This window comes from Culicoides brevitarsis, chromosome 2 (assembly GCF_036172545.1).
Source record: "Culicoides brevitarsis isolate CSIRO-B50_1 chromosome 2, AGI_CSIRO_Cbre_v1, whole genome shotgun sequence".
Classification (NCBI taxonomy): domain Eukaryota; kingdom Metazoa; phylum Arthropoda; class Insecta; order Diptera; family Ceratopogonidae; genus Culicoides; species Culicoides brevitarsis.
In genome coordinates, this window is record NC_087086.1 from 13278009 (window position 1) to 13409758 (window position 131750).

Here is a 131750-nt window from a genome sequence, read left to right on the forward strand (position 1 = left end):
GTAGTAGTAACTTTTAAATAGTGGTAAATAATAAATTAAAGTTTACATAAAAATAATGAATTTATCAAAAATTTTCAAATAATTTTTTTCCAATAAATTTTTAAAAATTATAAAAAAAAATATATCAAAAAATTAAAATTATTTTCTAAGTATTTTTTTATAATTTTTTTTTTATAATTTAATTATTTTTTTTAATCAATTTTTTAATTTTAATTTTAATGAATTTAGTTAATTTTTTTAAACGTTGGAAATCAATCAAAAATTATTTTGATAATTAACATCCTCAAAATACTAGTAAATCTATAAAATTAATTTTTTAATATTTAAAAATAAAATAAATAAATGGTCTTTTTTTAATTTAAAAAAATCAATAAATTATTTCTATTTTTTCTAAATTTATTTTTTTTTTTTGATTTTTAATAAATTATCAGTTTTTTTTTATTTTATTAAATTTTAAAATAAAATTAATTTTGCTAATTTATTTTTTTATATTTTTCATAACTTTTAATATAATTTTAAAAGTTTAATTTAATTATTTAAAAAATTTTGTTTTATCTCAAAGAAAGCCGAAAATATTTTTTTTTTAATTTTATAAATAAATGTTCGTAATTTCGTGAGAAACTTTACTATATAATTTAAGATTTAGGCTAAAAAATTAATAATTTCTCTAAAAAAAATCCCTTAATTGAGCTAAAAACTCAATATTTTCATCATTAAATAACATTTTGCAAAGATAAGCTCTTTTTCAATTTCTCACGTTCCATAAAGCACACACAAAGTGCTCAAATTTCTTCGGCTTCCCCAATTTTTATTTATTTTTTGCAACGAGACGCAACGAAATCATCCTTTAATTGAATAATCGCTTCAAGGTAATTAAATCTCTTTTTTTCTCTTTTTGCCCCATTCATGTGTGGTCTTTTGGCAGCAAATTTGTTTCACCTACTTACTTACGAGAGTTTTTTCCCTTGAATCCTCTTGAAAAGTACAAAAAACGCATGCAACAAACACTCGAGAGACGATCATTCATCCTTTCTCCCAGTCATGCATCCCTCGAAACTCTTTAAAATAAACAAGATTTTTTTTAATGAATGAAACGGGATTAAAAATTAAATGATTGAAGATTCAGTCAAGTGTGTGATTTTAACCCTCCTGGCGTAAACAAAAAAAAATAAAATTACAAATTTTTACCTAGAATTGCTGCTAGGAAGAGACAAAAGTTGCACCTGGTACTCATTGACTGACCAAAATATTCAGTTTTTGTGAAATTTTTGTTCCTCGCCAAAACACAAAAGACGGACATGCATCCTTAAAATTAGTCGATCCATTGAAAAGTCACAGAAAAGTTGTTCTTTTTGTTCGTGCTTGAATATATTTGAATAAATCTCATGTCGTTTAGGACTGCATGGTGCATCGTTTTGTACGGCAGAACAATGCGTTTGTAGCAAGAAGGGATGCTGTAAAAAGTTTTTTCTTGCATTTTTTGAATGAAATGACATTAAAAATGCCATAAAGTGAAGAATGGACTTTGAAGAGGTACTTCAGATGGGGCATTTTAATGCAAATGTTGGGCGCTTCGCACTTGAGATAGTGGTTGATGGGCCATCAGGGACATGAAAAACAGCTGTTTTGCTTAAAAGTCATTAATTTTATTGATTGAAAATTTCTCAGTATAATAACTTTGATCTGTTAAAGTTCTTTTATGGAATTTTATTGAAAAAAATTAAAAAAAAAAATTTAAATACAAAAAAAATAAATTATTAAATTTTAATTAAATTAAATATCAATTACTAAATATAATTAAATTTTATTTTAAATAAATCAATTATTTTAAAAAATTTAATTCAAAGTTACATTTCAATTTTTAATAAATTGAATAAAAATTAATTAAAAATAATTTTAAAATAATAAAATTTCAAATATATAAATTAAAATTTTATTATTTTAAATTTTATTATTTAACGTTATGAAATTTTATTTATTTATTTTTTTCTTTTAAGAATATTTAAATTTTAGACAAATATTTTTTCATTTCTATTTCTTAAACAAAATAAAAGTTAATAAATAAATTAATAAATTTAAAAAAATAAAACTTGTTAATTTTGTTAAAAAATAATATTTTTTTTAATAAATAAAATTATAAATATAAATACAGTAGAATTTTTAAAAATTTGATTTTTTTAAAATAATTTTTTTCAAAGAATTTTTGATAGAAACAAATACCTACTAATATTTAATTTAATAAATTAATTTTTAAATTAATTAATTCCTATAAAAGCTTTATTATAAAAAAAATTGTAAAAAAAATAAATTTTCCGATAATAAATATAATTCTTTATTAATTAAAATAATATTAAAATAATTAAATTCCAAATTTTAATAAAAATTTAACGAAAAAATTGTTTATTTATTTTTTTTTACTTTCAAGAAAATTAAAATTTTAGGCAAATAGTTTTTCGTCATTTTCGTAAAAAAAAAAATAAAAATCAATAAAATTTCTTAAAAAAAGTTCGAAAAAAAAAAATATTTTTAGGTCTTTTACAATTTCTCAAAAATTTTAATGAATGAATGAGAATAATCGATCATTTCCAATGCATTATTTTTTCTATTGACAACAATGACTAATTTTATTCCCATAATTTTTATTGTTGAAAAATTTCACGTCCACTTAATCAGAAATTCACTCTGTGCTCAAGACAAAAAACACCTTTCCAATAAAAATTATTATGTAAAAAACATAAAATATGCTATTAATATGTTGATTATATGTCTGATGTGCAAGAATTTCTTTTATTATCGTTTACTCAACGAATTACTTGGAAAAAGAAACTTCACATCCACATAAATCCCCGTTTGTTCTGACGAGCGGCACAAGAGTGTTAATTGAATTTATAAACAATTTTTATAAATAATAACTTACAAAAAAAAAGAAAGAAAAGAACAAATGCATAGAATTAAACAAACGAAAAAAAAAATTGATGATGATAATTAAAGGAACGCAAAAGTATTTAGTTCCTCTTTCACTGGCGCGTTCTTGGAATTAAATCGAACTTGTTAAACACAGCAAGTGACAAGAACCGATCAACGACAGCCACGAAGGAGGAAGAAGTCAAATACCTTTTAGAATAGAAAAAACACAACAATTATTGTCAAAGCGCATCATTTGAATACTAATTATTAAAAGCGATGTCTTTACGTCGAGAGTGGTCTTTTTTTTACTGTTTTGACCAAATTAACATGCGGCATGAGACGCTGAAATAGTTAGTTTGTATTTTGAACATTTTCTTCTTTATAAAAAGTTCTACAGGTGGAATTTTAAATAATCATAAATTTTGTAATAAAACATCAAGTGACGACGACGACGACAAAACACGGAATTCTGAGAACAAACATGGAACAAGTAGTAAGTAGTAAGAAAGGGAATCGACCTTGTCACAAAAAAAAATACAACAAGGTGTAAGGCGCTAAGATTTGTTTTGAGGTGAGTTGTTTTTTTTTATTATTAAATTTTGGATATTTAATTTGAAAAAAATATTTAAAGTAATGAAATAATTATTAATTATTAATATATTATTTAATTTATATTTTTTTTTCCTTATTAATTTTTTTTTTATTAATAATTTATTTTTTTTTATTAAAATAATTATTAAAATATGTTTTCAAATATTTTAAAGTCTTAATGATTCTAATCATTTATTTATTTTTTTTTAAATATTTAAAATTAAACAACAATTAAATATTTCATGAAAAATAAGAAAAAAAATGAAAACATCATAAATTCCTTAAATTTTTTAAATTTCTAAGATAAAATTTTGCTAGGTTAAAAAAATTCAAAATTTTTTTTTAAATTTAAATATTTAGTTTTTGTTTTAACATAATTAAATAGAAAATCCTTTTAAAACATTTTTAATTTTAAATTGAATTTTTAAATAATAAACTAATAAATAAATAGCTTTAAAATTGTATTTTTTTGCTTGTTATAAATAATTAATTTTATATTTTAAAAAATTATCAAAAGTAAAATTAAATAAATTAAATTAAATTTAATTAAATAATTAAAATAAATAAAAATAAAATTGATTAAATATTTATATTTAAAAAATTAATTATTTCTTTTATTTTTTTTTATTTAATTTATTTTTTTTATTTAATAATTTATTTATTTTTTTATTTAAATAATTATTAAAATATTTTTTCAAATATTAAATTTAATAAATAAATTAATTAAGTCTTTATAATTCTAAAAATTTAAGTTTTTTTTTGAAAAAATATTTAAAATTAAACAACAATTAAATATTTTATGAAAAATAAGAAAAAAATGAAAATATCATAAGTTCCTTAAAATTTTCAAATTAAATTAAAATTTATATATTTTTTTAAATTTAAATATTTAATTTTTTATAAAACATAATTAAATGAAAAATCATTTTTAAACATTTTTTGTTTTAAATAAATTAAAATTGATTTTTTTTCAATTTTTAATCATATTTTAATAAATTTTTATAGTTTTATAATTAAAAATTAATTAAAATTGAATTTTTTGCTTGTTCTAAATAATTAATTTTATATTTAAAAAAATTATAGAATTAAATAAATTAAATTAAATTTAATTAAATAATTAAAATAAATAAAAATAAAATTGATTAAAAAAAATATTTATTTTATTTATATTTTAAAATTTTAATTATTTATTTATTTATTTATTTTTTTTTTTTGAAAATTAATTTAGATTTTAATTTAAGAATTTTCTAAATATTTAAATCAACTTTTTAATTTTCTTTAATTTTTATGCTGCCAAAAATTTTCCCATAAAGTCCATACGCTACAAATTCCCCTTTTCCGCTCATTTCTTCATGCTTCTTCTCAGCTGTGACGTCTTCAGATAATTGTCTCTTATGTTACACAAAGTAACAATTTTTATGTCTCACAAACAAAAATAACTTTGAAAAATGAGGTAAATCAAAATTGATACGCGACACTGCACAACCGGAAATTTTGACCGCTATTCGAGCAAAGTTACATTTTGTATGGATATGGACAAGTTGCTTCGACAAAAAGAAATGCTGGACGATACGAAGAAGCAGCAAGCAACCGGAAGAATGTCGTGCACTATTATTGAAGATTTTTTTTTGTTTCGTATCAACTGAGCCATTCATTTTGAGGTAAGTATAAAATAATTAGGGGCACTCGTCAAGCGTTTCATCATGGGACGCTACTTCGTATTTTCTTTGGTTTGATTTGATTTGAATACTCGAGTAAAGTGGAAATTATTACTTCCAAGAATCATCATAAAAATGCAGGAAACATTAAAAAATATCATCTTGTAATTATCGAGCAAGGAAAAAAAAGGATTCACTCACGTGTTTCTTATTTTTTTCTTATAAATATTCATAAAATCGTGTCAGTTCTCTATAAAAATTTCATCTAAAATTGATGCGCCTTGATTATCGTTAATTAATGTTCCAAGCTACAATCGACACGAAACAAAAAGAGTTATGAACCTCAGCCACATAATAATGCGTTAAAATATTCAATATCCTGTCTTGTCTGATTTTTATCTCTTTTTCTTTCTTTCTGTGGCTCGAGCATCTTTACAACAAAACGTTTCAGAATTTAAAGAAAAAAATTAACAAAAAGGAGGACAAGGTGTCGTTTCATATCGAATCGTCTTTCGTGACACGCAATACCGTCAAATTTTATTTTTTTTTTCGGTTATTATCATTTTTTGAATAAATTAAATTAAATGTTTATTCAAGAAATTTGAGATTTTAAAATTTGATATCACGAGATTTTTTTTATTGTGGCTTGTAAAATACTTCAGGTGTTTCCTGAGGGCTTGAATAAATTTTTTTTCAGAATTTGTAGAAAGTCTGGAGATTCAAATCTTTATGATGAGGAGTTCCGTCTGTCTATAAAATTTTATTAAGTTGTTCGAAATTCGTCCTCTTTCACTAAAAAAAAAAAATCAAATAAAAAATAAAAAAAAAAAATGATTGAAGGTGGTCCAATTTTTTTCCCTTGTACAAAAATTCACTTTTTTTCGTAAATTCCTCATCATCTTCTTTCTTCTATTTTTGCTCTTTCATAATTCTAGAATTGAACAACTTTCGGTAAGAAAGAAGAAATCTTGTAAGCAGGAAGTACGGTTATGTGATAATCTTGTATGAAAAAACTCAAGCTCTTGTAAGAAGCTCAACAAGAAAAAAAAATGCTCTAAAGGCAATTTTATTAATGACCTTGTAATTGTGCCGCAAAATATTTTGAATCAATGGGTGGTCTTTTGTATTTTTCTTTTGGCGACAAATGGCGTTTATGTTAATTTAATTTTATCGACAAATTTTAATTAATATTTTTTTTTGTGCGTAAAATATTCGGGATAACAGATTGCAACGAGACACAAAGCGACACGCCTTTACGGAGAATTTTCATGAACATTATCGAAAAACGGACGGCAATAATCACCTCCGATAAGGATGATGATCGATATAAATTTTATGAGGATTACCGGAACGCATGGAGGGGGACAGCAAACAATAGATTTTAAAAACCACAAAAAGTAATAAATCTTTCGGGGTTTGCACTTTTTTTTTGCCGAGAGTTAGTTTCGGACGATTATCGATATGCAATTTATTGATATTGATATCGATTGATATGAGTTGAGTTGAGATGAGGGAAAATTTTTGGAATTGATTATGTTGGAGGGTGAAAGGAAACACTTGTGCGGACCAAAATATGAACATGAATTGCAGAACGTTGACCCTCTCTTTCATTTTTAATTTCTAAAATTGTTCAACTTGAATGAATCGAACAACTTTAACGCATTTCGATATTTCGAGTTTGTTCTTAGGCTTGTAAAATTGAAGCCTTTTAAGACCGAAACATATTTTAGAACAAAATTTTTTAAAATAAGCTCAAAAAAATCCTTTTTTATTATTTATTCTACTCCAATTTATCCAAACCAAGCTAAATATTTCAAAAAATTGCAATTTTTCTTTAGAATTTGGCAATATAAAAATTTTTTAATAATTTTATAAAAATCACTCAAATTAATCAAATTTAATCATTTTTTTATTTATTTTATTCATTCGTTTATTAATTAATTAATTTTATTTAATTTAATTAGTTTTATAAATAAAATTAATTTAGTAAACTTTTTTTATTTTAAATCTTGTCTTTTTCATTTAATTTTATTCAATTAAACTTATTTATTTTATTAGTTTATAATAAATTATTTTTTAATTTTAATTTATTTTTTTTAATTTATTTCAAGATTTTTTTAAAATAAAATAATTTTTTTTTTATAATAATATTTTTTTAAATAATTTTTTACGTACAAGTTTTTTTAAATTAAATTTTAAAGTAACTTTTATCATGATTCTTTCAAAGAAAAAGTTTCAAAAAATTTGAATAAATAATTGAAAACGGACTGCATTTCTTGCAAAAATGGATTTTTTTCTTCGAAATGCGGTAAAATTTAATTTTTTAAATTTTTTATGAAAAATTTTATAAAAAAATTATTAAAAAAAAATTTATTTATTTTAATTTAATAATTTTTTTATTTATGATTTAAAAATTTGATTAATTAATTTAATTTAATTAATTTAATTTTTTAAAAATAAATTAATTTATTAAACAATATTTTTATGTCAAATCTTTACTTTTTCATTTAATTTTAATTAATTATTTGTTTTATTTTATTAATTTTTAATACATTATTTTTTTTTGATTTCAAATTTATTTGAAGATTTTTTAAAATAAAAATATTTTGAGTAATTTTTAAAATTTTTAATTAATTTTTTACTCATAAGTTTTTTTTTTAAATTCATTTTTTTTATTCGATTTTAAATGAAGCATAAATGAATTGACAACGGAAAATAAAAATATTTTGAGTAATTTTTAAAATTTTTAATTAATTTTTTACTCATAAGATTTTTTAAAATTGAATTCTTTCATGATTATTTTAAAGAAAAAAAATGAGAAAAAAATTATAAATTGCTCAAAAAATTTAAATTTAAAGAAACAATTTACAACGGACTGCATTTCTTGCAAAAATCGAATTTTTTCTTCGAAATGCGGTATGAAAAAATGAACAATAGCGATATTATTATTATTTATTTGTTTATTTTAAATGAACTTTTTATTGCAAATGTCTTTAATATTCGCAATAATAGCCATTATTGAAGAGTCATTTTAATGATGTGACAAGAATTTGCTTAAAATCTTCGTTGAAAGTTCGTTGTCGTGCAAATTGAAAAGAACAATAGACGAGGAAAATAAATTTTATGAACGTGACAAGAGCAAGGTCTTTTGTTTGTTTTTTTGCACAACGGACCACGTGACCAAATTTAAATACTATACTTTTTTACCCCCATTTCAGGAAATTAAATTAAATTTTTTTTGAGGAGTTTTGAAAGAAAAAAACAGGCAACAGACAACCCACACGTCTAACGGCTAAGCGTTCGTTAGTCGTCATTCAAAAAAAAAAAAAAAAAACGGATGGATGATCCTTTTTAAATGCTCTTCTTTGTCATTATTAGAGAGGAATATTTCTACTAAAAAATACTTTTAAATTTTTTAAATGAATCTGTTCGTAAGTTCACCTGTCTAATACGACATCCTGGCACAACAACAACAAAATGCATCTTCGAAGCGTGGGAACGTATCCTTGAAAATGATGTTGCATTCACGTGTGTGTTTTACAAGAACAACAAGACGAACAAGGAATAAGGAACAGAAAAAAGGATCATTTTTTATGCGCTGTACGGCTTCGTATCGACTGTTAAGAAAGATGATGGAGAACAAGAAGAAGATCCTTGTACAGGATAACGACGCAGTGAAGCGTATAAAATTCATTTTTTTTTTACAAAAGGTGGATGCTCTTATATTTTTTTTTATTATACGAAAAAAATCTCTGTACTCTCAATTCAAAGTTGTTTGTTAGGAGATCTTTTGTGTTCCGTAATATAATGCTGCAATACCAGCAAGGAGAGTAAAATTGTTTAACGAGGAATGCTAAAAAGTGCAAGATGTTTGCACAATGCAGTTTACCTTTTGTTCATGCTTTATGGAGTAATGTTCACGGTAAAAGTATGAAGTGCCGATGATGAGTCGCGTTGAAGAATTTTTTCCGTTGAAATCACGGAGACAGGTTCAAAATTTTGGTCAACACAGATGCGACATGACAATCCAGTAATTTTTACGGTATTAACAGGTACAACTCTTCTCTCCTCTCTTCCATATTTGAATTTGTCTTTTTTTTTTGTCGCATTCTACTAATATTAATATTATCTTTTCTCTTGTTGTTGTCGACGTCGTTCGTGCTTAGAAAAATACTGGAAAAAAACTCAAAAGACATGAATTTATTTATTTACTTTGTACGATAAGTCACAGCTCTACACAGATATAGTTATACCAACACTTGATTAATTTCATTCTACATTTCCATATTAGGAGTGTAACGACCTTGTTTTATTGCCCAGATGTGTGCTGCATGACATGGTATTAGAACTGGATTTGCTTCTTGTTTACTGTAGTTTCTATTGTTTTACTTTTTAAACATTTTTAAATTGTCGTAACGAAATTCATCTTTGTCGAGTTGTAAACAAATCGACTTCCTGACGTACCAAATCTCGGTTCGAAATAAAAATCAATTAATGATACTACCAGCAGCAGTTTTATCGCACCGCCATTATCAAAAGATTATTGTAACTTTGGACCCTTTTTTAAATTGTATCAAATCAAACATTGATTGAAGCAAATTGAGAGAGTTGATGGTACACTGCACTATTACGCATCATTACAACATTCTGGCGAATTGACTTGATGAACACAGAAAGTGTGGATTGAACAACAGAAAGGCAAGAAAGACAATAAAACAATGGATTTGATTACTCAAAGTGTAATGTAGTGTGTAGACAAATAAAAATTATTTACCGTAAGTACGCGGTGGCTTGTTGCTCTGTTGTTAGTTGGTAGAAATGTCGATGCACGTACATTTGTCGTAATAATAATAAAAATCAATTATAAGTATATTTTTTTCAGAGTTGTAAAAAAAAGAAAGATGAAAAAAAAATTGAAATGTTGCAAAGACTTTTTGAAACCAAGAATAGCATTGAATGTGAGCGCATTTCAGACAATTCAATGACTTTATATAGACAAAATGTTTTTAATATTTTAAATGATCATCTTTTGAGCCTAACAAGATGCTATCTTCCATGAGATTTGTAACTTATTAAGGATTGTACAAAAGAATAGTAACCTAAAATATTTAATTAACTTTTTAATGGGAGGGAAGAGGATGCAATCTGATATCTCTTAATTTTCTTCTCTCTCAAACCTTGATATGTCCAAGAACATTGATACTTATTACTAACATCTATCTATCGATATTAAGTTTTAATAAATCGTGGGTCTTCCCGGACATTCTAAGATATTTGTTAAAACGTTCTTCAACGCTAACTTTGGCGAGAATTTTGCTACGGTATGTTCTTCCATTAAGAAATATATTTATAGTCAAAAGAGCGCAACGACATAGTATTTGTGTAAACTTTCTTGCCCATCTTCTGGATTTTTCGTGGATTCCTTGTAATGATGTATCAAAATTAAGATTAGTCCTTTGCTTTTTGAGTCAAATAGTTTAACTGTAAAGTAATAACTTTAACTTTACATTAAAAATATTTGGTTGCTTAACTTCTCCAAAGTCACTTGGTGAGCAAAATATAACAAAAGTCTCGTTTTTATTTTTTTTTTCACTTGAGGTTAATTTTTCTACGCCGTCAGTTCTAAACATTTACTATGAGCCCTTTAAGTTCGGAAAATGCTATGAAAGCTGAGTGAATTCCGCATCGTCTCCATATTTCTGAACTAATTTATTCGATGTTCTCTAATTTTGTCTTTAAATAGGAATTATGATTTTTTCGTCCAGGAACGGTTGTATGTTCATAGACAGAATTTCCGAGCATTTTAAGTCTGCGATCAAAGCGATTTAGGCGTACGTCCTTTTTCCATTTAGGAGAAAATCGATTCCTTGTCTTTTTCTGCGTTTGAACTGTTTGAACATCTATACTTTACTACAAAAAATACTTTAATATAAATCTAGATCAAACTGCTTTGGAGCCGCCTTTCCTGTTCTGAACATTTTTGTTAAGTTATTAGCTGTTGTTTAATTTACGATGTTAAACAAGTTGGGCATTATGAGATGTCCTTATTTTCTACTTTTCATTTCATTTGATCTTAGTTTAAAATTTGCATTCGTCCTGAAAAATTGTATTAAATGGTAAAATTGTAGATATTCTCTAAAATCAAGTTATATAAATACTTACCAATAACAGACAGACCATCAAAAGCGTTTCTTTTTTCCCAATGAAACTTCCTTTATCATTGCTCACTATAATGACTAATAACAGTATTATTAAATATTTGAGAGATTACGAGAAGTGTTAACACAAGTAGGTGAATGCTGTCTGTAACATTTCTAACAAAGGGTTGCCCAAAGTAATCATTACCTAAAAAAATTATATAACTTTAATAAGTACTTATCAATTGCCTTTTTAACTCTACTTACCTCTATCGTTGAAAATCACTCCATCTCTCCATCCTCCATGCAATCACACCTTTTTGTTTCTTTCTATGAAATTTTTATGATATTTCTAAGCCATTTAAAAGAAATAATAATCACACGACACTGTACCGTCGTTCCTCGAGTAATTACCGCGTCAACAACTGTACACAAACAGCAACATTAACAGTAGTTCGTGTTACTCTACCACAATAAAAATAATAATAATTTGTGTTATTTAGAGTATGATAAGGTGGTGAAGTTGTTGGAGTCAAACACCTGTAATTGCGATTGTCTTGCAGCAGCGTAAACGTTAAATGTCTTCATATATCATTCTTCAAGAGAGGTGTGTTTGCGATCTCGCAACTTTTATGAGTTTACAACTTTTTTTTCTTTTAATTGAAATGACTCATCTAAGTAATTTCTTAACAATAGAAAAAAAAGTAATAGGAGTCTTGGGAACAAAATTCGAAAAAAAAAATTGTTAAAATTGTCAAATAAAACCCTTTTTTAATCCGATAAAACGAAACAATTGTGCTTCTATTTCTTTTGTCATTTCAGCTCCACTTTGTTTGTTGCGTCATCATCATTTCTCGCAGCATCTTTTTGATCCAAAAAAAATGCAGGGATTCTTCTTTTGTTGTTCGGTTATTTATTATTATCCAAAACTTATGTAACGTGAACAACAATTTTATCAACAAAATGCATCACTTACCGACGACGAAAGGCATATACGGAAAAAACTCCTTAAATTATTCCATTACGTAAACAAGTATAAAGTGCACAGATGTCTCAAATGAATTTCATGGATCAATGTTTCATTAAAAAAAAGATTTCGTTTATTTTGATCAAAAGCAGAAAATATATTTTAATTCCATCCGTTTTCCCACCGATTACGATTTTTTGATGTAGATGATGATGATGATGACATAAATGAAGCTCCGAATATTAAAGGACTACTCCTCCCACAAAAAATTGATTATTAATATTTTTTTCGGTACATGAAGTAATTTTACGATCAGGAGTAAAAATCGAAAGTTTTTTTTTGTCATCCCAATTTTTTTTATCATATTATTACTATAAACCCTCTGCGGTATATTTGATCGTTTATGTGCAAAAAATTAACAAAAAATGATAAATTAAAGAATTTGCACAACACAGAAAGAGAGAGAGCAAAAAAAAAGATCAGAGGTGAGCCGAGCTATTGTATCCTAAAAAAAATTCTTTTTGCACTATTATGTCACAGTTGATCCCGTAAATGATCGTGCCGAATCTAGATTAAAGTTAAGCCAAGCTAAGCTGGGCAAGTTACTCCCCTGAGTCGTCGTCAGGGAACCGCGATAAAAATCAGTTACGTAAAAGAAAAATATTTGTCTCTCCTTTCTAATTTTTTTTTGTGGGTTTCTATCAAAGATCAGTCACAGTTGTTACAACAATCGCTGGTAATGTGGAGAATTAGGGCACGGAATTCAATTGTAACTGAGGATGGTGTTCTATATAGAGAGTGGAAAAAAATTGAACAATAAAACATCAAATCTAATTGTATCAGAAAACTTACAACTCGAACACTCCTTTTATTAAAATAAAAGACTTTATCTTCAGTTGTTCATCAAAAAAAAAAACTGGAGAAAAAATTCCTTTCTATTTTTCTTTGCTCTCAACAAGTTTCTATACGTATTTATCTCTCTAAAGCACTGTTTTCACGTAATTTCAACACGATTCAAAAAAAAGTCATCATCTACAAAAAATCGAGTCTAATTCGCAAAACAGACACCGTTAAATGGAATAATTTTACAGTTTTTAGTGAGAAATGCTCTTTTTTTTTGTGAAAAGTAAAATCTTTCTTGTAACATAGACAATAATTTATTACATGGAAATGTTACAATTATTTCTGCACTGACATTTTGCAATAAATTTTTTACCCTACATATCGGAGTTTTGCCGCAATAATAGCAACAATAATAAATGTTAGACGTTATTTTATATTTGAAGAAAGTAAAAGTAGTGTGGTTGCAATTTTACGCTGCGCTGTACGTCGATGAACTCAAACAACAATTGCATGTTACAACAACAACAACAACGAGTACAGCGAAAAATGTTACAAAATGTTGTGTTAGTCCGGGGGTATTACGTTACATTGTAACAAAAAATAAAATAAAAGGTCTTTAGGGAAAAATGATTGAAAAGTGAATTTACATTTATATTTGTTGTTTTTGTTGCAACGTGTGAGGAAAAAACAGATGGGACAGAATTTATAAAATGAATTGATTGGTTGACTCTAAATATTTTTAATTTATTATTTTTTGAATTTAAAAAAAATTGATGGTTTATTTTTAAATTTGCACATTAAAAATATATTATTTTGAAGCAATTTTTAATTAAATTTTTAATTGTATTTTATCAGTTATTTCCCTAAAACCATTAAAAAATTGTCAAAATTAGAGTTAAAAAATTTTTTCTACAATTTATTTTCTAAAATTTAATAATTTCTAAAAAAATTTTTTTCAATACAGTTTTAATTTTTTTAATATGAGAATTTAACATCTCAAGAAATTTTAATTAAATTGTTCTAAATTAAATTTTTCTATTTTTATTATTTTTATGATTCTATTTTTATGATAGAAAAATTTTAAATAATTTATACAAGTTTTTAAATTAAATTAAAATAAATTGTTAAAATTAATTTTTAACACTTTTGCAGAACGCAAAAATTAGTAAAATTAATAATTTTCGGGTTTTTCTTTATGGATGTGTTAGCTACGGTCCACAAATGGGACCTAATTAGTTTACTTTATAATCAAAAGTTGTTATTAAACCAATTTTTAGAAAATTTTTCAAGAAATTTAAAATTTAATTTGAATTTTTAAAATTAAAATTTAATTAAATTTAAAATTAAAATTAAAATAAAATGGTTTTATAAAATAATTTTTTTGAAATGTGTTTAAAATAAATTAAAATTTAAATTTGACATTAAAAAATTTTTTGAAATTAAAGCGTTTTAGCCTGTATTTAAGCCCTTTTTAAATTAAATTTAAAAAAAAATATTATTTAAATTTTTCGAAAAAAATTATCAATTTTTTTTTAAATATACTGTGCCATTAATGAATGTAAAAAAATTGAATATTCAAATTTTTTTTTTTGTGAATTTGTAAAGACAATGCTACTAAAATCTAAAATAAATTTTAAAATTAAATTCGTAAAATAAAATTAAAATTAAATTAAAATCAAAATTAAATTAAAATAAAAAATTAAAATTAAATTAAAATTAAATTAAAATTAAATTAATTTTAAAATTAAATTAAAATTTTAAAATTAAATTAAATTAAATTTAAAATTAAAAAAAAAATTATTAAATTTTAAAAAATGAAATAATAATTTTTTTTTTCATATTTAAAAAAAAAAAATTAACAAAGTTTTGCAAAAAAAAAATTCAATGCATAAATTAATATTTTTTTGAAACTCAACAAAATGAACAAACTTCAAATTTTTGCTCTTTCAAGAAAAAAAATCTATTATCTGCAACCTTTTTGCTACCAAAGGTCATTAAAGTCAACTCAAAATACTCACCTGTTCGAGAAATTTCCTCATACATTTTTCTCCAGCGATCACGTCTCACCAGATTCCATCTCCTTTAGCTGTCGATCGAAACATCACGTGCCACAAAATCGACCTCTAAATTGCTCCCACTGCACTACTTGAACTCGCATTAGAACCAATTGACTACTTATGAAGCTATACGAAATAAATTGCTGCTACGTGATTTTTCGATTTTAATTCGATTTTTTAAATTTAATGACCAACGCAAAAAGAATCTCTTTGAGGAAGCACGGTGAATCATAGTTCGCAGTTTTTTATTTCAATGATCTTGTGGGTTTGAATTCTGACAGAAACCACAATTTTTTTTGTGTTGCTGTTAATCGATTAGTCATAAAATTAAGAGACTTCTTGACTGCGAAGAGTTGAATTGACTCATTATTAAAGTCAAATAAATGAAATATTGATATTTTTGTATCAGAGTCAAGGCACGTTCCAGTTATTTAAATCAGATTCAGCGCGAATGTGTGAACGGATTTAATGCAAGAATTTTTTTTAAAGCACAAAGGAAGTTTTTCAAGCTCAAAAATTTTTTTTAAATAAATTTCTTGAGCGCTTTTTAATTTTTTTCTAATAGAATTTCTTAAAAAAAAACAATAACGGACTAAAAATCTCTTCAGAAATGCTTTAAAAATCCACGAAACGCATTAAAATCCATTTAAAGTCATTTTCAGTATTCCTACCGTTGATCACTATTATTATTTAAATTCTCAAAGTCTTTCTTGAAAAAGAGTGCATACGCATTTATTATTATTTTTTAGCATTTAATGACATTAGTATGCACGTCAGCAATGCATGCGATCATTCTGCACTTCCGGCTCATTTAATTTCTTCTTCTTTCTTCATTTTTTTTTGTTTCTTGCAACATCATTGAGATTTAAATTTTATTTTTTTTTGTTTTATGTTTAAAAATATCTACCGAAAAATTCATCACGTTCATCGTCAAGTCATAAATTTATGACAAGAGTGACAAAATATCACTTTTGCTTCTTTTTTCAAAAAAAAAAAAAAAAAAAAAAAAAAAAAAAAAAAAATAATTTTTGTAATAAAAAAATAGATCAAATTTTCGGCCCTTAAACCATTTCGCAACATAATCCAATGGTCATAAATTTCCAAAGAAAAAAAAATCTCAAGTGCAATTTTTTGCCCTCATAATTTACATTTATTCAGCAAACAAGGAACCATTTTTTTTCTTCTTGTCATTGACTGAAAAAACTGCATTGTTTGCCAAAACAAAGGAATAAGAGCATTAACATTATTTTTGTTGCAAAAAATCTGACCATTGCCAGGATTAAAAGTTCATTCCCGAAAAGACGTCTTTTGTTTCGGCAGCAGATATCCTGGATCAAGGAACAAAAGGGGCAAAAAATTAACGACAAGTGCAATTTTTCACCAAGTGCCAACTTGAACAAGTGATTCATTAGCACTTCAGGTACAAGAAAAAAAAATAATTAGTAAATTAATGCACCTGATACCTGATAACTTTCTGCAGAGAAAAAAAGGAAAAGGAATACGTTCGGATTAAATTTCTGCAGAAAAAAACAAGTCCCGTTACTTCATTCACGGAAACACAAAAAAATATTCAAAACACGAAAACATTCATCATTGTTCACATAAAAAAAATTCAAGTGTCAATAACGACCGTTTAAAAAATAAATAAAATATTTTTGCCTGTTCCTTCACAAAAATTCTTCATTTTTTATAAAAATAAAATTTAAATACAAAAAAAAAATGATAAAATACCAGAATTCAAAAAAAAAAAAAAAAAAAAATGCGCAACGCACCTGCGTCTATTAAAAAAAACAGGCAGAAATGTAATATTAGCTGTATTGAGCACTCATCACAGCATGGAACGGTACTACGGACTAAATAAAAACCAGAAAAAAAGGAAATGGATCAAAATATTCCCACACATTTTTACCGGCTATCGAATCGGTGGCTGGCTATAACATCCACAAACAGATTGCAGAACCTTTAAAAAAAATACATTAAAAATTATTTTTTAATGGGATATCGTTAAACACATTTTTAAAAAACATTTTATATTTTTTTTTGTTTCATTAATGAAATGCTATGTGTAAAGATACGAAGGAAGAAACGAAAAAAAAATTAATATTTGACTTGAAATCAGAGCAGTTTTGGGAATGTTTTACTTTCCTTTTCGGTTTGAAGATATGGTCAGAGTTGCTTGCTTGCACACATATGGCCTTCACATCCTTTATCGTTCATTAGATTTTTTTATGTGAAAATATTTTTGTATTTTTTTTTTAGAGATATGTTAAAAGTTGAAAGTCATGAGAAAATGAAGATGAAAATTAAAGTGGTTTTAATTGATCAGAAATGTGATTTTAAAGTAAGTTTTTAAAATTTATTTAAATAAAAAAAAATAAAATAATAATAATTTATAGAATTATTTAAATAAAATTAACAAATAAATTTTTAATTAATAATTATTTAAAAAAAATTTAAATTAAAAAAAAAAATTTAAAGAGTTTAATTTTTTAAAATTTAAATTAAATTAATTAAATTATCAATTATTATTTGATTTTTTAATTTCAACCTAATACAAACTTAATTAAATTAATTAAATATTTTATTAAAATATTTATTTTTTTTTTAAATTAATTTAAAAAAAAAATTAAAATTAATGATATTTTTTTCTATATTTATTAAAATCATTTTAAAATTCTCAAGAAATTAATTATTTTAAATTTTTCTTAATAAATAATAAAAATTTTTTAATTGAATACCTGAAATTTTTAATGTAAAAAATTTTAAATCAATAAATTTTTAATAAAAAATTAAATTAAAAATTTTTATTTAAATTCTTAAAGAATATAAGAAAAATGAGACATGATGATTTTTGACAATTTTTTATGATTTTTTTTTTTAAACAATTTTAATTTTTCCTATATTCTTTAAAAAAAAATTAATTAAAATATTCATTAAGAAAAATTTTAAAATATTTCTCCAGTACAAAATAAAAAAAATTCTTTGGTTTTTAACACAAAAAAAAAACATTTTTATGAATTTTATTTATTTTTTTTTAGAAAAAGAAATATTGACTATCCCTTTTAATGAGCAACCTCGATACATAATTAATGGATACGCAACTTTCGGGACTCCGGGTGTTAATAAAACGATCCTTTCAATTTTATTTTTATTACTTTTTCACTTGATACATGGTTTTTTAATGGATCGATCTTTTTTTTTATAGCGGCCTTACTCTTTTAAAAAATTAAATTTTTCACAGAGAAATTTATTGAGATCCCATTTTACTCCTTGTTCGGTATCAAAAATGGGCTGATAAGATTATTTTAATGATCTTTTAATTCAATTTTAAGTGTTTCTCCAACGGAAACATGTCATTAAAAAATCTCGCTGCTAATGGAGTGTGAGTCACAGATGAAATTTCTTCGTCGTAAAAAGATGCTGTAACCAACCATTAGAATAATTACATGCGAGGCGAAAAGGTGCATTAACACGACAAAAGCTGATTGAAATATATCACTGTGTTACCTGCGTCTCGTGAGCCATTCTGACCTTTTTGCCATTCAAGAAATTTTTTTTCATTCACGAGATAATGAAGAGATGTCATTGCATAACTGCAAAAAAAAAACAACAACTGGAAATTTTATCATTATTATCTGCGTCTTTTTTGCCAACATCTTGTATAATGATAACTTTTTTTATGCGTTATAGAGAAATATTTTTTCATTAACAGGGATGCTAAGATTTGATTTTTTTTATTTTTCAAAATATTTAATATTTTTTGAAAAATATATTTTTGATAAAAAAAATATTTTTGAAATTTTATTTTTAATTTTTAAATTTTTTATTTTTTGAAAAATTATTTTTTAAAAATAAATAAAAAATTATTAATTTAAAATTTTTTAATTAAAATAAAAAAAATTTTAAAAAATTTAAAATTTTAAAAAATTAATTAAATTTTAAAAAAATTTTTAAAATATTTAAAAAAAAAAAAAGGAAAAATTTAAAAAAATTTTTTTTTTTACAATAATTTAATTTTTTCAGAAATTTTATTAGAACTTTTAATGATGAATTAAATATCTTTAAAAAATTAATTAATTAATGAATTAATTTAATTTTTACCATTTTTATATTGAATTTCTATTTTTTTTAAATTAATTTAGTAAATTTTTACCTTTTTTTTGATTTATTTAACTTTTTTATTTATTTTTTTTATTTAATTTTTTAAAATATTTTTCTCATCCCTGATGTTCATTACAATTGACACGTTGGTCGTACGTATTCGCGACTTTTTTTTTGCACATATGCACGCACAACATAATGACCGACCTTTTTATTATGCTCTCTTCGTTCAATTGGCATCCCATTCGCAGCAAGTTGATCGCGAGACGAGACCTGCAACGTAATCACTTTAAATTTCAATTGCAAACAGACACCGAGAGTCGTCGTAATAAAACCGAACAATAAATAAATAAACTCACGCAATAATAATAAAAATACACACGGACCGAGATTAATCAGCGACGATATTGTTCAAACACACAGATGAAGACACAGGCACCAAAAGAAAACGAAATTGACGACATGTTCAACGATATTTATGGAGAAAGCAATGGCCCAAAGTTGTTTGTCTCTCTCTTGGTCTTCCGAAAAAAAAACAGATTCAACGATCATAATTGATATGATTAAGTGGTTGCTGCCAAAAAATAATAATAATAATTTTACAATGGGAGAAAAGGTGGATATTCTCTCGAGTGTGTGCGTATGATTTAATGATGCTCATTTGCATGTTGAAGCACCACAATTATTTATTTATTTATTTTTCATGCGAGTGTAATTTAAACTTGATATTTTTTTCGCAATTAACGGATGATTGGTGGTCGATGTGAGAATAATTGAGACGTAGTGTCGAGCTGTCAGACCTTAAAAAGGGAGTCTTTAATTATGGATCGTTATCGTTATGCAAAAAAAATGAATTAAAATAAAGTAAGAAAAATATATGAATGAATGAAAATATATGTTTTTGATTAAATTTCACTTGTTATTTTTTAAGGATGGATTGAGAAATCTTTACTTTAATTTTATTTATTTATGTTTTTTCAAGAAAAATTGAAAAAAAAATTATTTTTAAAATTTTGCAAACAGAATGTTAGAATTTTATTTTTTTTTTTCCATAAAAAATTATATTTTTGATAAAAACTACAAAATATTTAAATCATAAAGAATTTTTTTAAGAAAATATTTTGAAAATTTAAATTTTAATTAAAAGTAAAAAAAAATTTTTTTAATTTTTATTTATTATTTTATATTTTTTATTTTTTTATGAAAAATTATTATAATTTATAAAATGAAAAAAAAATTAAATGAATATTAATAATAAATTAAAATTAAAAATATTTTTTTTATATCTTAAAAAATTAAAAAAAAAATAAATTTTTTTAATGTATTTTAAATAAAATATAATTAAAGCAAAAATTATTTATTGAATTTTTTTTTTATTATTAAAAAAATTAAATAAAAGAAAATTTTTATAGTGATAAAATAAAATAAATAAATTTTAAAATTATTAATTAATTTAATTATTTATTTTAAAATAAAAAAATTCTTTTAATTCTTTAAAAATTGATTTTAATTTTTTTAAAAATTTAATTTATTTTTTTTTTAATTATTTTAAATTTTTGAACATTTTTAATTGAAAAATATTAAAAAATTTTGAAATTTTCTCAAATTAATATGATAAAAAAAAATAATATTTCAAATATTAAGTAACTAAAAATCAAAAATTTCAAGTTTTGAAAATATTTTCAAAAGAACTTATTAAAATGTCTAAAAGTTAATCCACTAAATTGATTTTCAGCTCATTTTAATCACTTTTTAAACATTGCCACTCGCCAACTTTATTTACGACACCCAAAAATAACACATAATTGGCCATATAACGGAACCAAGTGTCATCATTTTTATAAGCATCGCACACCCATTAACACTATTTTCAAACATTTAGCGCGTTAACATAATCCCGCATGGACCTGCTACACTTAATTACCTCTTTCCCAATATATATTCGTCTATTTGTCGTCTATCGCGACATTCACATTTGTTAGCATTTAATAGATTTTTTCGGGAAAATTATCTCTTTTTTTTCATAAGCAAGCAATTTATAAACATATAAACAACGACGTCGTTAATTTTACTTTCCTCATTAAAATTGTCAAAAAAATTCGTCGTCGTTGTCATTTCATTTGTTTATTTATATTTTTTCTCAATTTTTTTTTATTATTATTGTTTCGTGTTTGTTCAACAACTAAGACCTCTTCGTCATCTACGCACGGAAAATTTTTTGTTTGACTTCAAAACACGTGATTAAAGTTAATCTAGTCTTAAGTTGCAGTCGAGATTCTACAATTATGGCCATTAAAAACGGGTTAATGATGCGCAAAACATTTTCTTTTTGATATGTGAGACAAACATTCATTCTTTTATATTCAAATTTATGGCCTGTTGGACCATCGTCAGAAGAAGTGTGGAACTTGGCGTAAAATTTCATAAATCAAGTGGCATTTTAGATTTTTTTTCTCGGTCCCTCAACAAAATATTTATCTATCGCACGACTCAAAAGTAGTAGAGAGATTATTTTTATTATCGTTTTATATATTTTTATTATTCTGTCGTTTCTCGCGGGTGACGTTAATAAAACAAATGAATGACTGGTATATTAATCAGCATTCCTCGAGATTTTTGAAAAAAAAAAGATTTTTCGCCGAAAATGAAACAAAACGAGGACAAACATTTCCTCAAACAAACTGCGTGATCTACTTTTTTTTTATTAAAAAAAAAAAAATTAATCGCAAAATATTTCCGCAACAATTTTCAACAACAACAACTAACTAGATAGAAGGAGGCTAATTGTCAAATTACATAATTTGATCATTTACGTGCAACAGACAAAAAAGCCTGTCTCTCTATGCATTTTGTGTGAATAATGAGATATTTATGTCGAATGCATAAGCATATCAAACATTCCACGTCGTCATGCAAGTTGCTCGGACAATTGGCGTGAGAAATGTGAAAGAATTTTGTTTTTTTATTTTTCTTTTTGAAATAAAGTCATTAATGAGTTTTTTGAAGTTGGGCTTAAAAAGGTAACCAAATTTGGAAAATGATTGGCTTGAAAAGGGTTTGAAACTGTCAAAAAATGTTTCTTTTTAAAAAATAAATATGTAAAAGGAAAATTATTACGTTTGCGTTTTTGTTTTGGTTTGATGAATAGAAATACACTTTGTGTGGCTACTTTTTTAGTTATTCAATAAACGTGTATTTCTTCGTGTTTCTATGAGAAATTTTCTTGTTATATATTTGAGTTTCTAGAGTCTTAGATGAGTAGGGTGAAGCTGATTCGATTGATATTTGGTAGTTTTTTTTTGAAGATTTTGAAGCTTTTAAGTATTCATATAAAATTTTAACAAACTTATCCAACTTCATCTTTTAAATCAGTTTTTAGATGCGTCATACCAATTTTTCATTGAAAAGACAAAAAATCCTTAAAACATCAAATTGTGAAAAAAATCCCCAAAAATTTGTTAAAAATTGATTTTTTGATGTACTATTCTTAAGTCCTTGAAGATTGAACTTTGAGTTATTACTTTGCATTAGTTAGTCTGTCGAAAAAAAATTCCAATTAAAACTTAATAAAATTTATTATTAATCAACTTCCCATTTCAAACAGAAGCTGATATTAGAGGCTTGAAGCTATGGATCGTTGATATCGATGTGAAAAAGTTTGGGGAAACTAACATGAGGTAGATCATCAAATACTTCACATAACCAGATTCCATCATTTCATCGAAAAGAATATGGCATGAGATTTTTTGAAGGTTTTGAGTTAGTTAGGCCTAAGCTAATCAAAAAAATATATAAAGTCGTCGTCAGAAGCACGACGAACAAAGTTACCGCATTTCGTGTTTCTCAAATTTCGGAATTATTCAAAAGCCTTTTTTCGGCAAAAAATTCATTTAAATACATATGACACGACGACATTGCCCACGCCAACACATTTTGACATACCATCAACAAATGGGCACATCAACGACAAAAGGGCACATCAACGACAAAAGGGCACATCAACGACAAAAGGGCACATCAACGACAAACTGACACATCAACGACAAACTGACACATCAACGACACATCAACGACAAATGGGCACGGCAACAGACGGACGACTTTCCCTGAATAATACCGCATTTTTCTTCGAAATGCGGTAAAAAAACTAAATTCAAAATTCTGTGACGAGTTTTTGAGATTTTAGACATTTTTTATGAATTTGAAGGTTTTCAAGTACCTCTTTGACATACCCAACCGAACTACAATTGGCTACAAAAACTCAAGCTCATTTCAAAATTTTGAATTTAGGTTTTTTCGAGAAGTTTAAGTCTAAATAACACAAACCATTGGAAAATCTAATGCCATATTTTTTTCGATGAAATAATAAAATCGGGTGAAGTGTCTTCAAAGTGAGTTCAATAATTTTTTAGAAAATCCAAGAAGTTAATGTTGCATATTTTCCAAATTAAGCTTTCGCAGTCGTAAAGTAAAGCTTTCTTATTCACCGATTCAAATCATCTGTTTCAAAAAGCATCAATATCTTTACCAACTTTGACATCATCTTTAATCTTAACTTAATTAAGGACTTAATTCCTTTTCACCCCTTTTAAGAGGAATAGGGTCGCGGTGGTTTCCCTCCAGTTTTGGCGGTTCGTTGCCAACGTTGCGATGGATCGCATGGTGAGATTGCGATCAATTGTTCGACTTTCGGCCTCCATACTTCGTCTCCAAGTTTTACGAGGAGCTCAACGACGCCTTGAGCCCTGAGGATTCCAGAAAAGAGCTCTTTTGCTAATGTGATCGGCGTCGCGACGAAGTGTGTGTCCCACCCAGCCCTATTTTCTTCTTTTCACTTCGATTTCGACCAGTTCCTATTCGCATCTCGCATCTCTAATCATAGAAGCTTGAATTAACAACCATAAGCTGAGAAGACCTCCCTCCTGAATTACCTTTGACTGATTTTCAAAACTGTAGCCATTTCCTCAATTACCTTCTTAATCACTTCTCAAAAAGTCTTATTTTGTTTTTTTTTAAGTTTTAGAAAGTTTTTGTAAGGGTTAGTTAAGCTATCTAAAATTAATTTTTCGAAACATAAACTCTGCAGAGCAACTAAAGAGAAATTTTCACATATTTTCAACAGATAAATTCTTTGGTGGGATGATAGATATCAAAAACTGAACCGTTTTGTCTTTTGGAGCATAAGTCTAAGTCTTAGATTTTTTTCTAAATGACAAAACTGTTTAGTTTTAGTTCGTCATCATCCTACCAAAGGATCTCTCTCTTGATGAAAAATGATCTTAGTTCCTTCAGAGTTCATGATTAGAACTTTTTCTTAAAGAGAACTCAACTAACCTTTACAAATTTTTGCTAAAACTTCAAAAATTCATATAAATCTTCCTTGTGAGCCAATGATCTTTGATCAGTCCAAGCTTTTCATGATTTCACTCGTTCAATGATTAAAACGTAACTGTCCATCCTACGAAATCTTACCGAACCATTATATTGTTATTATTATTAATTTTACTTACTTTATATTTTGACGTAAAATTCAAAACGTAAAATTGAATGAAAAAGCTGTCTACGAATCTGTAGCTTGTGTCAAAGACCGCCTTGTGAATTGCAATATATTCGTGTATGCCTGTGGAAAAATATTACTTTTATTATGTAAAAAGTATCAAACAAACGTATAGACGATACCTTTTTTTTCCACAAATATAACAAACAAACAAACAACTTGCACCTCGTCTATAGACGCACACACAGTGTCTCGCTAGCCGAGGAGAGTTTAATGTTCGACCAACTAACCACCATATAAGTGTATCGTATACCTCTCACTTTGTATAGTGTAATCGCACACAGTTGAGGTAACTGGGTCAATAAAGCAGGTAGTGCGCTTAGTAATTTTTTTTTCTTTTATTCAATTTTAATTTTTTTTTTGCAAAAAATGTGCTTTCTTGAACGAATGATGAATCTCTGTGTTCGTATTTTGTGTGGTTGTGAGGTGCTACTTACTTTGTATTACATGATGATGCGTTTTGTTGTGTACCAATATTACTTTTTTTTGTTGTTATTGCTTCGTTTGTAATGAATTGCTAATCGTATACAAGTGAAATATATACAACAAACTTTGTAAAAAAAAAGAAATTACGTATTAGAATCTAGTTGCATTTCATTTCGTTGGAGGTATTACATGACTTTGTGAGCGGTGCGGTAAGAATTAGATAATCAGCGTATGTAAGAATATGAATAAAGCTTTTGAATGAAATGGATAGCTGGCAGCCGCAGGTCCTGTTTTTTTTGTTGTAATGGGGAAATTCAATTTGGTGTCACCTTTCTGTGTGCAGTGATAAATTACTTGCCAATTATGTTGATAACGAAAACGTGCGTTGTAAGAAAAATAACATACAATTAATGCGATTATTTTTGTATTTATCAATAACTTTAAGCAACGATGAAGCGAAGAAAAAATCGGTTAACGACGACATGTATATTGACAACAATAACATGCAAGTACTTAAATTTAAAGGGACAAGACGCATAAATTTTTCATTGTTGGATAAAATCAACAAAACAATATTTTTTACATTATTTTTTTCTCTTCTTATTATTAAAAATATTTTGTTGCAACTTTTTTTTTTAATACATGTATTTAAGAAAAAGTACAGGGCGTTCATTTTAATTTGGCTTGAAAATTATTTTTTAATTATTTTTTTTTAAATTAAATTTTTTTCTTTGGAATTCAGAATGAAATAAATCAATAAAGTCAGTTTAAACAAAAATAAAGAAATTAATAAATAAAAAAATTATTAAACACTTTTAAGGAAGAAATAGAAAATCACTGAAAAAAGTTGGAAAGTTAAATAAAAACTGAACCATTGAAAGGAACATCAATCCAAGGAATTTTTGTTGTTAGAGACGCTTCTGTATTTTTGTTTTATCGAAACTTTCCTTAAAGTTCTAAGTGATTAATTCACCTCTACCTTCTCAAATTATGAATTGTACCTTACCTCTTACTGATTCCCAATTGTTAACAAAGCGCGTAAAATAAAGCACTACCCTTTGTATGTGATTTTTTAAAAAATCGCTGCGGAAGTGATATAAGAGCTTTTTTTTATAGTAAAATGAATAAAAATTTCCTCAATACAATATTTTTTTAGATAGGTCAAGCTATGCTCTAAGCTCGGCTGACATTTGATGATCCGTGATGGAATGTACAATTAATGAGTTTGCCATTTTGGACATTAGTTCAAAGTAAAGGCGCTGATTACTTCGATTTTTGGGTTGTGACAAATGACTGCATTGCTTGTGAACCATGGCGCGTCTTATATCAGGCGAAGGAAATCATTCTGTATCATTTGCAGCTTATTTTTGTGCATGTTTGCCATTCTTCTGTAGACTGCAGAGGCATAGGTGAAAAGGAAAGTTTATTTAACAAAAATCATATTACTATAAAATAAAATATTAATTAGAAGGAGCTAATGCTTTTTTCAAATAAGTTATCCCAAATTTATGTATTTAAGAAAAAAACTGTGAAAAAATTAAACAAAAATGTATAAAAAAATGTGATCCAAAAAAAATTGAACTCCCTGTACATTTCAGTACTCGTGTTTCGATCAACAATTTACAACTGGTCACTATGCCGAAAAAAAATGTTTTATCGGATGAAATATGCGAATTCAATTAATTTAATTTCTACCAATAAATCCTACGTATAAAGCAAGTAATCTTTTATTGTCATATTTCTTTTGTCCGTACGCGAATTCTGTGCAATAATAACTAAAAAAACGTTGCAATATTTTACGAGAAAACAAGACGCAAAAATTACACGCATGCAGAAATTATGTGCTACTCAGGTTACGTGAGTAATTTAACAAAACACAATTTTTGCTGGATTGCAAATTAAGGGTTGTGAACCGCAATAAAAATCAATTAACTCGGGGCAAATTCGAGCATTAATCAGCTCCTTGTGAGTCTTGTTAAGATTACAGTTATTAAGAAAGTTATTAATGAAATGCCGAATTTCTTGTCATTTGTCATGTTTTCTTCGCGCATCTCTTGGACCAAATTTGTTTTTTTTTTGTTTATATAACCAATGAGGATATCAGATTAACATTTTTTTTCGGCTGAATTATTGTTCGCAAAGTAGACGGACATCTTCAATTGATGGGTGAAACCTGAGAAGAATCATGATGTACTTTATTGAGGATTAACAAGAAATGTTTTTTCTTCATTAACCGAACATGAGACGATCGTTAATTAAAGGTTTCTTTTTTTTTGAGTTTATCGAAAAAAAAAATTATCATAATAATTGGGAGAAAGCGTGGGTGTGGTGATAAAAAAATATGATGTCTGGACCTCTCATATGCAAATCGGATCAAAATTTACGAAAAATTTTCCGTTACGCCAATCGTTAATCCTTTTACGACATTGTATGCAATTTTACGGGTCAAAGTTGAAGTAGGCCATGTAGTTCAATGGATAGAATATCGGACTTCGGATCCGAAGGTTGCAGGTTCGAGTCCTGTCATGGTCGAACTTTTTTTTTTACAAAAACCTAAAAAAAAACTAATTTTTTAGTTTTTAGAGCTGAAAAATTCGTAGCTTCTGAAGAAACTCGTACACTTGTTCTAAATAAAATAATCATCATTCTAACTCACAAAACGTGAAAACAATGCACCCGTATCTTATTTACATAGTAGTAGTAAAAAAAAAAGAGTTATTCATGGACCAGTATAAAAATTGGAATAATTCCTGGTTCACTCGTTGTTCGAGTTATTATTATTAGGTATTGTGGCATAGAAAGAACAAAATCCACATATTTCTCTTCGCTTCTCTTTTCTTCCTTTTATACATTAGTTTTCTTCTTGTGAATGTTTACATATCATCATCATCATCATGATTTTATAATACACAAAACAAAAAAACAACGAAGACGACGACGACACATTAAAAAAGAACTTACACATCATAATAATAAATGTTAATGTTACGTATACGCAGCGTATGTCCGTGCATACAATACTATAAATTTAACACATTCTTAAAGATTGTTTACGACCAATACAATGATGAAGTGTAAGTTTTGTACTATACGTTTATGCATTTCTACCTGTTACACATTTTGAGACGAATATTAGGGAGGAACATTTTTTTTAACAAACAAAAATTAATTTTTATTTTTTTTTTATGAATTATTTTAATTGTAATTTATATTATTTTAATAAAATATTATTAAAATAAAATTTTAAAAAAATATTTAAACAGTTTTTTTTAAATTTCAAATAAACAATTAAAATTTCAAAAATAACTAAAAATATTTTCTCAAAATTAAAAATTAAATTGCTTGAAATAAAACAATTAAATAAAATTTTTATCCTTTATATTTAATTTAATTTGAGTTATTTATTTATTTAATTAATTTTCTAAAATTTTATAATATATGAATTTTCTTAAAATAAAATAATAATTCAAAAAATTAATTTAATAAAAAAATTAAAATTATTGTTTTTTAAGAAAATTATTTAGATTTATTCAAAAAAAGTTAGAATTCAATTAAAAATAAAAAAAATATTATTATTAAATATTAATTTCATTTTTTTTAATGCTTAATTTTTTTTTTTAATTTATTGAAATTATATTTAGAAAATAAATAATTTTAATTTTTTTATTAAATTAATTTTTTTCTAAAATAATTAAAAATATATGAATTTTCTTAAAATAAAATAATTAATAATTTAAAAAATTAATTTAATTCAAAAAAATAAAAAAAAAAATTAAGCATTAAAAAAAAAGTTAATATTTAATAATAATATTTTATTTAATTTTTAATTAAATTTTAATTTGTTTTATTAAATCTTAACAATTTTCTTAAAAAAAAGTAAAAGAAATAAATTTAAAAAAAATAAATAATTTTTATTAAAAATAATTCAAAATTTTTGTAAAAAAAAATACATAATAAGTAAAAGAAATATTATTTTTAAATTAAAATTCCCTGCCTAATCACATACACAATCACTTCTGACACACATAAAAACTATCCATACTTACCCGTTCCCGTATACGAAGTACTTGCATCTGTATTTGTGTCTACCGCACGAACTAAAATGATCATCCACGAGACGTACGAAAAATAATGTTTTGTTGTTCAGAATGAACTTTTGACAAACTGTACATAGTTTAGTAGTCGATGGTCGGTCTTTGGCGTGAGACGGTAAAAATATTTTGTGTGCGCCTCCCGGTACTAAATAAAAATTAAATTATTATTTTACTCTACAAGAAAATACAAAAAAAAAATATATTGCAGAAAATAATTATTTTTCTTACAACAAGAAAAGAATTTTCTGTTTTTTTTATACAAATCCAATGCATTTTATAAGTTAAAACACAACAAAAAAAATCTACAACATTAACAAGATAATAAATTTGTGCTTTAAAGACGATAATGTAGGGATGAGAGACATGTGCCTGTAGAAAAAAACACAAATTTGATAAAAAAAAAATATTTACAAAAAAACAAAAAATCCATCGAAGTGCATAAATAATAAAAAATATACAACAAAAAATATATATGAAGCAAAAAATTAAATTAATAAGCAAAAAAGTATAATAAAATATAAATTAAATGACCGGATGTGGAAAAAATATTTTTCGACCAAAAAAAATCTGAGACGTGAAGAAATTTTTAAAAAAATTAACATTTATTGAAAGCAAACATTATATTTAAACACACAAAAAAATATACATACATAATATATAACATACAAATAATGAGAAATAATTACTAAAAAATAAAGAAAAAAAAATAAATTCGATGACACATTGAACAACTCAAATATTTATATGGCCACAAAACAAGTAATAATAATAAAAAGTACTTTGTAACTGTTTATACAACTAAACAACGTGCATACAGGTGAAAAAAATTATACATGAGACACATGTGGCACAGAAATTGAAAAAAAAAATAGAAAAAAATTACAAGACATTTCAATCACATTTCTATTTATCGCGCGAGCATTGCAGCGGTAAATAACGGATATTAATAAATATAAATATATATAAAAAAGGTATGTTATAAGCTTAACATATATATTAAACATATATAATTATTTTTTTTGTCTTTGCTCGTAATTTTATAAAAAAAAGTGTTACTCACTATTAACTTTACTCCAGATTTTTATTCATTTTTTATAACTTTTATAAATATATATGTTGTAAAATCATTAGATATACTTAAAAATTCTAACTCAGAAGTCAAGAAAAAGAAAAAAAGAATAAAAAAGTAATTATTACATTCTTAATTTGTCGCATGGAACAGTGATTTATTAACTGTTTGTCATGTTTTATCATCATTTTCGTCAAAAAAAAAAAAAATTTGTTCTCTAATAACGGTTTCTTGTCTAAATTCATCTATCTAGCGATGACAAAAAAAGATGACGAACGAGAGAAATGTGCATGCTTATAAATAATAATAAAAACATGCATTTAAAAAGACATTGAACTCGTACATGCACTCTCTCGTGTCGTCGTGTGTATGTTTATTTGTGGACGCAAGAGACAAACAATAAATAAAAATAATATAATATAATAAAGACAATGAAAAGAGACGAAACTTCCTAGTCTACAATAATAATTTGCCATGTTTATGAAGAATGACGCCCGCTTTTTCTTCTTTTTTTTTAGCTTGTTTGTTGATGTTTATTAAAAAAATAAACAAAAAAAAATTTTTAGAACTTTGCAAGGAAATGAAGGTTAGGTCATATAATGTTTCAAGATTAACAAAATATATAATTAAATATTTTTATTTATTTATTTTTTTTTGACGAATGTCACACTTTCAGGCCCTGAAAAAAATTTTTATTATTTTTTTTTAATTTATTAAATTTTTAAAATTTAAATTTATATATTTTTTTTAATTTTTTTAAATTTTAATAAATTAATTAAATTTATTTTTTTATTAAGCTTGGTTTGAATTAATTAGAAAAAAAAAATTCTCGACCTTTCGTAGCCTCAATAAATATTTCCTCGGCGCGCAAATTTCTTCATTAATCATGCAATAATCATCTAATTTAAAAAGTAAATGCCATCAACTGCACTCTGAGCTACAAACACAATTTACCATATGAAAGTCCATCATTTACTTATAAAAATAAATGCAATAAGAACTTCACACACATAATAATAATAATCATCGTCAGAGCACTTCCGCATTGTTCTATATATGTATAAAATAAATACAAGTTGAGATAATGAACGAAGAACGTTGTGTCGGAGCAAACAAGAGGCACTCCATTCCATGATTAGTAATATTATAAAAAGACGGAAAAATATATAAATTGCATGAGTAGACGCGCGCTCTGTTTACTCAAGTTGTTACATGAGCACATTTTGCTCGGGTGTAATGCTTTTAACGTTTATTTCATCATTTGACGCGACTTACATTTTTTTGTTCGCTCTCGTTTTGAAGTGTGTTTAATTTACTTTCGGAGAAATTTATGATGATCCCTTGGCTTAGCAAAGCTAAGGAAGCGTCGTTGTGTCACACGAAAATTGTAACATGTGTGATAAAATTATGCAATGCGGTGACTCATAACGGGCGTCGATTAAAGAGATTGACATTTGCAGTGAAAAATTCGACACTTTCAATCATTTCGCTCTTTTTTGTGGGTTATGTTACGTGTGCTACATTGTTTTTGGTCCATTTTTTTATGTGATTTTGTTCATATAATGGTTTGAAAAATTTTAAAAAATATTTTGATATCTTATAAAAGAAAAAATTCTCAATAAAATAATTTTAGAACAAAATTTTCAAAACGAAATAAAAATTTTGTGTACAAAGGGCCTGAAATTTATTATAAAATTAATTAGTTTTTTTTTTGCCATGATTATGAATTTTTTATCCCTAATTATTTAAATTTTTCAAAATTTATTTTTATACATATATATTTTTTTAAAATTAATTTTAAAATTTCTTTATAAATAAAAAATATTAAACTATTAAAATATTAAATTATTTTTGCAATAAACCGTAATTTTTAAAAGTTAACCTTATACAATAATATTTATTTGGGGAAAAAAAGGAAAAAAAAAAAATAAATTTATTTTAAAAATAAAAAAAATAATTAAAATTAATTAAATAATTTAAAAATAAAAATTATTTAAATTTTAATATATTCTAAAAAATATTTTAACTTAATTTTAAAAGCTAAATAAATTAAAAATGTTAAAAAAAATTATTTAAAATATAAAAAAAATTAAATAAAAATTTTTAAAATAAAATTAAATAAAATAAAAAAAATTAAATTAAAATTTATTTTAAAAAATAATAAATTTTAAATTATTTAAAAAAAAATTATTATTTTAAATTATTTTTTTTTTTTTTTTTTTTTTTAATATTTAAAAAAAATTTATAAATTTTAAATTATTTACTTTTTTTACATTAAAATTTTTTTAAGTTTTAGTAAAAAATTATACTTCAAAAAAAAAATTCCTTGCTAATTCAAAATAATTTTTTATTTATTTAAAAATTGACGAGACGATAACAGATGTAACTTTCTCGATAAAAAAATAAGAGAGACGAATGATTGATCACCTTTTGCATCCCTCGACGCGTCTTTCTTCTTTTGCGTATCATATCACCAACGAAAACGACCGACTAACTGGAATTCCCAATGCGAGATTTTTTTTTATTATTTCGCATGTGGACGGGCAAACTTTTCATCATCATCAAAAAAAAAAACAAATAGGGAAGTGAAATATTATACAAATATCCTGTGAGATGTGATCAATCCTGCCTTGCAAGTGTTCCTCCGTACGAACGTGCACTTGTGCCTTCCTTTTATTGCGACGAAATGAAATTAAATGTGTGTGTGTGTGTGTGTGTGAAAAAAGGAAGGGGATGCACCCTTCCTGTTTAAATGAGACAATCATTCACTGTTATTATTATATTTATATTTCTCTGTGCATTATTATAACGCTACGATGGAGGATGTTTGGAAAAAGCGTCGTTTTTATTATGATGCAAAACTATTTAAATTATTTTTTACTGGCACGAGTGTCCGTTTTTCCTCCTTTCATCTTTTTTTTTGTTCCATGGGGTGGTTGGAAATGAAATTTCCTGTCCGTCGAAAGAAAATCTCATTAGTAACGGAGATTTTTATTTAAAACAAAGGAAAAAAATTATTTTTGCATAAAATCAGTCAATTGAACTCCCCATTCGAGTCATTTTAATTTCAAGAGTCACTGCGAAAGATAATCCCCGAAGGATTGATGGTTGATGAGTGTTCAAAAAGTAACAATGTGACGCAACAACTGCGAAAAAACACACAAAATTTAATTTTCATGAACATTTGTACCGCAAATCAGTACACAAAGAGGCAGCGCAGTGTCACAGGTGCACACACGAACGATTTTTAAAGAGGGTGCAATTGAACAATCAAGGACGAATGCTACAACGACGACGACGGAAATTGGGGGAAATTTTACAAACATGCGACAATAAATTTCTACATTGTACGAGGGGTAGGTCGCGTGCTCTGCCTATTTTACATATTAATTACATTACACGCTTTTTCTGTAATTTATTTTTATTCATTTTCATTTTTTGCCTTTTGTACGGGAAAAAACAGCGAAAACCCTTTTTCTGCATGACTAAGCCGTTTTTTTTGATGCAAGAGGTAATTATGCGGGGTTGATGCAGGGCTCAAAAGATGAAAAAATGGACGGGAGGAGATTCTTTTCGCATTAAATCGAACGTGTGCTTATGAAAAATATTTTTCTTTCACTCACAGTAGGAAGTGAAATTAAACAAATACATAACACGTGTTTTTTTCGGTAGTATATGTGAACGTAACTTTTGACAAATAGTAAATTTTTCGTAACTTCCGCAGTGTTTCTCGTGTATAAATTTATTTAAAATAATTTTCACGAGTCATAAATAAATTCGGACGTTCTATTTTTAATTAAATTTTAAAATAAATTTTTCGCTCGATCTTAATAAAAATAATAATAATAATGCTAATGATAATATTAGATCAACAACATCTTTGACCTGAATGTTTTTCTTTTATTTTAATTTTATTTAAATATTTATAAAAAAAATATTTAGATCAAATTTTATTGTTGATACAAATGAATATAATATAAAAAAAAGAAAAAAAAAATATTTATTATATAATTTTTTTTTGTGGTGTGTCCCAAAAAAATAATGAATCAACCAATATAAAAATAAAACTTGAAAAAAAAAACAAAAGATATTTTTTTTCATGTTAATTTTATTATTTTTTAATTTTTTTTTAATAAACGATAATAAAACTTGTGCCATTTTTTTTGATAATTTTTGATAAAATAAAGGATTGAGTCATTAATTTGTTTCCCCATAATTTTGTCACACTTCATTGTTTAAACTTCATAAAATTAAAAAAAAATCTTGTACGCAAAAATTTTAAGATGACTCACTCAACATTTTTTTTTTAAATAAAATAAATTCTGAAGAAATTTCCGGCGCAAGTAAATTAATGATGATTCATATTTAAAAAAATAAATAAATTTAAACATAATTTGATCATTAATTTTTTTATTTTTTTTTTAAATAAATAAATTAATAAAAAAAAATTAAAACTACAAAATTACTCATTTACCAACAAAAAAAAATCATGTTACTCATCTCAATACATATTCATAGTTATTTATTAAATCAAGACAAAATATGATGATAATAAATTGAAACATGACAGACTCTTTGACACGAACTCAAAATTTGCACACGCTGCTAATCACACATGTCATTTTTAATTGCTTTTCTGAATTAATTATGATTTTTTTTTTGTGTAACTTGATTAAATTTTATGTGACCCGTTAATTGATAACCTTTTAAATTATTAATATTAATAATAAAAAAAAATCGTTATCTAAGAAATTAAATTTTTGATAAATTAAAAGTGAAAGAAACTCGTTTTTAACGCCCTGGAAGGAACTATACCGGAATCAGAACTGAGCGTTAATAATTGCCTCGTGTGCGTATTTTAATAACATTCGTAAAAAGAAGCAAGACATAATAAAATAAATGCTTTAACTTGAAGAAAAAAAAAACTATCACGACTTGTTCGAAAAAAAAAGTATAATATAAAAGAAACGACCACATTAGTTTTTTTCTCTCTTCATTTGCTTGAAATTAAACAATTTCCTGTATAAAAGTACAAAATAGTAACGACTTAAATGTGTATTGTGGATTTTTATTTATTATTATTAATAATAGCTGGCAACATACATACACGAATTTATATAGTATTCCGATATATCGCACGCTTTAGTCAATTTACACTTTTTAACTTGAATCACTTTTTGCATGCCAAGACGCGGCAAATAGTCGACGACGCAGCAAAAAAAAAGTGTTTAAGCCGTTTATTTTATTTTTTTTTTCGTCCACGTATCGGATGTAAAATCATGTCACGATGATTTCTGAGAATTTTTGACAATTTTTTGTTTTACGGGATTTCCGTTTCAATTTTTTTTTCTTGATTCGTTTCTCTTAAAAGTTTCAAGAATTGGTTTTAAATTGGTTATTTTTTTGTGTGTCAAAGACGTACGTAACAGAAAATGTGTATGCTAATGTCTTCTTTAATTAACGTACAGAACCGAACCGCAAATAGAATATTTTTCTTGAATAAATTAAATATAAATAATGATCGCGTTAATAAAAATAGCGGAAATTCCTGTATTTGACCAATTTAGATTTTTTTCTCTCTGTTTTTGCGGTATTTTAAATTGAAGAAATAAAATATTTTGAAGAAAATTTTTTAAAGTCAAATGTCAGTTTTTTTGAATATTTTAAATAATTTTTTTAAAATTAAATTAATTAAAAATTATTGAATTATTAAAAATATTTTAAAAATGATTTATAATCGAATTAAAAATATTTTTAAATATTTAAATATTTTTTTTATTTTTTTTTTTTTTAATATTTAATAATATTTAATAAAAAATATTTAAATAAAAATAAAAAAAAAAAAATTTAAAAAAAAAATTATTAAAAATTATTTTTAATATTATTTAAATTTATTTTTATTTTTATTTCAACATATTAATATTTTTTAAATATTTTATTATAAAAGTTAAATTTTTAAATAATAATTTTTTAAATAAAAAAATTTTTAAAAAAATTAAAAATTGACATTTGACTTCAATAAAATTTTTAAAAAATATTTTCGTTCACTCAAGACACGATCGAAGCTCCGTTGAAAGAAAAACAAAGCCGGAAATAACTTATTTGCAATTTGACCTCGCTTCGCATTTACTTTAAACTGTACTTACGTTACTTTTTTCAGTACAATTGTGCCGAGCGCGACTTATATTTATTTATATGCATGCATAACTCTTTGCATCGAGCGTCGTCGTCGTCGTTATTGTAATATTTTATTATAAATATCTTTCGCTATACGGGACGCGTTTGTACGGAAGATATTGTGTCTGTGACTGTCTTATACACATTTATCATCATCCACATATCAAAAAGGCAACATATTTATATATTTTATTTACTTTAATTGAATGTGTACGACGACGACGTAATTTTTTTTTTCTTTAAAGAAATATTCCATTTACTTGTCTATTATTCCGCTTCTTTCACACGATTTGCATGTGAGGCTCGTTAAAGGCGACCGTTTCTTTATGAGAAATTTATTTACGAAATCTTTTGTTAAAAATATTTTTTAAACGACAATTTTGTGTTCATCCGTTTTAAAATCTCATCACAGCTCATCATTCGGCAAGAAGACAAGAAGCGGAAGCAGAACGTTATGCTTGCGTCATCGTTCTTCTTTGACGACGACGCGCGAAACAAAAAAAAACGTGTGGGCTGTGTTCTGTTTTGTTAGAATTGTGTTCGAGAACCTGTTCGTACATCAATTTGTTTGCTACTTTACAAGTTTATGATCTTGTATTTTTTTTGGTTTATTCACCGATGATGACTTGAAACGGTACAGATGACATAAAACAGCAAAAAAATGATCATCGCCCTTTTTATTTTTAAATTTGATAGTTTTTTATATTTTTTTTTTTATTTTATTACGCAAACATCTGCGTTTCGCACCCTCCCTGCGATATTTTTTTTTGCTGAACAAACAAACAAAAGTGTGGTGTCATTATTCATTGATAATTTCCCCGTCATCAAGCAGAAAAATTGGGAAATGATAAGCCATTAAACCCATTTTCAATGCACTTGCAATGGATAAATGGATTTTCATTTATTATTATTTTTTTTAGTATTTTGTTTTATGGGTGGATGAAAAGTTAAAAAAGAACCCCTTTTTGATAAAAAAAAAAGATGAATTAGATTTGTTTGTTTTAAATGTTTCTAGAAAGTACGAGAAAAATAAATTTCTAATAATTTTTTTCTTCTTCTATTTTCAGGTATGTTCAATTTTGGTCTAAAAAGTCATTTTTGTAAGGAATTAGTGAGTAAAAATCAAAATTATTATTTAAGACTAAGCCATAAAAAATTATTTTGACAGTTTAAAAATTATTTAAGCTTCAGTATATTATTGTTAAATTATTTTTTTTTTAATTTTGAAAAATGAAAATTTTAAAAAGTACCTTAAATTAAGAAAAAAAAATTATTTTTTTTAATTATTTAATTTTTTTTATATCAATTATAAAATATTTAAATTATATAAAAAATAATAACAAAATAATAGTAAAATTAAAAAAAAAATAATTCATTAAAATAAATAATTAAATAATTTAAAAAAAAATTTTTATTTTACGAGAAAATTGTACTTTTTTAGGAGAAATTAAATTCTAAATAAATAAAAATCTATTGTAAAAGGCGCCTATCACAAGAAAATTTAAAAATTTGATTTTCAAAATTAAAAAAAAAAATTTTTCTCAATATAATCGTCCCCCAAAAATTCAGAGAAAAAATAATTTTAACAAAATTAAATAATTGAATTTAATATAAAAAAAATTAATTAATTAAAAAAAAAATAGTTTTATTGATTTTTTTAAAATTATATTTAATTTAGTTATTTATTTAAAATAAATAATTAATTTATTTAATTATAATTTTTAAATTGAATTTTAAACAAAAAAAAAATTATATTTAATTTAATAATTAATTTTTATATCAAAATTTTACACAAAACTACAATTTTTAGACAGTTACAAAAATTTACGATTTAATTTTAAATAAATTTCATTAAAATTTTTAATTGAAATTAAAAAAAAAATTTTAAAAGTAAAATGAATCTTTAAAAAAAAATCTTCAAGTTGTCATCTTTCCTTTACTGTCAAAGCAATTTTTATGACTTATCCATCGTACAATAAAAAACTCATAAAACACTCCTTTCACAACAAAACGACAACAATGAAGTTGAAATTAACTTCCTACCACAATCGTTTAGAATGCACCCACCAACATCTTGCCGCACACACACACACACAGTCATATTAATTACAATTTTCTTGCCTGTTCGTAAAATTGACAGTTATCTCGCAAAACGAACGACTATAACTGTAAACAAACACAAGATTCTTATATTTTTTTTTGCATACACGCGTTGCTTCAAGGACAACAGGAAGAATAACTTGCTAATTTCAGTCTACCGTTTACCGTTTGTGCGAGCATGTGTACGTTCTAAGTGACTTTCAGGTGTTGTTTCCGACAGCACAAAATGTCGCTCGAAGCAAAACGACAAGAAAAAAAATTCTTGAACTAGTTTGGGTGCAAAATTCTACCCGAAAAAAAAAATTGTACTCGAAATGTACGCAATCAGTATGTTTTCTCACTGATAACACTGTTTGCACATGAAATTAAATATTTTTCGTATGGAGAAGAAAAAAAATGCAAACAGCACGTTTATGATGTATGAACATGAATGATGGCGATAATATGACGATGATGACATATACAGTCAGAGTAATTCAGAGATAATGTTCTTCCGCATTCACACAAATATAAATTATATTTGAGCAAATACAAGTTTAGAAAGCATGAACAAACGTGGAAAATTTGCAAAATTCTGCGGTTGCAAAATTTTTTTCAAGTTCAAAAAAAAATCTTACCTGACCTTTCTCATGTTACACTTCAAATTTTTCTTTTTTCCATGGAACACTAGACTACTGTTTGTCTGCCTATTCAAATATTCCCTAAAAAAAAGAAAAAAAATTAAATAATTTTTTTTGAATGAAATTTTTAACATGTCCGAAATCCGGACCTAAACAAACATTTGATCTTTTTGTGTTCCATGAATAATGAGTGTCCCTTTTGTCTTCAAGTGCACTTGCTAGAATAAACAAGAAAAAAATTAAATAATCAGTAAAAAGAAATAAGGAAGATAAATACAGGTATCGGATTTGCATGTTAGCACCCCTTTTGTGTTGCAAAGTACTTAAAAGCGATTTAAGGGCACTTGTCTTAAAATAATTTACTTAAAAAAATTTTTTTTTTTTTGGTCGTCGGTAGATTATTCCTTCTCTTGACAAAATTCACGACAACTACCTGTTGCTACTTAACTCTAATCTATTTCGTGTTATTGTCATTATTGCTTGTGTCAACAAGAATTCGACGTTCATTTGCCTGTGAATAGCCTGTGAGCACGTCAAAACACTGCTGATGGAGAGTTATTAAATCATTGACATTTCTTATCGCCGTTCGTCGTCGTACACATTTTTTAATCAGCACCTAATTTAATTTTATTTGACTTGTTGTGTATTTCAATAAACTTACATTATTTCTGTATTATCGCACCTTTTTTCGAAGCAAACATGATGATGCGATGATGCCGATGATGCAATAAGGAAATTAAATTCTACTAGGAATTGATATGCCAGAGAGACAGTCTGACATGAAATTGACATTCGAGAACGAAGTGCGACCATTTCTTATCGCATTGCCTTCCTGATAGCGATCACGCTGTAAAAAACTTCCTGTAGTATCGCGAAATATTGAACCTGTTTCGTATCGATCGGCTAGACATATAACAACCCACCGATAACTCCAAAAATGAAAAAAAATATAAAGAATGAGGTAAAAAGTCTGAAACAAAAAAAAAATGAAAAAAAAATATTAAAAAGCCAATGAACTCTAAAATAACGATCAAAACTGTTGTTGCTGTGTAATATATTTACCTTTTTTGTGTCTATTATCTCTCCTCTATCCTAATCGTGGTGTCTTAACTCATTATTAATATTATTTTAAAATTAATATATGTTACACGAATATACCTTAAATACTAAAGGTGTAGTGAAGTAGTAAATAAATAAAAAAAAAATCCATGCCGTGCCACAAAAAAGTAAAAAAAAAATCTATTGAAAAGCTGATCTGACGACTGACGATGATGATGATGACTTTTCTTTACTACTTCACATTATATATGTATTTTAGTAGCTTTTGTCTGGTAAGCATCACATGGCAACATATCTAAAGAAAAAGGGATTGAGAGGCAGGAAAGTAATAAAAAGAGTTAATTTTGCTTTGGGCTATTCAAATTTTTGAAAAATAATGTATTGAACGATGATTATTACTATTTTTGTAGATATATTTATTATATATGTTGAACATATATAATTAAAAAATATATTGAAAGGTAGTTAAAAATACAATAAAAGTTATAAAAAGAAAGAAAATATCAGTAGCTTATGATTTTTTTGATAACTTTTAATTATTTTAACATATATATTTTATTATTATTATATCAATTTCATAATAAAATAATAATTAATAAAAATAATATTTAAAAAAATATATGTTAATATTTTATAATATAATATTATATATTATATTTATATTAATATTATAAATTTAAAATTATAAGCCAAAATTATGCATTTAATAATAATATAATAATAATACTTGAATATACCCAAATATAAAAAATAATAGAATTTTATTTTTTTATAAAAATAAATTTTGCCACTTTTTTTTAAAATTTTGTATTTATAATATATATTAAATAATAAAAATTTTAAAAAATCTATATGTTAATGTTATATTAATAAATATATAATAATTTTATATATATTATTATAATATATAATATATTATATTAATAAATTTTATTATAATATAAATTTTATATAAAATATATTATATATATTATTATATTATATATATTATTATTATTATATAACATTAACATATAGATTTTTTAAAAAAATTATTATTATTATTATTATAAATCATGAAATTTTAACAAGATTTATATTTAAAAAAAAAATTTAAATAAAAAAAAAACAAATTTTATTTTTTTTTTAACAAATTTTATAATAATATCTTAGAAGTAGTAGACTAATAGTAGCTAAGAACATCATTTTAAACGAAACGATGATAATGTTTAAAATAATAATAATGAACTAGTCTCCGATAGAAGAAGACGAAAAAAAAACAACCGAAACGAAATAAATTGAAAAAGAAAGGAGGAATGATTAGATTAGAATATTAATGCCTACTTTAAATACGAATCAACAACAAAAAAAAATTTATCTCGTGAAGTGTCGTGATTTCAAGTTTTTTGTTGTTTCTTAATTTTCCATTAGATAATATCACATCAGCATCAGGTTTTTAATAGTAATAATAAATACGGAGCCACTCAGATTCATTTATCTGGTCGATTAATATAATTTTAGAAAAAAAACGACCAAATTATTAACGCATGAACTTTTTTTCTGTTCTTAATTTTTTTTTTTTGGATAGAGTAAGAAGCGAGAAACGACATTAGAAAGGCTAGCTGATAAGTTACAAGCGATTCAAAGAAGCAGATTCAAATATTTTTAAATAATATCACGAGAGAGAGATGAAAACTAACCTTGAAGTGTCAGTCACCTTTGCGTATTAAAATCTTACGTTTAATTCTACGGAAATGGTATTTCACACGTATTTGGCTAAGGCGCGAACATACAAAAGTGCGTGGTTTGCTAATTTCTGGATTTCTTATTTAAATCCTAACAAGTACTTTATGGTTCGATTGTAATAAGTTTTAATGTAAGGTACGACACCTTCATAGAAAACGAGAAAAAAATACACTTCCGTCATTTAAATGCAATTAATATGCAGAATTATGCATTCGTTACGGGTGGTACAGCGAAACGTGTGGCTTCGCAGAACTCATTACTACAAGTTTTTAATCAATTTCTTATGAAAAAATCACAATTCTATCAGAAATTTTATTATTATTATTTTTTTTTATTTTATTGTTAAATAGAAGCTAAGTAGGTTGTAAGTAGTTATTAGTTGAGAATAAGAATTTTTTTTCAATTAATTCTGTTTACATACTACCTATATTTATCGCTGCAATAACAATAAAACTTATTAATCTCGCGGTTCACACACATGAATACACATCAGGAATGAGGTAGTGATGCGAGAATTATTTCCTCTAATGGAGATGAATTTTCTCAGAATCTGGGTTTTACTTTAGATTTAACCTTTAAGACCACTTTCAGATTTTTCTTATAATAAAATAACCTCAAAATGGTCCAGAAATAATTAAATAACCTCAAAATTGTTCAGAACTTGCCAATTTAAATTCTACTCTAGCGACATATTTTATTTTAAATTATTACCGATAACTCGTATAAATGCTATAGAGCTCCGTACTGAAACTTTATACCGGCTTAGGTAATTTCTGTACGGAGCTCTATAGCAAATATACGAGATGTCGGTAATATTTAGTGTTTACAATTCCCGCCGCTAGAGTAAAATTTAAATTGACACTTTTTAAACAATTTTGAGGTTATTTTTGTCCAAAATATCAAATATAACCTCAAAATTTTTTAAAAATAAAAAAAATCTAAATAAAAGCCAGATTTTGAAAAAAATCCAATAGAGGAAATAATTCAAATTGACAGTTGAAAAAAAATTTCAGCTGTCACAATATTTCGATGGACTTAAATTACGTATCTTACGTAATATGTCGACCCAATTGTTACCGATCTACGGCAAAACGATCATCCACATGTGAGATCATTTATTATTTATTCATATGCCCTCAAAGTGACGTGCATATAAAATATAATATTTTATGAAAGGAGCAACAGACAAAGGCACAAAAACTGTAGTGAATAAAATCTAATTACCTTTTTACCGTTATATTTGAGGTCAAATTGTAACCCAGAGGCGCACATTATCTATTTATTTATGTTTGTTTAGTTTTTATTAAACATTTATTGTTATTATTACCCTTTTTTTCTCCGCTTCTAAGGTACTTTCCACTCGTAAAGCTTCAAATTTTATTTTATGTTTATACAGCAAAATTTACATAAGCCATTATTGCCTATCACCTTCTTCTTCCTGTTGCACGGCTTAGCTAAGTAGGTAGCTCTAAATACCGACACACAAACAAAAAAATTAAATGAACACAAAAAAAAACCATATGATATAAAAAGAGACAGGTAAATACCGATAATGATAATAATAATGTTTTGTACATAATTGTATAAGATATACACATGTAACGAAAGCCATATTAATGTGATGTAATTCTAGTAGTTCATGTAATAAAATAAAATTAAATAAAATAAAAAATGATAAAAATAAAATAGAAAATCGTTAAGTCCTCTCGGTTTCTATCATTTTTTAAGTGCGTTCGAGTATATGTATGAAATACGATATTTTATTGTGCCAATAATAATAGAGATTTTTGTATTTATTTATGATAAATATTCAAAAGTAAGAATTGAACCGAATTTCCGATCGAAAGAAAAAAAAAAAAGCTTCACTCATATTTCAAACAAAAAAAACCTTTTTTGTTAATTTATACTAATTTAAAAGTGTATCAAACACCCGAAAGAGTTCTGAACAGGTATAAAAATTCCTGTCAAATTATAGGTTACTGACACTTCTCCAATATATATATGATATACGGAAAGGAGAAGAAATAGTCATGACTCGAGGCGTTCTTTTACTTTTCGCTTTAATTTGTTTATCATACGTTTCTAACGTAACTTTTTATTAGTTAGACTCTCGAAAAAATATCATGATTATAAAAAAAACTCTTTTTTTATAATTATTATCATGATCTTTTTTTGAATATTAGTCACGCTAACATAATCTAATAAAATTTAAAAAAAAATAAATAAAATCAATCCGACATTTTGAAAAGTTTTTAAAAATGTCAAGAAAAGTTTATTAAAGAATCAATTTTATTTTAATTTTATTTATTAAAAAAAAAAATAACAAACAATTAAAAGTTATTTTTTTTTGTTTTAAAAGACGCCAAATTTAAACATAAATTTATTTTTTAACTAAGCAAAAAAAAAATTGACACGAATCGTGTTAATTTCTGATGAACTTTGATTTTTGTTTGTGACAGCAAAAAAAAATATTTTTTCAGTAACAAGAAGGTACATGAACTAAAAAAAATAATAATTATCGAAAAAAATATAAATTTTATCGTATTTCCTATACATATCAAATCGGTCATTTATTTGCTGATTTGTCAAAGTTTGCAGTATTAATTTGCATGCGATTTATTATTTTTTATTTAAATAATAAATTCTTGAGAAATTTGAAATTCTATTTAAAAAAAGTTGGAAATATGAACTTTTTTGATAAACATTCTTTTGTTATACGGAAGTGCAATATGGTCCCAATCTATATAAAAAAAATGTTTATCGTACAAAAAAATAATTCTTTGACGTATTTTATATTTTATTTTATTTATTATTGTTATTATCATCAAATTTATCGCTGTGTCATACGCTCGCAGCTCGCTAGCAACACCACCCGTTTATTTACTTCTTCGTCGTTGCCACATGTATGAGTTTTATGTATAAAATAATAATAAAAATTATCAATACACGTATGTTTGTAATGTATATTCAATTAATCTAAACGGCTGTGCAAAAAAAAATTGTTTATATGAAATAAAATTAAAACACGTCTGTCTGTAGTACTTATCACAGACAAAAATTTATGGTACTTCCGTGTCGCGAATTTCGCGTTCCGTGTCGATTTACTTCGACCCTCTTGATCGGTTATTTATTTTTTTTTGTGTTTAATACTTACGTCAATAGGGATTTCCGCAATTATTATTTTTTATCCTAATTTGATAACATTTTAAAAAATTAATTGTAGATAACATACTTTTAATTATTATCATGATAAAAATTATTTTTATATATATTATTAAAGGATTAGATTTTTTTTTTGTTTATTCATTTTTTTTTTGATAAGAAAAAAATTTTGTTTATGAAGATAATAAAATCAAAATATTTCCTGATTTAATTTTTTCCATTGTTTAATTTTAATTTTTTTTTCATATCATTAAATTAATTTAAATGGGAAAAATCCATAAAATTTCCATTTTTTTTACATGATGTTTATTTATTTATTTAAACTAACCAGATTACTCTCATCTTAGAACATTTTCACCGCGCATATCAATTTATTCGATCCGCAAAACGTTTCCGCAAACGTAATGATTTTGTATTAGCATTCAATATATTGGTTGATAATTTTGTATTCTAGAAGCAGGAATAAGTTCTGTTTGTGAGTTGCAACAAGGAAGTGAATGTATTTTTTTATATTGATGATGATGATGACTTATGAAAGTTATTTATTTTAAATATTTTTTTTTAAATTCCATTTTTTTATTAAAAAATCTGATTTAATTGAATTTTTTTAATGAAATATTGAAAAAATATTTTTTTTTAATAAAATAAATATTTATAAATATAAATATTTTTTTTTATTTTTTTATAATAAAATATAAAATATTTTTTTTTATAAATTATTTAGTAAAATAATTTTTTTTTCTTTTTTATTTTATTCATTTTTAAAAAATATTTATTATAATCTTTAAAACTTAATAAAATTTGTATTTATCAAATTTATATATATTTAAAAAAAATAATTCAATTTTTTTTTAATTAAATAATAAATTTATAAAATATTAAAAAAATTTTTTTTATAAAAAAAGATTATATATTTTTTAAATTTTTTATCTAAAAAAAAATAAATTAATTTATAAATTAAAAATAAATAAATAAAAATAAATCAAATTTTTTAACAAAAAAAATTAATAAATAATGTTATTTATTTCAATAATTAAATTTAAAATAAAAATTAATTTTATTAAATTAAAATAAATAATAAAAAAAATTATTTTATGTTAATTATTTTGTTATTTACATATTTTATTTAATTAAATTAAATTAAATTTTTAAATTATTAAATTTATATTAATTTTATTTTTTTTTTTGTATCTTTTCAGGTAATAATTGACAAAAAAAATTTTTTTTTTGAACACTTGGCAACCAATTTTCGCACACAACTCGTAAGTAATTCATCAAAATTTAAAAAAACGCTTGCTCACGCTGTCAAAGTCGTCTCAAGTGATTGTTCTAAATTAAATAAAATTCAAAACGGTAGAACGAACGTTTTAAAATCAGGTTTTTTCCTACTTCATAAACTTCTCAAGCAATAAGGAAGTAATAATTTCCATAATTCTAAGTCGTTCTCAAACAAAAAAAAATCTTACATAACAGACTTTTCGCTCTTAGAGACATTCTGTCTTCTAAAGATTTTTTTTTAAAAGCTCATCTGTTACAAAAACGAAAAAAAAAAACAAATATCTGTAACGAAAGTCATATTTCTTTTATTTCCTTTGTTCAAACAGGACACACCTTTTATCTCATTTTTCGAGATTTATTAATATACTTGTTCCCTGTTGTCCTCCTCCTCCTCCTTCTTCTGCCTGATTTTTAATAGTTTTGCGTCGTTTTCCTGTTTCTCATGCATTTCACTGCAAGACGTACCTGATCCTTCACACCATTTATCCCATAAACGGTCCGTTTTATTGTGTTGTAAATGGACACTTCTTTCACTGCTTCAACTTGGTGCAGATCGTTTTGTTGCCACAACTTCTCGGAATTTCAACTTGAAAAGTCGTTCTTGATCTTTGCCGAGGAATGTCGAGTTGCAGCATGAGTGACAAAAGATGTTGCGATTTTTTTTCTTCTGAAGTGCTTCTAGCTACTAAACGCGTCGGTTTTGTTAGAAATGCAAACGTCGGTCAAGTTTTTTAATTTTTTTTTTTTGTGATGATGTAAAAAAAATGTAAAGTAAAGATTTTTATGTTAGTTTAACAATGTAAATATTTAGATAATGCTAATAAATTGTTTGACTATAAAATTCACATCGCATTCCTCGAACTCGCACGATGACGTCTGTTTGTTTGAAGAAAGCTTCAGCTTTCAATTCCTTGCCGTTTTGCCGGCAAATCAGCCATTAAATCACTCGCATGACTTTTTTTTTGTTGTTTATTCAAGAGTCGTTCAATTACTCATTTCATTATTTGCTTGCATGCACCTTCCTGTTCCCGACCTTTGTCAGAATGCAAGATGCCTCGGCGATGACGAAGAAGAAACGCAAAAGAGACAAAAAAAAAAGTAAAAATCTCTTACTTGCCTTTTATTACCCACTTCTTTATCGTCATTTCGTTCGTCTTCGTGTTTAATTTGAGATACGCGTTTATTTCTCTTCCTTCTTCTCGGTTTTTTTTTGTACTTTTTTTTTATTTTTGTGTAAGAAGCATCACCAACAACCGACATCGACTCGATTTAGTTCTCCGCATTCTTTACAAAAATTATTAAGAACCGGTTTAAACGGAAACATGAACTCTTCTCGTATTCTCGGCTCTGTAGCTGCACGTGTTCGTAGATGCTGCGATGAGATGAGTTCGTTATTTTTTGTTTTTGGGGACACGAATTTCGTTTTTAAGCCTTATTGAGAAGTTTAAGCTTCTTGGATTGATTTCAGGCGCCCCTTTGAAATTTATTAAGATAATTTAAAAAATTAAGAATTATTCTTTTTTTAAATATTTATTTTTTTTTTAATTAATTATATTAATTTATTAAATAAAACAAAGAAATAGAAATAATTAAAATATTTTTTTTATTTACAAAATTAGTTAAATTGATTTTAAAGAAATAAATATAAAAAAATAATTTAATTTAAAAAAAAAAATAAATAAATTAAAAATTTTAATAAATTTCTTTTCAATTTATTTAAAATTTTATTTTATTTTTATTTTATTTAATTAAATAAATAAATAATTTAAAAAAATTAAATTTAAAAAAAAAAGTTTTTAAAATCTAATTTGAATTAATAATAAATTTTTTTTAATTAAATAAATTTATTAATTTTTAAACATTTTATTTTTTTTTTAATTTTCTAACCTTATAAAAAAAAAAATAATTAAAATATTTATTCAATAATAATTATAAATAATTATTAAATTTTAATAAGAATTTATTAATTTTTAAATGAAATATTTTTAATTTATTATTTAAATAAATTTATTAAAATTTTTATTATAAATCAACAATAAAGTAAACAAAAAAATGTTTTTTTAATTAAAATAAAAATATTTGTAAATTAAACACATATTTTAATAATTATTTTTTATTTTAAAATTAAAAAAAATATTAATAAAATAAAATGTTTAAAAATAATTAATTATTTATCAAATAAAAAAAATTAAAATAACTGTGCAAAAGGTTTAAAATATTTTAAAATATTTTAGAAAATTTAAAAAAAATTAATAAAATTAAACTTTTAAAATAAAAAAAATTATTTTTTTAAAAATTTTTTCGAAAATTTAAAAAAATTAAAAAAAAAAATTTTAAAAAAATATATATTAAAAAATATATTAAAAAAAAATATAAAAAAATACTTTGCAAAATTCTTATTTTTTTATTTCATTATTTTTTGATCAAAATCCTTTCAATTCTCAACTGTAAAATTTTTTACGATCATCAGAAAAAAAACGACGACGATCAAGAAGAAGAACAAAAAAAAACAACAAGACAAAGTTGAAATACAGGAAATATTTAAAATAAAATATTTCTTCCACGATGATCGTATCGATCTCGTATTCGCGTTGTCGAATGATGATCAAATATATATTCATCTCTCGAGAGAATTGTGTCCGGGACGGATTCAGTAGTGGTTGTAAATAAGAACGGCTACAAAACGAAAAACAAAAAAAAAACGAGTGTAATGAAATGAGAATAAAATAAAATATAAAACAAAGAACGGAAAAATTTTCATCCGAGAAATGGAGAGCAACGAGACGAACGTCGACGACGACGACACGCAGCATCTTTCATGATAAAGGTTAAAAAGTTCATTATCGCTTATTATGTTGCTTTTGCGCGAGAGATGCAATGTGTGTGCCGGTAACATAACAACATTCACATGGAACGTTTTACAATAATAATAATTATATTTAATAACAATAATCATCATTTGAACATAATAAAATTCTATTAGAAATAATTAAAGCCAATTAAATGATGATATGCAATGGTGTTAGATGCGAGGCAAGCGATGACGAGTGAATTGTTCTTCAAGTGGAATATTGTGTATTTTTATGGTCGTTATCGTAATAAAATTGTTTTTTCTAGCGTTTTATGTGTGTTGTGCGATGATGAAAAGATGCGATGAACAACGACGAGAGAAGCTTTGATTTTTTTTTATTTGATGTACAGCGTGTTTAATGGACATTTTTTGTGTTTTATTGGTATTTTTGGGAATTTTAATTACGCTGCTGTGAAAAAATTATTTTATTTTCATCTTTTTTCGAATTTTCGTTAGTATAATTTTTTGAAAAAATCAAAAAAATATTAAAATTTTATATTTTTTTATATCTTAATTTTTTTAATTTAAAAATTTAATAATAATTAAAAAAAAAAATACTAAAAATTATTTTTAATTAATTAAATAATTTTTTTTTTAATTTTTAAAATTTTTAAAAACATTTTTTTATTTATTAAAATATTCGAAAAAAATAATTAAATTTAATTAATTGAAAATTTTTGAGTTTTAATATATTTTTATATAAAACAATTTTGTACGTAAATGAAATATCAATGAATAAAAAGATTAATTTTTATTAAAATTTTTACTGGCTAAAATTTTTTAAAAAGATTTAAACTAAAAATTGAAATAAAAAATAATTAAATATTTTTAAAATTTAAAAATTTTCAAAAATAAATTTAAAATCTTTAAAATATTAATTGAAAATAAATTAAAATTAATTTATTAATAAAAATAAAAAAAAAAATAAATTAAATAAAGATAAAAATTTTCAAAATATGTGATTGCAAAATCTCTTAAAAATTTTAACTCTCATCTCAGATTTTTTTTAAATTTATTCTAATTATTTTTTTATTTAAAAAAAAATTATAAATTTATTTTAATTATTTAAAAAAAAAATATAAATTTATTTTAATTATTTTAAAAAAATTTTAATTATTTAAAAAAAAAATATATAAAAAAATATAAAAAAAAATTAAAAAATATAAAAAAAAATTAACGCCATGTACACTTTTTTCAAGTAAGTGGTCAATAACTAATAATAATAATAAAAACCGAAGAGTAGGAGGTGACACTTTATTTTCTCCCGCCGCAGCGCCTTTAAACATCGTTCGTGTAAGCAAAGATTTTTTTTGTGTGTGGGTTGTGACATTTGATCGTTTTTCAATCAAAAACTTGCTACTTGCTAACCTCTTCTTCTGTTTAGTTTCATTAAATAAACGCTCACGAACAATAAAATCAGTAGCGCATTTCGTAACATCCTGACAATCTGTTTTACGTCTCGAACTGAATTTTGGAATGAGTTCACGCACATTTTTTTTTTTGAACTGCTAATAAAATGCATTCAATAATAAATAAGAGGAAAATGTTTATACGACGACGACGACGAAGAAAGAAGAAGAAGCAAAATCAATACGAGAGATAAAAATAAATGCATAAATGAGTGATGTTCTCGTAGGTAGGCGAGTGCGAGCAAGAAAAAGAAGAAGTATAAAAATATAAACAACAAGTACTAAAATAAAAAGCAATTTCCGTTAAAAACCTGTAGTACCGGATGTTTTGCTTGCATTATGTTGTGTATATTTACTGAAGAAAGGTTGCGTTTTATTTTAAATGTTCGATAAAAAAAAATTAAATTCTTGGGAAAAAAACGTGCAATTTATCTCTCGAATGCGAAATATCAAAGGATGGTAATTAATTTTTGCTCTTTTCATTTCCAGGAAACCACAGAAACGAGATGAAATTGCTCCCGATTCCCCTGTCACCGCTGGGCGCGCCTCCCCCAATGGGCATGTGGAGTTCAGATCTCTTATGGCGCTATCCGCCAGCGCCTCCCTCGCCACTTGCCGAGCTCCGTACCCAATTGCCGCAACAGTTATTAACAGATCCCCGACTGTGGGGTCGCGAAGAGGTCGCCGTCTTCCTGCGATGGAGCGAACGTGAATTCGACCTGCCAAAATTCGAGCTTGACTTGTTCCAGATGAACGGCAAGGCGATTTGTCTCTTGTCGAAGACAGATTTCGCCGAAAGGTGTCCCGCTGCCGGCGATGTGCTTCACAACGTGCTTCATATGCTCGTTCGCGACGCTCAGATGCAACATCGACATCTCCCGTCGTCGCCCGTGACACCCACAAGTCGATATCCGTTGTCGCCCCACAGTCAACCACCGACCCCAAATTGGGCGGCACTCGCGCCTCCCGAAAATTCCTTCTACACGCAACACTTGCAGCAATTTATGGCGAGCAACAGTGTCACTTTGAGTCCCGCACCGTCGACAGATTCGCAAGTTGGCAGTCCGCCGCAGCACGCGACGTCGGAACAAGTACAAAGCAGTAATTTTTTGCAATCGTCAGGATCGTCGGGCGTTTCGTCGTCCGGAAGTAATGGAGCGGCAAGCAATAATTCCGATAGTGATGAGGAGCCGCAATATCCGGAAGGTACGTCGACGGCAAGTAAGCAACAGGCGACGAAACAACAAGCACCTTTGGTGACGGTACAACAATCAGCGACGACGCAACGGAATGTGCATCAGCATAGTACGACGAAACATTTGCCGCCGCCTCTCGTTTTGGAGCCAAAAGCACTTGCGGCATGGTCCATTAGCGGAAATGACTCGGGCACACCAACGCCGAGCCCTTTGACGCCCGGAGGCGGATTGAGTGGCATTAAACGCGAATTTTTCCCCAATCAAAATACACCAAACACTCCATTGTCGGCAGGCGCTTTCATTCCAGTGAAACGGGAATTTTTCCCTGATACACCTGAGCCCAATACAAGTAAGTATTTGTATTTTTTTTAATTTGATTTAATTTAAAATTACTTATTTTTATAATTTTTAATATTTTTTAATTATTTTTTTTAAATTTAATTTTTATTGAATTTTTTTGAATTTCGTAAAACTTAATAATTTGTTTAAATTTATTTGATTTAATTTCACTTTTTTAAAAATATGATTTTTTTTATTAATTTAAACTTTTTCTTTATTAAATTAATTTAAAAAAAAAAATTAATAAATTGAAATTAAATAAAATTTTATTTAAAATAAAAAATTTTAATTTTTTTTCTTATATTTTTTTTAAATTAAAAATTTAATTTCAATTTATAAATTTAAAACGTAATTAATTTTGATTTTTAAAAATTAATAAATTTAAAAATCAGTTAAAATTACCTAATTAAATTTAAATTCTTTTAAAATTTGATTTTTTTAATAAAATTATTTTTTTTTCAATTTTTATTAAATTATTAAATAAAATATTGTTTTGAAAATAAATAAATTTTAAATAAAATTAATTTCAGAATAAATTTAAATTTTCACGATTTTATTTTAATTTTTTTAATTAAATATTTTTTTTTTATTATAAATTTTACTTACAATTATTTTTCCTTCCAGATGGTCGCTTATTGTGGGACTTTTTGCAACAATTGTTGAACGATCCTCAACAACGGTACAGCAACTACATCGCATGGAAGTGTCGTGACACAGGCGTCTTCAAAATTGTCGATCCAGCTGGCTTAGCGAAGCTCTGGGGCATCCAGAAAAACCATTTGTCCATGAACTACGATAAAATGTCGCGTGCCTTACGTTATTACTACCGCGTGAACATCCTGCGCAAGGTTCAAGGCGAAAGACATTGTTATCAGTGAGTTTCCATAATTTTTTAAATTTTCCTTCTTGAATTTTCTAACAATTTTTTTTTTATTTTTTAGATTTTTGCGTAATCCAAGCGAATTGAAAAGTATTAAGAATATCTCGTTGTTGCGACAAACGATGGCGAATCAACAAGCAACGGTCAAGAAGGAACAACAGCAGCAGCAACAGCAACAACAGGCCCAGCAAGCACCTCCACAATCGCCTTCGTATCTCATGAATGGCTCCATTGCCTCCATTATGACAAATTCGAACTTTATGAGTGCCGCTGTCGCTGCAGCTGCCGCCAGCAGTCAACAACATCAAAGACAAACATCTCCAGTCCCACCATCGCCGCTTCATTTGCAGCCACCGCCAGTTATTAAGATGGAGGCAAACAGCCAAGAGCAAGAGACTGATGACATGAAACCAACAGACTTGAGTACAAACAGCAGTAGCAGTAGAAATGGCAGTAGCGAAAGTGTTGATTGTTATCCGTAAGTTAATTTTTTATTTTTTCTTGATTTTTTAACTAAAATAAAAAATTTTATTAAAATTATTTTCGAATTTTTTAAAATTAATTTAAAAATATTTTTCCATTATTTAAATTTTTTAAAATTATTTTTAAATATTTAAAATTAATTTTAAGTTTTTTAAAATTATTTTTTAAATTTTTTATACCTAATAAATTTTTAATTTTTTAAAATTATTTTTTAAAAATTTTTTAAATTTTTTTTTTTTTTTTTTTATTTTTTTTTTTTATTTCTTCAAATTTTAATTATTTTTTTTTTATTTTTTCCAGATTGATTCGCAACTCAAACGGTCTCACCACAATCCAAATTCTCCGTCATCACCAACAACAAGAATACCCACAGAGATCGGCTTCCGTTTCGCCCCAACCTCAATACACGAAACCCTCTTCAGTGAGTCCAGTGCAACAACAACATCATCAATCGCATGAAAGTCTCATGGACGACATGCCCACAGACTTGAGCAATTACAAATAAATCCGTAACAATTTCCAAAAACACACAGAAAAAGTACAAAAAATCTCTTTGTACTGCGAAAAAAAAATATTTTATGGAAAATTGTGATATTAAATTGCATTCTGATTGACATAGCGAAAAAAAATGTGAAGACCCCAAAAATAATAAAATAATTGAGAACAAAAAATATGTGCCAACAACTTTCTGCTCTGATGTAGTTTTTAATCACGAAATTTAGTTGCAATACAAAAAAATAATAAATTTCAAGATTCTCAATTAAATTAATTAATTAATTAAAATTTAATTAAATTTCGGATCAAATTAAAAAAAAATAAAATAAAATAGCTTTAATGTTAAAAAAAATATTTGTAATAAAAAAATAAGTGATCGATTATTAGATTTAGTGCCGAGAAAAGAAAAAAAAACAAAAATGACTGAAAAATGTCTTAATTTTTAAAAATTGTAAATAAAATCCTTCTTCCCATACGATTACATTCAAATTGGCTTCCATTTGTATAAAGAAAAAAATTCTAAAAAATTTAATTATTAAACACTTTTTTTGTTCTTCCAATTATTATTCGTGATTATAATTTTTTTTTATAAAAATATTAATTATTATTATTAATTATTAGAGGCACTGCGTTTTTCACACCTGTTAATATTCTTTTTTTCTAAATTCTACGAAATTATTAAAAAAAAAATAAATGAAAAAGTATTTTATTTGGTTCCTTTTTGTGTATTAAAAATTTTTTATTATAACTTTTTTCATGATTTTATTAAAATTAAAAAAAAAATACGAAAAATCCCCCTGAAAAAGTTTCGTGATCCTTTTAAGTTTTATGTTTATTTTTGTAATTTAGAGAAATTTTTTAGTTTTTTTTTATAATTTTTAATTATTTTTTAAATGAATAGTGTTGAAGTAAAAGTATAGATGTTAATTCCTTTTGCTTATAAAAAAATATATATAGTTTATAAATATTATAAATATATATTAAAACAAGAGAATAGTTTGTATCTATAAGATTTGTTCGATGTAAGAGACAAAAAAAAATGTGTATAAAAAAATTAGCAATTTTAATTATTTTAAGATTAATTTTAAAGATGATCTAAAATGATTCTGAATGAATGAAAAATGGAAAAATAAAGAAAAAAAAATATTTGAAAGATAAAAATTTGTGTTTTTATTTTGTTTGTCCTTAATTTTTACTTAAAAAAAATATTTTAAAAAATATTAAAAAAAGAATAAATTTCTTCTGCAAAAAGGTTAATATCAAATATTTTTAAAACAATTTTTTATTAAAAAAAAATAATAAAAAATTTTTTTATTAAAAAATCTTTTAAATTTGAAAAAAATTAATAAAAAATATTTTGTTTAAAAAAAATTAAATACCTACATAATTCTTTATCGAAATCTTCTTTTAATATTTTTAGTAAATTTTCAGCTAAAATGATAAAAAATTGAATTTTTAATTAAAATTTATTTAATTAAATTAAAATTTTAAAAAAATAAATTTTTTAATTAAACTAAAATTTAAAAAAAATAATTTATTTAATTATAAAAAAATTGAAAATTAATAAAATAATTAATTTATTTAAATAATTTAAAATATTCTACCTTTTTTTAAGATACGTTTTTTTATTCTTTTTATATTATTTAAAAAATTTAATTATTTTTATTAATTGTCGAAACTCAAAAAAAAAAAAAAAAATAAATAAAAGTCATTTTTATACAAAAATATCCCAAAAATTAAACTTTATTAACCAAAAAAATGCAAAAAATGGAAGAATTTTTACAAACAGCACTTTTGAACTGTCTCCTTCAATGTCTTAATAACCGCTTTTTGATCCTCCGCCTTAATAACTGCCGTTCCCGATACAATCCAATTCGCTCCTGCTTCCGCACACTGCTCAATAGTCGCTGGTCCAACACCTCCATCAACCTCAATATTCAAATTCGGATATTTTTCCCGCAACATCTTCACTTTTGTCATTTGATCCGCCATGAATTTCTGTCCTCCGAACCCTGGCTCGACTGTCATGACCAAAACTAAGTCCGCCATGTCGATAAATTCCTCCACAACTTTCACATCAGTTCCCGGCTTCAACGCTAATCCACATTTCATGCCGGCTTCCCTGACTTTGCGACAAACGGCAGCTACGGAATCCGCCACTGGCTCAATGTGAAACGTGTATTGATTGACATTGGCATCTGCCATGGGTTCGATCCATTGTTGGGGGTTCTGGACCATCATGTGAGTCTCGAAAAAGGCATCTTTGATTTTATTTCGGAGACATTTCACCACGGGATGACCAAATGTGAGGTTTGGCACGAAATGTCCATCCATGACATCGAGATGCAAGTAATCCGCGCCGTTTTCCAAGAGTTTCCGGGACTCCTCCGAAAGTTGTCCCAAATCGGCGTTCAGGATTGAAGGACCAATCATCGCAGTTAAAGGCATTTTGGCAAAAAATAAGGACTTTTGGAGGTGACACGAACTGATAACAACACAAACACGAGATTCGAAATTGATTTTCGAATGCCCAGTACCCAAAATTTGCACATTTGACGTCGTTTATGAACATTTCCTCTTCCATTCGGTTTTGTTTTGATTCATCCACGTAAAAAAATCTAAAAAAAAAATTTTTTTATTACTAAAATCGATAATTTCGGTAAAATGTCTCAACTTATACAGTACGTGGTAGTCCGTGGCGATCTCCTGAAGGTGCAAAATTGGCCCCTGGGTGCTCTAATTGCTCAATGTTGTCATGCGGCGACTGCTGTTAACCATTTATTCCGAGATGACCCGACGACGATGAAATATTTCGAGGATTTGGACAATATGCACAAAGTTGTCCTCGAGGCAAGACCATTTTTTGACCTTTTTGACCTAAAAATCACTAAAAAACTTTAATTTACAGGCTCCCGATGAACAATCTTTGACAAAACTCGCTCAAACTCTCACCGAAAACGACATCAAACACAAATTATGGGTTGAGCAGCCCGAAAATTACCCAACTTGCATCGCCCTGAAGCCCTACGAGAAGGAAAATGTACAAAAATTCGTCAAAAAATTCAAGTTATTCAAATAAAATTTCGAAATTTTTCAACAGTTACCTCTTTTAAAGCAAATTTCCATTGCGCATGCGCGTTTTTTCTCTTCCAGAAAAATTGTCCCACATTCATGCAACGGAATTCGAAATATTTCGGGGATTCCATCCAGCATTTGTCGCTATGACGACCGCCATGTGACTCATTCATGAAAAATTGGGTTGTAAACAAAGCAACGCGAGGCTGGAATTTCAATTGTTCTCGTATGCGGTGCATGAAACTTGTGTGGCTGGCAACGTATGACGATGCGTGGTGTGAAATATGAGAAGAATGTCGACATAGCGGAGATGAAAATCGATTTTTCTTCAGTTCCTAATTTTTGTTTCTAGGCTTAAGATTGTTTTTTTAGAAGAAAATTTTCGTTAATTAATGTAGAAATTAGTGAAATTAGTCAAAAAATGAGGAAATTGCTCAAAAAATTTTAGAAAAATTACCTAAAATGGGATGAAAAGTTCCTGAAAACTACAGAAAATAGTCAATTATGAGTGAGATGAGGCCCGAAAAATGCCGTCGGGCATCCAAGACCTTTAAAAATGATCTTTACTTGATGTATCATGTTGCTAAAGGTCGTAAAATGAGGAAGAATGGACAAGAGATGGTCGTTGAAAAGCATTCAAGCCTTCAAACAACTCCCAAAGAGGCTTCTTGTTACCAATGTTGGATGTGCGGATTAAATTTCCAGCTGTTAAGTTCCTTTTTACTTCATATTTATCGCCATTCTGATCCATTAGTTGTTCAAAAAGACATCAAAAAGGAAGAAGAGAAGGAAAATTCGTATTTAAAGGAGGTTAATGAAGTCTCCGAAAATATCGAAATTAAAAAAGAAGAAGATTTTGTGATAAAAGAAGAAGAAATTGAGCTAAAAACGGAAGAAAATCAATTAAAAACGACTTTTGAAGCACCAAAAGAGGTTGAAAATATTGAAACTCACCAGACGTCTCCATCGAATCAAATTCAAAAAACTCAAAATTACGAATGTCACTATTGCACCTCTGAATTTTCATCAAAAAAGCTCCTAAAACGTCATTTACGACTTCATGCCTTATATTTCGATCATCAACGAAATTCCACAAAAATTTGCGATTTTTGCTTCGAACTTCAAGAAAATCTCGTAAAACATTATTTCACATCACATAAACGCTCTTCCCGGATTTGCCGAATATGTGACGTCAACATTGGCTCAAACTCCCTTCGACAAGTTCATGAAAAGTTTTTTCATGATGTCACCGGATTCGACTGCAATTCTTGTCAATTTGGCTTCAAATCCGTCAAAAAAATTTCGGAACATTTAAAAATTCATGAAAATGAAGATTTTTGCAAGGAATGTCGAAAAAAGTTCGGATCTAAAGAGGATTTAATTAAACATGGAGCTGAAAATCATCCGTTTTTGATGACAAAAAATGAGCTTGAATCTCTGAAAATTCTTCTTCGTCTTCCGGAAAAATCCAAAACTGAAAATTTTCAATGCAGTTTTTGCGACAAGAAATTTTCAACGGAAAAATTAGCTAAATTGCACGAAACTCGGCAACATTTGTCTTCCAAAAATGACGATCCAGGCTATAATTGTACGACTTGTGGAGCGACTTTCAGTAAAAGAGCCAATGGTTTGAGACATGCTCGGAGAATGCATGGAATTCGCATTAATAATGTTCAAAATGTAGAAATTAAGGAAAAATTTAAGGAAAATCCGGTTGTTGAGACCAAATTTAGTTGTGATCAATGCGAAAAAAGTTTCGTTAGCAGTGGTGCTTTAATTTCTCATTCAAAAAAGGCGCATCCGAATCAAGAATTGATTTTTCAATGCGGAATTTGCGAAAAAAGGTTGAAAAATTTTCCGACTTTGAAGGAACATATCGAAGCGGTACATGAAAAGAAATTTTTGTTCTTTTGTGACATTTGTGGGAAAGGATTTGCCAGAAAAAGTGGGTTACGGAGTCATATGAAAGTGAAGTAAGTTTTTTTTTTCGTCCCTGTTCAAAATCCAATTTTTCATTAAAATATTTTTTTCAGTCACATAACTTCCCGTGATTTCCCATGCCCAATTTGCAATCAAACCTTCGCCCAGCTAAACCAACTGAACGCCCACAAGAAAATTCATTCCACGAAAAAACTTCACACTTGCAACATTTGTCAAAAATCCTTTGCTCAACTCGCCGGATTGTCTCAACATCTTGCCATGCATTCCGAAACTCCGAAATATCTCTGCACAATTTGCAATCTTAGCTTTAAATATGCTTCCAGTTTTTACAACCACCGAAAATCCCACGTTTCGCCTTCAGCACACAAATGCGAAGAATGTGGTCGAGAATGCCCATCGCGATTTAGTCTCTACGTGCATCGAAAGACACATCATTCACCAATGCAGCAATTTGATTGTTCAGATTGTGGAAAAGTCTTCAAAAGGAAAAAGACGTTAAAGTATCACATTTTGAACAAACACACAAATCGAGTCAATTATAAATGTGAATATTGTGAAAATGAGGGATTCAAAACGAAACGCGAGCAAAAACGGCATATTAGTGAATTTCATATGCAATTTACGTTTTAATTTAAATCAGAGTCAATTATAAAGCAATTTTTGTAAAAAAAAAGGGTTGTTAAAAAATTATGTTAGAAAAAATGCTTTGCCTGAATAAAAAAAGTAGATAGAAAAAAAATGATTGTGACAAACGCTTCCTAATTGTATTAATTGAAATTTCCTATAAAATGTGTTGTAATATTTATTATTAAATAATGTTAAGTGAATGCTAATCGATTTGATTGTTCCTATTTATTAAAGCTTTGTATCTGAAATAATCCTAAAAATAAATGACAATACCTAAAATTAATTTATTTTTTGAACAGGGATGTAACTAAGGTAAAGTATAAGGGGTAAATCAATTGCCCTTTTTTTAAAATAAAGTAATTTTATAAGCTTTTGAAATCATATTTGGTAAGTACTAAAGTTCTTTAAAAAAGTTGATGATTCTAATTTTCTTTCTGAAAAATATATTCCAATATGATTTTTTACATATATATCTAATTTTAAGAATATTTCATACTCATGTCAAAGAAAAGAAAATTAACATTTCATTGTAAAAATTAAGAGAACCTTTTTGATTAGGACCGTATCTGCATCATGCGAATGAAGTATTAGGTCAATAGTTTCAATAGGACACAGTAAAACACAAACTAAACCTGAAAATTGATTAAGGCTCGTCTTAAAAAGACAGAGACATACTAGGTACATGTTTGTTAAACTTCTCTTTTGTGCTTTTATTTCAGTATTTTCAACTTCAATTATTCCGATTTCCGCTGCTTTTTCATTCATATATCTTTTCTGTGTGGATGAAATCTTTTTTCGATCATTTTTAATTTTCAAATCGCAATTAAAATTTTCATCTTGATGATGAATATATTCGTTAAAGTACATTTAGTTACATGGACATTCGTTTTGGTCTGCTCATCTTTGTTTTATGAGGATTTTATGTTGCCTGTCATCTGAAACTAAATTTTTTTTTTGCTTCTGATTTATATCAAGTCATCGTACCTACTTTTTCGGAGTTGCTTCGGTTACACATTTAAAGTTTTTCATTAAATAAATGAAGACACAATCTTTTATTTTATAGTTGTTGACGTAATGTGCTGAAAAACGTATTTTTGAAGAATTTTTTAAAGTCCTGAAAATTAAATATTGAGCCCTATGTAAATAAACCCCTTTTTATGGATACGACACTGCTTCATAAAGTTATTTTGGTAAAACAAATTTCTATTTAGAATTTTATTTATTTATTGTTGTCAAGTAAACTTTCGTTTTTTTTATCATAATAAATTCACACTTGAAATGAATTGAGTATCTTACTTTTAATTCTTTGGTTTTTCTCAAATTGAATTAAATGTCGTGTTGTTGTTAAAAAATAAATAAAACGCCATAATTTAGTTATAATATATAAAAATTAAAAATAATAAAATTAAATTGAACTACGCTTGTTTTTTTTTTAATTTTAAATATTCTAATCGTCTTTTTTACTGGAGTTGCTTTGCATTGAATGATTCAGAAGAAATTGCGCTTCCTCATTACTGGGAATTTCCTCTGTGATAATATGTGTATTTAAAATGTGCTGTTCTACCTTTTTTATGCCAAAAATGGAACCAAGCAAGGAGGTTAGGCGTGCAATCAGTTCGTTCCTTACAGTTGTCGTGAATTTGAAGAAGATTATTAGGCCAGCAGCTGTTGCAAAAACAACCTAAATTGAAAGAAATTTTTTAAATTTTTGACTTTTTTAAAAGAAAATTGAACTTACGTTATATAGAAAGACGAAAGAGAAACTTCCGAGCCATTCGATTTCTCCATAATCTCCCAACAAATCGAAATTCGTAATACCTAAAATGCGTGCAAGCAACGGAAATGCCGAGCTCAAGATCAGCACGAGGGCACAATTGAGAATTAATATCGAAAGCGATGTTTCTCTGTACTTTGGACGTACTTTCTGCATCGAAGGCATCGTGTACAAACCAACTGTGGATGCTGCCGACAAATAAATTATCACAACAAATTCCAAAGCAGCTCCCAATGGTCCCAATTTCGACAACGACATGATTCCGAGTGTAAATTGTCGCGAACTAAGTGGCAACGCTTTGATGCCAATCAACAATTCGATCGTATTTTGAGCCACAAGCAGAACTGTGATCCCCGTTAAGGCAAGAAGCAACAACATTGCAACGGGATAAACGAAATTTCGCTGAAATGCCGACGACGATCGTAATTTATCTAAATTTTTTCGCTCGCATTCGAGTTCCTTTAGTCTATCAGTCAATTTGGCGGAACTCGAGTTGATTCCATTGGCGACGGGAGCAACATTAACGCCGTTTTGTTGACGAATCTGGTAGAGATCATCGGTACCAGAACACAGCTTTGCCGGATTTATGTTGATGGAGGTGATGCTTTTGAGACGAACGCTCACATTGTTGCCTCCGTGCCCGTTATTGACGGCGGGCGGATTAATTTGAGCTAATTTACGTTTGATAGAGGCCTCTTCGAAATTAAACGCGTAATATTCGTCGTTGACTTCGCGCATCAAATGTGGCTTGACGAGAACTTGTCCAACTACTCCAAAGAGACGAACGAATCCAAGGGGAGTAAATACTGAAAGAAAAAAAAATTATAAAAAATTTGTTCAGGTAAAAATTTATAGAAATAAACTTTATCAAAAATTTATTACATTTTAGAGAAAAAAAAATCAAATTTTTGTGTGTTTAAATTTTTTTTTCAAATCTATGAAAAAATTTAAACGCGATAAGTTAATTTAAATTTTCAAATATCAGAGGTGGAAAAAGATTATTTTTCCCGGAATCCAAACTCTTTTCTCAAAATTAGATTTACAATTTTTTACCCTAAAATAACGAAAATATCCTTAATTAAGTCAATTTTATACATTTTTTAAGAAATTTAATTTTCAAATTGTAAATTTTCCCAAAAATTCGAAATTTCTCTATGGTTCCCAAACTTTTTCTACGATCGTCAAATATTGTTCAAATTTTTGAAAAATGATCGTTTTAGCTCCAAAAAGGTTTTTGTTGTTAAAAAATGACCGAAAATATGTAAAAATTTGTGTAAAATTGAAAATTTTATAAGTAAACCCCATTGCATACCTTAGAGGGGCAAATATTAGAAAAAATTATTCAGTGCATATTTTAGGGAGTTCATTTTTTAAAAAATCAAACGAAAATATTTAAAATAAAAACGAAAAATATTCAAATTTGTCAAAATATAATTTTATAATTTCTCTGAATAAAATTTCTAATATAGATTTTTTCATTTTTTCATGAAAAATTTTTTAAAACTAAAATTTTAAATTTTTTTGAAAAAAAAAAAATCACTTGCTGAGTGAAAATTTTTATATGAAAATTCTGTAAAAAATTTATTTTGTCTTACAATCTAAAAAAATCATTAAAGTTGAAACTTTTTTAACCCTTTCATCTTTTTAAAAATGGAAAAATTTTGTAACGGTTTAACTCAAATTTAGGTTAAAAAAATTTTAACCTGATCTTTTAAATTTGTCAGAATTATTTTTTATAAGGTTTATATGACGAAAAATTTGAGAAAACTATGGAAAACTCATGAAAAATTAAGAAAATTTAATGTAAGGTTCATTGCATACCCTAAAAATTTTAAATTTCGAAACAGAATTAATTGCATACTTTCAGGTGTTGATTTTTATTTTTAACAGAAACTCAAAAAGCCGCATCTCCAAAAACCACAAACACGAAACCTGCATTGTACATCAAAGGAAAAACACTCATCATACACAATAAAATCCATAGCAACCAAATAACTATATAACAATTGTACCGATAAAAAGGGCAAGTTTGAACACTTTTTTAATTATTTTAACATTGATTTTGTGTTTTTCGGCAAACACGAACCTAAAACCAGCTCAGGGTGAATTATTTTGAATTTTTGTTCATCTTTAACGAAAGTTTGATCTAACTAAAGTTTGAAGAAAAAAAATTCTTGAAAGTTCGTTGAGACTGTCTCTTTCAAGTAAACTGTCTTGTCTTTTAAATGCTGTTGTATAATCAATAACGAAAGTCGCTAAAGACGTAGTTCGTGACATTTTACCAAAAAAAAAAAAAAGTAAAAATTCTTGAAAAATGTTATCAGCTGAGGACGAAGAAGAGCTCAAAGGCTTCGAAGCGCGCGTTGATGAAGTCATGGGAATTTTAAATCTCATGCAAAGTAACGTCAAAAAGGATAGTGAAGCGGCAATTGACATGGCGGACAAGTAATTTTCTGTTAAAAATCGAAAATTTGAATTATTTTGAATTTTTTTTAGATTTCTCAACGGAACTCCCGGCTTAAAAGACATCAACATCGACGAATGTATCGTTCGCGTGACAAAAGATCGAACTGTCATCAATAAAAATGCCAGCGACCCACCCGAAGAAACCTCTCCAGCGACAATGGATCAAAAAGCGTTCATGGCAACTGTCGAAGCTGATGCGAAACGTCGTTTCCGTGAACGCAAAGAACGCGAAAAGATCGCTCAAGGACTTCGCAAGGTCGGCAATCAGGCATTTCGTAACGGCGAATTCGAAAAAGCTGTCAATTGTTACAGCAAAGCCATCGATCAGATCCGGGATTGTCCGCAACTTTACAATAATCGAGCGCTGGCGTACATTCGACTCGAACTCTACAAACGAGCGATCATCGATTGTGACTTTGTCTTGGATAAACTCGATGATAAGAACTTACGAGCGTGGCTTTATCGCGCGAAAGGCTATCATTGTCTCGGGGAAGACCGGAATTATGAGAGAAGTATTGCGGAAGCGAAAAAGTTGAATCCGAAAGATGTCGCTTTTATCGAAGATATTGTCGCAAATATCGAGGGAGAGAAATTGATGCCCGAGTCGGATACTTCGAGTGAGGCGGCGTCAGATGGAGATGTCGTTGCTATGGATACAAATTAATTTTTGCTTTTCCAACACTTGCTTTTCATGCCAAATTTTTGCCTGAATGCTTTTTCTGCTTAACAATCATTTTTTTGTAGAATGGAGCAATAAAATTTTTAGAGATAGAATGGATTTTTTTTATCGATTTTGGCTTAAATTTTTTTTCTAAGTATTTATTTTCCAAAAATTTCGAGTTCAAATTCGTTTTAGGAAATTTTTAAATAGTTGTTTGTAAATTCAGTTTAAAATTCTAAAAATTTTTGATAGATTTTTAATCGAATTTTTACTAAAATTTTAATTTTAACTCGTTCTAAAAATAAATTTAATCTCATTTTTAAAAAAAGTTTATTCTGAAGTCGTTCTGATGACAATTTTTCATCAAATTTTTAATAAAAAAAAAAATGTGAAATTATTTTATTTACATAATCTGTCTCTAAAAATAGTTTTTTAATTAATTGTTCATCAAAAATTTGCCGATCTTGTATATTTTAAACATTTTTTAATTAATTTTGTCTATGCTTCGTCGTTTTTGGGTCACTTTTGTAAAATTTTTTATTAAGTTTTAATTAAATTTAATTTTTTGAATGATTTTTCAACGAAATTTCTCAAAAAAAATTTTTTTTCTAGAAATTTTTTAAAATAAATTTCAAAAAAAAAATATTTTTACAAGATTTTAACTCATTTTAATTTCAAATTAATATATTTTGACAAAAATTTTCCTCAAAATATTTTTTTGCAAATTTTTTTTTTTAATTTTGGTCTAAAATTCATTTTTCACATAATTCTGGTCCTCAATTTTAGTTCTCAAGGTTTTTTTTTGTTTAAATTTTTTTCCAGAACTCGTTCGTACGCTCTTTTTTATTGAATTTTAATCAGAAAAAATCTTACGTGGAATATTTTGTCAAAAATTTTTCTCATAAAAAATGTAGAAAAATTATTTTGGAACGATTTTCAGTAATTTTTGGTCCAAAGTTAAACAAAAACTGGATGAAATTTTGTTTCTAAAGTCATTTTAAAAAACATTTCTTTTAAAAATTTCAACTCAAAATCCATTCAAAAAAATTATTTGTGTCCAAAAAATAATTTCTTTGATAAATGTCACAAAAATTTGTCAACAAATTGCACTCGAGATCAAAGATCAAATCAACAAATGACGCATTTTACTCACCTAACAGTAACAGCACTCCCGAGAATGACACGCAAGAATATAAAAATGGTAAATAATAGCTACCAACGTCTGCAAATAAAAAAAAATTATTACCAGATTACCTTTTAATTGCAAATTTCCTCGTAAAAAAATTAAAACTTACTTAACAAAGTCTGAATATTACTGCGTTCCGGATCAAACCACGCCGACAAGATGAACGTGAGTCCGAGCACGATGAAGGCCAGCAACGTAAAAACGACCATCGTTTCATAGGCACGTGCCACCAAGCCAGATTTGGATCCAAAAAACCCCGAAGACTCGGCAAACAGATACGCGAACGGCAAAAAAACGAACAACGAGAGATTTGAGAACAAAAAAATGTAATTCCACAAGCCGGAGATGAGTGAGCTGTTGAGCCATTTGACGTAATAACTTTTTGGATAGAGTAACAGCACTTCGTTACTCGCGATACTGATGGGCAGCAACAATCCCGCGGCAATAGCGATCGCCAGAGAAAACGTGCAGAGCCACAAACTGATGCGATAAACGATAATTTCGTCTTCGTCCGTCGAAAAAAGGTCTTCTTTGTCGCGTCGCCTGAAACGACCAATTAACGCGTAACTTCCAACGTACAAAATCATGAATAACAGGAGAAAAATCTGCAAAAAGAGAGAAATTAGGACATTGAACAACGGTATTTGCATTTTTTTTTCTTCTAGAGTGCGAAAGAAATTGCGTCTTAGAAGAATTTTTTAACAAGAAGAGAAATTCTTACAATATTTTCGCGCACTGAGGCATGAAATCGCTCATCGTGAATATCGATAAAGTCATCCTCCTCGTCGATTTCCATTTTCTATTGTGTTCTAATTATTTCTACTGCTGCACCTTCATCAATTTTTTTTTCGTTCTTTTGTTTATCTGTGACGAAGTAGAACGACGATTATTTTGCGACTTTTTGGCTTTTGTGAATGAAAATTCCACCTCTTCGTTATTCCAAAACTCGTGAAATCCACTTTTGAACTGTGCAGCACGGCATTTATCGATTTTAATTGATGAATTTCCAATAAATTACTGAAATTCTTGTGGATAAGCAGCTGATGTTGCGTTCCCTGCTTGCCAAAATGATGATGTGAGGCGTACTGAAATGAGAAATGTCAGTTTTAGCAAGGTAAGTGCAATTTGGAAAAATGTTTCACGTTTTTGGGAGTGCCCTAAAATTGAAACAAAATAAGAGGGGGCTAAAAATTTGTGTGAAAATGTGCAAATTAAACTTTTTTATAACTCAAAACTGCCAAAAAATTGAAACTGAAAAAAAAATTTCTTTGACATAGTTTTGTTTTGAAAACTAAATCAAGAGCAAAACTAAATCAAAAACTGTGTCAAAGCCATTTTTGTCAAATATTGCTCCGAATGGATAAAAATTTGTCAGAGGGCTCTAATTTATCATTTTTAATAATTTTATAACTCAAAACTGCTAAAAAATTGAAACTGAAAAAAAAATTTTTCTTTGACATAGTTTTGTTTTGAAAACTAAATCAAGAGAAAAACTAAATCAAAAACTGTGTCAAAAACTGTGTCAAGGCAATTTTTGTCAAATCTTGCTCCAAATGGATGAAAATTGGTCAGAAGGCTCTAATTTATCATTTTTAATCATTTTATAACTCAAAACTGCCAAAAAGTTGAAACTGAAAAAAAATTTTTCCTTTGACATAGTTTTGTTTTGAAAACTAAATCAAGAGCAAAAAAACTGTGTCAAAGCGATTTTTGTCAAATCTTGCTCCAAATGGATAGAAATTTATCAGAGGGCTCTAATTTATCATTTTTAATAATTTTATAACTCAAAACTGCCAAAAAATTGAAACTGAAAAATTTTTTTTCCTTTGACATAGTTTTGTTTTGAAAACTAAATCAAGAGCAAAAAAACTGTGTCAAAAACTGTGTCAAAGCGATTTTTGTCAAATCTTGCTCCAAATGGATGAAAATTTATCAGAGGGCTCTAATTTATCATTTTTAATAATTTTATAACTCAAAACTGCCAAAAAATTGAAACTGAAAAATTTTTTTTCCTTTGACATAGTTTTGTTTTGAAAACTAAATCAAGAGCAAAAAAACTGTGTCAAAAACTGTGTCAAAGCGATTTTTGTCAAATCTTGCTCCAAATGGATAGAAATTTGTCAGAAGGCTCTAATTTATCATTTTTAATCATTTTATAACTCAAAACTGCTAAAAAATTGAAACTGAAAAAAATTTTTTCCTTTGACATGGTTTTGTTTTGAAAACTAAATCAAGAGCAAAAAAACTGTGTCAAAAACTGTGTCAAAAACTGTGTCAAAGCGATTTTTGTCAAATCTTGCTCCAAATGGATGAAAATTGGTCAGAAGGCTCTAATTTATCATTTTTAATCATTTTATAACTCAAAACTGCCAAAAAGTTGAAACTGAAAAAAAATTTTTCCTTTGACATAGTTTTGTTTTGAAAACTAAATCAAGAGCAAAAAAACTGTGTCAAAAACTGTGTCAAAGCGATTTTTGTCAAATCTTGCTCCAAATGGATAGAAATTTGTCAGAAGGGTCTAATTTATCATTTTTAATCATTTTATAACTCAAAACTGCTAAAAAATTGAAACTGAAAAAAATTTTTTCCTTTGACATGGTTTTGTTTTGAAAACTAAATCAAGAGCAAAAAAACTGTGTCAAAAACTGTGTCAAAAACTGTGTCAAAGCGATTTTTGTCAAATCTTGCTCCAAATGGATGAAAATTGGTCAGAAGGCTCTAATTTATCATTTTTAATCATTTTATAACTCAAAACTGCCAAAAAATTGAAACTGAAAAAAATTTTTTCCTTTGACATGGTTTTGTTTTGAAAACTAAATCAAGAGCAAAAAAACTGTGTCAAAAACTGTGTCAAAAACTGTGTCAAAAACTGTGTCAAAGCGATTTTTGTCAAATCTTGCTCCAAATGGATGAAAATTGGTCAGAAGGCTCTAATTTATCATTTTTAATCATTTTATAACTCAAAACTGCCAAAAAGTTGAAACTGAAAAAAAATTTTTCCTTTGACATAGTTTTGTTTTGAAAACTAAATCAAGAGCAAAAAAACTGTGTCAAAAACTGTGTCAAAGCGATTTTTGTCAAATCTTGCTCCAAATGGATGAAAATTGGTCAGAAGGCTCTAATTTATCATTTTTAATCATTTTATAACTCAAAACTGCCAAAAAGTTGAAACTGAAAAAAAATTTTTCCTTTGACATAGTTTTGTTTTGAAAACTAAATCAAGAGCAAAAAAACTGTGTCAAAAACTGTGTCAAAGCGATTTTTGTCAAATCTTGCTCCAAATGGATGAAAATTGGTCAGAAGGCTCTAATTTATCATTTTTAATCATTTTATAACTCAAAACTGCCAAAAAATTGAAACTGAAAAAAATTTTTTCCTTTGACATGGTTTTGTTTTGAAAACTAAATCAAGAGCAAAAAAACTGTGTCAAAAACTGTGTCAAAAACTGTGTCAAAGCGATTTTTGTCAAATCTTGCTCCAAATGGATGAAAATTGGTCAGAAGGCTCTAATTTATCATTTTTAATCATTTTATAACTCAAAACTGCCAAAAAGTTGAAACTGAAAAAAAATTTTTCCTTTGACATAGTTTTGTTTTGAAAACTAAATCAAGAGCAAAAAAACTGTGTCAAAAACTGTGTCAAAGCGATTTTTGTCAAATCTTGCTCCAAATGGATGAAAATTGGTCAGAAGGCTCTAATTTATCATTTTTAATCATTTTATAACTCAAAACTGCCAAAAAATTGAAACTGAAAAAAATTTTTTCCTTTGACATGGTTTTGTTTTGAAAACTAAATCAAGAGCAAAAAAACTGTGTCAAAAACTGTGTCAAAAACTGTGTCAAAGCGATTTTTGTCAAATCTTGCTCCAAATGGATGAAAATTGGTCAGAAGGCTCTAATTTATCATTTTTAATCATTTTATAACTCAAAACTGCCAAAAAATTGAAACTGAAAAAAATTTTTTCCTTTGACATGGTTTTGTTTTGAAAACTAAATCAAGAGCAAAAAAACTGTGTCAAAAACTGTGTCAAAGCGATTTTTGTCAAATCTTGCTCCAAATGGATAGAAATTTATCAGAGGGCTCTAATTTATCATTTTTAATAATTTTATAACTCAAAACTGCCAAAAAATTGAAACTGAAAAAATTTTTTTCCTTTGACATAGTTTTGTTTTGAAAACTAAATCAAGAGCAAAAAAACTGTGTCAAAAACTGTGTCAAAGCGATTTTTGTCAAATCTTGCTCCAAATGGATGAAAATTTATCAGAGGGCTCTAATTTATCATTTTTAATAATTTTATAACTCAAAACTGCCAAAAAATTGAAACTGAAAAATTTTTTTTCCTTTGACATAGTTTTGTTTTGAAAACTAAATCAAGAGCAAAAAAACTGTGTCAAAAACTGTGTCAAAGCGATTTTTGTCAAATCTTGCTCCAAATGGATAGAAATTTGTCAGAAGGCTCTAATTTATCATTTTTAATCATTTTATAACTCAAAACTGCTAAAAAATTGAAACTGAAAAAAAAATTTTCCTTTGACATGGTTTTGTTTTGAAAACTAAATCAAGAGCAAAAAAACTGTGTCAAAAACTGTGTCAAAGCGATTTTTGTCAAATCTTGCTCCAAATGGATGAAAATTGGTCAGAAGGCTCTAATTTATCATTTTTAATCATTTTATAACTCAAAACTGCCAAAAAATTGAAACTGAAAAAAATTTTTTCCTTTGACATGGTTTTGTTTTGAAAACTAAATCAAGAGCAAAAAAACTGTGTCAAAAACTGTGTCAAAAACTGTGTCAAAGCGATTTTTGTCAAATCTTGCTCCAAATGGATGAAAATTGGTCAGAAGGCTCTAATTTATCATTTTTAATCATTTTATAACTCAAAACTGCCAAAAAATTGAAACTGAAAAAAAAATTTTCCTTTGACATGGTTTTGATTTAAAAACTAAATCAAGAGCAAAAAAACTGTGTCAAAAACTGTGTCAAAGCGATTTTTGTCAAATCTTGCTCCAAATGGATGAAAATTTGTCAGAAGGCTCTAATTTATCATTTTTAATAATTTTATAACTCAAAACTGCCAAAAAATTGAAACTGAAAAAAAAAATTTCTTTGACATAGTTTTGTTTTGAAAACTAAATCAAGAGCAAAACTAAATCAAAAACTGTGTCAAAGCCATTTTTGTCAAATCTTGCTCCAAATACATAAAATCTTAAAGAAAGCTTTAAAAAATCAGGTACAAAATGAAACAATTTTTTAATTTGTACTTGCCTCATCAATTTCATTCGTCTCAGATCTTTGAATTAGCAAGCAACAAACTCTGAGACTTTTGTTTACATTTTTTGCATCGTCAAAATTTTCTTTCAAAACCAACCATGGAAGGTCCTGATTTCGAGCAGAAACGAAAAAATCTCTTCGCATGTCTCGATGAAGCGGAAAAATCGATCAACTCGTCATTGGCACAAAAATCCACAATCACACTGGATCAATTAACGGCGCAACCTTACAGAAGAGGAGGAGGCAGCAGCAGCAACAACGACAACAAACGCAAATCTGTGATCCGAAGTCATTCGTCGCGCAAGGAAAGCATCTTTAAGCGTCCTGAATTGCCGATTGAAAAATGCATGCCGATGCGAAAAATCCCCGATTACCGCAAAAATCCACACAAATGGAAGAAATACTCGCTCGAGGACGCCGATTGCTCCGACAGGACCAACACAGCTGCTGCATTTAATTTTTTGCGTGAAATTGAGCGACGAAAGGAAGACGAAGCAGATCAACGAATGGACGAAGAAAAACCATCAAAAATTGTTTTTAAAAAATCCGTCAAATTGAGAACGGAAGAAGAGTCAACAGACAGCAGTGAAGGTTCAAAACTCAAAGGATCGAAAGTTGTGATGCCCGAATATGTCGTGGGACAGAAAAAAGTTAAGAAAACCGAAAAAAGAGGAAAATCCGAGAAATCGAACTCATCAAAACAATTAAAATTGGACCATTTAATGGATGACGATGAAGAAGACGAAACTTAAAATTAACAGAAATTTGTTAAAAATTTAAATTTTAAAGTAAAAATCATTGAAGTTCAAAGCAAAAATTGTCCTTGCAACATTTGCGCCGCCAAAAGTAGGTCTTGCAAGGAATTTCCATAAAAATCGGGCTTTAAAGGTGAATCCATTTCGAGTTCTAGCAATTCTTGTTTGCTCGTGCCGCCAGATAAGACCAACATTTTCTTGTAACCGCAATCGTTGGCGAATCCCATGTCTTGTTCCAACCTGAAAAGAAAGTTAATTTATTTTAAAATCCATAAAAATCGCATTTTTGATCAATTAATTTTTTCCCAGATTTAATTAAAAAATTAATCAAAAACTGAAATTTTTGAGCAAATTTCCAAGAAATTCTTACAATTTTTTAAATTGATTTTTTCCCGCGTTTAAAAAAAAAATCTTAGAAAATGAAAAAAAAAATAATGGTCGACCTGTTTTCAAATTTTTTTTACAACAAAAGGATAAAAATTAATCAAAAAAAAAAATCAAAACTTTTAATATTTTTTAAGAATATTTTCATAATTTTTTTTAATAATTTGCCAATTAATTTTTTAAAATAAAAAATAATTTGAAACAATTTTTATGAAAATTGAGTAATTGAGGTAACAACTTTGATAAAAAAAATAATTGGAAATTGATCAGAAAATTTAAATTTTATAAAATTTTGTGAAAAAAATTTAGAATTTGTCAAAACTTAAAATTTTTAATGATTTATTTACATCAAAAAGAGAGAAATTGGTCAAAAAACTTAAAAATTTCAAAATTTTTATTGATTTTCAAAAATTAAAAAAAAAATTAATCAAACTTAAATTATTTTTTTTAAAAGTTTTTTGACCAATATTTTGTCTTTTGACGTAAAAAAATCATTGAAAATTGAAGGTTTTGACAAATTTAAAATTTTTTTCAGAAACATTCAAAATTTTTTATAAAACTTTTAAACAATTTTGCGTTTTTTATCATTAAAAAAATTATTTTTTTTCTTACATATCTCCAATAAAAAGACATCTTTTTCCGGCATTCGCGACAACTTGTTCCGCCAATTCCGGACTCGGTTTTGAAAATCTCATGGCTTTCCTTTCCGCATGTTCCTCGATAATTCTCGTAAAATATCCCGGACCCAAAATACTGACGTTCTTCTTCAACGGCAACCGCAAGTCACTCGCACCCGCGATAAACAAAACTTCCGGATCGGTCAAGAAATATGCGGCTCTCGCACACTTTGGATGACAATTATTGAAGTCAACGTCGACAATAACGGCTTTTACGGGTGCCGGAGCACGAATTGCCTGAACCGCAAAGACAAAATCTTCCGGCATTAGCTCCATGGGGTCATCAATGAGCTCGTATCCGGCGTCTTTCAAGCAATTCTTGAACGTTGAACTGCCAACGCAGTAAATTAATCCATGAAAATCGATTTCTTTGAGATGTTTGATGATCGCTCGCACGGGATGAATCAAGTCATCTTCTTGAATTTCGACGCCGAGTGACTCGAACATCATTTCGTAATTTTTTTGACTTCGAACGCTGTTGTTCGTGACGAATTTCAAGCCTTTTCCCAGTTTTTTGAGTGCTTCGAGACATTCTTTCACACCGGGAAGTGGTTGTTTTACGTGCCAAAGAACGCCTGTTGACGAAAAAAACGTAAAAAATATTTTTTTTCGGTGATAAGATGATAAGAAAAAATTCTACTCACCATCACAATCGAACACAACATTGTCAAACGAATCAAAAAATTCCTTTATCTCCTCTTTTGAGACCTCAGCGATATTTTTTACATCCATCTCGCGTGCCAGCTGACAAATAATTGAACAGAAACCGACAGAAAAATTAATCTTGTTCAATTGCTCCACTCCATATATCGATCGATCGTCTCTCTTTCGTCAAGTAGGAAGTGTGCGACACAAATTCTGGTAATTTGATATCAGTTAGTAATAAGTTTCTGTATGCGCGACAGTAGTTACGAGATAATACACAAAAATTGATTGATTTGAATTGTAATCGCATTTAAATAAGTTTGGGGTTGATTGAGTTACTTGCGTTCTGGTCACAATTTGCGATGCAACGTTGATGAGAAATGGAATATTGCATTTCAGGTTCTTAAATTTTCTATTTATGCATTGTGATAAACGTGACGATACTGGTTATTGTTTGCAATTTGATAAGATGTGGATAGTTTTATCGCAAAAATGGAATACAAACAAAAGGCAAGTTTGTTGATGAATGGATAAGAAATTGAAATTATAAGAAATGTTTACATTAGAAATTCAAAAGGCAATTTTGACTTAAATTAAATTTTTAAATAATTTTGGAGCTTAAATTGTCAAAAAATGACAAAAAATTGAAAACATTTAAAGTTGCTCAAAAATTAAAATTTTTCCAATATTTTTGACAGCTGTCACGTTTTAAATGTGATAATTTGTCATAACATATTAAAAATCTGACAGCTGTCAAAAATTTTTGTATAATTTAATTTTTACCGCATTTCGAAGAAAAAATGCGGTATTAAATTCGACTTGTCGTCTGTGTGTGTGTGTGTCAGTAACGCTGTGCCCCAAAAAAAATTTTTTTATTTATTTAAAAATCATGGAGATTTTGATGGAAATCATCTTTAGAATGAATATTTATTCAATTTTAGGCTTAAAAGTGATCAAAAAATGACTTGTAAAAAAAATCAGAGTTTGAACCTCCAAACTCTGATTTTTTTGTTACGTCAAATATCGACCGAATATGAACAGAAATGAACTTTAGAATGAATATTTATTCAATTTTAGGCTTAAAAGTGATCAAAAAATGACTTGCAAAAAAAATCAGAGTTTAGAGGATCAAACTTTTTGTTACGTCAAATATCGACCGAATATGAACAGAAATGAATTTTAGAATGAATATTTATTCAATTTTAGGCTTAAAAGTGATCAAAAAATGACTTGCAAAAAAAATCAGAGTTTGAACCTCCAAACTCTGATTTTTTTGTTACGTCAAATATCGACCCAATATGAACAGAAATGAACTTTAGAATGAATATTTATTCAATTTTAGGCTTAAAAGTGATCAAAAAATGACTTGCAAAAAAAATCAGAGTTTGAACCTACAAACTCTGATTTTTTTGTTACGTCAAATATCGACCCAATATGAACAGAAATGAACTTTAGAATGAATATTTATTCAATTTTAGCTTTGAAATCCATCGAAAGTTGATTAAAACTTGACTTGAAAAATTTCATGACCGTTTTTCTTCTTTTTCGAGGAGTACGAAAATGTGAAATTAGGGGTACAAAATTATGAAATATATGCATTTCAATGGAAAGTCTGTAGTTGATAAAAAGTTCGGAAAATTGAAATGAGGAGTATGAAATTGTAAAGTGAGGACAACAATAAAGATGTGTATGTAATATCGAAATGCGGTATAGTATGTCGTTCTTTAGACGACTACTTTTTCTATTTTTTTTTTTTTGATAATTTTAATGCTCAATCTATTTATTTTTTTTAAAATCCTTTAAAAAGCTTGGAAATTTTTCAAAAATCGGAGATTTGACCAAAATTTTGACAGCTGTCAGATTACGTTGAAAAAATTTTTTTATTTTGAATTAATTTATAAAAATTCTTGAAATTTCAAAAATTTTAGAGCTTAATGAACAATTTTCTCTCTTATTTTTTTTTTAATTTTTACTCGATTTAGAATTATTTTGACACAACAAGATTTGACACCTGTCAAAACTGATAAAATTTCAATCTTTGATGAATTTTAAAGATTATTTCAAGGACTTTTATCATAAAAAAAAACTCTTTAAATTTGTTAAAAAATAAAAATATTATAAAGAGAGTCAAAGTTGTGGATACTATCTATCAAACTTTATCGAAAAATTTGACAGCTGTCAAAAAAAATCTTTTTAGGGTTTTGAATTAATTAAGGTTGAATTAATAAATTTTAATAAAAAAAATAAAAAAAATTAGGTAAATTAAATTAAAATAAAATATTATGAAATTATTGACAGCTGTCAAATTTTTGAACTGTCAAAATATTTTTAAAAAAATTTCAGAATTATCAAAAAAAAAATTATTTTCTTTTGAAATTTTTGAAGTTAAAATCTTTAATTTTGAATAAAAATTAATTTATTTTCTTAAATTTCAACAAATTTTTTGACAGCTGTCACTTTTCCAGCAGTCAGAATTACTCTTTTAGATCTCAAATTTAGTAAATTTATTTTTTTTTTCTATTTTTAAGTTTAATTTATTTTAAAAATGTTCAAAATTTGCTCTTTTTATAAAAATTATTTAAAACTTGTGTTCACAAATCTCATCCCAAACCTCCATAAAAGGCGTTTCAGGCAACGTTACAAAGGAAAGTTCATTCCCGTTCGCAATATTAAAGCATTTCACGTCGCCTTCTTCCGCAACTGCCTCCCACGTGACATTTTTAAGCCTCTTCCCATTCGGATTTCCATTTCTCGCAAACGCCGCAAAACTTTCCGTCATCACCTGCATCGTCTTGTACTCTTCCGAGCCCTTTTCGTGTGCCGCCAAATAACCCGCCTTAAAAATGTAAAAAGTATCTTCGATGTGACTCGCTTTTCGCATGTGCGGCACATGAAAAGCCTTCCTCACAGTCGTATTTGTGGTCGGTTCGACATCAAATCGATACAAAAACGTCTTTCCTGCTTTGAGTTTTCGTCGCGATTGGACCGTCAACCACATTCCGTGCCAAAAAGTGCTGTGCCCGAGCATTTGGAAGTACGTGTCGACGTCTTTTGGTTTAGCATTCACATCACCAAAGTAGGTTTTCTTGATTTTTAAGCCTTTAGCGATGCATTCTTGCGAGTTTGGGTCCAAATTTGCCGATAAGGCGACAATATTTTCGAAATTTCCGAGAGATTTGAGGATGGCAGGCGTGAAATTGACGTACAAAAGGAGTCCTTCGTCGGAACAACCGCCAATCATGACGTCGACGGAGTTGCCCCAAGCATTGCGAGTCATCAAAAAGGGACTTTTGGGGATGAAGGTGTCGCCGTTTTTGATGTAAGGCTCGATAACGGGACCAAAAGCGATGAGTTGTCCCTTTTTTCGTTCCTCCGCGGTACAAATTGCTTCTTGATTCATGACAATTTCTTCGGGATTTGCATTTTTCAGGAATTCCAGTATGGATTTTTCGTCTTCTGACGTGCCTTGATATCCCAACGCCTTCGCCAAACGATAAGCAAAGTCCGAATCTGGTATCGTAGCCCATGGAACGAACGCTGATCCCGACATAATTATCGCCCGAGTGAATAAATTTCGTGACATTTCACTCAAAAGATGGTAATGAACTGACGAAGCGCCCGAACTGTGTCCCACAATCGTGATGCAATCCGAATTTCCGCCAAAATACGAAATATTCTCCTTAATCCATCGCAACGCCATCACCTGATCTTTCATTCCGGCATTTCCAGGCACTTCCAGTGTCTCGTCTTTCAACGATAAAAACCCAAAAGCACCCATCCGGAAGTTAAAAGTCACAACAATGACATTTTGTTCGAGCAAATAATCGGGTCCGTAGTAAAAAGGATGCCCAGACATCGTTTGGTATCGTCCTCCGTGGAAGTAAATGACAACAGGCAACTTTCGCGGTGTTTCCAACTCAGGCGTGTAAATGTTGAGATGCAGACAATCGTCACTCCCGATCACTTTTTTCACCGTTGGATTGAGTTTGTCGAAGAGCCAGCACGAATCTCGGGGTTTTGTGGCATCCAAGACTTTTTCCCATTTCGACAAGGGTCGTGGTGATTTGAAACGAAATTTTCCAAAAGGCTTTTCGGCATACGGAATGCCATAAAAAGCGTTGTACGGCTTGTTGTAGCAAGTTTTGAGATGCAATCCACGGACTGGACCGTAGTTGGTTTCAATAATTGGACAAAACATCTTCAGACAACCTTTTTCGATGATTTTTGGTTAGAAACTGAAAGAAAAGTAACAAATTTCACGATATTTATCTGAAATGGAGAGAAGATCGTTCAATCATATTATCACAAAAAAATTGATAAGAAATTCTTGATTTTTCGTGTTGCGATGAACTTTGCTTAAATTTTTAAAAGTTGTGCTTTTATTTTAAAATTTTTGTAAATTTTATTAAAATTAAGAGATTTTTTAGGAGAATTTTTAATTTTTAGGTTTATTTAAATATTTTAAGTAAATATAAATATTTTTAATTAAATATTGATTTTAAAAAATACATCACTTCATCAATTCAATTAATTCATGTTATCAATGTTCGTGCGTGTTTTATCGGAAATCTAACATGATTTTACCTCACTTCTTGTCACATAGAATCGTTTTGAAAAATTGATAAAAATAATAATAATGAACAAGTTTAAGAAATATGTTAAATTTAAATTTAAATTTTTTTAATTTTAATTTTAATTTATTAATTTTAATGTATTAATTTTAATTTATTAATTTTAATTTATTAATTTTAATTTATTAATTTTAATTTATTAATTTTAATTTATTATTTTTAATTTATTAATTTTAATTTATTAATTTTAATTTATTAATTTTAATTTATTAATTTTAATTTATTAATTTTAATTTATTAATTTTAATTTATTAATTTTAATTTATTAATTTTAATTTATTAATTTTAATTTATTAATTTTAATTTATTAATTTTAATTTATTAATTTTAATTTATTAATTTTAATTTATTAATTTTAATTTATTAATTTTAATTTATTAATTTTAATTTATTAATTTTAATTTATTAATTTTAATTTATTAATTTTAATTTATTAATTTTAATTTATTAATTTTAATTTATTAATTTTAATTTATTAATTTTAATTTATTAATTTTAATTTATTAATTTTAATTTATTAATTTTAATTTATTAATTTTAATTTATTAATTTTAATTTATTAATTTTAATTTATTAATTTTAATTTATTAATTTTAATTTATTAATTTTAATTTAATTAATTTTAATTTATTAATTTTAATTTTTAATTAATTTTAATTTTTATTAATTTTAATTTTAATTTTAATTTTAATTTTAATTTTAATTTTAATTTTAATTTTAATTTTAATTTTAATTTTTATTTTAATTTTAATTTTAATTAATTTTAATTTAATTAATTTTAAATTATTAATTTTAATTTATTAATTTTAATTTATTAATTTTAATTTATTAATTTTAATTTATTAATTTTAATTTTTAATTTTAATTTTTAATTTTAATTTATTAATTTTAATTTATTAATTTTAATTTTAATTTTAATTTTAATTTTAATTTTAATTTTAATTTTAATTTTAATTTTAATTTTAATTTTAATTTTAATTTTAATTTTAATTTTAATTTTAATTTTAATTTTAATTTTAATTTTAATTTTAATTTTAATTTTAATTTTAATTTTAATTTTAATTTTAATTTTAATTTTAATTTTAATTTTAATTTTTTAATTTTAATTTTAATTTTAATTTTAATTTTAATTTTAATTTTAATTTTAATTTTAATTTTAATTTTAATTTTAATTTTAATTTTAAAATATTTTAAAATTTAAATTAGAATCAAATCATCCATAAACATCAACAATTCACGCAACAAGTCAACACGATCCAATTACGATAAAATTTCTCATTTTAAATCGATCTGTAATTATTGTTTGACTATTTTAACCGACTCCGCGACACCTCATCAAACATTTGCAAAAGTAATATTTGAGTCAGTTACCTGATGACACACAATTGCAAATATTACATTTGCGGCAATGACATTTGCGTGATAGGAAAGTGAAGGCAAAACATGTTCATTTAATTTGCAAGAGATTGACATCGATTGATTTTTTTTTATTTACTCGCGTCGTGTAACTCAAAATAATAAAAATTCTACAATTAAAAAAAAAATAAAAAAAAAAAATGTTAAAGGTCAATTGGGACAAAAATAGTCAGTCACTTCAAAGAGACATCGTCAAGTAAATAAACGTCAAAATTCGCAGAGAAAACGTTAAAAGAGGGTCAACAATAACCTCGAGGCACTACATTTCATGTTTAATTGTTCTAACACTTGAGCACGTGCAACAAAGTAGAACAAGTCGACTGATGTTTTGCTCTCTTGTAAAATGTTCAAAAATAATTTCATCACGATTTTCGTTCAAAATTTAATAAATTCTCAACTTTAAATTTTTATTGAAAATTTTAGCGGGAAATTTTTACCTCTGAGCTTTATGGCAAAAATTTGACCTAAAAAGCAAGTGATGCGATATTAGATGCCAATTAAACAACAAATTCTGTTGCAATTTTCTCATTAGTTATGTTTTCATGCTTTTGTCTGCGGCGCAGCATGGTTAAAACAAAATTTTAATTACATCTCCGCACGAGAATTTCCAACAATTAATACTTTTTAATTGTGAAACTGGAATAATTTTAATGTCGTTACGAGACAAAAGTCTGAATTTTACGACTTTTTCGGCGAAAAGCGGAGTTTTATTGCGTTCACGAGTCAAAAAAATTATTGCATCCTATTAGAATAATAGCGGGATTAATGATAACAAAGTACCAATTTGCTTTCTTCTTGACCGGACGAACACATAAAAAGCTCATAAATCTTCATACAATTTATTCCTTCGTCTACTCTCTCGCTATTTGGCTTAAAGATGAAGAAGAAGAGACACGAAACAGGAAAGGAAAGAGTATTTTCAATTTTCCGGTTACTGACATTTTTATTTGTTGTCCTGCTGGTGTGTCGACCGACGTGCTCAAGAGTTGAAATGCCACACTTATCTGATCTGATTAAGGAATTGATTAATTAAGGAGAATTTGTTGGTTCGAGTAATTTTCTTTTTTTTTATTGGACGAGACGAACTGAGATATCGGCTTAACCTCCCACACGTCAACCGCTCGTTGGCAAAGAAGAAACATGAAACCCTTGATCAATTCCATCAATTCCATGAGTGATAAATGGTTTTATTTATTATTGCCTTACTTTATGTGTTGCACATGTGGATAAGAGACGTATGTATTTATAAACACAACATCAATAAAAATATTTTTTTTTCGAGTGGGATGAAGAACTTTGGCGTATTTTGAATATGAATTTATTTGAAGTGCATTTTTTGTGTGGTTTTAATTTTTTTTTAAATTTTATTTAAGTTTAATATTTTTGTAAAAAAATTAAAATTTTACTAAATTTATTAATTTATTTTTTTATAATTTTTATTTTATTTTAAGACGTCTTAAAGAAATAAATTTAATTTTTTTTTTAAAAAAATTAAAAAATAAATAATTTTATAAATATTGGATTTTTATAAATTTTTAAATTTTTTAGAAATTTTTCAATTTTATTTAATTAATTTATTTTTTTTAATTAAAAAAAAAAAATAAAATTTTTAATTCGTTAAAATTTCAAAACTACTACTTTCAGAATTTTTCACTTAAAACTTTTTGTGAAATTTTAATTTAAGATTTTTCAAAATTTACCTAATTCTTAACACATTTTATATTAATTTAAATATTTTCACGACTTAATAATTTTCTTAATTTTTTTTCTAAATTTTTATTCATTTATTTATCTATTAAATAATATTATTTTTTTTTTTATTTTAATGGTTATTATTTTTTAAAATAATATTTTTAAAGAATTTAATAAATTTTAATTTTTTATATTTTTCTCCAAATTTGATTTTTTTAAAAATTATTTCTAATTTTTTTTTATTTTAATTAATTATTTTATTTTTATTTATTTATTTTTTTAGAATTTAATAATAAAAAAAATAATTTCTCAATATTTTTTAAGTACCTACATATTAAATTAATTATTATTTTTTTCAAAAATTTCCAATATTCGTTTTTTTTTAATTTTTAATTTTTCGAAATTTATAGAAATTTCTCAACTTTTTCATCAAACACGTGAACTTCATTTTTTTAAAAATGCGTTTTAAAAAATACAAAACCCACAAACACTGCACATGTTTCGATGTGAAAAGTGATAGTTTTCCAATGCAACTGCATTCAACAGTGCGGATCTCAGTTACATAAAAATAGAACATTACCTCAGGTGATTTATTACAATGCAATGCCATGTGAGTGTGTGTGCGTACTTCTATTGTAAATTGAAAAATTCCTGGTTCACAAGTCTTTTATTTTATTTATTTTTATTTTATTTTTTTTTTCAACAAGCAGCAGCCGTACAACTACCAAAAGGATAAACTTTGCAGCAGGCGCAGCTCAACAGAGACATTGTTCTGAAACCATTAACGCCACATGTTGAGATATTTTTAAATGCATCCGAGTTACACGGGAGAGGAAAAAAAACGACTTTTTGATGCAGTAGGCAAAACGAAAATAATTTATTTATTTTATTTTTTGCTAAAATGTGAATACGAATCATTTTAAAAGTTATCCTGATGAATGTTCCCGTTTTTTTAGCACAACAACAGAGAAAAAGTGATGACAACAAAAGGCATAATGAGCAGCAGCCGGATAAGTGGCAATAAAATATTCAAATAAATATTTTTTTTATTGTCCATCACGTTTTGTTCGTTTTTATGAGAAAAATGTGGAAATCAGAAAAGGTCATGTGAGGAAGATGAAAAAAAAAAGTAATGAATCAATCTTGATAACGCACGTAACAAGAGGACGCCGAAGCTGAGAAATATGAGGAGAAAAAGGGTTTTGCAGAAATAAAAAGGTAGCTTGATGAAGGAAATAAAAAAAAGTGCGGCAGTTGGTTGTAATAATAATCATTGACATTTCCTGTGACACATTTTAGATTTATTTTTTTTTCGCTTCTCTTGTTGGATTATGAAATTTTAGGGAGATTGGTGATCGAGACACGTGTCTTTCGGGATTTTTTTTTTGAGAGAATGGAAAATTTTTGAGAAAATTTAATATTTTTTTTTATTTATAATTAAAATAAAAATCAAAAAATTTAAAAATAAAATAAAATAAAATAAAATATTAAAAAAATTAAATAAAATAAAATAAAATAAAAATAAAAAAATTTAAATATTAAATTTAAATTTTTTAATTAAATTTAAATTTTAATTTTATTAAAAATACCTAATAAAATAAAATAAAATAAAATAAAATAAAATAAAATAAAATAAAATAAAATAAAATAAAATAAAATAAAATAAAATAAAATAAAATAAAATAAAATAAAATAAAATAAAATAAAATAAAATAAAATAAAATAAAATAAAATAAAATAAAATAAAATAAAATAAAATAAAATAAAATAAAATAAAATAAAATAAAATAAAATAAAATAAAATAAAATAAAATAAAATAAAATAAAATAAAATAAAATAAAATAAAATAAAATAAAATAAAATAAAATAAAATAAAATAAAATAAAATAAAATAAAATAAAATAAAATAAAATAAAATAAAATAAAATAAAATAAAATAAAATAAAATAAAATAAAATAAAATAAAATAAAATAAAATAAAATAAAATAAAATAAAATAAAATAAAATAAAATAAAATAAAATAAAATAAAATAAAATAAAATAAAATAAAATAAAATAAAATAAAATAAAATAAAATAAAATAAAATAAAAAAAAATATTTTTTTGTAAAATGAAATATAATTTGAAAATATGTTTAATAATAAGAACTTTAATTTATGTTTAAAATTAATGTTTCACCCTTTCTTAATTTATTTTATTTATTTTTTTAGTTAGATCATCAAAAGAGATAATTTCTAGCCGCAAGCATGATAATTTCATAAAATTCTAGAAATTTTTTACAATAATTTTCCCTACATTTCCATAAAGCCTGAGGCAAACACATGCTCTACACCTCATAAAACCCACAAATTTGCACGCCTCACACAAACATCGCCTTTACTACGCAATTTTTCCATAAATTTTCATTGCAACCACAATTTTTCATGATTTTATCGTCACTCCATTCATTATTCACTCCGACACACTCCAGAAAACTAAATAAAACGGTAAATAAGGAAAATTTCTGACCAAGCAAACCAACCAACTCAAACAAAAACGCACACGCATACACTTTAAAAAATTATTTTATGAGATGCAAACCTCTCATATATGGCGAACTTATGCCTGACATTCACCTCACAACTTCATTTTGAGCCATCAACGTCGTTCATTGAGCAATTTTCGGTCTCCCTATCGGCAGATTGTGATTCGACAAAATGCAATTTCTGCTGCAGCCAAAGTTTTAATCAACTTGTACAGTGCTCGTTCGTCTCTTTTGTTGTTGCATGCACGCCAGATATGACTGTTGACTACAGCTTTTGTCTGATATTTTGGCACACTGAACATGTCGTGTCGTGTTGTCGCACACTCACTCGAGTTCAGGAAGGCGCAACAGCATGCGAGACAATTTGCGATGGTTTTGTGCCAAAAATAGGATTTTGAAAGACATTTAAAGGGAAAAAGTTTTTTTTTGTCTCGCACCTGTAATTAAGTGCAGATGACATCTTGTGTTCATCACGTCAGGGTTTATTTTTTAATTTTTTATTTATTCAAAATAAATTAATAGAGAATTCAATTAGAGAAAAAACTTTGAATTAATTAATAAAAAAAAATTATTTAAAAAAAACTAACGATATTAAAGTATTTTAAACTTTTAAATTACGAAGTGAACCCAGTGAAAATTTTTAAAATTTTTATTTTGATCATATTTTTCTTTTGTCCCAATAATTCATAAAGAATATCTCGTATGATTGAATTCAATTAAATTCTAATTAATTTTTTTTTAAGATTTTACCCCATTGAGCATTCTTAATTTTTATCCCAGTTCACATTTTACTCATTTTGTCCCAATGCAAATTCTAAATTTTTGCTTTAAATTTATGAAATATCACAGAAGTTTAATTCGAAAAGAATTCTCATTGGGTCAAAAATATAAAATATGCATTGGGACATAATTAAATGTGCATTGGGGAAAAATTTAAATTTAAAATAAAAATTAAGAATTCTGACCCCAGTACCCATAGAAAGAAACTCTATATGATTATTTTAAATTTTTATCCCAGTGAACATTTTTATTTTTTTTACCAATACATATTTTACATTTTGGACCCAATGCACATTTCACATGCCTTTTCAGTTTTATTATATAAAATTTATAAAATTATTTAAATTTATTCATATTTTCATATGAAACTGAAGTAAAATTTAGACTGTAAAAACTGTAAAATGTGCATTGGGTCAAAAAATATCGAATGAGCCAAACAAATGTAAACTGGGATGAAAATTAAAAATTCAAATTTTTATTCTAATCAACATTTAAGTAAATTTCATGAAATCTTCGTCAATATTAAACATAATTTTCTGCATAAAACCACATTTTTTCTGCGAAATGCGGTAAGAAAAAAAAACAGAAAACGTCAATTTTCACCATAACAAAAAGGACTTTAAAAACGTAATGCGTGCAATCAGGTAAAGCAAGCCAGTTAAACTAATTCAACACACGTATCAACTGCTCTACAAACTTTTTCCTCTCGTTTTTCTGCAACTCTCCGAACACACAAAAAAAACTTTACCGCATTCGATACACTCGACCGTCGTCGTCATCACGGCATTTATTTCATGAGAAAGTGTTAACACTCCTCCTCCTCTCCTTTTCATTAATTGTATGAAATTAGCACGATATCGTCCTCATGACACAATACGGCAAATAATTGCGTTAACTTGAGCAATGATCAAAACTAATTGCCTGTGGAAAATCCGCGTGGAGACGCCAGGCGAATTTTAATTTTTATTTTTTTTTAAATTCAAAAGCAATTTTTGGTCCAATTAAATTCGTGTCTCCCTCAAAAAGCTGTAGACAAAGTTAATTTAAAAAGATATTTTTATTTTGTCCTATTTTTGCTCTGTCTATCAGTTTCCCGTACAGCGAACGCTATACACGGTTCAATTTCATTTTCGCTTCGTTCCGTAGCTACTTTGGCACAGAAATATTGCTACTAATGTTTTCAGTTATCCTTCGACCGAGCAACGTGCTAGACGTCTTTTTAGCGAAAAAAATTCTTTCGTTCACACAATTCAAAACGATAAGCGCGAGATAAGCACATGATTTATCTTATAGAAATATCGTTTAATGGCTTGTGATCTTTCTCCTCTGTTATCCCGATACGACTGAAGTGAGAGAAAAATACCGAAAAAAAATAGCGAGTGGATAAAAAATGTGTTGCTACTAATGATAATAAATATAATAAAATAAAAATATACGAGAAGTGATAAGTGCTCCAGCAGAAGCAACTGAGTTGCTATTAAACCAATAATTCGTGTTGATCGCTGGCATGTCAAAAAAGTGAACGAAAAACAACAAAAAAGTGAATAATGAGACGTTTTTTTGAAAACTTTTCCTTGTTAACACAAATTTAATTTTTTAACGCGTGTCAAAGAAGAGACACAAGAAAAAAAAAGTAAACAAGATAGACAAGGAAAAGGTCCTCATAAAATTAACAAGATGGAAAAATTATTATAATTTTTTGATACATGTGTAAAACTTGTCAAAAATAAAAAGTAAAAAAAAAATAAATTAAAGAAAAAACACGAAAAAGGTGAGATCGGTTCATTTTAAAACTCGTGTTTAAAAAAAATGTCATAAATTACAAGTGTGACATTTTTTACAAAATTAAAAATTGAGTTATGTGATAAAATTTCAAGGGCATGTATGAGGAAATTTGTCTGGAATTTTCCGTTTCTAGGGTAAAATTTTTTGTGAGAAAATGAGTCAAGGCGAATGTTTATAAACATTATTTTTTTTTTCGATTTTTTTTTACACACGATTGATTGATTTTTCATAAAAGGTTAAAAATTTATGGATTTTATGATTGATGTTGTGTCATTTGCGTTTGAAAACTTGTTGAAGGACTTTTTCATGTTTTTTTTTGATGGAACATGGCTTTGAGAGATGACGATGGGGAGTAGTTTTTGTAGTTTTAGAGAAAAATTTTGATTTTAATATTTATTTAGAGTTAAAAAAAAATAAAATTGAATTAAAATGTTTTAATTAATTTTTTCTTGACAGATTTATTTAAAAAAATTAAATAAAGTTAAATATTTATTCTTTTGGTTTTAAATAAATAAAAAAAATTAAAACTATTTTTATTTTTTAATTTATAAATGAATTAAAAGACAAAAATATTTTTTTTAAAATTTCTTTTTGGTTAACGGATTTTGAGTTAAAAAAAAAATTAAGAAATTTTTCATTAAACCTTTTTCGTTTCCCGGGCGAAAAGGATAAATCGCACAACTAACATTTTTAACAAACTGAGAAAAATCGATTTAAAGTTTTTTATTTGAGCTGTTTTTTTTTAAACTTACAAAAGTAAATTAATAAAAACAATTGTACAAAAAATTTTTTTTATTTTTTTAAATCGCACAAATGCACAAAATTTCATATAAAAATGAAATTTTTCAACTCTTCCAATTTCAAGATTTTTGCAAATTTTTTGGTTCAAATGGACTTTTTATGCAATAATAAGGCATGAACAACACAAAAACATGAACAAAAAACGATTTGGAGACATTTTTATATTTGACTTATTACCATTTGTGCGATTTATCCTTTTCGTCTATTCTTTCTATTGAAATAAAACTCAAATTTTTGAAAATATTTTAACGTATCCTAAAATACTCGTATTAAGGCATATTTTCTCATTCTTAACTCAATTTTGTCAAAAATGTCAGTTGTGCGATTTATCCTTTTCGCCCGGGGTTTTTAATTGATTTATTTAATAAAAAATTTGAAAATTTTTTTTATTCATTTTAATTTTAATTAAAAATATTTTTATTTTTTCTTTGTGTTTAATAATGACAAAAATCAATTTCCCGTCTCGTTATTTTTAGGTATATTATAAAAAATTATAAAAATTTATAGATATTTATTTTTAAAAATTTTATTTAATATTTTTAAAATAATAAAAGTGAAATATTATTTTTATATTTATTTTTTGATAATTATTAAACTTAAATATTAAAATGAAATTTTTTGAAAAAAAAAATTCTCAAATTATTTAAATTAAAAGAAAAATAGTTGAAAATATTTTATTCATTTTCATATTAATTAAAAAAATTATTATTATTATTTTTTTTTATAATTTATAATGGTAAAAATCAATTTTAAATATTTATTTTTAAAAAATTTATTATTTTTAAAATAATGAAAAGTAAAATATTATTTTTTTTTAAATTTAATTATTTATTTTTTTTTTATAATTATTAAACTCAAATGTTAAAATGATTAAAAATAAAAAAAAATCTGTCATATAATTTAAATTAAAAGAAAAAATATATGAAAATTCTTCATTAAATTTCATCAAAACTGAATTTATATTAATTTGTCGATATCATAAGTTAAAATTTTTACAAAAGAAAAAAATCTAAATCCTTTAAAAAACTTAAATCAACATTTTTTTTCATCCCAACAAATTTTTCAACATCCGAATTACCAATTTTTCTCTTGTTTCCCATCTTCAAACATTTTTTTCTCATTTTCAAGTCTACTAAAATCTCAATTAAGCCCTGATAATCCTAGTTCTCAAACAAACGCCGAACAATTTCCAACGAAAATCACGTTTCTGTCCATTTTCCCAATTTATTTTCATTTTTATTCATCGCCATCCCTTATCGTTTTTTTTTTCTCTCTCATCGTCGTTGCTCAATTGAAAGAAATCCTCATTATGTTATCAAACACTTTCAATTTATATTACACACACTCGACTAAAACATGCCGAATTGGCAACAAAACAAACGAAAAAAAAAATAAAATGTTATGTTTTAATCCGTATTTAATTCAGATTTTCACTCCAATTTTATTCGACACTAGTAAAATATTTGGGAAAAAAATTTAATGCAAAAAAGTCTATTTAATTCCGTAATTTATTTGCGGATTTCTGGGTTATTTTTCTGTTATTTGCTCATTCATTATTCATTCAGACATAAATCTAGCGCGGATGCAATTTCACGAGATGCGAACATATTTTTTTTTTGTTTGAATTCACGAAATGGAAATAAACGGAAATACTGCTGAATTTTTTTTTCGAAAAAAAAGTAAAAAAAAAAACATTTTATTTCGAAAACAGAACGAAGAAAAATTTAACCACACACGATCATGTCAGGAAATATTTTTAAAGTAAAACAAATTTCATCTCCTTGACTTTTCCTGACATGACAGACATTTTATTAGACATTTACTTTAACTATAGCGTCATCGTCTCACGTAAAAAAGTGTTGAAAAAAAAGAAGAACAAATAATTGTCGTTTACCTTTTTTGTCACATTTTTTGCTGACTGTCTGCATTTTTGCACGTGCACAAGTAAAACACATGTTTCTCCTTCAGCTTTTCATATTTGCCTCGATTTGCATATAAAATAGTTACTTTTCTCCCACAGACCTGCTTCATCATTTGACAGACCATTTACTATTTTTATCTCGCCTCGACGTCCATCGTTCTCTTATGTTTTATTAAAATTTCCATTAAAAAGTGACAGAAATTCATTCTTTTATTTTATTTTGTTTAAATTTGAGAGAGAGAAAAAAAATGCTATTAAGGGATTTTTATTTAAATTTTCTTTCTTTCTTCTCACTCATTTTTTTTTTACTTTGCGAAGAAATCACACAATTAACATATGTCATTCCCTCGTTTTGTCTGAAAGTCGGCTACACAGAAAAACTTTTTGTCTTATTTTCATATTTTTTACTTGCAAATGTTTTTGTACGCACTACGGCTTTAACTAACAAGTGTGTTTGATTTAAGTTTAAAAGGAAAAATTTACGAAAAAAAAAAACAACGGAAATTTTAAGAATAACTCTTGAAACGAAGAGTGTAGAGCAGATAAACGATGACGACGAAAATAAAACAAAGAAATGTTGAATAGTAATCGTCTTGGATGGAAAGATTGACTTAATCGCATTTTCATCTAATTTTTTTTACATTTTCTTACTCCTCATGATTTTTTTTTTTACTTTTTCAACCTTTCAAAATTCTTAGAAGTCCATTCTTGAGTCATTTAAGTTTTTTTTAGATGAGTTTGGCGTAAAAAATTATTAATTCACATATTTATACTCCTCATAACACCTTTTGTATTATTTTTTCACAATTTTTTACTCCTCATAATTCAATAAATTCGTCATTTTCAAAAAATTCATAGGTTTAAGATTTATTTGGTTTAATAAAATTTTTTTAATTTTTTTTAAAGTGTTTAAAATTCAAAATTTGAAATTTCACATATTCTTACTCCTCATCTAACAATTTTGTACTCCTCATCATTAAAAAACATGACTTCTTTAAGCTTGATGAATAGAATTTTTTAAAATGATATTCACTATAGAATTTAAAACTCGTCACTTCACAATTTAGAACTCCTCATAAATAAAAAAAAATTAATATTTTTTATTTTTGAGAGTTTTAAAAATTTAATTAATTTAAAAATTCACTAAGTTCAGATATTTTCAACTAAATTCTGATATTTTTGGAAGATTTTAATAAGTTTTTAATTCGAATACAGAAACTTCACATTTTCTTACTCCTCGGTTCATTTTTTTATACTCCTCAGCTCATTTTTAAGCTCCTCATAAAACGAAAATGAGACGCAGAGCAATGTTTGTGGAGTTTTAACATCAATTACTGTAATTTTACATTTAGTTACTCCTCATTTTACAATTTCATACTCCTCATGATTAAAATTGCAGTTTTAGATCAAAAAGTCCATCTCAAAATTCAATGAGTTACAAAACAAATCTTTGAGCTCATTTCCGCATTTTTTTTTTATCAAAATACACAAAAAAAAAAACAAAAGAAAGGTTAAAAAAGATTTTTGCTCCTTCCCTTTTTTGCAATCGACAAACAGAGAAGAATTTACATTTGAATTATTATTATTATTATTTTATTGTAAAAAGAAGGAAAATGTAAATACAAGCTCAAGTTCACTGGTAAAGACAAAAAAAACTCTGATAAAATCTTCCATAAGTTACGTTCTTCCGCAAGAAATTTAGCATAACAAGTATCTCTCCAGCAAACACCACCGCACAAGAAATAAAGGCACAAAAAACGTGAATATTCATGGCATGCTCTTCCTTCCCCATATTTTTCTTGTTTTTTGTCAAACGCACGGCTACAAGTTGTTAGAAGTCTCTCAAGTGGTTCCGTGCAAAAAAAAAGAAAAAAAAATAAAGGAAGTACGAATAAAAACGTGGATTAGACGAAAAATTGTCTAGTCATCGATCTGCTTGAATTTCCGTTGTAAATAAATGTGGAAAAAAAAACTTTTACAAAAGGCAAAATCTATTGAAAGGGAAACGTGGTTTTTGTCGGTGTGTAACAATCATATCGGAAAAACATGAACTTTTAAAGGGGGGCAGATAAGAGAATTAAATAACGTTTTGAGGAATTCTCTTGAGTAATGTTCTTTTTTTTTTTTTGGTTGAATTTATTTGAAAGCAACCAGTTTTCGAAAAAAAAAAAATTAATAATCAAAGTTAACGAAGTTAATTTTTTTTTATCGTGAGACGAATAAATTTTATTTAATTTTTTTTACGATTTTTTTTTCAGTGCAACAGGAAATGCACAAAAAATATTTATTTTACAACGCGATCAAATCAGATTTTATCTCTTCAGGCAATTCAATTTCATCCGTATCATCAGCAAGTAAAAACCATCATCTTTATCCGAAAGATTGACAAATTTCGTGCTCTATTTATGAATAGTTTTTATTTACGATTTTTCGGCTGCTCTTTTCCGCCCAAAGCGAAATTCTGCGTGGAAATAGAGTTTTACGGATAAATGTCATGGTTCATTGAGGGATTATGACATTCATGTTGAGAGTGGATGTTGATTGATGAAAGTAACGAAAGAGTTGTTTTCATAGAGATTTTCTGTCATTCGGATTGGGTGGTGACGTAAAATGATGAGAGATGTTGTTAAATTGTCACGAAAAAATAAGTCAAGAGGAAATATTTGATATTTTGTTTGAAAGTTTCTGAGAAATGGATGAATTGTTGATGTTTAATGAATTCTGTTGAAGTCTTTAATCTTCTTATAAAAGTTCTTGTTTGATGAAATATAAAAAATAAAATTTTTTCTAAAGATTAAAAAAAAAATAATTACTAAAAATTATTTAAAAAAAAATATTTATTTAAATAAAATTAAATTTAAAATTTTAAAATTTAAATTTTTTTACAAAAAATAAATTAAATACCTAAAAATATAATAAATAATTTTAATATTTTTAATTTTAAACTTTATTAGATTTTATTTTAGTTTTTGAATAAAAAATAAAAGAAAAAAATTAATTTTAATTTTTTTTTAATTTAAAAAATATCAATATTTAAAAAATAATTAATTTAATAAAATTAATATTTAAAATTTTTTACACAAAAAATAAATTAAATAAAAAAATATAATAAATAATTTTAATGAAAAAATTAATTAAAAAATATTGAAAATTTTTAAATTAAAAAAAAATAATTAATGAACAATTCTTAATAATTGCTTAAGAAATAAATTAATTAATTTTTAATTTAATAAATATTTAATAATTAATTACTTTTTAATTATTTTACTAAACTAACAGCTTCAAATTTTTTTTATTTTAATTTTTTTTCTTAGATTTATTTATTGACTCCTATTTCTCACATATTTACCAATTCAATTCCACAAAATTGATTTATTTATTTTTTGACCTCTTTCAGACGTATAAAAAACTCTTTCTTACAAAAAAAATGAAATAGAATAAAATAAAATTTGTCTGACAACTTGTTAAAATCAAAGAAATTTCTTTATCTCACTTGAAAAAAAATTGCATAAAATTCTAGCAATAAAACTCAATTTACATAAAAATACATTCAATTCTGGAGAAAGAAAACTGATTGAGTTGAAAGTACTTGCAAAGAAAGTACAACAAGAAAAGTGAGGTGTTAAAAAAGTTGAACATAAAAAAAATTGAAAGTTAATAAAAAAACAAGAAAATTCTTCGAAATTCAATCAAAGGATTAATTTAAGCTGAAAATAAATCTAACGAAAAAAGTGAGTATCTTTTTTTTACATTTTTACTAAAATTAGCTTTTATCAGATTTAAACTTTATTTTTCGTACAAAAAAAATTATTGGATTCCAATTTTAAATCCAATTTTACTTTAAAAATAATTCTCTTTTGTAACGAAAATTTATGACATATTTTATGTTCCTTTGTTCTCTTTGTGAGTCACTTTCGAATGTGTGAGCCAATAACGTACAATTTATCAAACAAATAGTTGGCAGCATTTCGTTTTGTCAGCACTTTTTATTTTATTTCGCTCTAATCTGGTGCGTTTGTCGTTACGAGTTGTAACAAAAAAAAAAAGTTGCAAGTAAATTTTTTTCTTCATGGAACAAAATTTTACGCTCCACGCACAAACGTACATGAGAAATAAAAAAAATAGTATATGACACTGAATCAAGGCCAAGAGCAAGAAGAAACATTTTCTAGCTACTGACAATTCCTCTTTTTTTTCGTTCGTGTCTTTTTTCCCTCGCAACTCATTTCTTTGGTATGTGATAAAAGAAATTTTTTCTTTATTGGTGGCAATTTGCCAAGAAATGGGATGCGATGCCATCGAGCCAGTTGTAATAATATGGTAATGTGTCGGTTAAGTCGCTCTTTTTTTCTTCGCTTTGTCGTTTTTTTTTCGGTGCTGATGATATTCTTGGCTGCTACTGGAGGCAATAAAACTTTTATTGAGAAAGACAGAATGTAATTGACTTTTAGCGGGCGGCCAAATAGTCAATTTATGACTTTATTTAGAGGGCATTTAGTCACGTGAAAAAAAACGAGATTAGGCTTTTTTGTTAATAGAATGAGCAACATTATCGCTTTTTGATGTTCTTAAATTTTTTTTTTGCAAAATTCTCATTTTGTTACTCCTCTGATATTCTTATATATTTCACAATTATACCAAAAGATACACACAAGCTTTGTTTTTAGTCGAAATTATCATATTTTACACATTTTTGACTCGAAAAAAACTTGTTTAAGATTAAATTAGAAGAATGATGCTTTTTATTTATCAGAGCTCCTTCTATAATACTGTTTCACATTTGTATACTCCTCACTTCACATTTTACTATTCTTCAAGTCTCACATATTCTTATATATTTCACAATTTCACTAAAAGATACACAAAAGCTTTGTTTTTAATCGAAATTATCATATTTTACACATTTTTGTACTCCTTTAATAACTTTGATGCTTTTTACTTCACAGTTTCATACTCCTCATGGCTCGAAAAATTTTTCTTTCAAGGTATTTTTTGATTTGCTGAAAATTGTAAAAAGAACATAAAATTTTTTTATTTTTATGAATTTCACAATTTTGAGATTATTTTAAATTATCAAATTTCAATGCAAATACCATAAAAACTCTAAAATATTCATTATTGATCAAAAATTTTTGTCATATTGTATGATTTCACGAAAAAAAGCTTGTTTAAGATAAATTTTGAAAAAGTATTTCAATTTTTTTTTATTTTGCCCCCCCCCCCATTTTGAAAAAAAGTTTTTGGGACAAAAAGTTCGAAAAAAAATTGGAGCGGCCTTATTTAAAAAAAAAATGCTTTAAAAATTTTCCATTAAGTTCATAACTAAGTCATAAGTTCTTTATCATGATGCAGAAAATTCTCTTGAGTTTAGCCTTAAACTAATATTTCTAATTCATGTACTCCTCACTTTATTTTTTTTTAAATACTTTAACAATTTTATACTCCTCAAGGTTCAAAATACGACATTTTCACAATTTGGTACTCCTCAATTCACAATTTCTTACTCCTCATTAATAAAAAAAAATTAAATGCCAAAAAAAAAAAATTAGAATACTTGTAACAGACAAAATAAAAGGACCAAATTTTCAGCACGAAACCACATTTTTTCTTCGAAATGCGGTAAAAACGACAACAATAAGAGAAAAAAACGAGGCGTCTCCACATAACAATTAAGTTTTATGTATTTTCTCATGTCCCATAAACATCTTTGTGTACGCAATTTTTTAATCAAACAAATGACCGAACGTCAACCAAGCAAGACACGAAAAGTACCTCCAGCGATAATTTTATCTCAACAAAGATAAAAATTTATATTGACACATTTGAGATAAAATGCAGCACGCGACATGCCTCAAGCACATAATTTGTGGACATTTTATTTTTTTTTGTATTTTTTGTTGTTCTCATTCGGTTCATTTCCAAAATTTGGAAGAAAAGAAATTATCACAAAATCAATTTGAAATAATTGTTAAATCATGCGTCGATATCGCAAAACTATGAGGGAACGTTCAAGTGAGATGACTTTCGTAAAATCGAAAAAAAAACATAGGAAATTATTGAATGACGAGACTCTTTTATCGTCATCATCATCATCATCAATTTTAATCTAATTTTGCGTCAAACATTTTTGTGCCTTTCACGCCCAAGCCGGTAACTTTGAACAGTCCTCCTGCGGGTGCTGGTCTCCCATCAAATTGCGCTGTTGTCACAAAAAGTTCATCCAAATTCGGTCCTCCGAATGCCACTGACGTAATTTGTGTGGCACCTGGGATCGGAATTTCTTGCACGATTTTTTTCGTGTTCGGATTAATTTTCAGGACTTTTCCAGCGTTAAAACAAGCCATATAGAGGTTTCCTTCCGTATCGATTGTCATGCCATCGGGTCCGAGTTCAGCTGGTAGGAAATTCATTAAAACTCGTTCGTTGCTGATTTCGCCCGTCGCTGGATTGTAATCGTACTCTTTGATGTCTTTGTCGCCCGTGTCGATGTAGTAGAAGATTTTTCGCGTTTCATCCCACGTCAGGCCATTCGAGATGCAGATTTTGGACTTTAAAGCGGCACATTTCCCGGATTTGTGGTCGTAACGGTAAAAAGTTCCTTTGCGAGCGGTAAAAATGTCGCCGTGCTCCTCAGATAACATCGTTCCGCCGAAAATTCTGCCACGCGGGTCGACTTTGCCGTCGTTAAAACGCGTAACTTTCACATCTTGATCGACTTCGGTCAAAACTTTGACGACTTTTGCCATCGGAGAGACTCCATCCCACGAGATGACAGCTAATCTCAGTGCCAAACCGACTACAAAATGATTCGTTTTGCCTTCAACGGGAACAATAAAGCCAATTTTTGTGTTTAGTTCGCCTTCGATTTTGGCCTTGTAACATTTGTTCGCCTTATAATCATAGCGAAAAATTAGGCACTCTGGAATGTCACAAAAGTACAAACTTTGGTTCGGAGCGTACCAGTGAGGACCTTCGAGCAGAGTTGAAGGTTCAACAGCTGTGACTTGCTCGACTTTCACCATTTTTTTGACGTTTTAATGACAATTTGAGACAAAAACTGAGAAATAACTGAGCTTCGAACGAGTTGCGGCGTGCCTTTTATAGAGGTAGATAATGCACGATATCAGATGTTTTGAATAAAAAACGGTTTCTATTGATACGAATAACAATACAAAACAAATACGGGCACGACGACGTACGTAAGACGCGAAGTTGAGGTGAAATTTTTTGAAATTTTTTTTTTTCACTAGAAATAGATCATTTTTCACCAAGAAAATATGCCCGCAAACCTACCATTGCTTCAGAAAAGCCAAAAATATCAATTTTCCACGTCGCGCCACGTTTATGCATCACGATTCTCATAAGATTTTTTGTTGAGTTGGCGCGAGACGTGGAAAATTGATATTTTTGGTTTTTCTCATAATTGTTGATAAAGTTGTTTATTGCTGAGAGTCAATTAATTTCGCTCAGTGTTTTTAAATAATTATAATTGACGGTTGATAAGATTTGTTTGGTTAGATTTTTTGATGGAATATTCCTGAGTTTTTTTTTGTTTATTTATTTTTAGCAAAAAGATAACAGATAAGTGATTGTTAACTATGATAGCACTTACTATTATGTAAGATCATAAACGACTTTAAAAATATATTTTGAGAGAAATTTATTTATTTTTTTGCTAATTTTTTTTTAAATTTTGTCAAATAAAAAAATTAGCAGGGCAGTTTTCAAAACAAAACTATGTCAAAGAAATTTTTTTTTCAGTTTAAATTTTTTGGCAGTTTTGAGTTGTAAAATGATTAAAAATGATAAATTAGAGCCCTCTGATAAATTTTTATCCATTTGGAGCAAGATTTGACAAAAATGGCTTTGACACAGTTTTTGACACAGTTTTTTTGCTCTTGATTTAGTTTTTAAAACAAAACTATGTCAAAGAAAAATTTTTTTTTCAGTTTCAATTTTTTGGCAGTTTTGAGTTATAAAATGATTAAAAATGATAAATTAGAGCCCTCTGACAAATTTTTATCCATTTGGAGCAAGATTTGACAAAAATGGCTTTGACACAGTTTTTGACACAGTTTTTTTTTGCTCTTGATTTAGTTTTTAAAACAAAACTATGTCAAAGAAAATTTTTTTTTCAGTTTCAATTTTTTTGCAGTTTTGAGTTGTAAAATGATTAAAAATGATAAATTAGAGCCCTCTGACAAGTTTTTATCCATTTGGAGCAAGATTTGACAAAAATGGCTTTGACACAGTTTTTTTTTTCTCTTGATTTAGTTTTCAAAACAAAACTATGTCAAAGAAAATTTTTTTTTCAGTTTCAATTTTTTGGCAGTTTTGAGTTGTAAAATGATTAAAAATGATAAATTAGAGCCCTCTGACAAATTTTTATCCATTTGGAGCAAGATTTGACAAAAATGGCTTTGACACAGTTTTTGACACAGTTTTTTGATTTGGTTTTTCTCTTGATTTAGTTTTTAAAACAAAACTATGTCAAAGAAATTTTTTTTTTCAGTTTCAATTTTTTTTGCAGTTTTGAGTTATAAAATGATTAAAAATGATAAATTAGAGCCCTCTGACAAATTTTTATCCATTTGGAGCAAGATTTGACAAAAATGGCTTTGACACAGTTTTTGACACAGTTTTTTGATTTAGTTTTTTGTCTTGATTTAGTTTTCAAAACAAAACTATGTCAAAGTAATTTTTTTTTTCAGTTTCAATTTTTTGGCAGTTTTGAGTTATAAAATGATTAAAAATGATAAATTAGAGCCCTCTGACAAATTTTTATCCATTTGGAGCAAGATTTGACAAAAATGGCTTTGACACAGTTTTTTGATTTGGTTTTTCTCTTGATTTAGTTTTTAAAACAAAACTATGTCAAAGAAAATTTTTTTTTTCAGTTTCAATTTTTTGGCAGTTTTGAGTTATAAAATGATTAAAAATGATAAATTAGAGCCCTCTGACAAATTTTTATCCATTTGGAGCAAGATTTGACAAAAATGGCTTTGACACAGTTTTTGACACAGTTTTTGATTTTGGTTTTTCTCTTGATTTAGTTTTTAAAACAAAACTATGTCAAAGAAAATTTTTTTTTTCAGTTTCAATTTTTTGGCAGTTTTGAGTTGTAAAATGATTAAAAATGATAAATTAGAGCCCTCTGACAAATTTTTATCCATTTGGAGCAAGATTTGACAAAAATTGCTTTGACACAGTTTTTGACACAGTTTTTTTTGCTCTTGATTTAGTTTTCAAAACAAAACTATGTCAAAGAAAAAATTTTTTTTCAGTTTCAATTTTTTGGCAGTTTTGAGTTGTAAAATGATTAAAAATGATAAATTAGAGCCCTCTGACAAATTTTTATCCATTTGGAGCAAGATTTGACAAAAACTGCTTTGACACAGTTTTTTTTTACTCTTGATTTAGTTTTTAAAATAAAACTATGTCAAAGAAAATTTTTTTTTTCAGTTTCAATTTTTTGGCAGTTTTGAGTTATAAAATGATTAAAAATGATAAATTAGAGCCCTCTGACAAATTTTTATCCATTCGGAGCAAGATTTCAAAACAAAACTATGTCAAAGAAAAACAAAAATGGCAGTTTTGCTTTGACACAGTTTTTGACTTGATTTAGTTTTCCAAACAAAACTTTGTCAGAGGAAAAAAATTTTTTCAGTTTCAATTTTTTTGCAGTTTTGAGTTATAAAATGATTAAAAATGATAAATTAGAGCCCTCTGACAAATTTTTATCCATTCGGAGCAAGATTTAACAAAAATGGCTTTGACAGAAAAAAATTCAAATTGACAAAATTTAAAATAACTTTAAAAAATTAATTAAATATTGACTTAAAATCCTAACATTATTAAAAAAAGGTCCATGTAAAAAAATTATGAAAAGTTGATTGATTTTTTCTCACAAATTTAAATAACCCAAAAATATCAAAGTTAATTAGCATAAAATGTCTGTAAAAATTAACAAAATTAGTCAATGAAGCAATTTTTTATTCAATTTCCAAAAAACAACTTTCCATCAACTCAACAATTATTTTTTAAGAAAATATCTTTCAACCCTCTCATTTATATTTTTTTTATTCTACAAATTTGTTTTTATTTCACTTAACGTTATCGGCATGATGATCATGAACCGTAATCTTTCCGAACCGATAGTCTTTACGTCGATAATTTGATTGAAAGTTAATCAAACGTTAATCTTATCAAGTCTTTTGTGTACACTCGTCAAAGTTTAACTAATCAAAATCAATACAAAAACTTGAAATCTATATTTACTTCTCATTCCCTCTCTTTTCATTTTTCGTTATCAGGTGGTTAACTTCACATTTTTAAGACATTTTCTCCAAAAAATTCGTTTTTAACGAGTTTTTGCGTCTTTTTCTAGCAAAAAAGAAGGAAAAGGGAAAAAATTGTTCGATTGTTCATTATTTTTATGATGATAATGTTATGGCTCTGGATCACAAGGGAGACATAAAAGATAAGAAAATTTGCCATTATTTAAGATGATTCTCAATGGGACGTTATTCGTTACTTTTCTTATCGCAACCGATGTACTTTCGTGTCCATCCTCATGCCAAAAAAACGAAGAATTTTCCTCTTTTTCACAACTTTATCACAGAACGAATGTTACTTCAAAATTTATTATTATTATTTCCAAGTAGCAGTACATTATACGGTTCACTAACTTTCCTTTATTATATCGCTCGTCGCTCGATACTCGTCAGGTAGGCTCAAAATTGATTACACAATGAGAGAGATCCTCAATATATATTTGTACTTGAGCTGATTTCCTACTACTTCACTGTGAAAAGTTGGTGTCTCGCAAAAAAAGAAACAAATTATTTATATTTTGAAACAAAACTTAAATATTTCTATTAAAAATTGATTTTTTGCAATTTTAAGAAAATTTTTGAAAATTTCTCATAAATTTTAATTTTTTTGAGTTTCAAAAAAAAAATTTTTTTTTCTTCCACAGACACATTGACGTGACAAAAATTGAAAACATAAAAAAAAATTTTTTGCGAACTTTTTAAAAATTATAAAACTCCAATTTTTTACAGTCTTCCTTCGACGACGCTCCATCGAAATCGACAGCAGGAACCGGATGATGTTGACTTTTGTTCACTCTCACACACGTGCGCGCCGTATACTCACAATTTATTAAGGTGGTTAATTTGATTCCGAATGTGTGTCGACTAATATTTGTTGTGCAACGAGAAAGGTTGTGATTTTCGGAGTGTGTCGACTGCCGAAAAAAAAGGAGGGAAGTAGAACAATGAACAAGAAAAGCGAAATGATATTTCACGTCATGTGGAACAAAAATTGTAACCTTTCGATAAATTGACTCGAGTTTTCGTCTGGCACAGCACAAAAAAAAGGGAAAAAGGATCATTAAAGTCGGAGTCTTTGGGGACAAACAATTTTAGATTTTGTGACTTTTTGCCGGTTGAATGAACGTTCATTCAAAAGAAGCTCGAAAAAAAATATTCAAATTATTTATTCAAAATATCAGTTTGTGATTAATGGCCTGTCTGTCGTAATCTTATCTCGCTGTCATTTCTCATAAATTAAGAGAGATAAAATTTTGAGTGTGACCAAATTATTCGGAAAAAGTGTAAGTTTCCGTAAAACCACCCATGAAACCGATCGGAAGGTGGTGAAAACCCTTTTTGCCGTAAAATTTTCAGATTGGTATCGACATGTCGGTCGTTCCGAATATTTTAATGGGCTGCACGTAGCAAAGTATGCCAGCTAATGATTATCTATGGCATTGGTTAGAAGAGTTTGCGTGTGCCATTTTGCTGAATAATTGATTTTGTCATTTAGAAGAGGAGGCGGGCATGGTAATTTTTGATGAGCTACTTGGATCCGTGTCAGCATCAAGGGAGATAGAAGTAAATGTGAAAGTTCAAAGGGATAACCTTGAAAATTGGGTGCAAATTTAACTTACCCTAGTTGATCTCATGTGAATTTAAATTAAATTTATTTTATATTTTATTTCAAAAATTTTAAAAAATATTCTTTTGAATATTTTTTATTTTTTCAAAAATTAATTAATTATTTAATATTTCCAAAGATTTTTTTTTAATTTCAAAAAAAAAAATAATAAAAATTACCAGATTTTATATATAAATTAAAAAAAAAAATTAAAATAATTATTGAAAACTTTTAACAGACAATTTTTTTTTATAAATAAGGAATAAATTTTTATTTGAGGAGTTTCTTAAAATTAAAAAAAAAAAGAAATTAGAAGATAAAACTTCAGAAAAAAACTAAATTTAGAAATTTTAAAAAAATTATATAATTTTTATAGAGAAATTTATTAAAAAAAAAACAAATTTTATTTATTAACTTAAAATAAAAATATAAAATAATTTTTTTTGTCTAAATTCTTTTATTTTTTTATTTAAAAAATGTAATGAAATTAAAATTGATTTATTTGATTGAAATTTAATTTAAAAAATAATTTTATTGTTTATCATAAAATTTCTCTTTAATTTTTTATATTTAAAAAAAAATAAAAAAAATGTAAATTTCTAACAAAAATATATTTTTATATATCTTATTTAAAAATTATCAAATTAAATAAATATAGGAGAAAAGAAAATATTTTTGTATAAAATTGGAATTTTCTGAGCATTTTTTTCATATTTTTTTAAACATAAAAAATTAAAGAACTTTTTTTAATAAATAATAATTTTTTTTTAATTTAATTTTTTAATTTAATTAATTTTTTCAAAATTTTCAATTTTATAAATTACAATTTTTTTTACAAATAATAATTTTAAATAATTAAATTAAAAATAAAAATTTATTAAAATTTTTTAAATTTACTTTTTTTTCATCCATCGAGCTAAAAATAAGTGCCGCAATTTTGCATATTTTGTCAAAATATTAAGCATTCCCTTTATGTCCGTAAAAGCATTGACATGTGACATAAAATGCTTTTTGCGACATGATGTTTGACATTTTCCAAAATAATTCATGTTTAATTTCCTCTCTTATGTATTTTCCCTAAATGCATTACGTGAAATACTTGTCATTCGCATCTAAATTACTGGATTACTCCCCGCATCGCGATATTGGCGTCAAAAGGCATCGTGTCACGCGTAAATCAAGGCGACGAGAGAAAATCAATGCACAAACAAGATTATCTCTGAATTAACTGCTAATTTATATGATAAACTCGTATTTTTAATAAATAAACGCAAAATTATCTCCCGTTGTGCGAAACAAGAGAGACAAAAGGTGTGTGTGTCTGCCTCTTTGTGCTCGGAATAATAATTAAATCTGAAGCATGGTGTGACAGCGCATGGCTTCCCCGTCGTCTTTGGTAAACATAAAGAAAATCCTCGCAGCGACACGAAACACAGAAAATCTCATCAATTGAACAGAGATTAAATTGTGCCATGAATTGGACAAATCTCCAGACATTAGAGTTAATTGACTTGAATGAGAGATGAATTTACGTCAATCCGGCAGCGACGACGACAAAAACGAGGAAAACGGAGAAAATCAATTATCCTGATTCCTTTTGCATAACAAGTTTGTTATTGTCTTCATCGGTGCCTATTTATTGTTTTGTCCCAGAGAAATTACAAAATCAATGGAAAGTTGCTCGTGAATGTAGCTTTGATTATTATTGTTTACCTCCTACCTTCGTCGTCGTCAACGCTGTCTTGGTTGAGCGACTTGAAACAATTTATATGCTCAGGAGAAAAATTTTCTTCAGATAAATTCATTATTTCGTTTTGCCATAATTTGTATCAGAAATTGATTCAATTTTAGATGATAAATATTTTCATCTATCGAAACGCAGAGATGTACGTGAAAAAATTAATAATTTTATTGTCGTTTAAATTCTGTTCAAATTTGATATATTTTTCTGTGAAGTACATTATTGATAAATATTTTAATTAAATATTCAAATATTGATCTTTAAAGCAAACTCTGAACAAAAATTTGTAAAAAAAATAATTTTTTTTTCGTTAATATTGTTTTAGTTACTAAAATTATTTTAAAAATAAAATATTAAATTGTAATTTTTTTTTATTTTTTTAAAATAATATGATTAAAGCACTTTTTCAACCAAAAAATATATATATTTTTATTTTTTTTAATAATGTTTCGCTTGACTTGTATTGAAATATTTTTCATAAATTTTTATATTTTTTTTCACATCATTTTTTTTATTTATTTTAATATTTTTATTATGAAAAATTGTAAAAAAAATATTTTAAATATTTTTTTTTAACAAAAAAACTCTTTAATTTTTTTTTTTTAAATAAAATTTTTTCTTTAATTAAAATTTTTTTTAGGTATTAAATTATTTATTTAAAATGAAGTTTAAAAAAAAATTTTTTTTTAAATTTTTTTATTTTTAATATTAAATTTTTAATTTATTTGATTAAAACTATAAAATTATTTTTTCATTTTTACTTCAAATTCATATTTTTATATTGAAAATTTTCAGCTATAATTTAAGTAAAATATACTTTCTTACTCCACAACTTTATGTCAAATTTAATTTTTTAAAATTAATTATTAATAAATGTATTTATTATTTATAAATTAAAGTAAAAATTTATTTAATTTTTTTAATTTTAATTTAATTTTTAACTTTCAGAAAATAAAAAAAAAAAAAAAAAATAAAAAAAATTATTACAAAATATTAAATTTAATTTTTTTAATTTTTCTTAAATAATTTTTTTTATTTATTTCTTTGCGAATTTTTCTCGTTCCATCCCTTTTCTCTCTCAATATTTAAGAAGAAGAAAATATAGAGAATCGTGTAATTATCAATAATGACTCCATTTAAGCGAATGAGTCTTCTTGTTATAGATCGTCCTTTGGGACATTTCTATCAATTGAAACTATTCGTACGCTCCATTATATGCTGGTTGAGCTCAATTTCGCTAATAATTTCAAACGACAACAATGCGAATATTATCAAAAGAATTTCATTTATTCATGCAACGTCATCAGAAAAATTATGCGACGAGCCACCATGAAATTTTTCGTTTGACAATGCTTTTACTCGTTGCTCGAAAATTCACACAAGAAATTCATTGTCCAATTTTTTTTTGTGTTGGTCGTTGTCAATTGAATTTGAATGCAAAACTTTGCCAGACGGGATTTTATCCGATTTTTGAGTAAAAAGCCGTATATGGTGAGACGATGAGAGAGACACAATTGGAGCACATTATCCACTGTCATAATATTTTGTAATATCCTTTCATTTTCAGTGCTTTCAACTTGTTCGCCCGGTTTTTGATGGGATGTTATTTTTCAGGGCTGCAAAAACTTATGACTTAAACTTAAGCTTCAAAAACTTAAGTGACTTAATCTTAAACTTGAGTAAAAGCTTTTAAAAAAGTTTGACTTAAACTTAAACTTAAGTCATTAAGTCAAAATGAATTTTACTTTTGACTTAAGCTTAAGTAAAAAGCTTATTAAGTAAAAACTTTAAACTTTTGCTCAAGTAAAAGCTTAAGTCAAAACATTTTAATTGACTTATCTTAGGCTTGAGCTTAAGATTAAGTCAAATAAGTTTTTATGTGTTCACTCATCCATTTTTCTTTTATTTTCCAAAAAAAAAAAACAAACATTATTTTTTCATAAATTTCTTGCTCTAAATTAAAGTCTAAAAGCTCAGAAAATTTAAAAATTCTGTCAAAGTGATACCATTTTATATATATTTTGATTTTTGGAACGCTCAAAAACTCCTATTTTCGACCTATTTTTACCTTTTTTAATTTAATAGTGAGACTCTCTTACCAAATTTTGAAAGTTGAGCTTGATCACGGTTCTCCGTCTCAAATTGAAGGTTTTGATGTTAGAAACAACTTTTGTTTTGGACTTTTTCTAAATTTTGCGTTTTCGATGTACAGGAGCCATTTAAAGATGTTAGCGAAAAAAATTGATTAAAAAAAATTCAACCAAAATCCTCTTATTATGAGGGCTCACATACCGATTTTAGAAAATTTTTTCATCTTTTGTAGATCACGGTTCTCCGTCTCAAAATGAAGGTTTTGATGTTAGAAACAACTTTTGTTTTGGACTTTTTCTAAATTTTGCGTTTTCGATGTACAGGAGCCATTTAAAGATGTTAGCGAAAAAAATTGATTAAAAAAAAAAAATTCAACCAAAATCCTCTTATTATGAGGGCTCACATACCGATTTTTCAAAATTTTTTCATCTTTTGTAGATCACGGTTCTCCGTCTCAAAATGAAGGTTTTGATGTTAGAAACAACTTTTGTTTTGGACTTTTTCTAAATTTTGCGTTTTCGATGTACAGGAGCCATTTAAAGATGTTAGCGAAAAAAATTGATTAAAAAAAAAATTCAACCAAAATCCTCTTATTATGAGGGCTCACATACCGATTTTAGAAAATTTTTTCATCTTTTGTAGATCACGGTTCTCCGTCTCAAAATGAAGGTTTTGATGTTAGAAACAACTTTTGTTTTGGACTTTTTCTAAATTTTGCGTTTTCGATGTACAGGAGCCATTTAAAGATGTTAGCGAAAAAAATTGATTAAAAAAAAAATTCAACCAAAATCCTCTTATTATGAGGGCTCACATACCGATTTTAGAAAATTTTTTCATCTTTTGTAGATCACGGTTCTCCGTCTGAAAATGAAGGTTTTGATGTTAGAAACAACTTTTGTTTTGGACTTTTTCTAAATTTTGCGTTTTCGATGTACAGGAGCCATTTAAAGATGTTAGCGAAAAAAATTGATTAAAAAAAAAATTCAACCAAAATCCTCTTATTATGAGGGCTCACATACCGATTTTTCAAAATTTTTTCATCTTTTGTAGATCACGGTTCTCCAGCTCAAATTGTAGGTTTTGGCATTAGAAACAACTTTTGTTTTGGACTTTTTCTTAATTGTGCGTTTTCGATGTACAGGAGCCATTTAAAGATGTTAGCGAAAAAAATTGATTAAAAAAAAAATTCAACCAAAATCCTCTTATTATGAGGGCTCACATACCGATTTTAGAAAATTTTTTCATCTTTTGTAGATCACGGTTCTCCGTCTCAAAATGAAGGTTTTGATGTTAGAAACAACTTTTGTTTTGGCCTTTTTCTAAATTTTGCGTTTTCGATGTACAGGAGCCATTTAAAGATGTTAGCGAAAAAAATTGATTAAAAAAAAAATTCAACCAAAATCCTCTTATTATGAGGGCTCACATACCGATTTTTCAAAATTTTTTCAACTTTTGTAGATCACGGTTCTCCAGCTCAAAATGAAGGTTTTGATGTTAGAAACAACTTTTGTTTTGGACTTTTTCTAAATTTTGCGTTTTCGATGTACAGGAGCCATTTAAAGATGTTAGCGAAAAAAATTGATTAAAAAAAAAATTCAACCAAAATCCTCTTATTATGAGGGCTCACATACCGATTTTTCAAAATTTTTTCAACTTTTGTAGATCACGGTTCTCCAGCTCAAAATGAAGGTTTTGATGTTAGAAACAACTTTTGTTTTGGACTTTTTCTTAATTGTGCGTTTTCGATGTACAGGAGCCATTTAAAGATGTTAGCGAAAAAAATTGATTAAAAAAATTTAAGTCAAAATCCTCTTATTATGAGGGCTCACATACCGATTTTAGAAAATTTTTTCAACTTTTGTAGATCACGGTTCTCCGTCTCAAAATGAAGGTTTTGATGTTAGAAACAACTTTTGTTTTGGACTTTTTCTAAATTTTGCGTTTTCGATGTACAGGAGCCATTTAAAGATGTTAGCGAAAAAAATTGATTAAAAAAATTTAAGTCAAAATCCTCTTATTATGAGGGCTCACATACCGATTTTAGAAAATTGAGCTTGATCACGGTTCTCCGTCTCAAAATGAAGGTTTTGATGTTAGAAACAACTTTTGTTTTGGACTTTTTCTAAATTTTGCGTTTTCGATGTACAGGAGCCATTTAAAGATGTTAGCGAAAAAAATTGATTAAAAAAAATTTAAGTCAAAATCCTCTTATTATGAGGGCTCACATACCGATTTTAGAAAATTGAGCTTGATCACGGTTCTCCGTCTCAAAATGAAGGTTTTGATGTTAGAAACAACTTTTGTTTTGGACTTTTTCTAAATTTTGCGTTTTCGATGTACAGGAGCCATTTAAAGATGTTAGCGAAAAAAATTGATTAAAAAAAAATTCAACCAAAATCCTCTTATTATGAGGGCTCACATACCGATTTTAGAAAATTGAGCTTGATCACGGTTCTCCGTCTCAAAATGAAGGTTTTGATGTTAGAAACAACTTTTGTTTTGGACTTTTTCTAAATTTTGCGTTTTCGATGTACAGGAGCCATTTAAAGATGTTAGCGAAAAAAATTGATTAAAAAAAAAATTTCAACCAAAATCCTCTTATTATGAGGGCTCACATACCGATTTTTCAAAATTAAGCTAGATCACGGTTCTCCGTCTCAAATTGAAGGTTTTGATGTTAGAAACAACTTTTGTTTTGGACTTTTTCTAAATTTTGCGTTTTCGATGTACAGGAGCCATTTAAAGATGTTAGCGAAAAAAATTGATTAAAAAAAAAATTCAACCAAAATCCTCTTATTATGAGGGCTCACATACCGATTTTAGAAAATTGAGCTTGAACACGGTTCTCCGTCTCAAAATGAAGGTTTTGATGTTAGAAACAACTTTTGTTTTGGACTTTTTCTAAATTTTGCGTTTTCGATGTACAGGAGCCATTTAAAGATGTTAGCGAAAAAAATTGATTAAAAAAAATTCAACCAAAATCCTCTTATTATGAGGGCTCACATACCGATTTTTCAAAATTTTTTCAACTTTTGTAGATCACGGTTCTCCGTCTCAAAATGAAGGTTTTGATGTTAGAAACAACTTTTGTTTTGGACTTTTTCTAAATTTTGCGTTTTCGATGTACAGGAGCCATTTAAAGATGTTAGCGAAAAAAATTGATTAAAAAAAAATTAAATCAAAATCCTCTTATTATGAGGGCTCAAACCGCAAAATTTTTTAACTTTTTGATCACGGTTCTCCGTTAAATGAAATGTTAGAAACAACTTTTGTTTTGACGTTTTTTGAATAAAGTTTTTTTCCCTGTTATTTTTACCGCAAAATTTTTTCAACTTTTGTAGATCACGGTGTCTAAAATGGAAACAACTTTTGTTTTGGACTCTTTCTAAATTTTGCGTTTTCGATGTACAGGAGCCATTTAAAGATGTTAGCGAAAAAAATTGATTAAAAAAAAAATTTCAAAATTTTATTTGAGGGCTCAAAATTTTTCAAAATTTTTTGTCTTTTTGATCACGGTTCTCCAGCTCAAAATGAAGGTTTTGATGTTAGAAACAACGGTTTTCGATTAATTCTTTGCGTGTAAAATTGAATTTAAAATCCTGAAAAAAAATGCATAAATTTAGCTGTTTTGGACTTTTTAAATTTTGCGTTTTCGATGTACAAAGTAATTTGAAGTTTTTAAATTGTCATATAAAAAAATCAAATTTTGTTTCGTTTTTATCTGCATTTAAAAAAAAATATATTGATTGAAAAATTTAACTAAGTTTAACCATGTGAATTTAAAAAAAAATTAAAAATTTATGAATGTCACGTGAAATTTACTTGAAATTATTAGAAATAAAAACGTGCTTAAGTAATTTAAGCTGAATTGAACTTTTGACTTTAATAACAAAAGTCACGTGACTAAAAGCATAAAAAAAATGAATAATGCACGTGCTCTCTTTGCGTGTAAAATGGACTCTGTCATGCATAAATTTGCTGTTTTTTTATTCTAAAATCTACTTTATTGTCTCTTGTTTCGTTTTTATCGCATTTCAAAAAAAATATATTGAGAGAATGGTCCAGACCATAGAATGGTCGTTTTGAAGTCACGTGACTTAAAAATTAGAAATAACCACGTGGCAAAAGAAATTTAATTAATGAAAACCACGTGACATAAGAAAAATTTGACAAAAAAAATTAAACCACGTGACAAAAAAAATTTTAAACCACGTGACTTAAGAAATTTTTTAAACCACGTGACTTAAGAAAAATTTGAAACCACGTGACATAAGAAATTGAATTAAACCACGTGACAAAAAAAATTAATTTAACCACGTGACAAAAGAAATTTAATTAAACTATGTGACTTAAGAAATTAAATTAAACCACGTGACAAAAGAAATTTAATTAAACCACGTGACTTAAGAAATTAAATTAAACCACGTGACAAAAGAAATTTAATTAAACCACGTGACTTAAGAAATTAAATTAAACCACGTGACAAAAGAAATTTAATTAAACCATGTGACTTAAGAAATTAAATTTAACCACGTGACATAAGAAATTAAATTTAACCACGTGACAAAAGAAATTTAATTAAACTATGTGACTTAAGAAATTAAATTAAACCACGTGAAAAAGAAATTTAATTAAACCATGTGACTTAAGAAATTAAATTTAACCACGTGACATAAGAAATTAAATTAAACCACGTGACAAAAGAAATTTAATTAAACCACGTGACTTAAAAAATTAAATTTTACTACAAGATTTAAAAAATATTTAAAAAAATTTAATTAAAAAAAAAATTATTTTAAAAATAAAATGGAAATACGATACCATCCCTTATTGTTCTGCAAACGAAAACTTTTTAAATATTTTTTTCGACCACTGACAAACACATGCAAATTTATTTTACGGACACAAAAAAAAAGAGATGTGAGTTACGGATGATACATGAGGACGTAGGTTGTTCATATTTTTTGCTCGGGCTCAAAATAAAAAGTGGAAAGAATTAAGATTAATCGGCTGTAGACGATCCGTGGAGAGCAAAAATGTTCCAATTTACGTCACATCTCAACCCTTGTCAGTATCGTGTAACCCTAGTTCGTTGTCATGTCGCTCGTGATAAATCAAGTGATTGTTGTTTTCGCCAAGTTTTTCACATATTCGCACACAGATTGATATCGCCTCGCGCCGTGGTTTCCGTTTCAATTGACGAGAAAAATTTGTGATTTGATTACGAACGTTGACAACATTCAATGAGTCACGAAATTGACTTATGACTAAAAAAAAAGTAATTTTTAGCCACAGAACGTGACTTTTATCTAAAAATTACAAAAAAAAGAGAAAAAAATGATAAATTGCACTGCATTCACGTCATCATTGCGTCATCTCATTTTTTTTTTTCAACCAAGGGACTCATTAAACAGCAATTCGTCTTAATTTAAGAACTTTTGCATGAATTTTAATTAGTCAACTTAAAAAAAAAAACTTTTTTTTTCTATTTTTAGGTGAAATAAAATGCTTCCTATTCCAATTGATCGCACATCAGGACGTCGGAGCAGCTCCATCGGATGTCGTTCGATACTGAATCGCCGCACGTCGATTTACTTCACCACGCCATCGCACTCGGAACGACCACCAGATCCGTTCAAGGTACGTGTTGAATTTTTGTTTTGCTTTGAAATCTCATCTGGTTTCATGGCACGTTGATTCTCGTCTCGCCTTTTTTTGTGAATTTTACATGAAATAAGTGGCAAGGTCGTGCTGCAGCAAATCACAGACAGTAGTTTCTCTTCACTTGTGGGAGTTGAAATTGTTTATTTTTTGTTTGTTACACTGACGATGGAAAAATATTTTCTAACAACCGAAGAGATTTACAGACAGTTTTTGCAATTAGAGAGAGAAATTGTGGGAAAAGTGAAATAAAAATTGTTCGTGAAACGGAAAGGAAAATTTTCTAGAATTTACCTAATTTTTAAAAATATTTGTTTAAATTTTCATAAATTTTTTAAATAATTAATTTATCTTAATCTTTAAATTAATTTATTTAAATTTATTTTTAATTAAGAAGATTTTTTATTAATTTTTTAGATTTTTTAAAAAATATTTTTTTCGAAATTTAAATCTAATTATTTTTATTAAATTTATTTTTTTCTAATTTTATGAATGAAATTTTTCTTTATTTTTTTTCCTTTTTTAAATTTTATTTAATATTATTTAAAAGTTCTCAGGAATTTTTTAAATTATCTATCAATTTATTTTTCGATTTTAATTAATTTTTTAAAATATTCTTCTATTTTTTTTTAAATTTATAGGAAATTTTAAAATTTAATTAGAGTTTAATTAGTCCAAATATTTTTTTGTTGGAATAATTTATTTTATTCATTTAATGTACATTTTCCTTAATTTATCAGAATATTCTTTTATTTTTTTTTTTAGATAATATTTTCATTATTTTTTTTTTCGATATTTTGAATTTTTTTCGAACTCAAAAATTTTTTTTAACTAAAAATTATTATTGATATTAATTTTTTGAAGTGTCCTGATTTTTTCTAATTTTTTAAAAATATTTTGCTTTCCTTGATTTTTTCTAAAATTATTTTTTTTTTATTATTTTTTTTTTGACCGGCAGCATATCGAAAATTTTAAAGTAAATTTAAAACGCAGTAAAGAAAAAAAAACGGAAAGCGAACAAGAAAAATCATCTCATGCCTGTTCGTTTTTTCAATAATTGAGATACAACCGAAGGATATTGCAGCAATTTATGATTTCTACTGCGGTAACGGCAAAATTTCTCATGCAAGACATCACGCCAGAAGTTAAGATGTTAATCAATCAGCATTTATCTGTCGTTTGGTCGGCATGCCGATCGATCGATTGATGCGAAACGAAGAAATCATGTCATTGAAAGATGGATTTGTTCCAATATTTATCGCAAATGTATGTCAGCTGTCATCGTCTTCTCTGCTGTAATCGTCGAAAGTAATCAAATTAACAAGAGTTGACCTACTTTTTCGTGGAATTTTGTCCAACTTTTGCATAAATTTATCCCAAAATTGATTGAATGTCTGAACAAACAAGCACCGTTGATTACCCCAAAGACTCGGACTTGTGTCGAAAACCGCCTCTAAATCGCTTAGAAAATAAATTTCATTGAAAATGAAGATTGGCAAATATTGATATATTAAATCATCATCATTGTCGCCCATTATCCGACGTTCTCCGTAACAATTGGCGTGTGTCTCAATTTCGGCCGAAAATACGTTCGAAACGATGTCAATGGTGTTTATTGTCCCCCGTGTGTAAACAATTGAACTGTTTATTTTGACTCGAAATTGTGCTACAACAATTTCTTCCGATTGTCGCTGGAGAGAAACAATTGAGAAAAACGAAGAAGAGAAAGGGAAAAGACAATAAAATATGTACATATTTAATGCTGAACAGTCTGTAGGGCATATGGACTCTCGACAAGGAAAAGTTTTCGCCTGGAATGACACAAAAGAGAGAAAAAGCAGGAAAAAGTTTTGTAATTGAAAGCGGATTTATAAAATATTTTTGTAAACGTAATAATAATTATTACAACTTTTTTTGTGTCTCTCTCGTAAATAAATATTTTTGTGAAGTAGAGACAAAAACATGCAAAAATTAATTTTGTGAGAAAATTTGGAGATAGAAAAGCGCTTTTTTAAACAAAAAATATTTTTAAATCTGTTTTTTTATAAATTTCGGACATAAATTGAATTTTTTTTTATAAGTTTTTAAATAATAATTTTAATTGTTTTTTTTAAACGTTCAAATTATTTTTTTTACTAAAAACTAAAAATAAATTATATTTTATTATTAATAAATTTTTTTTTTAATAAATTTTTTATTATTAATTTATTACAAAAAATAATAATATTAAAAATTTTTCATTCTTAAATAAAAATAATTAAAAAATAAAATTAAATTAAATAAATAAGTTTAACAATTTTAATGAAAATTTATATTTAATTAATTTTTTTTCAAAATTTATATTGTATTTGAAAAAAAAATATTGCGTCTAATTTTACATTACTTAATTTTACATTTCTTAATTTTATTTTCCATTTTAAAATTCTTATTTATTTTTAATTTTTTTTTAATATAAATTTGTTTTTTAAATTTTTTATTATTTTTTTAATATATATTATTTTTTTATATTTTTTTTATATATTTTTTCTAATTTAATTTAATTTTTAACCTTTAAAAATTATTTTTAATTTTTTTTTTATTTTTTTTTACTTATTTTTTATTTATTTTTTTTTTTCTGCCTTAAAACAAATTTTTAAAAATAATTTTTGTCCTAAAAATAAACAGACAGACCAAAATTATTTTATTTTTTAAAAAAATGTCTCAAAATTTGTCCTACTTTTCATAGATTATACTTTTTATTTGACTTACTTCCGAAGCTTCTTCTACAATCCTAAATTATTATTTATTTATTTCGATTGAACAAAAAACATCAAAGACAAACAATTTTTTATTTTTAACAAAATTATTTTTTTCTCTCCAATTAACAAAAAAAAAAATCAAGTCAAGAAATGCAAAAATAAGTGAGTTGAACACTCTTAATATCATCCATTAAATCAGGAACGATAAAAAAAATTAAATGCTTTTTCCTCTTTTTATCCCAACTTTCCTTCTCTTGACAAAATGAAAGCGACCAAGCAAACACTCTCAAGTGACATTTTTTTCTTCGTATTTTTTATCCACATCTAAATAACAAAATCCAAATGTTTTGATAGCCTATTAACAAGATAAACGAGTGTTATTTTACCTTCTTTTTTTCCTGCACATTTCTACTGATAAAGTTACTGTTTCTGGACATTTTTACGGTAATTTTCATTCCCATTTCTCTCGTAAGCAGCAGATTGTTGAAATTGAAATGGGCAAAAAATTGAGACTAGCAAAAAAATAAAGTTTAAAGGAAAAAAACGTAATTTTCCAATTGATTTAGCATGACAATCGTTTTCTCGTTTTATTTTTACTTTATGTTCTTTTTCGTCCTTTTTGCCAATTATTTTAATTTACGCGATTTTTTCCCAGAATTTCGTTTGAGGATTTTTTTTTTGTTTTGGGAATCATCATAAATTTTCGTAAAAAAGGAAGTTTTTTAGTTAACAAGGTTAACAATAAATATTAAAAGTTTGAGACTTTTTCAATAAAATCTCGTTATTGACACAAAATTTCGTTTAAAAAATTCATTCATCTAAAAATTTTTATCAGAATTGCTTTTTTTTATCATCAAATTTAATTTATTGCACGAGCAATATTCGTCACCGAATAAAAAACCACAAAATAAAAGCTCTTTTTGCCTCAAATCGCCTTTCAAAATTATTATATTAACAAAATTCACCCTCATAAATATCGCAAAAAAAAATATTTTTTAATAATTTTTCCCCGGTTGTTGTAAATCCACCGCCAAAAATGACAGTACAAGTGAAAAAAAAAATAAAAAAAATTGCAATCCCAAAGGTAATCAATGAATGGATGGCTCAATTTATGGCATATTATCATGAATTATGTGTTTTTGCCATTTTTTGTTCATTCAAACGAAAGGCACTCCTCCGAAAAAAAAAGTTGAAAATAATAAAAATTAAGTGGTAATAATTCATATTCGCCAAAAAAAATATGCGCAAATAATTTTTTAGTGGCAACTGATAATAATAACAACCTCAGCGCTGTTGGGCCGCACGTTTAACCAGAGATCATCTTTATTGTTTAATTTTATTAGAAATTGGCGTGCCATTGTGCTGCGTAATGGAAATTTCATTACAAAAGATTTTTCTGGGAAAAAGTTTGTCCTTGTTTGCTCGGGAAATGCATTAAAAGTTAAATTTGCATCATCATCATTTTGAGGGAAGAAGCAAGGAAAAGTTTCCTAAATAATAGTTGGGATAATGTTGATGGATAACAACACATGGTTTGAAGAACTGATTAAATCATAAGCGATGCATAGTGAAAAACCGACAAAAAGCAAGGTTTTTTTTTGTATTTTTGAAAGAGTGCTTCGTGGAATAAAAAGTTCTGAATTTTAGAGATGAATATTAATTTTAATTTAATTAAATTTTTAATTTATTTTAAATATTTATAATTTAATGAAATTAAAATTTGAATTAAATATTTTTTTATTTAAATTTAATTTTAATTAATTAAATAAATTAAAATTTCAAATTTTTTTTAAAGAAAAATTTTTTAACTGAATTCAGATAAAATTTACTTAGGTAAATTTATTTTAAATAAATTTTCGATTTCATTTATTTTGTTATTATTATTCAACTTAATTATATTAACTTCAATATTTATTACTTTATTTATTATAAAAATAATATTTTTTAAATTTTAATGAATTAAATAACTTTTTCACACTTTAAATAAAAATAAAAAAAAATAATTTTTTTTAAAATTTAATTAAAAATTTTAAATTTAATTTAAAATTTTATAAAATTTTCAAATCTATTTTGAATAAAATTTATTATTTATTAATTTAATCCATTAATTAATATATTTTTATTTATTTTAATTTTTTATTTATTTTTTAATATATTATTTATTTCTTATTTTTTTATTTGATTTATTTTTTTTTATTATTTATTTAACATTTATTTTAAAAACAGAAATTAATTTTTGTTTATTTAAATTAAATTAATTTTTTTACCTCTAAATTATTTTAAATATTAACCTAAAAATTTAAAAAATAATATTTTTTGTCCAACGAGTAAAAAAAATTTATAGAAAAAACACAAAAAAGAGCACCATATAATTATAAAATTTTGTATAATGCAATTTTTGAATGAGAAAAACACAAAAAGCAACTTTCACAAACTTCCTAATGAACTTTTTCTACGGTTAACCACAAACTACATTCCTTTATCCTTATCTTTCCTCCCATCTCTCTTTCGTGTTCTCCTTGATATTCTTTTTTTTTCGGCTTGACATTCAGTTCTTTTTATTAATTTCGACATACTTCGTATAGTTGTACCCGAAACGTTGAGATTCATCTCTAAAAACAAACTTTTTAATGGATTTTTGGGAAAGAAAGATGAAAAAACTTGCATCTCGGTTCATGACTTGAATAAAGGCACGCCAAGAAAGCAAACAGATACGAGAATAATGGAAAGGGAAAGCTTAATAAAATAGTTTTAAAAGATTTAAAGTGTTATTTAATAGAGATAAATTGACTTTAAAAGGCACAAACGAGAAATGGAAATTTTATGAATTGAATTATTGGTCGAATAAATTATATTTTTCGATATCGAGAGCGGAAATGTGGAGGAAAAGTGCGTCGAAAAGCCACAACGATGACATATTTTTGCAATATTTGCCTCAACTAAGCTCGCAAATATTCAATGAAAAACTTTTCGGTACAAAATTCTCCGTAATCCACTGTCTTTTCCGCAAATCCAATCCATAAAATTGTAACACATGAGGAATATTTGCTTGGCTTTTGCCATTTTCAGCGATAAAACACACACACACGCGTACTTTTTTTTCCGAAACAGACAAAAATGTTCCCAAAATTTATGCTAACAAACGACGATAAAAAGAGCTTTTTATGACCGACCAACAACATCAACAACGATATCTATCAAAATTCCTTTGTTCTGCGGCACAGAGCGATATTTGTGCGCCACACACATTACCAAATCAAATGTACCGGAAAAAGGCAAGAAAACTCAAAAAAGTCAGAGTTATTGAAGCATGAATAAATAATGCCAAGCGAAGACACGAAGAAATATTTTTTTCTTAAAAAAAAAATGAAAAAAAAATTGTCACTGGAAATCATAAATTTTCTACAGAATTTTCTACTACTATAAAAAATTTCATGTCTCACAAGTTAAAATATCCACGCGACAAATTGAGTAAATGAACAATTTTGTTCACTGGGGCAACATTTTAAAATGTGCATTGGGTGCAAAAAATTCCATGTTTCGAAAGTCAAAATATCCGCTAAAAAATTGTACATTTAGAGAAAAGTCAGAATTTGCATTGGGATAAAATTTAAAATGTGCATTAGGCCAAATTTTACGAATTAGCATTAGGGCAAAGTCAAAAATGTGCATTGGGACAAACTTTTAGAAAGTGTATTGAAGGAAAATTTCAAAATGTGCATAGGGACAATGTTTGGAATGAAACGTCTCAATGAACATTTCAAGATTTTGCCCCAATGCACAATTTAAAAAAGCACCCAATGCAAATTGCCCCTATGCACAATTTTGACCCAAAATACATTCTCAAGTTGAATCCCAAAACACATTTTTCACTTTGCCCCAATGCCAATTCTTAAAATTTGGCCTAATGCAAATTTTGAAATTTTGCCATAGTTCACATTCTGATTTTTTTCCTAATATACAATATTTTGGCTTGCGACACATACTTTTTTTATATAGTCCACGACGAGACGATTGATAATTTCAACCCTGAAAATGACGACAACATTTGTTTCCATTTTTATTGTAAATAAAAAAAAAAATCATTGATAGAATTTCTTTCTATTTTTTTTATGACGGTTGCCGACCGTTATTGTCTCGAAAAACGACTCCAACGACAATGATGACGTGAAAATGAAGCTATTTTCACCATGAAACGAATGTTAAGACTTTAAATCTGTTTTTAATGTGAAACGAATTACTATTTTATTTTTACAAGACACTGACACTCCAAATACAAAGAAATTCTGTCGAGATTGTTTTTAACGATGAAAAAAAAATAATTTGGTAGGTCGTGTTTTCCACGAAAGTCATCAAATATCTATTATTGCTGCGAGAGATAAAAGAAATGAAATGGAAAGAAAGTTTGTCATTCATGTCGGAAAAAATAATTAAAAAGGTACAAAAGAAGCAGAAAAAATGAAAACGGACGGCAATTTGTCATTTTTATTGTAAAGCATTGAGTTAATGGATGTCCCGAGTAATGATCATTTGTTCTGTCTTTCGTGAGAATTTTATTCAAACAGAAAATAAGAAAAAAAAAATTGATCAATGGAATATAATTTTCTTGTTAAAATATTATTTTTAGCTCGTTTTTATTAAATTAATAGAATTTCACAAAGTGTGTCTGTGGGAAATTTTTTCGAATAATTAAGCCAGTTTATTAATAGACACTCATCCGTTAAGAGGCCCATTAACTCAGTTGGTTAGAGTGTCGTGCTAATAACGCGAAAGTCGCAGGTTCGACCCCTGCATGGGCCATTAATTTTTTTTTCGTATTTTTAAAATTTAATTCATATTTTTTTTAAATTTTAAATTAATTAAATTTGGTAAATAATTAATTAATTTAATAAAATAAAAAAAAATAAATTAATAATTTTAAATTATTTTGTAAAAATAAAAAAAAATATTTTAAAAATTTAATATTTTCGAGAATTTTTATATTAAAGAAGATAAATTATTTAAAATTAAATTTTTTAATTCCTTTAAAAAAATAAAAATAATTTAATGATTAATTTCAATTATTTTTAATTAATTTATTATTTTTAATTTAATAAAATAAAAATAATTTAATTTTAAAAATTGAAAAAATAAAAAAAATATTAAATTATTTTTAATACTTTTTAATATTTTTAAAAATTGAAAAATAATTTAATAATTAAAAAAAATTTTTAATTTTTAAATAATTATAATTTTTATATTCTTATTTTAATAAAAATAATTTTTAATTTAATTTTTAATTATTCTTATATTTTTTTAATACCAGAGCCTCTTAGAAAATTAATTTAATTTTTAAATGTTAAAAACTAACCATTTTTTAAAGAAAATATTTTTTTTGTGAAATGAAAAATCTTAACCCAAAGTTGGTTCAAAAAGTTAAATTTGAAAAACTTTTAATTTGAAAAAAATAATTAAAAACATTTCATTTTTTCTATAAATTAAAAATATCAATTTAATTAAATAATTTATCAAATTAATTTTTTTATTCAAAGTCAAATTTTAATTTTTTATTAAAAAAAAATTATTTTATTAAAAAATATTTTTTTTATAATTAATAACTTTTTATTTCAAAGTCAGACAAAAAAGGTTCACATTTTTTTTTCTTTAAAATAAAATATTAAAAAAATGCAAAATATCTCAATTTTTAAAAAAATATTTTGAATGTTCATTCGCATTATTTATCGAAAAAATAACTGAAACCAATAAAATTATGTGCTTATCTCATAAAAAGCACAAACAAAGACAAGACTAACTTTCATGTTTGATCGAAATAGATTTTGATTGGATTTGGGAATTCTCGTAGTTCTCATAATGCAATTTTCTTCTTGTAATTTTCACGAAAATTTATGTGTCGCCAGTTAGTTTCACGTGTGATCATCGTAAAATCGGACGACAATTTCTCTCTCTCTCTCTCTATTATTGGATTTCTCACTTAACACGAAATTATTATTTGCTCAAACTTTTAACGGCAAAGTTTGTCATTCGATTTTTTTTCGTTTCTTTTCCGGTTGTGATAGGATGTCCAAACTATTTTCTCATTTCTTCGAATGAAGTCATCTAAAAATATCGTTGCGCTTAATGAGTACAAATTGACGGACTTATCTCTTGAGTGACGTTACCGAGGGACCACATAAACTATGTTTATCTCTCTAATATTTCTCCTTTTTTGCTATCACGTGACATCGCAAGCGCCCACATTCGACACGAAAATAGGATCTGAGCGAAAGTTGGCATGAAAAAGAAAAATATTTGTTTTTCTTTGACATTTTTCATCTGTTTTAACGAGAAAGACTGCAGAATAATCTTATTTTATCGTCGCCGCCTTCACTCGCATCGCATTCTTAATCAAATTTGCGGTCTGTCTTCCTCACTTTTCTTTTTTCGTTCGTTTCTTGAACTTTTTCTCTCATGCTAATAATGCTCTTAACGCATAAAGTGTGGTTAAGGTCGTGTTTGTGAATATGAATATTTTATGTGACGTCGTAGCAGCAATAATAATAGCTCAGCAGGGATTTGGGACGTTTTGAAGGGAGATTTATTTCTCGTAATTTAGCTAAATGTCTTACACTTAAAAATCCTTTCTTTCGGTTTATCTTCAAAAAAAAAAAAAAAATCCATTAAATCCGACTGCCTCCTTCAATTTATATCAAAATTCTGCCCAAAGAACAAATAGCTTAACTGCTTTTAATTGTTTTAATTTTGTTTGTAAAAATAAATATCTATCCAGCGAATTGCGGTGGTCCGTTTTGTTTTAGTTCGCTCATCCTTGATCGTAAAAATTTCTTTTTTTTCCATTAAAAAGTTTTTCGAGAGAGAGACACAGAACGAGACCACTAGAATAAATTGTTTTTATTATTTACTGTCGTTTCTTTTGTAATTTTTAACTACAACAACAACAAATATGTACGAGAAACGGGAGAAAATGGTGGAAAGAGTGTTAATGATAGTAACAGAAAGCAGCAGCAAAAACGACAGATGATAAATTTCTATATCCGTTTTAATTCTTGGAAGTAGAAATGCGAAAAAAAACGACTAACGAGCAGATGGGCAGATCTATCAAATAATACAAAAAAAATTAATGAAAAGGACGATAAGAAAAAGTTTTTTAAATAAAACAAAATTGCGTTTTATATTTTGACAGTACCTAACGTTGATTCATTTTTTTTGGGATTTTTTTTTTAAATGTCAATCAGCGAAAATTTGGTAATTTTTAACCAAATATTTTAAAAAAGTACCTATTTTTTTTTAAAAATTTTGCATTTTTTTTTTTCATATTTTTAAACAATTTTTAAATTTTCTTTTGTTTTATTAATTTTTTAAAATAAATATATCTTTGCATATTTTTTTATTAAATTTTATTTTAATTTTTTAAATTATTTTAATTTCATCAGTTTGATTATTTTCTTTTATTTAATAAATTAATTAATTTTGAATTATTTTTTTTATTAGAATTTTTAATTTTTCACATATTTCATAAATTTATTTTTTTTTTTAAACTTTTATTTTCAATGTATTTTTTCATTAATTATTTTATATATTTTTCTTAAACTTTTTTTTATTTTAAAATCCGTAAAAAATAAAATTTAATAAAAAAAAAATTTATAATTTAAAAAATTTTTTTTATATTTAAAACAAAAATTATACTTTAAAAATTTTAAAAAATTAAATTTAAAATAAAAATAATTAAATTAAAATTAAATTAAATTAAATTAAATTAAATTTAAAATTAATTTAATTTTTTTAAATTTAACAATTAAAAATATCTCATATTTTTAATAAATATTTTGAAATATTTTTTTAAATTTTTTATTAAATTATTTATTAAAAAATTTAATATTTTTAAAATTTAAATAATTTTATTTAATTATTTATTTTTTAATATTTTAATTAATTAAATTTCTAAATTTTTCTTTTTTTTGTAATTTTCAAAATAAATTAATTTTTTGTGAAGATTCTAATCTAAGAACCCTTCCCAATCCAAATATTTAGTCGATTAAATTACCTCAACAAATTTTGTCATTTCCTAATTAATCCTTAATAAGTTTACTTTCTTATCCTCTTAAAATATCCTTATTGACATTCTCAAATCCGCATAATTTCTTTTTGTGGTTTACAAGCAAAAACTACCCATTTTAACCGAAAAACACCAAGAATCCAATCCGAAAAACAAAAACTAATAATCATGACCATGAACGTAAACGACAAACTTGGCATCGCAAAATATTTTCGGTTTTCGGGATTAACCATCAAAAGTGTCTTTGTGTTGCCTTAAGCAGCCTAATTAACATAATTTCTCCTTTGACTGTATCTTTTCTCAGTTTTATCTGACAACAAACTATCGCAACAACAAACTTTGTGTGCCCCTTTTAAGATTTACTTGATATTCTGAGGTAATTCGCTCAAACAGAGAAAATCCTCAAAAGAAAAGTTCTTGTTTGAATGAAGTGAATTTTTTTTTCTCTCATTGCGGATTCCATGCAGCAAACGAAAAATACTGAAAAAAAACTTCTCTAAGTCACTTTTAATATGTTTGCACATGATCATGAGCAACTGCTGCTGCTGCTTCTGACGCTGATGCCGACGAAAAAATTGTTCAAATCTTGAGGAATGTCTGCCTTTGTCTGCATAAAATTCATAAAAATTTTATGATGTGAAAGTTTGTGATAAAGCTCCGTTCGCTCCGTGCCCAAACAAGACTCAAATTTTAATAAATATTTCAATAGATTGTGCCGAAGACGAGAAGAAAAGCGTCGTAAAACGAAAAATATTTTCAATAACGGAAAGTCGCATCATGAAAATTGAAACAGCATTTTGATGATGATGATGATGACGAGCCATGATAAAAGGACACTCGGTGAATTTATAGTTTTGCCAACCGAGGCATGACAACCAAATGGGTGAAGAGCTCGATGCTTTACGAGACAAATATTTTATGAGAGTTGTTGTGAAAACTTGTGCGTTTTGTATAGTTTTCACTTAAAATGTTAAGTAAACGTTCGCTGCTTCTGTATCTTTGCAAGTAAATATTTTTACAGTTGCCGAGTGAAATTACGTTGAATGGAGAGACAGAGATGAGTGTTTGTTCCATTCCCATTCAATGTAGAGAGAGAGACATTATGCAATTGTAATAAAGATGCATGTTAGACACTGCTCATTGTTTTTGATTCCGTTAATGGAGTTGTTCATTTGAAGTACGATTGTTTAAAGTCAAAGAACATTTTTCAATGACTTTTGAAGATTTGAAAAATGTTTTTAAAAAATAATAAAAATGTGACATTTTACTTCAAAGCTTAAATTTTAAGTATTTTTGGATTTAAACAAATAGTGTTCGGCACATGCTGCATGTAAAAAAGCCATGCATGCATGTAGCATATATGTCGACATGCATGCAGCATGCATGCAAAATGGTTTCAAATTTTAACAGTCCGAATTTCAGTTTTTTAGAGAATATATCAAATATATTTTTTCCACACTAAATAAAAAAATGAATTAATAAATGAATAAAGAATTGAACAAAATAATTTTCAAAATTGATCAAAAAATAAAATAAAATAAATAAATATTTTTTTAAAAATTAATTTTCATTTTCAAATTAAATATTTTTTCAAATTTCAGTAATTTTTTATTACGTAGCACTTAAAAAATCTGAAAAGTACCTACTATCTATTTTTGTAAAACTAATATTTAAAATCTAATTTTTTTTCATTGAAACTTTTTCATTATTAATAGAAAAAATGTCAAACTCTTTTTGAAATCTTAAAACTTTTATTCAAAAAATATAAAAAATCTTAAAAAATTATATGTCGTAATGTTTTTAAGAGCTACTCAATCCAAAACATTTGACTTTTATTGTATGGTCTTTAATAGTTATTATAAAAGTAAAAATATTTATTTTTTTTTCTTTAAAAAAACAAATTTTCTTCAAAATATTTTAATTTTCACATTTTACATGTCGACATGTAAATTTTATGCTACATGCATGTCGACATATATGCTGCATGCATGCATGCCGACATGTATATAGGGAGAACACTATAAACAAAGCATAGAAATTTTTAAAAATTTAGATTTTGTTGAAATAAAAAAAAATATGTGGACCTGTAGTCTTCGTTCTACCAAATTCAAGTAAATTTTCACCTAAAAGTATGCAATCAATATTTTTTTTAATAAATTAATTTTAGGTCTTTGTAAGGTATGCAATGAATTTTATCTGTCATATTTAGAAATTTTTTTTTATTAAACTTGTAAAGTACTAAATATTTTTTAAAAAATTTAAAAAAATAAGAAAATGTTTAAAAAATGACATGTGATATTCATTGCATACACAGCTAAATAAATTAGGAAAAATTTTCAAAAAATAACTTTTTTATTACGATATTTTAAAAAAAATTATTTAAAATAAATTGAAATTATTTAAATTAAGTTCATTTAAAAAAAACAGCCAAAATGTATGAAAAATCATTATGAATTTTGAATAAATTCAGTATCTTGAAAAAAAAATTAAATAAAATTAAAAAAGCAAAAAAAAAAATAAATAAAAAAAATTGTAAATAAATATATTATTATTATTATTATTTTTTTTTTTTTTGAAAAAAAAATTATTTATAAATAATAATTAAAAATTAAATAATATTTAAAAATTAATTTTTTATTTGGAACTTTTGAAAAAAATTCACATACTGAATATTTAAAATTTTTAATTCTTTTTCAAATTTAAAACATTTTAAAAATTTTAATCTTAAAAATACAAAAAAGTATCAAAGTAATAAACTTTTAAAGTTTTTAATTTTTAAATTATTTACTTTAAAAAAATAAAAAAAAAGAATAAATCTCTAAGAGAATCTTTCATTCAACAAAGGCATTTTTTAAAGAATTTTTTTTCAAATTTTAAAATTCTTGAAAAACAAAAAAATAATTAAACATCAAAGTCTACGATTAAATTTAAATTTATTATAAATCAAGAGTCCAGTATTTAATTAATAAAAAAAAATTCACAGAGTTGAAAAAAAATTTTTCGAAAGAAATTTTATTCCTAAAATCTCAGTAACCCTCTCTAAGTATTTTCAAAAATCTGTTACAAACTATATGACTCTATTTACTTTCACAGACAAACACACACACACAAGACGCTTATCACGAAAACCGTCGCACAAGCTGTTGTTGCCTCGTTGTTGCATTTTCATGCATAAAATATGCGCTTTTGCATGTAGTTATTTCTCAAATAAAGCAAAATGCCAGTAAAATGTTTTATAGAACTTTTTCTCCCAACGATTATTGAAAAATAAAAAAGAAAATTTTTCCTCATAAAACATGACGAGAGATTGAACGTGAAAAATTGCTGTTATGCTAATCAGACAACAACAGAAGAAATGAAATATTTTTTGAACATAAATAACGAGGGTGAGAGACAATGCAAAGTGCAGCCAAGACAATAAATGTTAAACTGTCAAAAGATTCTCTTGACGAGACAAAATTCTGATTTATGTGGAAAACTCTTTCTCATAATTTCCATTTCATTGCCACAATTCGTTGTTGTGAGTTATTCGTGTCATTTATTAAAACACAAAAAAAAAGTTTATTATTTTTACTGTTTTGATGAAATCACGAAACAAATGAGGAAAATATTAAAAGGAAATTGAGTTTCAAAGTTTTTTTTTTGTAATTTAATTTCGGGACAAGAAACTTTGTTCTACTTTTCTTCACATTTACTTGTGAATATGCGAAAAACCAAAAAAAAAATTAGCCAATCAAAAAAGTTTAACTTTCCACATCAATTAACTTTGACAGTTTCATTGCAACAGCAAACAAAAGCGAATCGTGAATTTTCTCCAAAATGAGCGAAATTCATGTGTTTGGATAAGCCAAAAAAAAAAAAGAAAAAAATTGATTTATTCAACTGGCAAATCATGTTATTGTTCTGACATGAAAAATAAAATATTTTGATTTTATTTTATGTATTTGCCGATCACGTGTGTGCGTTGATATATCGATGATTGAGAATTCACCTTTTTATTGGGGTTGCCATAGAAAAAGTTTAATTTTAACGTTCACGACATAAAATTGAGTGTTAAATTGTATTTCAGTCACACGTCATTTAACATTTTAAGTGTATGTGCAGTGAAATGTGTTACTAAAAGTGCCTTCAAATATTTAATAAATAGCTGCAGTCAATTGGGGAAATTTATCGGAAAGAAATTTGTTTGATTAGCAGTTAAACTTTTTTTTTTGATATTATTGGTTGTTTAGCTTTTTCAGCACAAATCACGTGGATGATGGGAAAATTTTTGAAAATTATGAGGTTTCGTGTTTAATGGACTTGTTTGTGATTATTATGTTGAATGAATCAATCAAAAAAGAGAAAAATTTTATGAAAAGTTTTTAATTTCTTGGAAACTGTATTTAATATTCCGAATCTTTTTTTTGGGAAATTTATTATATTTTTTAAATTAATCAAAAGGGTAAAAAATAATAATTAAGATTAATTTAAAAAAATAAATTAAATTTTAAAGTTTAATTAAAAATTAATTGAATAAATTTTAAAAGTATATTAAATTGAATAATAATAAATTTTTAAAAATAATATTAATAATAATTTAAAATTTATATTTTTAATTTAAGATTTATAAATTTTTAGACCTAAATAGGCTTGACTACTTGATTAAAAATTAAAGAGACACAAATTAAAAAATTATAATTTAATTAAAATGAAAATTATTTTATTTTATTATAAAAATATTTTAATTCAAAATTTATATTAATAATGATGAAATAAATGTTTTATCGAAATTAAGAAAAAAAATAAAAAAAAAAAATCATAAAATTATTTTTATTATTTTTCATATATTTTTATTAAAAAAAATTATTTTATTATTTTAATTTTTTTATTATTTATTTAAAATTAAAATTTTATTTTTTTTTTTAAATTTATTTATAAAATAAAATTAATTGATTTTCTTTATTTCATTTAATTTTAATTAAAAATTTTTATTTTTGCTCTTGTTTTAATAAATTTTTATTTTTTTAGCAGCAATAACTTGAAAAGGCTTTTTTATTATTTTTTTAAACTAAAATAAATATTTACTGGACCTAAACAAAAAAATAAACTTCATTACAATTAACACTTTTGATGTCAAATTTATTATTTTTTTATCCAGAAACATCACAAAATAAAATAAACAAAAAAAAATTAACTTAAATTTATTTCAGATAAGAATCTCAGATAAACTAAAGTCTCGTTTGTTAAAAAAAAACAAAAAAACGCCGCAAAGTGCGTTAAAGCAGCAAAAAAAACCTTTATAATCAGATTTTCCTCTTTGGTAATAAAATTATTATCATTTTTACATCAAACATTTCATTTTTATGAAAAAAGCCGCACGCCGTTAAACAAAAAAAAAACATATTTTTTATTCAAAGCAGCAATTATAAAATTAGAGCATCTACCCGAGAAACACGAGACACAACAACAAAGATGATGATAATAATAATAATCATTAGAGAAAAATATTTTCTTTGTAAAACGGTTGATAGCAAAAATATTAACGAAGGAAAATTTTCAACTTTTTTTACGATAAAATCCTGAAGTAAACATTAAACCGTTTTCTCTCACAAAAAAAAAAATAAAAAAAATATAAGCAAATCTCGTCATAATATTAACAGCAATGTTTACTTTACTTCACAACATTAACGTCCCTCATAAATACGAGATATCGCGTTCCCCTCTCGTAATAATGATAGACATATCAATGAATAAAAATATGCTACTTTACGAACATAAATACACGATAAACTCTTGCAAGACGAAAATCATTGAGGATTTCCCTCGTTCCATGTGACATGACGAAATTCCTTATCAGAAACGCCGGAAAATGGAACATTTCGAACGAAATGTAAACAAAAAAGGCAAAACATCAACAACAACCTATGACAATTTATTTAACACTGCGATAGGCATCCGAGCGTCCCGTGCCGAAAATACCCGATTGACGACTTTCCGGAGATGCGCGAAAAATTTCTGGCACAGGCGCCGCACGGTACAAGGGCGAGATAGTAAACATTAAACATACACGAGGGTGGCAGATCAGCTGATTTTCTTATCAATGCGGACACCTCTTTGGGATTTTTTTTTGTGTTTTGGGAGAGAAAGAGTCTCTCTGGCAAATGTTATCATAATATGACGACAACAAGAACAAACAAACAAGAAAACAGAATTTAAGTGCACTTTTTTTTTAAATATACACACAGGATGGCACATGACAGTATGTCGTCATATATATGACATGGAGACGCAGCAGCAACAACGTTGTTACGGTAATTCAAAGTTTTTTGTACATTTATTTTGAACCATAACAAAAATATTACTTTAGTTGCTCGGTTGCGTTGAAAGCGTGCGGACTAGTTTTCGATGCGGGTCCGGCTTTTTCTAACAAAAAAAAAATATTTAAAAAATAATTAATAAAATTTTAAATAAATAAAAAAAATAATTAATTAATTTAAAGCCGAAAAAAGTAATAAAAAAATAGAAAAATAAATATTAAAAATTAATTTATAAAAATTTAAAAAAAAAAAAAATACAAATTGAATAAAAAATATTAAAAAATTAATTTATAAAAATTTAAAAAAAAATTATTTTTTAAAAACCAAGAAAAAAAATTTAAATATAAAAAAATAATAATTCTGAAAATAATAAATAAATTTAAAACAAAAAAAAAATACAAATTAAAAATACTTAAAAAAAAAATAAAATCAAAAATTAATTAAAAAATATTTATTTATTTTAAAAATATTTAAATTAAGAAATTAAAAAAAAATAAATCTGGAAAAAATATTCAATTAATTTAAAACCAAAATTTACATAAATTCCTCTTCCAAAGATTAAACATGTGTGTCGTAAAAAAATGAAACATGACAAAAATTAATTTTACACTAAAGAAATATTTTATATTAAAATAAAAGGTTGTCCAAAAAGAGTAAATATTTAAAATGACGACAAAATTTTCTATGTGTGTCGTACCTACATGCAAAAATATTCAGTGATAAATTATGAAATTCCTAGAATATCGGTCGTCGTTCGTTACAGAATTTTCCTTTGTGACCTACATGAAAATTTTTTGATATATTTCTCAATAGAAAATATTTTAATACGATACAACATCAAATAAATGACAAAAGAGGATTTATTTGTTCCTCTTTGAAAAAAATTTTTCTTTCCACAACTATTAGAAAAGAAATGGAGACGACTGGTTATTTGTTCAGTGTAATTTACACAATTAAATGAAATTTATTCGCAAATGAAATAAAATTTCTTCGTCATTAATTTTTTTCCTTTTCTTCCTTTCTACTATTATAATTTATCAACGTTTTTAATGCGCTTAAAAGTTACACGAAACTTTTATAATTAATTTGCCTTTTTACGTTTAAAAGTTTGCCTCTTATTGTTCGAAAAACTACCTATATTATTTAATTCGCCATTTGACATCTCTTTTGATGCTGATGATAACAATGATGATAAAAGTGTGAGAATCTCAGGTATTTTGCAGTCAATCTTGTCTATTAACAGACATTTGCTCATACCGTTCAGTTAAAAGAGAAAAAAAAAAAGTTGATCATCAAGTTCTTCTTTTTGTCTTTTTTTTTACTTCGCTACTTGAGTGAACAATTGATGAGATGCAGAAAAAAGTTTTGTCTTGAATAAGTTAGTAATTGAAGGAAATGCGGGAATAGTAAAGTTGTTGTAAAAAAAATATGACATGCAGGGGTGAAGAATAAAGTTTGATATTTTTTTACTGAAAAAGGAGCAAAAGGTTGTCAAAAAAATTAAAAAAAAAGTCCAAAAATGTAAATTTATTAGTAAATTAAGAAAAAAAAAAATATTTTATTTTGTAAATTTTATTTAATTTTATTAATGAAATTGAAAAAAATTAATGAATTTAAAAAAAAATATTTTTTTTTTTAAATTTAATTTAAATTATTTTTTTTAATAAATTATTTTTTAAAAATACACAAAATTATAAAATTATTTTTTTTAAATATTAATTTGATTAAATTTATTTATTAATTAAATTATTTATTTAATTTATCTTTTTTAAATAAAAATATTTTTTTTTATTAAAAAAAAACTTAAAAATAATAAATAAAATAAAATAAAATATTTTATTAAAATTAGAAATTAAATAAACTTTTTTTTTAAACAATAATTTTTATTCAAAATTTAATAAAAACATTTTTTTAAAAGCAAAAAAAAAATATTTTAAAAATTATTAAGCATCAGTCCATCAGCTAGGACTTAAAAAAATTATTTATATTAACTCAATCAAGTTTATTTTAATTTATAAAAAATTAAAAAAAGTTAATTTTTTTTCGAAACAATTATATTTTTTGGTGTTCTTTGTAAAAATTTTTAATGCTTGGTTTGGATTAATTAGAAAAAAAATTATACAAACCTCTAAAATAATTTTGGTCCAGTTTCAATAAATTTTCCACTTCAAAATGTTTGTAGATCCATCTCTGCTCCATCATCACTGAATGTTGACATTAAATAACGACAACGCAAAAAAAAGCTCTTGCAACAATCACAAAATCAATTTCCTATATTTGTTGCTCCTGCTATGATCTGGCATCCATTTCAGTCATCGAACTGTTATGATTGAAAGCATTTTTATGTAAAACTTTGTCTGTCTTTCGTCACCCATCATATTCACTGCTCGCTACTTCATCATCATCATTAATTGACTAGCATCTGTTTGCTCTTTGAACTACTTGCTAAATAATTTCCTCGAAGAACTCTCATGAACTTTTTCTTTTTTTTCGAGTCACAACAAGAAAAACACTTACTTGAGCAAACATGAACTTTCACATGTCTCTCACTCACGGCCCGTTCTTCGACGTAATAATACGAATGATGTTTTTATTGTCATCCGGTGATTTATGACTTCCGTAACCTGTGATATAAATTTCTCATTCTGTCTGTGCGCGCGGCGCGGCAATAACCACCCCAAAAAGCTGCGTATCGATTTTTACTTTTTTGAATCTTCATTATTTTATTGTTGATTTGTTTGTTTGTGTTCGGGAGTCGGTCACATGCAACAAATTTCGAGACCTTGTACAAAGAGAGAGAGAAACCGAAGCAAGTAAAATCAATTACCAAATTGATTTATATTGAATTTTATATTCAGTTATTTACCTTCGTTCGATTGTTGCTTACAAATTTCCATTTCGAGACCTCGATCGAACGAACGAAAAAAAAAAACGGAGAGAAAAACGTTGTGAATGCCAAATAGGAAGCACAAATGAATGTCGGGTACAAATAAGACCGTGTGTAACAAAAGATGGTGTCACAACAACAACAACAACAACAGGTATCGATATTTTTTGTTGCGCTGAGAATGTCTGGCAGGATGATAATAATGGCAGGAAAATGATGTAACAAAATGATGGTCCCTTGGTGAAGGTTCTTTTTTGCTCCATTTTTGCAGTGAGATCGATACTTGATGGAATAATGACAGTGATGCATATTATTATGAGGATTTTTTTTTGAGACGATGACAGTGATTGTTGCTGCAAAAATATCTAAAAAAAATAATTTAGTAACTGCAAAATAAAATTAATGGTTTGACGTTTTTTTAATGGAAGAAATATTAAAAAATATTGAAAAATATTAAAAATTTAAAAATCAATACAAATTTTTTATAATTTTTTAACAAAACGAAAATAATTTTTTTTTCAAGTTCTAAAATATTAAAATATTATTTAATTTTTTTTATTTAAAAGTTAAATTTTATTCGTATTATTGAAGAAGAATTTTATTATCACGAAAAATTTTATAATTTTTTTTTTTAAAGTTTTATAAAGTTTTATTCAAAAAAAAAATAAATAAATAAAATAAAATAAAAAAATTAAAATCAAATTAAAAAAATAAATAAAATTTTTTTAACAAAATTTAGACACAATATTCTCATATAAATTTTAGTTTTTAACATTAAATGTTATTTTTTAAATTTTTTGGTGCAAAATTAACCATGAAGCTACTTTTTAATCAAAAATTAAAATAAAATTTTAAGTTTAAAATTTTCTATTAAAATTATTTTAAAAAATTTTTGAGTTAAGTGGAGTATTAATTTTTAAATAAAAAAAAATTACTATATTTTTATTCGATATTTGATTAAAATTTTCCAAGAAATATTCAAAAACTAACATTTAATGTTAAAAACTAAAATTTAAATGATAATTTTGTGTCTAAATTTTGTTAAAAAATTTTTATTTATTTTTTTAATTTGATTTTAATTTTTTTATTTTATTTAAATGAATAAATAAATAAATAAAAAAAATTATTTTATTATATTTTTTTTTA

The 131750-nt window shown here is 26.1% G+C and overlaps 10 protein-coding genes and 2 non-coding genes across 12 annotated transcripts; 7 read left to right on the plus strand and 5 right to left on the minus strand.

Moving 5' to 3' along the window:
• The first annotated feature begins 27703 nt into the window (after positions 1-27703).
• Trnar-ucg (transfer RNA arginine (anticodon UCG)) lies at positions 27704-27776 on the plus strand. The gene has a single exon. It is a non-coding gene; the product is annotated as a tRNA-Arg (tRNA).
• A 1661-nt stretch (positions 27777-29437) lies between these two features.
• LOC134830135 (ets DNA-binding protein pokkuri) lies at positions 29438-54757 on the plus strand. Its single transcript, XM_063843519.1, has 5 exons — positions 29438-30309; positions 51278-52333; positions 52948-53197; positions 53265-53681; positions 53987-54757. Exons 2-5 carry the CDS (start codon positions 51295-51297, stop codon positions 54189-54191), a joined length of 1911 nt encoding a protein of 636 aa, XP_063699589.1. The 5' UTR covers positions 29438-30309; positions 51278-51294; the 3' UTR covers positions 54192-54757.
• Positions 54758-55881: 1124 nt separating this feature from the next.
• LOC134830466 (ribulose-phosphate 3-epimerase) lies at positions 55882-56698 on the minus strand. The gene has a single exon (XM_063843966.1). The coding sequence runs from the start codon at positions 56627-56629 to the stop codon at positions 55961-55963; it is 669 nt and encodes a 222-aa protein (XP_063700036.1). The 5' UTR covers positions 56630-56698; the 3' UTR covers positions 55882-55960.
• Positions 56699-56753: 55 nt separating this feature from the next.
• LOC134831794 (putative peptidyl-tRNA hydrolase PTRHD1) lies at positions 56754-57280 on the plus strand. The gene is made up of 2 exons (XM_063845609.1): positions 56754-57031; positions 57090-57280. Exons 1-2 carry the CDS (start codon positions 56846-56848, stop codon positions 57258-57260), a joined length of 357 nt encoding a protein of 118 aa, XP_063701679.1. The 5' UTR covers positions 56754-56845; the 3' UTR covers positions 57261-57280.
• Positions 57281-57853: 573 nt separating this feature from the next.
• Positions 57854-59827, plus strand: LOC134828537 (zinc finger protein 845-like). Its single transcript, XM_063841516.1, has 2 exons — positions 57854-59229; positions 59290-59827. Exons 1-2 carry the CDS (start codon positions 57854-57856, stop codon positions 59825-59827), a joined length of 1914 nt encoding a protein of 637 aa, XP_063697586.1.
• A 1210-nt stretch (positions 59828-61037) lies between these two features.
• Positions 61038-66962, minus strand: LOC134829740 (protein Lilipod). Its single transcript, XM_063842975.1, has 5 exons — positions 66633-66962; positions 66021-66516; positions 65879-65947; positions 61563-62404; positions 61038-61505 (listed from the first exon to the last, which is right to left on the minus strand). The coding sequence occupies exons 1-5, from the start codon at positions 66705-66707 to the stop codon at positions 61272-61274; spliced, it is 1716 nt and encodes a 571-aa protein (XP_063699045.1). The 5' UTR covers positions 66708-66962; the 3' UTR covers positions 61038-61271.
• LOC134832277 (tetratricopeptide repeat protein 12) lies at positions 63840-64728 on the plus strand. Its single transcript, XM_063846263.1, has 2 exons — positions 63840-64043; positions 64095-64728. The coding sequence occupies exons 1-2, from the start codon at positions 63913-63915 to the stop codon at positions 64726-64728; spliced, it is 765 nt and encodes a 254-aa protein (XP_063702333.1). The 5' UTR covers positions 63840-63912.
• Positions 66963-71243: 4281 nt separating the features above from the next.
• Positions 71244-71933, plus strand: LOC134831520 (U5 small nuclear ribonucleoprotein TSSC4). Its single transcript, XM_063845262.1, has one exon. The coding sequence runs from the start codon at positions 71280-71282 to the stop codon at positions 71931-71933; it is 654 nt and encodes a 217-aa protein (XP_063701332.1). The 5' UTR covers positions 71244-71279.
• A 53-nt stretch (positions 71934-71986) lies between these two features.
• On the minus strand, positions 71987-74033 carry LOC134831519 (uncharacterized). The gene is made up of 3 exons (XM_063845260.1): positions 73642-74033; positions 72933-73572; positions 71987-72176 (listed from the first exon to the last, which is right to left on the minus strand). The coding sequence occupies exons 1-3, from the start codon at positions 73727-73729 to the stop codon at positions 71987-71989; spliced, it is 918 nt and encodes a 305-aa protein (XP_063701330.1). The 5' UTR covers positions 73730-74033.
• A 2187-nt stretch (positions 74034-76220) lies between these two features.
• Positions 76221-77840, minus strand: LOC134828538 (esterase B1-like). The gene has a single exon (XM_063841517.1). The coding sequence runs from the start codon at positions 77838-77840 to the stop codon at positions 76221-76223; it is 1620 nt and encodes a 539-aa protein (XP_063697587.1).
• Positions 77841-95247: 17407 nt separating this feature from the next.
• On the minus strand, positions 95248-96247 carry LOC134829999 (regucalcin-like). The gene has a single exon (XM_063843328.1). It carries the CDS (start codon positions 96214-96216, stop codon positions 95296-95298), a length of 921 nt encoding a protein of 306 aa, XP_063699398.1. The 5' UTR covers positions 96217-96247; the 3' UTR covers positions 95248-95295.
• A 21844-nt stretch (positions 96248-118091) lies between these two features.
• On the plus strand, positions 118092-118165 carry Trnai-aau (transfer RNA isoleucine (anticodon AAU)). Its single transcript has one exon. It is a non-coding gene; the product is annotated as a tRNA-Ile (tRNA).
• The last annotated feature ends 13585 nt before the right edge of the window (positions 118166-131750 follow it).

What these genes read in the sequence shown, in the direction of transcription:
- LOC134829999 (XM_063843328.1), bottom strand. Translation starts at nt 96,216, where the DNA reads ATGGTGAAAGTCGAGCAAGTCACAGCTGTTGAACCTTCAACTCTGCTC.
- LOC134830135 (XM_063843519.1), top strand. Translation starts at nt 51,295, where the DNA reads ATGAAATTGCTCCCGATTCCCCTGTCACCGCTGGGCGCGCCTCCCCCA. An exon ending in TACACCTGAGCCCAATACAA is followed by an intron (nt 52,334 to 52,947) that starts GTAAGTATTTGT and finishes TTTTCCTTCCAG; the next exon opens with ATGGTCGCTTATTGTGGGAC. An exon ending in GGCGAAAGACATTGTTATCA is followed by an intron (nt 53,198 to 53,264) that starts GTGAGTTTCCAT and finishes TTTATTTTTTAG; the next exon opens with ATTTTTGCGTAATCCAAGCG.
- LOC134831794 (XM_063845609.1), top strand. Translation starts at nt 56,846, where the DNA reads ATGTCTCAACTTATACAGTACGTGGTAGTCCGTGGCGATCTCCTGAAG. An exon ending in TGCACAAAGTTGTCCTCGAG is followed by an intron (nt 57,032 to 57,089) that starts GCAAGACCATTT and finishes TTTAATTTACAG; the next exon opens with GCTCCCGATGAACAATCTTT.
- LOC134828537 (XM_063841516.1), top strand. Translation starts at nt 57,854, where the DNA reads ATGAGGAAGAATGGACAAGAGATGGTCGTTGAAAAGCATTCAAGCCTT. An exon ending in CGGAGTCATATGAAAGTGAA is followed by an intron (nt 59,230 to 59,289) that starts GTAAGTTTTTTT and finishes TATTTTTTTCAG; the next exon opens with TCACATAACTTCCCGTGATT.
- LOC134831520 (XM_063845262.1), top strand. Translation starts at nt 71,280, where the DNA reads ATGGAAGGTCCTGATTTCGAGCAGAAACGAAAAAATCTCTTCGCATGT.
- LOC134831519 (XM_063845260.1), bottom strand. Translation starts at nt 73,729, where the DNA reads ATGGATGTAAAAAATATCGCTGAGGTCTCAAAAGAGGAGATAAAGGAA. An exon ending in TGTTGTGTTCGATTGTGATG is followed by an intron (nt 73,573 to 73,641) that starts GTGAGTAGAATT and finishes TTTCGTCAACAG; the next exon opens with GCGTTCTTTGGCACGTAAAA. An exon ending in TGTCTTTTTATTGGAGATAT is followed by an intron (nt 72,177 to 72,932) that starts GTAAGAAAAAAA and finishes CTTTCTTTTCAG; the next exon opens with GTTGGAACAAGACATGGGAT.
- LOC134829740 (XM_063842975.1), bottom strand. Translation starts at nt 66,707, where the DNA reads ATGGAAATCGACGAGGAGGATGACTTTATCGATATTCACGATGAGCGA. An exon ending in CCTCAGTGCGCGAAAATATT is followed by an intron (nt 66,517 to 66,632) that starts GTAAGAATTTCT and finishes CTCTTTTTGCAG; the next exon opens with ATTTTTCTCCTGTTATTCAT. An exon ending in CTTTCGTCTTTCTATATAAC is followed by an intron (nt 61,506 to 61,562) that starts GTAAGTTCAATT and finishes CTTTCAATTTAG; the next exon opens with GTTGTTTTTGCAACAGCTGC.
- LOC134830466 (XM_063843966.1), bottom strand. Translation starts at nt 56,629, where the DNA reads ATGCCTTTAACTGCGATGATTGGTCCTTCAATCCTGAACGCCGATTTG.
- LOC134828538 (XM_063841517.1), bottom strand. Translation starts at nt 77,840, where the DNA reads ATGTTTTGTCCAATTATTGAAACCAACTACGGTCCAGTCCGTGGATTG.
- LOC134832277 (XM_063846263.1), top strand. Translation starts at nt 63,913, where the DNA reads ATGTTATCAGCTGAGGACGAAGAAGAGCTCAAAGGCTTCGAAGCGCGC. An exon ending in GCAATTGACATGGCGGACAA is followed by an intron (nt 64,044 to 64,094) that starts GTAATTTTCTGT and finishes AATTTTTTTTAG; the next exon opens with ATTTCTCAACGGAACTCCCG.